We start from the raw sequence: 144,179 nt of genomic DNA on the forward strand, positions 1-144,179 counted from the left end.
CAATTAGATAAAGTAGAAACTGGACCTTGAGAGGGCTCTCTTAGCAAAACCCGCCCAGGTAAAGCCTCTTTATCCAATAACAGGGAATTCAGCCCATTCTTAAAACTTGTGGGTCTCCCGAGTAAAGATTCAAAGGATAAAGAACTGCAATTTGTGGCTATTTTTAGCCAGCAATTACAGACAGAATCTAGGCAGGCACGAAAAAGAGGAAGACAACTTTTAAAGTCTAGATGAGAGCGCCAAGCATGAATCACAGTGCACAAGTTCTGCTCCTCCAGGCAAGGATGTGTCCTCCGAATGAGTCCCTGCCCTTTCCTGGCCTCTATTACCTCATCTTTAAAAAGGACTAACCAGCTCCTCAGGTCCTTTTCTGTTCTATTATTGAAAGTCACCACTCACTTGAGAGAAGGGGATTTTAATGGCATATGCTGAAAAGAGGAGTCTTCCAATACCAGGTAACAATTACCAGGCGTGGTTGGGTGCCAGGCACAGTGCGAGATGTTCTGTGTACGTATTCGCTGCCTCAGAACAACGCTTCAAGAAAAGTAGTTTCATCTCTATTTAAGATCAAGAAGGGGATACAGGATTTAGATGCGTCCTTTTGGCAGGGCTGGGTGATAGAGAGAGCGCCTGGATAAAAAAAGACGGTGGAATGCAACCCAGGACTGAGGGGGCGGAGCTTGATCCTGGGGGCGGGGCCGGGGGTGGGCCCGGGCCGCGGGGCGGGGCGGACTTGCCTTGAAGTAGGCGAACTGCAGAAACTTGTACGGCTCGCGGCGCTGGAAGTCAGCCAGCACCTCGCGGCTGGGCTGCGACTGGCGGAAGGCTGGCAGGCCCTGCTTGCAGCGCTTGAGGCAGTGCGCTCGGCGCAGCAGGCCTCCGAAGAGGCGCAGCTCCGGGTAGCGGGCGAGGTCGGCCGAGGAATCGGGCTGGGGCGCCGTGCTGCAGTTGCGGTGGCAGAAGGCCTCGCTGTCGCGCAGCAGGCGGTGCAGCCGCAGGCTGATCTCCAAGTAGCCCACGCTCTCTGCCCAGTGCTCGCCGCTGTATTGGTCCAGCGCGTGCCGGTAGGCCGACTCGAGTGGCATCAGCTCGTCCCGGGGGAAGCTACGGAAGCTGTAGCGCTCGTACTGGGCGCGCCCGGAGCGCAGCGCACAGCCGGCGCACAGCAGCACCAGCAGAGCTGCGGCCGCCCCGCGCCGCGGTTCCATCGCGCCCGGCGGAAGGGACCCAGCGAAAAGGAAAAGAAGGAGGAGAACGGCGCAACGCGGCAGGCGGAATGCCTGGGAGGCGGGGACGCCCGCCTCTGGCCCGCCCCGTCTGCCTGTCCCTCCCCGCCCCGCTGGGGGGTCCGGGCACAGCTGCTGGCGTGGGGAGTATGCCCTGGGAGGGCGCGCTATCCTCTGGTTCCTGCACTGTCTAACCCTTGTTGGGTGCTCCACTGTTCACTGGTTTGGGGACGGCAGTCTGCCCTAATGGATCATAGATTAGCGCCACTTAAACTTTATAATCACTTAGAGGACTTGTAAAAACTCAGATTTCTGGGCCGTACTACCAGAGTTTCTGATTCAGCGAGTCGGTTGGGGTCTGAGGGTTTGCATTTCTAACCAGCACCCTGGTGAGGCTGATGCTTCGGTTCCAAGGCCGACACTTTGATAGCTCTGCTGACCACCTTACCTTTCAGTGAGAGAGAAAGATAAATAAAATTAATAAGGATGTCAATGACATCTCGTAAACAATTTAGCTAGCCAAGTTGAAGATGAAGAACCTTAAACAGTTCTGCGATTCCACTTTTCAATATATACTCCAGAAACGTGTATGTGTGCATCAAAAGATATGGATGGAATGTTAAAAGCAGCACTTAAACTCTGTAAACATTTTGTTTGAAAATAAACAGAAAAGTTGCAAGGATACTACATGGAACTCCTATATACCTTCTCATCAAAATCCACAAATTGCTATTGTTATGCCATATGTCCTTTCTTTCTTTATCTACTTTATTTTTCTGAACGGTTTGACAGTAGGATTCATACTTCAGGCCCACTTCCCCCTTCATCTTTCAGTATGTATGCCCTAAGAATGAAACTACAGACAGTGATCAAATTCAACACTGACAGAAGACTTTAATCTACATTTCCTATTCCAGTTTTGTCAACTGTACCAATATGTCTTTTATAGCACTTTTTCCCTGGACAGGATGTAGTCCAGCATCTAGTTGTCACCTCTATTTAGTGTCTCCTAATCTGAACCTTTTCAGCTTTTCCTGTTATGCTATTGATTTTTTTTTTTTTTTTTTTAAGATTTTATTGGGGAAGGGGAACAGGACTTTATTGGGGAACAGTGTGTACTTCCAGGACTTTTTTCCAAGTCAAGTTGTTGTCCTTTCAATCTTAGTTGTGGAGGGTGCCATTCAGCTTCAAGTTGTTTTCCTTTCAGTCTTAATTGTGGAGGGCGCAGCTCAGCTCCAGGTCCAGTTGCTGTTGCTAGTTGCAGGGGGCACAGCCCACCATCCCTTGCGGGAGTCGAAACCGGCAACCTTGTGGTTGAGAGCCCACACTCCAACCAACTGAGCCATCTGGGAGCTCAGCAGCAGCTCAGCTCAAGGTGCCGTGTTCAATCTTAGTTGCGGGGGGTGCTGCCCACCATCCCTTGAGGGACTCAAGGAATTGAACTGGCAACCTTGTGGTTGAGAGCCCACTGGCCCATGTGGGAATCGAATCGGCAGTCTTCGAAGTTAGGGGCATGGAGCTCTAACCGCCTGAGCCACCGGGCCGGCCCCATCTCTTAGTATTTTTTGAAGAATACAGGTTAAAACAACACTGAGATACCACTGCACACCTATCAGAATGGCCAATGTCCAAAACACTGACAATACCAAACGCTGGCAAGACTGTGCAGCAGCAGGAACTCCCATTCATTGCTAGTGGGAATGCAAAATAATACAAAACACTTTGGAAGACAGTTTGGCAATTTCTTACCAAACTAAACATACCTTTACTACACAATCCAGCAATCACACTTTTTGGTATTTACTGAAATGAGTTGAAAACTTATGTCCACACAAAAACCTGCACACAAATGCTTATAGCAGTTTTATTCGTGATTGCCAAAATTTGGAAGCAACCAAGATGTCCTTCAGTAGGTGAATGGATATATTAACTGGTACATCCAGACAATGGAATATTATTCAGTGCTAAAAATATGTGAACTAATCGAGCCATGAAAAGACATGGAAGCTCCTTAAGTGCATATTACTAAGTGAGAGAAGCCAATCTGAAAAGGCTACATACGATATGATTCCAATTATATAACATTCTGGACAAGGCTAAACCATGAAGATAGTAAAATGTCCAGAGGTTGCCAGGTGTTGGGGGACAGAGGGATGAGAACAAACAGCCCAGAGGATATTTAGGGCAGTGAAACAATTCTGTATGATATTATAATGGTGGATAAATGTCATACATTTTTCAAAACATACAGAATGTACATCACCAAGAGGGAACACTAATGTAAACTATGGGCTTTGGCTGATTATGATGTGTCAGTGTAGGTTCACCAGGTGTAACAAATGTACCTCTCTGGTGTGGGATTCTCACAGTGGGGGAGGCTGTGCATCTATCGTGGCAGGGCCATATGGGAAATCTCTATGCCTTCTGCTCAATTTTGCTGCAAATCTAAAACTGCTCTTTAAAATATTCTATTTTTTAAAAAGAATACAGATCGTTATTTTATAAAAGTTCCCTCATTTGGGGTTTCTCTGATGTTTTCTAGTGATTAGATTCAGATTAAGCTCTTATGGCTAGAATACCACAGAAGCAATAGTACATCCCTCTCTGGTGTCACATGGGAGGAGCACGATGTCTGCCCCTTATCACTGATGTTAATTTTGATTATTTTGTTAAGCTCTTGCCCATTTTCTCCACTTCCTTTTTTTTCTTTCGTAATTAGTAAATGTCTTTGGAGTACAGTAGTACTGTTCTTAATCGCTGAAAGCAGAAATAAGACTTTTTTTTTAAGTCGAGAGGATGTGCACATAGAAGAATATTTTACAGTGAGAGGAAATGAAAGAATTACAGCTATACATAACACAGTTCGGTCTTTTTAAAAAATGGAGAATGATTCCATTTGGTTAAAGTTTTAAAATGTAATAAGTACAGAAAATATTATTTAAGAATGCAAATAACATAATCTTACCACATACAAGCACACAGGGTTAAACTGTAATAAAAAAGCAATCATACACAAAAATCAGATGGTGATTGCCTGTAAGGTGGAAGGAAGGGCATGGAATTAGGAGAGGGTCACGTAGGGCTAAGAGGATGCGAGTGAGTATGAGGACATTCGCTGCATCATTTCTATGCCATACATATATTTTTAAGATATTATTTTACAGTTACTTTTTATTTTTAAACAATTTTTAGAAAAGAATTGCAGTAGTGATATAAAAAAAATAAAACAAGTTATTCGGATGGAGTAGAGGAAGATTGCATGAAGAGGTGATATTTGAACAGAAACCTGAATGGGGGACAGGAGCCTGTGGAAAGAGCTGAGTTGGGAGGAGTGTTTACCTGGTTCTCTAGAGCCTCCTACCTAGAGAATCTGTGACCATCTTGCTTGGGGCCTGATATCCTGAATGTGTGGAGAACATGAAAAAGGCCAACATCCCCCAATTCAAAAACACACACACAAAGGGAAAGTGTCCAATAAACAGGAAAAAGTTCAATCCCACTAGCAATAAATACAATTTAGAAGCATCTCACACAATGTCTCAATTGTACAAGATGCTACTTCCTCTTGTACTTGCTTTGCCAGCTCCTGCCAAAAGGCCTTTGCACAGGGCTGTTAGTTTAGATTCCATTTCAGATGTCACTTCCTCAGAGATACTTTCCTTTCCTTGCTGTACTCCCTAACTAGATCAAATCAGAATCTCACAGAACTTGTGGTGATTATTTTAGGTAAAATGTATCAAAGTGTATACTTTAAATATGCGCAGTTTATTGTATGTCAATTATACCTCAATAAAACTGTTTTTTTAAAAAGAGACACAGTAGTTTTAAAAAAAAATACCTCACAGCCCCATGTACCTCTCATATGTAGCATGCATCATAGTTGCAAATATATGTTTATTTTTGTGATTATTTGCTTGACATCTCTTTCCCTGTAAGACTGCTTCACAAACTAGGGAGGGACCATGTCTGTTTTACCTACCACTGTATTCCTAGCACATCATAGAGTGCTTGGCACATAGTAGGTGCTCAGTAAATACTTGTAGAATGAATGATACATCTGTCAGACTGTCTCTCTTATCTCCACCAAGCTATTTCTCTCAAATATATCATTCACAAGCTTATTAATCAATCCCCTTCTGTGTGCGAGGCATTATTCTTAGTCCAGTGTGGTTACAAGCATAAATGAGTAAGTGAAGGAGCATAAACTTAGAAAGGGAGATAAAACAACTATTTAAATAACTCACAATTTGTTAACCATCTTCCGGAATACCAAGACAAAGTGGAAAGCCACATGAAGACACAGAGAATTGTTGCCTTTCTACAAAACAACAACAACAACAACTCATCTAAGATAGAATGAACTGAAAATGTGGAGGTGGTTGATTACAAGAATGCTTCAAATTCCTCCCCTGTGCATATTCATGCCCCTTTGCAATGTGACTTTGCAATTTCTTCATTGAGAGATGGAGTTAGTTTCTTCTCCCTTTGGATTTAGGTTTGGCTATGTGATTTGCTTTGGCCAATGAGACAGTAGCAAATGTTCCACTTTGCACTGGGCCGTGCTCTCTCTTGTGGCACTTGGAACCCTCTCTTCATGTGACTAGGTCTAGGCTAGCTTGCTGGCGGATGAGAGACTTGTGACCCAGTTATCTCTCCAGCACTCCTGCCACATGCCAAATGTATGAGTGAGGCCATCCTAGACCATCCAGCACCAGGAAATCCACCAAGTATCTGCAGATACATGGGGAGTCCAGTAGAGCCAAAACCAGAAGAACCTGCAGAGTCATGAACTAAATAAATGATTGTTGTTGACCTCTAAGTTTTGGGGTGGTTTGCTATACAACATTAGCTAATAGAAACATTGTCCAAAAGTTCAAGAAGGATACCCTATTTGTTTCTTCTCAACTGGCTCCTTCTCTTGTCTTTGAAGTCAGTTTGTATCAACCTAGTGAGGCAAATGGGGACAGATGGTCATATGTGAACTGTGGCCTCTGTTGAAATGGCATCTGTCCCTGGTTGGTCACCACTGAGGAGTCATATCTCATTACCTTGACCAAACCCCTCCAGGCCCATCAACTCTATGCCACTTCAGGCCTCTCTGCTTTGACAGTGAGGTTGGGGAAAGCTCTGGGCGCTGCTTGGATCCTAGGCAACCCCCACATATCACAAGTCAATGCACCAGCCCCACAGAAAATGGCTATAGGGGAGGAGACATGAAAGGTTCAAAGAGACTAGAGAAGGCCACTGTGGTTAGAGCATAAAGAGTCGGGGAGAAGCGAGCATGGGACAGCAAAGGTTAAGGGTAATTGCCTTGATGAGCAAGGCTGTGGGTGGGCAGGTGGAGGTACAGGCAGCAGTGGCCTTCCATTATAATTCAACACACTTTGTAAAAGGAAGTGAAGTAAGACAATGTCTAGTATGGCTGACTCCTGCTTATAGGACTGTTCAGCCTCATCAGAGCTGTGTCTGAGTGTGTTCCTCACGAAAGGACCCTGTGTTTTCCAGGTGATTTTAATGACAAATTCTCTTTCATAAAATGAACTTATTCCTTCTTTCAATACACTATTCAGCATCTACCCTATACCAGGTCTTATCCTTAGCCCTGGAATGCAAAGATGGATCAGCTATACACCCATGACTGCAAGGAACTTCCAGTTGAGCAGAAGAAATAAATCATCTTTTTTTTTTTTTCATTTGTTACATAAACCTATAGTGAACTATTGTGTGCCAGGCACTGTATTAGAGAAACGGTGTCAACTCAGAGTCTGGAGAAGACAGATAAGTAAACCAATTACCCTACCATTAGAGCTGGAACAGAGAGGTGAATGGAGTACTGTGTGGGCCCCAAAAAAGGCTGGGTAACTGAGGTCTTAGTCCATTCATGGTGCTATAACCAAAATACCATAGACTATGTGGCTTATAACACAGAAATGTATTTCTCACAGTTCTGGAGCCCATGAAGTCCAAGCTCAAGGTACCGACAGATTTGGTGTCTGATGCGGGCCAGCTTTTTGCTGCGTCCTTACCTGGTGGAAGCGGCAAGGAAGTTCTCTAATCCTATTCATGCCCTGGGGCCCTGTCTTCCTCAGCTAATCACCCAAAAGACCCAAAAGACCCACCTCCACATACCATCCCACTAGAGATTAGGTTCTTTTTTTTTTTTTTTTTTTTAAAGATTTTATTGGGGAAGGGGAACAGGACTTTATTGGGGAACAGTGTGTACTTCCAGACATTATTTCCAAGTCAAGTTGTTGTCCTTTCAATCTTAGTTGTGGAGGGTGCAGCTCAGCTCCAGGTCCAGTTGCCATTTCTAGTTGCAGGGGGCACAGCCCACCATCCCTTGCGGGAGTTGAACTGGCAACCTTGTGGTTGAGAATCCACGCTCCAACCAACAACTGAGACATCCGGGAGCTCAGCGGCAGCTCAGCTCAAGGTGCCATGTTCAATCTTAGTTGAAGGGGCCAGAGCCCACCATCCTTTGCGGGACTCAAGGAATTGAACTGGCAACCTTGTGGTTGAGAGCCCATTGGCCCATGTGGGAATCGGACCGGCAGCCTTCGGAATTAGGAGCATGGAGCTCTAACTGCCTGAGCCACTGGGCCGGCCCAGAGAGTAGGTTTTAACATGAATTTGGGAGACACACATTCAGCCTACAGCAGTAATCTAGTCTGAGGGTGAGTCTGGGAAGGTTTCTCACAAGAGGCCATGCTTGAACTTCTTTAAAGGGTCTGAAAAGATGAAATAGAAGTTGGCTGGATGCAAAACAGAAAAGAAAAGATTTCTGGCAAAGGGGGTGACAAGTGCCAAAGCTCAATTGTGGAAGAAGATGACGGGGCTGCAGGCCAAAAAGCAGCGCAGGAGACCCTCCCCCCCCCCCCCCAAAGTGATCCTCATAAGAAAGATGACCTAAGTTAAAGCACAGAACATAAAAAGCCATAATACAGAGAAAGATAAATGTCATAAGTTAGATGTTTCCTTCAGATAGTACCATCAGTGATTATTTCACTAAGAGGCAGTAAATCTGGGGTTGGAATTGGGGATGAGTTATGGCCTCTGATCCTAAAAAGCAAAATCTAAGAGGGCGTTCCCAAAACCCAAGGTTGGAGAAAGTTCAAGAAATGCGTACAGGAAACGGTAGGCTGCAGGGCAATTTCATCATGTTGAATAAGTAATTGTTTCATCCTGGGCTCCCAAGAAAACAGAGTCTGAGGCAAGAGTTAAATGCTGGTACTTTATCTGGGAGGTACAATCCCTGGCAGAGAGAGTAAGAGGAGAGGGAAAATAAGGCAGGGAAGGATGCGAAGAGCACAAAGTAACGTGTTACTCTGCCTGCTACTGCTTCATAACCGCCTTCAAGACATAAAGCCAGTTTCTTGGCAGATGTGCCCACTAGACCATGTGGAATGTCTCCGGACAGGCTATGCAGGGAAACCATACCTTGAAATAGCCCATCTAAAGGAGGAGGGGAGAGAACATTTATTTACTGGCTCTTTCCCTCCTCTGGTCTCCCACTATACTACATTTCTCTCCCGGAAGTGAATTTGCCTGTCCTGGTTTGTACCACCTAGCCTCTCAGCTGCCACTTTAGAAATATGGTGCTTTATTCCAGAGAGTCCAGAAGTGTCTGGAGGAGCCAGAGACTCCAGATGGTTGATTTGGGGTAGCAGATGTGCTGCAGGGCCGCTGAGGTGGAGCAGGCAGCCTATGGTTTGGGAGACAGATGACTAGTGAATCGGAGGTGTCACGTAGGTGTGTCTGATACAGCAATCGTAGAGGCATGATCAAATTAGCACTGAGACTCTCTGACCCAGAAGTTGCAAACTTAAATCTCTCATGGTACCTGCAAGTCATGTCGAAAAGTGACATGGACCAGATGGAGATTCTTGCTGACTAGAGGGACCTGCCCTGCCTAAAAAATGGCTCAACACATTATCTCCAGCCTATTGTTACCTCATGGGACCATGGGCCTGGTGTGGGCCTATGATCTTTGATCTTTGAAAAGAAACTGGAAACCCAGATGATGTTAATTCCCCTGATTAAATGTTGACTACTCTAGTAATTATATAAAATTTAAGACCCTGATGGCCCAACGTGGTGACTGTCAAAACAAATAGCTCTTCTGGCTGTATCTAGATGAAACCTTCAATTGAGCTAGAAAACTCCTGCGATCTCTGAGAGCCACGACCTGCAAATAGGGCTATGAAGGCAGAGACGGTGTGCTGAACCTACAGGCCCAGGCGAAAAAGAAACATGTCATGCAGGGACTCTAGTCCTGCTCCCCACACTAGAACACAGGACATGGTGAGGCCAAAAAGGAACACCAACAGAGCCGTAGATAGGGGAGTCATACCACTATAGTCTCACTGGCAGCTGGGTTGGAAACACAGGAAGCAGGAACCACATGATCCGCAATCCGCTGTCTGCTTCTCTGCCAACCAACCAACCCCTTGCTAACTGCAATCCGCACTTGCTAGCTTAGCCTTATATTAGTGGCCAATGGCTCACTGGTAACAGCTGATGGCCACCCAGCCACAGCGGATGGCCATCTGATTACAGCTGATGGCCATCTAATAACCAAGCCAGCACCTTTCCAAGTGAGACAAAGAGTCTACAAACTGCTCTCTTGGACCCTGTCCCCACAAAACAACAGACCTCGATCAAACATAGAGGAGGGAAAAAATAACCCTGCAAAGATAGGGCTGAGAGACCGTGAAGAAGCAGATGCTCTTGACAGATATAGTAAGACGATAGAATGAAAATAGGAGAGAAGAGTGTTTAAAACAAAGTCCTAATTTTTTTTTCCTAAAGCAGAGGAGTTTTATATTTTAGATATCTCAAAAACATATGCATGTTTTTAGAAACTAAAAGCGAGTTGGAAAATATGGGGACAAGGGCATCTTAACACTCGTGATTGTCACATGCATGCTGTTCCTGATAGCTGCTAACTTTTATTGGAGCTGTGGGACACTGTTTCCCCATTATTTCACAATTTTATCTTTTTATTCTTTTACAACAATACCCATCAGGTGGTTGTACAACTTAACCCCAGGTCACAGGTCTCAGGATTTTCTGTGTCAGAAAACTTAAAGACATGTGAGAAAGATAAAGAATTGCTGTGCAGCAGAAGTGTCCACATCCATAGGCTGGAAACTTTAATTTTTAGATTTTAAATAATTTTTTGATATAAGAATTCCTGTATGCCCTTTACCTAATTCATCAATTGGTAACATTTTGCCTTATTTGTTCCAACATTTGCTCTCTTATTATATACATGTAATATATCGTATATTTTGTATAATATATAATTGTATATAAACATATACATATTATTGTTACCATTTGACAGTAAGTTGAAGACCTTATGCTCCTTTACCCCTCAATATTTCAGAATGTATGTCCTAAGAACACAGCTACAGTATCATTATCAAAACTAGGAAATTTAATATCAATACACTATTATTTTCTAATCCATAGTCTATGGTCAACTTTTGTTAATTGTCTTATAATATCATTTGTAGTTATTATTTTTTTCCTAGTCCAAGATCCGGTCAAGCATCACAATGAGTAGTCATGTCTTTTCAGTGGAGGCGTTGCTTTTATTTTGCCTCTAACATATGTCATTTAATACTCCTAAAATCTATTCCAAATTACAATTACTCTAATGAAAATTTTAATATTAGAAAGGTAAAGTTAGCTAAATTTTTACACTGAAATATAGTTCAGAACTGACACTGGGACTTGAAATTTGCTGAATAAGAAAACTTTGTTAGTTAGGACCATAAGGGAAAATTAATTGATCAAAGCAGTGGAGATTGATTCTTAACTTGTGTGCAAAGCTCTGTTAAGACAGAAAAACTAAGTTTTCATCTGTGTTGTTGGCCACACACCTCTCTCCCCTTCATTGTTCTTGTGCTACTGATGAGGCTTCTATGCTTCTCAAATGACCTTTAGTGAAGGGTCAGTTTTGTTTCTGTGGTTATCAGTGCTCTTTCCCATCTATTAAGGACTGATCCTGGTGTAAAAATGTGATAAAAATTAAATTACTAGAAAAAAAGAAGTAAAAATGGACATACAAAATTCACATCCATCTTTCCATGATTAGATTCAACAGAAAAACTTTCTCAAATTGCTACAAGTTTCTAAATACCTGCCTCGAATGGCTGTGCTTATCTCATGCCTCTGGTCCTTGGGCCACACTTTCGAGTAGCACTGGTCTATATTAGAGCGTGTGCCATATTTAGTTGTATATGTGAACATCTGTCTCACTAGAGATGAGTCTCTAGAGGGCAGGGCGACAGCCTTCTCATGGTTACTTCATATCCTCCACAATCTGGAGCAGGCGGTTTTACATGACAGCCCACTACATATGCACACATGGGCAGGAACTAAAAAATAGAGTATGGATAGAAAGAAGCCTAGCCTTGTAAAAATAATTCAGGCTCAAAAGTCAGGCAATGTGACTTTAGAGAGTCCATCAGGTCATTTAACTCTACTGAGCCTCAGTTTTCCCATCTGTGAAATGTGAATAATAACAGGCCATTGGAGCCTGAGGCAGGTAGTAAAGCATTATTTTTACTATTTTACTATTTACTAAGGCTATTATTATTGCTAGTTCAACTACCATACCAAGGGAAGTACATAAAATCTCAGAAACTGGATGAAACTCAGGAACATAACACTGAACAATAAAAACCAAATAACAACAGAATACTTAGTATGATTCCATTAAATGAAGTTTCAGAAAGTGGCAAAACTAACCAATTTATTATTTGAGGACACATACCTTTGCGGTAATTACAGAAAGAAAAGTAAGGAAATGACAATGACAAAGTACAGCATTGTGATTAGCTTTCAGAAGGGAAGGGAATATAGTCAGGAAAGGATCCCCAAGAAGCTGTAGGTCTTGGTGATAATCTGTGTATTATTGTATGTTTGTTTTGTCATTATTATTCTCCAGACATACATTGTATATACTCTTGGTACATGATATATTTCATAATAAATTGTTTACAATCCCTAAAAAAAAAAATCTCAGAAACAAACTATAACCTATAGTCTCTGGGCAAGCTTTTACTGTAAAGGGTCAAATAGATAAAATTTTAGGTTTTGTCTCCGTTTCAACTACTCAGCTCTGCCACTGTAGTGTGAAAGCAACCACATGCAATGTGTAGAGAACTGGGAGTGGCTGTGTCCTAATACAGCTTTATTTATGGATACTGACATTTCAATATTGTTTTCAAATGTCACAAAATATTATTCTTTTGCATTTTTCAACCATTTAAAAAGGTAAAAAAAAATGATCCTTAACTGGCAAGCCATACAAAAACAGGCAGCAGGCCAGATTTGGGTCACTGGCTTTAATTTATTTAGCACACCTCTGTGCTAAACACTTTCTGCCTCAATTCAGTTACAAATGCCTACTGCGTGTTATCACCTTGGGTCATCAGGCTGGGAAAAAAAGAGGGAAACGTTGAATCTGCCATTTGCTAAATTTTTTTTTTTAATTTATCTTTATTTTGCAATAATGCAAACTTAGAAAAAAGTTGAAAAAACAGTGCAAAGAATATCTTGATTAATTCCCCAAATGTCAATATTTTCCTACATTTGCTTTACGGTTCTGCGTGTGTATACACACATTTTTTCTGAACAGTTTGAGAGTCAGTTGCAAAGATGATGCCTTTCTTTGTCCCTAAAAACAAAGACATTCTCTTATATAACCACAGTGCAATGATCAAAATTAATAAATTAATACAAAACTATTATTTAATCGTTAGGTCTGTGCTCTTATCAAAATCAGGAAATTAATCTATAGGCCTAATTCTGATTTAATCAACTGTCCCACTAACATCCTGCATGTGCCAAATGTCTTATAGTTATCACCTCTGGCAATTCCCCGAACTATCCAATGAGTTTGAGATTATTATCCCGATTTTACCAACGAAGGAATTAAGGTTCAGAGAGTTTATGTAACTTGCCCACAGTCACACAGTTATTAAGTGGCAGAGCTGGAATTCCAACTCAAGGGTACCTGCCTCCAAAACCCTTGCATTAGTACTAGATTAGGATTGAAGAGTTGGGAAAGGATTTCACAGTACACGGAGAAGGAATCTGTATTCCAGGCAAGCAAAGAACCTGAGAAAGGAAAGCCAGTAACTATTTATCAGACTCTCAAAGAAATGTCCAATGGGAAAGGAGAACAAAAATGAGCAAATGTAAATTATAGCTATTTTGTTACACAATGGATGCTTTTTGGGGGAAAACACAGCTAAGACTATTTTTTAACTTTTTAGAAGTTAAAAAATAACTTTTTAACTTATTTTAAAAACAGATACAGAAAGTGTTTTTTAACTTTTACTTGTGACCACACAGCTGGTCAGGCAGTCTCTAGCTACTCCCTCTGCAATGGTTCACTGCGCTTTTGTTACTCTCTGGATTATCTTGATTTGTGGGTAATTTTTGATTTTTCTGGAGCTCATTGTCTTTTTAATCCTGTTACAGATCCCATATTTAAAATCTTTCCAAATCAATTATATTTTGCAGCTTTTCTTTAATTCCCTAAAAGCCATAGCTTCTACATACTCTTACCAGAAGTTGAACCAATACAGGTAGAGAAAAAAAACAAAAACAAAAAAACTCCCTTAACAATGTTTTTAACTAATGGTATTTTTTTTTAAAGCTTACCAATCAAAGTTTTCTTGAAGGTTATATTTTTCAAAGTCACAAAATGATTCTTCTTGTTGTCTCTCATAGAACAGATTATCATGGAATAAAGAGTGGTCCCTAGCTTCTATTTTTTCCAAATAAGTAGAACATGTTCTTGGGATTATACTATTAAATGTTAATTTTCTTTAAAAGGAAGAAGAAAGATTTCTGTCTGCCAAAGTTATACGTTAGGACTCAGGTTGCGGTAGAAAACAAAAGTACTAGTTTTAACGTTAGGATGACTCAGGTTGTGTTCCTTTAGGTTTGAAGTGGGCTTTCCCACCCTTCTTTGCAGCACTGTTTTGAACACAGAGACTTGATTGGTTGGATTGTTTTGTACTGAGGATCCTGAAAAAAAAAAAGTCTTGGCAAGAAGTGTATTTTGTGGTATGTCAACTCATGTAATCAACAAAGCTGGAAAAAATTAAAAGTTATTTCCCTAAAAGCTCTTCCCTCTGAAACTGAATTTCCGTTAAAGCTGAGGCTTGCACAGTGACAAAAAGGAGGGATTTTCAGGTAGTGCTGGAAACCAGCCAGGAAAAGATTTTTTACTTCAGACTCAGAGCTTTGGTAATCAGTGACCCTAGATCAGCTAACTCACTTCGGAGAGCCTTTGTTTTCCCAAATGTAAAAAGAGATAATACTGGACTGCAACAATGGACTGCATATACAATAGTGGTCTCATTTATAATGGAGCTGAAAAATTCCTATTGCCTAGTGACGTCATAGCCATTGTAATGTAGCACAACACATTACTCACATTTGTGGTGATGCTGGTGTCAATATATCTACTGTCAGTCATACAGACATGTAACACACAATTATGTACAGTACATAATACTTGATAACAATAAATGACAATTTACTAGTTTGTGTATTTTCTATATTATACTTTTTATTGGTATTTTATTTTATTATTTATTTTAAAAAACTTTTTTTTAATTTAAGTGTGTTTTTCCAAGACCCATCAGCTCCAAGTCAAGTAGTTGTCCCAAACTAGTTGTGGAGGGCGCAGCCCACAGTGGCCCATGCGGGGATCAAACCAGCAACCACGCCGCCAAGAGCACTGTGCTCTAACCAACTGAGCCAACTGGCCACCCCTTATAGGTATTTTAGTGTGTGGTCTTTCTACTTATTAAAAAAAAGTTTGCTGTAAAACAGTATGCCCTGTTACACCAGCAGCCGTCTGTCTCATACATCTCTTGTTTACTTCCTCTCTTGATCACACCATTTTCTCTTGTGCGTGATTTATTCTCCTGCTTTGTACAATAATATGTTATACAGGTTTCCAGCCTAGGACCATCAGTCTGTACCATACAGCCTAGGTGTGTAGTAAGCTGTGCCACCTAGGTGTGTGTAAGAGCACTCTGTGATGTTCGCACAATGACGAAATCACCTGATGTTGCATTTCTAAGACTATCTCTTTAAGGGGAGCATGACTATTTCACCCTGATTTGACAGATCTGCCTACATCAGCATCGCCAGGATGTGGAGAGGTTCAAGTGCAAAATCGAAAGGTGGTTGCTCTTATCTCTCAAAATCCGACAATGAAATAAAAACCCTGCAGACCCTGGTGCCTTGAGGGTTGGCATTCGAAAAGATTTTACCACAGCTGAACCCTACCTCTAAATGTATCAGTAACTTAGAACAGTTCTCAAACTTGAGCATGCAGGGGAATAACCTGGAGGGTTTGTAACAGTGCAGATTTCTGGACCCCAGCCCTAGAGTTTCTGATTGAGAGTTCCTGGGGTGGGGCGCTGTAATTTGCATTTCTAACAATTTCCAGGTATACGCTTGGTCCAGGGACCACACTTTGCAGACGCCCGGTTTAGAGTTTTCCGGAGAGCGCTGCATGCGGGACTACGATTCTGTCTCGCCCACTTAGGTTTATCTGGTGTCAACTCCCTCCTCTGTCCTCTGAAACAGCCAGGGAGCAAGAAGACCCTTGTTAAAGTCCAGCCCCGGGTGCGTTATCAAGCTGCTGACAGCCGGGCCGCCTGATTGCCTTTCGAAAGGATCAGGCTGAGGCCGACAGGGGCCAGATAACACTACCCCGGAGTCACGCGGCCGCGGGTGGTCCCCAGGCTCGTCCTGCCCTCTTCTCTGCCACCGGCTCTGCTGTCACGGGGCGGGGCACGGGGCGGAGCAGGCCACGGGGCAGCCGGCAGGACCGGCTAGGGGCGGTGCCAGGCCTCGGGTCCTCAGTCAAGTGACGCCGAGCGGCTGGCCCGGGCGCCGACTGCGGAGTCGCCCGAAAGGCTGGAGGATGGACATGCTGGGGATTGCTCGCTTTCTCTCCCTGATGCTGGCGTCGCTGCTGCTGGACAGTGCGCGCGGCTTGCATGTGAGTCCACAGGACCCCTGCGCGGGGATGCACTGATAGGGGACATGCTGGCGGAGGACGGGCTGGGGCTGCGGCCAACCGTCGTCCTGCAGGAGGACGCTGGGCCTGGGAGCCGCGGGTGCACCCCGGCAGGCAGACAGCCTGCGGAGCGCAGGCAGTGGACTGGCCCTCCCGTCGGGGGCGGGCCGGGCGGGGCGCGCGTCCTTCCCGGTGGCCCTGTCGCTTGTGTGTTCCGTTCCGGCCGCGGGTTTCGCGGACCCACTTCCCCTTGGGTGCAACGAGTGGGTGAGATGAGGTGCGCCCGAACGCTCCAGCTCTGCAATTTTCCGGGAGGGGGATTCCAAGTAGCGCGTGTTATTAGAGGAAGCCTTGGGCTTTGGTTTGGGGCGCCCTCCCTTGCCCAGTTTCTGCTCTGCGAAGCGCTCCGGAAGGAGAAATAAATGGGGTCAGAGGAGGCCCCCGCAGTGGGAACACTGGATTAATTTCCTTCGAGGTGTTCTCTCTTCAAACATTTTTGTGCCCTTCTCGCCACCCCCCACCCTCTGCTTTTTTGGCTTGGATTTTCTTAACCTTCAGGGTTTAGCGATCCAAGCTGAAGGTCGACGAGAGGCGGGCTGCAGGTGGCCGCCAGCGTTGCTGGAGGGAGGTCTGGCTGGGCGTGTAGGTGAGGGATGGGGGCGTGCACGGTCAGCGAACCCATTTTGGTTCCTCCAGAGTTTCGGTGGGCTGAGCCTGGGGTACGTTTTAAGTAGAAGATGGTGAAATTTGGACCAGTTGACTTGTAAATTGCTCCTTTCCATCAAAGGCTTTGAATAACTTGCCTAAGAGCAAAGCCATCCAGTTATCTAAAACCTAGGGTGAAAATCTTGTTTGTAAAACAGCTGCTGAATATGTTTTAATTTTGGATTCCTCTTGGGAAAAGGTCACCTCAAATTATTTGCTAATCCCTGTCTGCCCAGTCTGTGGTCCCTGTGTCCCAATTTTTTTTATTTTTTATTTTTTTTGGTCTAGCAGGGAGGCCTGAAGGAGACCCTGGGGTGAGAGCTAGCCAGTTGTGAGAACCACTGGCCATGGTGGAATTGGGGAAATACCGTGTTTCCCTGAAAATAAGACCGGGTCTTGTATTAATTTGTGCTCCAAGAGACTCATTAGGGCTTATGTTCAGGGGATGTCATCCTGAAAAATCATGCTAGGACTTATTTTCTGGTTAGGTCTTATTTTTGGGGAAATACAATAGTTCCAGGGAACAGCAACAGAGAAAAATGGGTAGGCGTGGGGTGGGGTGGGGAGCTTAATCAATATTTAGGAGAGTTGGGGGAGGGGAAAGATGGATTTATGGAGGAGGATCTGGTGGACCAGGCAGCCCCTTGAGTAATGGTTGTACAGCATCATGTGTGTGTGTGTGTGTGGGGGGGGTGACCTATGACTTCCGTGCCCAAGACCCACACAGGGAAGCTGGCTTCACCCCAGCAATTCTTACGTATCTAGGTGTCCCTCCTGGGCCTAGAACTGAAGAAAGATACCAGCAAACGAGCTTTCCGTGATTTCCTTGTTTATATTTATTTGGAACAGAGGTTCTCAAACTTTAACTGTGCTAGAAATTAAAACAAAATTTAAGAATATTTATTAATTTATTTAAGAAATAATAAATCTATTACATGTGAGGAAACGTATGTTTCTTTGAACAATAACAGTATTTCTCCCCAAATTTTAGGGCGACTGGTGTCTTGGATTCAAGGCAGGTTGGGCAGATGTAAGTGGCCTTCAGGTTTTGAATGGGGACAAGAAAGCTCTGCTATCCAACAAAGCTGACTCCGGTTCCTGGTTGCAGGCGGAGCTGACCTGGAACCCTCTCCTTGGCCACTGTCCTTTCTAAGGAACTCACCTTCCAGAGCCCACCTGCACAGAACTGACAGGGGACCTTCTTAGGAGCAGAGAAAATGGTGATCTTCAGGCAGCTACCCCTGGGTGTGAAGGCCGCCCTGGCCGCTGGCACTGTCTTCGTGTCCATGATTATCTCCCGCTCCTATCTGGCGGAGAACCTTGAGCTCAGGGCCTGGCGTTGGCTATTCCGCCTGCAGCTCGCCCTGTTTGCCAATTCACTCATGCTTATTGGCTCCCTCTACATCTGGCGTAGTGCGGTCAGCAACCTTAGCCATTCCCCAGCTGCAGAGTCGGCCTGCTTTCAGCTCTGGAAGATGGCTGTTGTGACATTTCTGGCACTGGCCCATTCCAGTTTCTTCACCATGCTCTTTTTAGTGGCCGAGGAGCCCTATCTCTTTTCCTTGGCTGCCTACTCCTGCCTTGGGGCATACATCATCATGGTCTTCTTCCTCTGTACCCTCAGTGGCATGGAGCAGGCCTACCAGTTCTTGGCCTGGCGCAGTGGTAGGGTCGTGGGCAGCCTCGACAAGACAAGGAAGCTGACACTCAGGCCGGCCCTGGCAGTGGTGGTGACCGCTGTGCTCAGCATAGTTGGGCTTCTGAATGCTGCCCAGCCCCCCGCCGTGAAAACCGTGGAGGTCCCCATCCGTCAGCTGCCCCCATCTATGGACCACCTCAAGATTGTACTCCTCTCAGATATTCACTTGGGCCCCACCGTGGGCAGGACCAAGATGGAGATGTTTGTGAGAATGGTGAACACGCTGCAACCGGATGTTACCGTGATCGTGGGTGACCTCTGTGATTCAGAAGCCTCGATCCTCCGGACGGCGGTCGCTCCTTTGGGCCAGCTTCATTCACGCCTCGGCACCTACTTTGTCACGGGGAATCACGAATACTACACGTCAGATGTCAGCAACTGGTTTGCGCTGCTGGAATCCTTGAATGTCAGGCCGCTGCACAATGAGAATGTGAAGATTTCTGCCACACGGGCCCAACGTGATGGTGGTGGTAAGGATGACGACTGGATCTGCTTGGCTGGCGTGGATGACATTGAAGCAGACCTCCTGCACTACTCTGGCCATGGCATGGATCTCGCGAAGGCCCTGGGGGGCTGCAGCCCAGACCACGCCACCATCTTGCTAGCGCACCAGCCCCTGGCTGCCAAGAGAGCCCTTCAGGCTCGGCCAGATATTAACCTGATCCTTTCTGGGCACACGCATGCTGGGCAAATCTTCCCCTTGAATGTGGCGGCCTATCTCCTGAACCCTTTCTTTGCTGGTCTCTACCAGGTGGCCCAGACCACGTTTGTATATGTCAGCCCAGGCACGGCCTACTATGGGATACCCATGAGATTGGGGAGCAGGGCGGAGATTACAGAGCTCATCCTGCAGCGGGCACCCTGAACCTGGCCTGCCCTCTACGCTCTCACCGCCCTTGCCTTTCATTCTCCAGCACTCGTCAGAGCGGGTTGTCTGCTTTACTCCCTCCGGCCTTTCCTGCCCAGCCCTGCCAACACACCCTTGTCACAAGCTGGGCTTGAACAGTGATTTGTGGTGGGACTGCCTGGCACGTTCAGGCAGGTTAACTCTGTAGAGGGCCAGTTTGTGAGGCCACTAAAGTCACACGCGTAAGAACAGGCATCTGTTTTTCAGATGACGTGGAGTAAGCCGTCTTCCTCTGCAGAGCTCCCAGGAATAAATCGAAATATGGGGTTACTTGAAAGGGATACCCCTAGAAAGCAGAGGAGGGAAGGAACTTGAGTGTTGTTAGACTGTCTTTAGGACATAGGCACTTTCCAGAGCTTTCTGGGGAAGGGGCATGTTGCTAGCTAATCTAGGAGAGCAGCCGAGAAGGACGTCCCTCTGGCTGCTAGAGAAGAATGTTTTCTTTCCCCCCTTGGTTCTGTCACAGTCACCTTGATTGAGGGCATCAGCAAAACCCACTGGAATTCAGGGCTCATCCTGTTCCAGACCTTGAGTGATGCTATTTAAGCTGGGCCTCTGGGATTGAGGGGTGGGCTGAACAGAAACGTGAGCACTGTGGTCGGTGATGGTCAGCGTACTGCTGCATCTGAGGGTCTTCGCCTCCCTTGTCTCCTTTTATACAGCACTTGGGTGTGTTAATTAGCAACTTTTCCCTACTTAGAGATGAGGAAACTGAGGCAAAGAGCGGTCGGTAGGGCATTGGCAACATGACAAGGTATGTAGGAGATTCCGGGCTAGAAGCCACGTCTTCTGCCTCCGAATGAAAGTGTTCTTTGTACTGTCCAGTGGTTAAGTAGCTGTATCTGTTACAGGCCAGTAGAGGATTCAAACAGTTAACAGTGTAAAGAGAACTTCATCGGCGCATGGTCTTTCAAAGTGGTTTGTTTGAGGCTGATTTCAATTCACGCATAAGCACATGGGCCAGGGCCTGGAAGGGAGTTGGCTAGTGTCAGGGTAGGATGTCTGTTACATTGGGAGGAAGAATCAGGAAGTTGGGGTGCCCCACCCCAGGTTTGGGTCTGATGTTTTTCTGAGAAACAGGTTCACTCTCTTCCAGTGGGGAAGTTGCATGGAGAGTGGCAGGGCTTTGTGCTCTGGCAGGGCCTGGAGGCCTTCCCTGCCGCAGGGCCCTGGCTGTGGAATGCTGGGATTGTCCTTCCTACTGGATGGCTTCCTACCCCCTGGCCTAACCTCATCAGAGCTAGCCTAGGGCTCTGGCCGCAGAATCATAGGGCAATCTCTGCTGACCAGTGGACACAGAAAAACAAGCAGACGTTACCCCTGTAAGGTTATCACTGTGTCTGGAATGACCCCACCTCTGTTGGCCCTGCCCTTGTGTCACATGTAAGAGACCCTACCCTGGGTGGCAATAGCGTATTCCTGTTAGGGAAAGCCTCACTGAGAAGCCTGAGGACCCAGGCGCAGCATTGACCTTTCTGTGATTGAGCGTCTTTCTCTGACAGGGAACACAGACACCCCTATGACTGGAGAGGTTCTCACTGTTGCTCACTGGTCAGGCAGGGTTGGGCAAATGGCTTGACCTCACTGAGCCTCAATTCCCTCACCCTACGATGAGAATAATAATTCTATCTATCTCTAGATTGTTTCATGGGTAAGGTACTGAGACATGGCACACGAGTTGACACAGGAAGCACTCAATGGTGTTCCATCTGTAAACACCACTCTGGGGCATGCTAAGGAACTATGTCGGGCACAGGTGCCCCAGGAATTTATGGAGCAGCCATCCTGGGGAATGTGAGTGGGTAGCATTCCACCTGCTGCTGGGCCCAGTGATTTGTGAAGGCAGCGACTACTGGGGGTTTGCTTTCCTCTGCCTCTGTTAATGTCAGCTCGAGCGTGCTCTGCCTGGCCAGAGGGAGTTTCTTCATTTTCCTCTGTCCCTCTGGTGGATAATGGAATCTTGGGGGGTCCTAAAGACCACCCTTCTTGTTTCTGGGCAACCAAGGTATTGACAGCAGACCTTCCAGTCAACTTTACACTTGTGTCTTTGGGTCGAGATTTCAAGTGGTTTCCTTATTTTTTCCCCCTTCGTATTGAATCAATCTTACAGCCAAGGATAAGTTTGGAGAAAAACTTATTCAGATCCCAGGAAGGGACACTGGAGACCCTTTCTTTTAACACAGTTTGCAGAGGGTGGGATTTTAGGAGAGGAAGGTGCTTGCTCAGGACAGTGGTCCAGCTCCCAGGTCCCCTGACGCGCTTCCCCATGGCATCTCTCCAAGCTCACACTCCTGGCCTCAGGAAGCTTGCTCTTCCAAACCCTCTTGCTTTCGTGTGACCCGACCCCATTTTTTGGATCAGTGTTATTGCCTTTTCAGTTCTCTTTTGCTTGGATTTCACCAGACTCCAGTAGTTGGTGCCATCTGTCTTCCACCCTTCAGTGCAGCTGCTAGTGTTTGACTCATTGGCCACACCAGTTACTTCACTCTTTTCTTGATTTGGGGTCTTTCTCCTCAGTGCTCTGAGATTGATGAAATTAGCTTTCATCAGTCCTATTTTTTTTAAACTTGGATCTTTGTCTCTTTTCTTTCTCTTGGGTGCCATCATTTTTCAGTCTTGTGTACCCTTCGTCCTTGTACTGAAGTCCTTGCGTGACTGACTTCTTTCTATTAGATATAAAACGGGTCCATCTTATGTGTTCAGGGAATGGTCAGCAACACCTTCTCGTACTTGGCTTGCCTTTCACAATGTGCTGAAAGTTTTGAGAACAGGAATTTTTCCATTACTGTCCAGGTATGGCCCTGGTGGGCCCCTCATCACTGCACCCTTTGCACCTCTGTTCTCTGTTCTTCACCCATTTACCTTCTTTCTTTGCTTCAGGCTGGAGGAGGTGGTGAGAAACATTTACTTGAAGCTTGAAAGTTGTTTCAATTTGATTTTAGTTTCTTTTTTAAAAAAAATCTGTTAAATGCAAGTTACAATGAAACGTAATGCTTTTCAAAATTAGCAATAGCATGTGTAGTATGATACAATTGTTATAAAATCTCAGTAAATTAATCCTGTTGCCATCTATTCTAAACATCCATCCATCTTCCCCCCTTATTTTGTTTGTTTTAAACTTTTTGTTGTGAAAATTTAAAAATATTCACAAGGTAGAAGGAACAATGTATTGAATCCCCATGTACTCACCACCCAGCTTAAACAATTGTGACTATTCTGCTGTTTTTTTCTCATCTATCCCTGCCCCACTCTTTTTTCTTTTTTGGTCTTTTCATAAAGGTAAATCTTAGAAAATATAATTTCACCAAAAAACACTTCAATGTGAATTTGTTGTTATATTCAGTGAAATTAACAGTAATTCTTTAATCTCATCTAATACTTAATTAGGAGATTTGGGACTGGAACTCAGGTCTTCTACCTCTCAATAAAAATGTCTTTTCCATTGTCTGAGGGTTCAGTAGCTGTATCTGTTACAGGTGAGTAACAGGATTCAAATACAGTTAACTGTCTAAAGAGTTAATGTTGAGTTTTTCCTAATTATCTCAATTGTCTTTTTTTTTTTTTTTTACTGTGGTTGAAAAAACAACATAAAATTTATTATCTTAATGATTTTTAAGTGTGCAGTTTAGTGGCATTAAGTATATCCACACTGTTGTGAAACGGATATCCAGAGCTTATCTTGAAAATCTGAAACTCTGTACCCACTAAACAATAACTCCTTTTTCCCCTACCTCAGCCCCTTGTAACTACCATTTACTTTGCTTTTGTTTCTATGAATTTGACTACTATGGGTACCTCATATAAGTGGAATCATATATTATTTGTTGTTTTTGTGATGGCTTATTTCACTTAGCATAAATGTATTCTGTTGTAGCATGTGATAAGACTTCTTTTTTAAACCTGAATAATATTTCATTGTATGTACATGTCATATTTTCTTTATCCATTCATCCATCAGTGGGCATTTGGGTTACTTCTACCTTTTTTTTTTTGTCTATTGTGAATAATGCTGCTATGAACATGGGAGTGCAAATATCTCTTCAAGACCCCGTTTTCTATTCTTTTAGATACATACCCAGAAGTGAGATTGCTGAATTACATCGTAGTTCTGTTTTTCATTTTTTGAGGAGCCTCCATACTGTTTTCCAGAGCAATTGCACCATTTTATAATCCCACCAACACTGCACAAGAATTCCAATTTCTCTCCATTCTCACCAGAACTTATCAGTTGTTTTTTATTAGTGATAACTTAGTGTGGTTTTGGTTTGCGTTTCTGTGATGATTAGTGATGTTGAACATCTTTTCATATGCTTGTTGGTCATTTGTATATCATCTTTGGAGAAATGTCTGTTTAAGTCTTTGCCCATTTTTAAATCATGTTATTTGATTTTTTGTTGTTGTAGGAGTTTTATCTACTGAATATTAACCTCTTATCAGATATGTGATTTGCAAATATTCCCATTCCATAAATTGACTTTTCACTCTATTGATTGTGTCCCTTGATGGGCACAAGTTTTGAAGGATGTTCCAGTTGTCTACTTTTGCCTTTATTGTCAGTGCTTTTGGTTTCCTATCCAAGAAATCATTTCCAAGTTCAATATCATGAAGATTTCCTCTTATGTTTTCTTCTAAGAATTTTATAGTTTTGGGTCTTATGTATAGGTCTTTGATCCACTTTGAGTTAATTTTTTTATATGATGTAATGTAAGGATCCAACTTTATTCTTCCACATGTGGATGTGTTTTAATGTGTTGTTGAATTTAGTTTGCTGGTGTTTTGTTGAGGATATTTTGCGTCAGTATTCATCAATTGGTCTGCACTTTTGTTGTTATGTCTTATCTGGCTTTGGTGTATTCAAGAGACAATGGAAACTTCTTTCACCTCATTTCTGCATCCTGAAGGAATTTTTATGCACTCAGAAATATAATCCTGCCATTAGCCCTGAAAATGGTGATTTTTAATTTCATCGTGTCTTCTCATCATCAAATGTGTAGTTACTCTGAATAAGTCTATGGCAAAAGCAAGACAGATGCTAAATTCTTCTTTATTCATCAAATTTCACAATAATGAGATGCTGCCCCAACAATATCCAAGGATGACCAATAAGCTTTTCTTTGGGATGGGAGGGAGTATTATGAATTTGGCTATATTTATATATCTGATGTTTTTCAGTCAGTTGAAGTGGTAAATCTTTTGGTACTTAAAACACCCCATCTTTGCCAGTTGGAGCCCTTTCAAATCGGCTCTTATGTCATTTTGTTGTGACCCTAATAGTTTTTGATAGTTTCAGGTTAGTTTTGTACACATTCTGTTCCAGACTTAGATTAAGTCTTTTCTTGAAGGAGCCATGCTCTTTTTAGTGGAAACGTAATTTAAGTGTTAGAGGAGCTAATTGCTACTGGCCAGTGTCAATTCTAAGCTGTTTCAGTGGATATTGCTGCAAAATAAATGTTTTTTTTGAAACAGAAAAAAATCTTAAGTTTATAGTAGTATTTCCAATTCAAGTAGAAGATTACAGGCTTTTTAAAAAATAAACTTTATTTTTTAGAGCAGTTTTATGTTCACAGCAAAATTCAGTGGAAGGTACAGAGGTTTCCCATGTATCCCTGATTACAGGATTTTTACTTAACTTCCTTTTTGTTTCACTTTTACACTGAAATTTTTGGTTCCTAACAACCCAATGTAATCACTTATTTTTTCTATCCTACTACATATATTATGGATTCAAAATGATAGTAATAAAATATTGGTAAGATGAAATCTGCTGGATGCATGTTTGTTTGTTTTACCTGAATAGAGTTTAAGATGTATTTTTATCCTTGGGCTAAATACTATTTCAGATGCATTGGAAGTGATTCTTTCCTGTGTGAGAAGTTAGGTATGTTTTTAACTTTTAAGAATTATTTTATAGTTTTAAAATTTATTTAAAAAGAAAAGCTATGCACTTCACCTTTTCTCTGAGATGAAGGGGCAAAAGTAAACCTATAAATGTCTGAGTCCTGGAGGATTGAGAACTGGTGCCAAACTGGGCTCATTTCTCCTCCATTCTGCCATTTTCCCTCCTCTTCCATTGTAATTTACATTCTTTATTCATAGATTTTTAATGCTTTTTTGCCACTGAAATAATCTAAATAATTTTTAAAATGTTATATTGGACAGTATTAGATCCCTGATGTGTATTTGGTCCGAGGGTATTTTGTTTTATACTGGTGTTTTGTTTTTTCTCCAGTAATATATGCATTATGTACATGGAGGCCTTAGGAAGATGTGGACTTGGCCTTGCTGGGAACTGATTTTATTTTATATGTTTTCTGTGTCCTCATGTGTTGTAAATACTGATGCTACCACACCCCTGCAAGTGTGAAATAAAACTGTGGCTCTTCAGCATTCTGTCCCAGTGCCAATTAATTTAGAAAGGGTGGAATTTGCACACAGGGCAATTTTTGCATTGTTTACATTTTGGAGGAGTCAACTCCGAAGGCAGCCTTTCCTCTTCCCTTCTCCCCATATTTCTTGATCGCCTTCTGTCAGTGGTGCCACAACTCAGAGATACGAAAGAAGCTGGCTCCTTTAGGCTGGATCCTCTCATAACCTTAAATGTTAGGAGGGGTCATTTTGGAGCTGTGAAGTGCATTTGTCCTGTTAACCTAGGCCATGACAGTCACCAATTAGAAGCTCTCCTAGGTGATGCTGCTTCTGTGGCTGTCCATGTTGATCCCCTCTGGGCTGCTTTTGGAAGCTCAGTTTCAGAAACTTGTCACTGCTCCCCAGGTCCAAATAACATGGTGTCATTTATATATCAGACCAGCAGGACCGGTCACCCCAATAAATGTAATAAAAATAAATAAATAAATAAATGTTTATAATAGTGTGTGTGTGTGTGTATACACACACATATTTAAAAGAATGTCCTGATGGTCAGGGTCTCTCATGGGAGAGAGCAGGGCAGTTAGGCAGGGCCCTGGGGCAAGAGAGAGAATGTGTACTGCTGTCCTGCCCGCTTAGAAACAGCTTTTGATCCTTCTTGTTAATAGTTTTGAAAAGATTAGAACTTAGCCAAAACCAGAGGCCAACGGTTGTGTTGACCCATTCTAGTAATAAGCCCCTACTCACGTGGCAGCTGCTACTGAGGTTACTACCAGTTTAAAAAAGTAGGCGGCCACCATCATCCACCCCTATCTGTCTGTTTTTCACTGGCGCTCACAAGTCATTTCAATGGGGGTGTCCTGTGAGTCTCTGTGGAGCGGCACTGATATCTGCAATTTCAGGAGGAATTGTGGTCTTGCTTCAGATTTATCTTGGCTGGAGGTGGGGACTGAGCAGTTCCAGGACTTCCCACTTGGCCCTTCCCTCCATAGTGGCTCCTATGCACTGTGAGGGTTCTGCGGGTTGTTAGGTAAAACTCCCAATTTGCACTCAGGACCACTGAAATAACCACATGGTGGGTCCTCTGACTTGTTGGACCCACTGTGAGAAGGACTTGGGCCATGGCTCCGTTTTTCTCCTGGCTTCCTAAAGAGCGACAAGGGGGAGTGATAGGTACCCTGGTATTAGTATCAGCTCAAACTGTTTCTAGCAATCCTCAGAAGATCTGGGGGCACCAGTTTCCTTAGGACACAGGTAACCTAAGTCCCACTGGGGAAGGATTAGGAGTATGTTTATTGTGTGTACAGTACTTGGGGTGGCATCACGGGGCCCTCCCTCAAGGGGATCCATCCAACCTCTTCAATCAGTTGACTGTTAGAGAACTGCCTCTAACAGAGCTGGGAACTGGAAGAAGGAATCAGTTTCCCATTGCAGTGGCTGACATCAGCCTTTGGCTCATGAGCTCTTCATTTGTTTTTTCCTGGGCAACACTCGCTGGTTGCCCAACCATCTCACCCTCTAGGAATGTACAGTTAATGAGCCATTGCCTCAGGTCACTACTGGTCACTTGCCGCCTCATAACATACCCTGGTTGCCACTTGGGCCTTGCTGGTCATTGTGGTCGTTATACCCACCTGCTCCTGATGGTTAAGTGGTCCCTCTCTGGTGATGCCGGAATCTCCTCCCCGATGACACTAAGGAGCCCAGGGCCACAGCAGCATTGTCTGCCATCCTTTGCCTACAGACGACAGCCCTCACTGGACTTCTCAGAGATGCCAGGGCCCTTCCCCAACTAGTACATTCCTCGCTGAAGGGAGTATCCTGGGAAATATAATCAGATGGTGGGTTGTCCAGTCGCCATTTTTACATTCCCACCTGTGTGAGCCATCTCACACCTTGCTCAGGATGCCAACTGAATCCTGGCATATCCAATATTTCCTGTGGGCCTGCGTCATGTCCAGGTTCCAGGGAGCCATCCCAATAGCACAGGGACTGGATAAAGGTGCCTTTACCAAGATGCTAACTCACAAGTCCCGGGAGAGTGCACCATGCAATAAACTTCCTTCTATCCAGCTTTATATTCTGTCCCCTCAAGATGCACTGCCAGTGTTCTCCCACTATTGAGTCCTGAGCCTTACGTTTCTGGCAAGAGATGTATGTCTCTAAGCATTGCCATGGAAGCCTCTGGCCTTCACAAAATGCTTTGAGTGGATGGCTTACATGAGTCTGTCAAACAGTCTCTTTCTTCAAAGCTTCCAAATCTGTTAACAAAAGCCAACCAATCTCACAGTCCTTAACAATTACCAGTAACCCTCCCCGCCCACACACACACCCCATTCCAAGGGTAGAGCTAATACAGATGCCAACTCCTCCCCTTCTGCTTATTCCTCCTCCCAGGCCAGCACAGGTGAGGGCCTTAGTATTTGTACTGCATACCATGGGGTGTCACCACCCACTTAGCGCTACACTAGCTGCAAGGTTCTTATGATTGTTTGACAAATGAGAAATCCAGGTGCAGACTCATCCTGAGTAGGCCAATCCTGATACCAATTGTCCTCATCTGGGTTCGTCTGGAATTAAAACAGGAAACAAGGGCTCAAGTGCAGGTGGTCTGAGTGCAGAACCACTCAGAAACGAGGGATAGGTGGAAAGACGCAAAAGCCTATATAAGAACGTGTATTGTGGCTCTGCTCTGGGTAACAGCGCCACGATTCGGCCAACATCTCCTGAAACATACACAAAATGTCTCCAGAATTGTCTCCCTGATAGAGGAGAATGTAGTTAACGTCGTCCCCTTCCCCCCTTCCCACCACACACACACACACACACACACAGGAGCATGGACTCCCCAGTACTCCTGGGCTCCTGGGAGAGCAGGGGCCCATAACTTTGGTGCAGGAAGGCATAAAGACTTGAGCTGTGAGTTTGAGTTGAGAAACTGCACGGAATATCCTGAGCTCATGCAAGACTGACCATAAGAGCTGCAGCTAACATCGGTATGTTTTTAAAACACTTCTTTGCTTTCTCTTTTAACTCTGTATGTATCAGAGATCTTTCCACAATGGCAAGAGTAGAGTACTTCATTACTCTCAGGAGCTACAAAATATTTTATCATATATGTGTAGGTACATCCATGCATCCATGCATCTATAGAAACCATAATTTACTCATCAGTCCACTTTTTTGTCTTAACATGTTACTAGGAAAAACTTTCAGACATACAGAGAGTTGAAAGAATTGTATACTCACCATCCAGAGATGGTTTCTACCATTAACATATCAATCCATCCCTCCATCTATGTGTGAATCCATCTTATTTTGTGGTCGCATTGCAAAGTAAGTTGCAGCCATCAGTGCATTTCCCCCCAAATACTTCAGAATGTATGTCATTAACTAGAGATCAATATCTATTTATAGCTTTTTCCGTTAAAGGTAAACTTACATACAATGAAATACACAAATCTTAAGTGTACCATTTGATAACTTTTGACAAATGCATATGCCTGTATAATCCAAAGCCTTTATCCGTTACCCCAGAAAATGCGGTCATGTTCCTTCAAGCAAAGCTGCCCCCACTCTCCTAGAGGCAACAACTATTATGATTTCTTCCCCACCATAGAATAGATTTACCTGCTTTAGAACCTCATATAAATGGATTCATACAGCCTGACCCTGTTTTATGTAAGGCTTTTCTCACTCAGGATAGTATTTTTGAGATTTAGCCATGTTATTGCAAGTGTCAGTATTCTTTTGTATTGCTGAGCAGGATTCCATCATATAAATGTACCACACTTTATTTAATCATTCTCCTGTTGGTACACATTTGGCTGTTTCCAATTTTGGACTATTATGAATAAAGCTGTGATGAACATTTTATGCCTTTTCATGAACACATGTTTTGGTTTCTCTCATAACCAAGAAAAAGCCTTTATTTTAAAGGGCAATTTGGTTTGCACAGTGTTTCAGTAAAAAAGAAAAAAGTACATTTATAAGTACATCCATGGAAAAAATTCTGTGCAAAGGATAAATGCATGTTTAAAAAACTTATTATGGGAAATTTCAAAAATGCGGAGAGAAAGAGAGTACCCATGTATTCATTACGCAGCTTCAACAATGGTTGATTTTGCTCTGCGTTCCCTCTACTTTTCTTACTTGCTCTTTTTCTTTTTTGGTCTATAGTAATCTCAGATGTAGTAACCACCCCCAAAATATTTCTGTATACATCTCTAACTGATGAGACACATTTTTTTCGTTCTTTTATATAATCACCATGCTATTGTTATACCCAATAGAATTAACAGTAATTCTTTTAATTATATCTAATGCCCAATCTGAGTTCAGGTTTTTTCTATCTCGACATTGTTTTGTTTACAGTTTGTTAGAATCAGGATCCAAACCAGTAGGTTGTTATGCCTTTTAAGCGCTCTTTCATTTTCTAACAATAGTCTTTATTTTCTTTTGTTTGATTTTATTTTAATACCATCAATGTGTTAGAGCATCTCTGTCCTGGGACGTTCAGAATGTCCCACGTTTTGGATTTGACTTACTGCTTCCTGTGGGTGATATCATTAGAATCAGATTCCATAATGAGGGCTGCTTCCAGGTGGAGCTCTGCACTTCCTGTGAAGAGACAGAATGTCTGCTTGTTCCATTTTTACGAGGTTGACATTGAGCAGAGGGATCACATAGAATCTGCCTGATCCCTTCTATATAAAATGTCCATCAACCTTGCCGATGATGGTTTTAACATCCACTGATGATTATATCTTTAATCCATTGCTTCACCAAGTGTTGGAAAAGGGTGTTTTTCAGATTCTGTTACTCCACCTGCATTTATTAGGTGGAATCCTGTGAAGAATTTTCCATTGTCAACTTTTTGGTTACCCTGAAGTACAGTTTTTATGTGACAAGGAAGTAAACTGCTTGTTTCTTTCCCTTTATTTATCATTTTTCAGCGTAATAAGTTGGTACGCTAGCAAAAGGTGACCAGTGATTTTTTTCCCCTGTGTCTCATTATGAACTCATAGGTGTTAATATCCATGTAGCTTTTTTTTTCTCCAGTTGATATATCTCGCTCTCTTTTTAAAAAGGATGCTCAAAATTTTCTACGTGGGGCCAGCGGAACCTCTACAGGTTAGCCCCTGTGTCCTACAGCTAAACAACCCTGTGGTCCTGTGGGCTCTACCTCTACTGCCCACCTCCCTGTCCATGTCTCTGCTTCCTTTTTTGCCCCTTCAGGAAAAGGCCAAAGTCCAAAATACTTAAAAACACATGTTTGATTCTATCATTCTTCTGTTTAAGTTGCTCTCCACAGCTCTTGGCATAAAGCCGAGGCCACTGACCATGGACTTCAGGGCTCATTCAGTCTGGCCCCTGTCCGTCTCTGTTTCAGCAGCCGTCATGCTTTATCTGTATAGAGGCCTGTGGCTCCCTCCCTGTGGCCTGTCCTCTCCCCACCACTTCTCACACACACAGTTTCCTCGGCCTATGTCACCTCTCCCCTTGGCTAACTCTTCCTCCTCCTAGCGCTTCATTTAGGCCAACAGTTCTCAACCCTGATGCACATTACAACACCTGGGAGGTTTGGAGAAATACCAGTGCCTGGGCTCCGCCCAAGATCAATTAAAATCTGGATGTCTGGAGGGTGAGGTCTGACTTTGCTATTTTTAAAAGCTTGTGCAGGTGATTCTGACGTGCGGCCAAGGTTGAGAACTACAGTTTGGGGTGTTCCTTCCTCTGGGAAATTTGCCCTCGCCCCACACTCTGCCATGCCTGGGTTACATGTCATTTATTACTGCTATAGCATTCTGCCCTAGTCTTTTCTCATCCCCGGCTTTACTGAGATATAATTGATGGATAACATCATGTAAGTTTAAGGTGCACAACGTGATGGTCATATCTTTATCATCTAGGCCTCACTCTGTTACCTCTTGGGTTTCTTCCATGTTAGATGAAAGCTTCATGCAGGCTGTGGCCACATCGGTGTGGCCTGTGCTTACTCAGCACTTAGAGGTGCTTGGTAATATTTGTAAATGGATGGTAGGGAGATGTTCGGGCTGGATTTTGAGGTTGTTTGAATGCAGAGCTGGTGCTCTGCTGTGTGGGATGCAGGCCAGACTCCATCATCTGCCAACATCATTTCTCGCGAACCTCCTCTCTGCCTCCTCCGAACCCCTCCCCCTGGACAAGTGGATTTTAAACAGTCCTTGCCTTTATACTTGTGCAAAGACCATCCCTAACTCATGGGGCACCTTTGGACTCACAGAACTTGTGGGAAACCCTTATTTGACACTTCGTCATATACATGCTGGGAAAATATTTTCAAAATTGGGGCACCTGGTATAAAAATATTTTTGTGTGTTTTTAATTTTATTGGGGAATATTGGGGGACAGTGTGTTTCTCCAGGGCCCATTAGTTCCAAGTAGTTGGCTCTCAATCTAGTTGTGGAGAGCATAGCTCAGCTCCAAGTCCAGTCGCTGTTTTCAATCTTTAGTTGCAGGGGGCGCTGCCCACCATCCCATGGGGGAATTGAACTGGCACCCTGTTGTTAACAGCTCTTACTCTAACCCACTGAGCCATCCAGCCGCCCTAAAAATAGGTTTTGTAACTTGTTAGTTTCTTTAGGAGTATCTTGCCTTTGAATGGAAATTAAAGTTCTGTTTACTGGAAGAATAAATTGATATTAAAATGACACTCTTGCCTTTTTATGATTATTTATTTTGGGGTAGCTTTATTGAGGTATAATTCACATACAGTAAAGCTTTCCATTTGCTGCGAAACAATCTACTTGGAGTGTTTTGACTTTTAGTTACAGTCCTTTGATGTCCTGGTTGGACTTCAGGCCGTGTGTGATCTAGGACACATGCTTTCACAGTTGCTTTCAGATATGGCTTCAAGGACACCCCCTCCCTACCCTCCACCCCCCCCCAAAAAAAAAAAAGCTCTCACCGACTGTGATGCTGTTGTGAAAAAAAAGTTTTTTAAAAAAGTTCAATTGTGACCTTTGAAAGCCTGAAGATATACAAGGAATCTTACCAACAATGAAATGGTTCCTTGTAGCCCTAGTAGTCCTGTTGGCAGGGGTGGCCTGTTGCTGCCTTTGTCCATCCACCAGAGGGCAGTGTTTCCCTCTGCCTAACAGTTGGTCTCCCCCTGGAGGCCTTTCCTTTCAAATCCTAGCATTTTAGCTCCTGAAGCAATGTTTCTTGAAATTTGATTTGACTGCTAGAAATACATCTTACATTGCAACTCCGTAGAGACATACATACAAATGCAGTTCTGTATATGTATACATTACAGGAGTTTCATAAAACAATAACTTGTCTTTACTATGTGCAATGCACTCTGATATTTTCTATCTTCTTTCATTAACAAAAGGTGCCCATCATCACCCAAATTGAGTTCATGACTCACAAATTGGGTTGCAGCCCACAATTTGAAACATATTGCCTTAGAGTTCATTTAGTCTCACATCCTGCATATTTATGGATAAAGAGATGCAGTAGAGAGGGACTTTGCCAGATCACTGTGGAATTTAGAGCAACACCTAGGACGAGGCTTCAGGGCCTTGGACTTCTAATCTGTTGTTTTCAACCCACTGACATTACTGCAGAGGCACATCCAGCAAGTTACAGCCACAGGGAGGAAGGGAAGGAGGGAGGGAAAAAGGAAGGGTGTGTGTGTTGTATTCCCAGCACACTGGGCTTTGCTATACCGACAGAAGAGTCACCTCCAGCAGGGTTTTCTATTTGGGAATATAAGTTCTACATCTCAGCCACTGACTGTTAATCAGTGCTGGCCTCTGGAAGGTAAGTCTATGGAATCCTGCACGTGGGTCTCCTTGATGATGTCTGTTACCTGAGTGCATACAGCGAAAGTGGCTTAGCAGTGGTTTGTTCTATAGCCCTAACTCCATCAGCACATTTCACAAATTAAATAGGGATTCACTTGCCACTGTCAAAATGTCTACTTCCGAAATGTGGAAGGTGGAAGTTCTCATGTGCTCTCATCCTTGCTCTGTAGAATGCCTCCCAGAGGACATTCGAGATTGACTACAAACACAACCGCTTCCTTAAGGATGGCCGGCCATTCCGCTACATCTCAGGCAGCATTCACTACTTCCGTGTACCCCGCTTCTACTGGAAGGACCGGCTACTGAAGATGAAGATGGCCGGCCTCAACGCCATCCAGATGTAAGTAGGTGGGCACTTGGCTCTCACCTCAGCCTAGACACCCACACCTGGAGAGAGGGTTCAGTTGTGTTTCTCAGTGCACCTATTTCATTGCTCAAAATGGGACATAGCGTTGTCTGGCTTTCTTGGAGGGGTTTGTCATGAGCTCCACTGGCCCTTCTTCAGATAATGAATCACTTCTCCCAATCTTGAAGTTTGTCACCAGAAATCGTAAAATGAGTATCAGATTAAAAAGCAAAGGGAAGTAACAATGATTGAACACTTACCAGGCAGGGCACTTTACATGAATGATTCCATTTTTTCAAGATATTACTAAAACTTGCCCAAGCACATATTTTTGGCCAGAGGGCAAGCTAGGATTTGAAGATAAGGGTACCTGCAGGCAGTCAAAACTTCTCTCAGCTCTTAGAGGAATATGCTTTTTTGGATAGATTTCTGAAACCCAGTCTGTCTTCGTGGTTCTGCTGGGGTTATTCTGTCGCCTGTGGTTATAGAATTACCCCTATAGTTATCTCTCCTCATCTCTTCTCTTTTGCTGTTGCAAGGTGACTAATTGGGGGAGAATTGGGGTGGCTGGCCACTCTGCTTTTTGCGCTGATGATGTGAATTGCTACTAACTTGGCAAAGATAAAGGGTGAGAAAACCCAGAGGCATATTCCTGGGACAGATAGTTAGGGAGAACCCGCACTTGTAATTCTGGTCCTAAGGCCATGGGGACCTGTCTGTAGTTTCAACCCTACATTCTAGGGGACCAAGACTACCTGTTCCAGGGAACCCTGAAACCATGAGGTTAGGGAAAAAGGACACGAGCCAGGGATTGTCAGAGAGACCTTTGTGATGGCAGTGGGTGCTTCACACCTAAATTTATATTCCGTGCTGTAGGCAGCCTGGGGTGTTGGTTGGACCTTTTGTCATTTTACTTTCTGCGTGTTGTCTTCTAACAAAGTCTCCTATCAGGAGGACCCAGGGGTTGAAGGTTGTTTTCCATTTTTATTAAAAAGTACTTTTCCAAAAATCAAGGCAGTCATGCATGCACTGCGTAATGACATTTCGATCAACAACAGACAGCATGTATGATGGTGGTCCCCTAAGATTATAATGGAACTGTGAAATTTCTATCGCCTAGTGACATCATAGCCGTCATCATGTCATAGCGCATGACATGACTCATGTGTTTGGGGTGATCTGGTGTAACCAGACCTACTGCGCTGCTAGTCATATAGAAATGTAGCACCTACTGTTATGTATAGTACACAATGCTTGATAATGACAATATGTTACCGGTTAACGTTTTACTATACTGTACTTTTATTTGTTATTTTAGAGTGTACTCTTTCTACTAATTATGAAAAGAAAAAGTATGCCATGTTACCCCGACAGTAGCCTCATACATCTCCTGTTTACCAAGTCTCTTAATCACATCATTTTCTCTCGTGCTTGATTTAATCACCTGTTTTCTACAGTAACGTGCTGTACAGGCTGGTAGCCTAGGAGCAATAGGCTGGCTGTACCCTCTAGCCCAGGTGTGTAGTAAAGTAGACCATCTAGGTTTGTGTAAGTGCACTCTGTGATGTTCGCACAGTGAGGAAACTGCTTAACAATGCATTTCTCAGAACATATCCCTGTGGTTTAGTGGTGTGCGCGTATGGCTGTATACCTCTTATTACTTTAGCACGGATATTTTCATTCTTCCTGAGCCTTATGTGGACATCTATAATTTTTACATAGTATTAATTCATGTTCATGTAATTCTGTATCTTTTTTGAAGTCAGGCACTAAATAGGAATGGGCATTCTTTGTGAGTCATAAACTTAAGCGTGTCCCCCTCCAGTTTGGTTCTTTTGGGTAGCTGCTGTGAAAATTCAAAACAAGGCCTCTTTCCCATAAGGCTGCCTAAGGGAGAGACCTGTGTGTCCTGCGGGTTTATAGTTCTGCTGACAGTTCAGAAATTCATGTAGAACATCTGGATGTTTGAGCTATTTCCAGGAAGGGGCTGTGTGTGTCTTGGCAGATACGTGCCCTGGAACTTTCACGAGCCCCAGCCAGGACAGTACCAGTTTTCTGAGGACCATGATGTGGAGCATTTTATTCAGCTAGCACATGAGCTGAGCTTGCTGGTTATCCTGAGGCCTGGACCCTACATCTGTGCGGAGTGGGAGATGGTGAGTGTGGCTAGACTTGGCTCTGCCTGCCTGCTGTGCGCGACGGGTGGACAGGCAGGCAGGGATCTGGGGGAAAGTGACTGAAAGCCATTTAAGGAAGTCTCTGATTCCAGAGAACACGGAGCCTGTGCTTGTAGCCAGCACAGGTATCTTTTCCCTTCGGAGTTTTCTAGGCAGAGGTAAAGGTCAGAGGTAAGGGCCGTCCTCTTGGTGTCACTCACGTAACTCATTTTCCTTGTCTGTGAAAAGCAGTTAGTGGTGTGGGCTCTGTCTACCTCCTGGGGTAACTGTGAAATTAAGTGTAACAATCTACATAAAAGGCTTTGGTTCTTAAACCATTGCATTCATACAGAATGACCTTATTTTTAATATGTTACCATTTCTAATTTCCCTGAAAGTTTCCAAATCAGAAATCCCAACTCAAACACTCCTTCTCCGTGAAGCTTTTCTTCCCTCACTGCTAATAGTAAGTTCTTTCTTCCCTGAGTGCCTTTCATGAAATGGGCCTTATAATGGCTTCCTTTTTTTTTTCTTTTCTTTTTTTCCCTACCCTAGGGAGGATTACCTGCTTGGCTATTACAGAATGAAAGTATTGTTCTCCGTTCTTCTGACCCAGGTAAGTTGTTACAGATGTCGTGAGAGAATTTATGAAAGCATAGACAATTTATGTCAAAAGGGTCAGGTGTTCTGAAGATTGGGGCACTTCTGTGCAAACACTTCTGGAAGTTTAGTGACAATCTGAGTTAGTCATCGTCCATTGCAGAACACCAGACATTGAATGTGTAGGAAGTTAGGCTTTCTTGAACCACTTGACCAGATCTTGTTGGTAAACTGGTAACTCTTTGAATTGGCATTGGTCCTGGTTTGTGGTTGACCAGCTGACTTTAATGCTTTCTCCTCCTATATATCTTATTTGATAACATCTTGCTAATTAAAATGGAAGATATAGTTTCTGGAATGGGTTGCTCAGTGGCTCCACTGCCTTCTCTTCCTTGATCTATTTTCACAGAGTGAAATGTAAATGGTAAGCTTTTTCTTGTCTTTTTAAACTACTGGAAATTATTTTAGCTGTAAACCATGATTGGTCAGAAAGTGTCATTGAACTGCATTTCTATATTCCGAAGACGTCCATTTCTTTTGGTGAGGGCGGTGATTAAGATGGTCCTAAGGGCAGCTACCATTGATTAAGTTTCCTATGTAGAAGGCTAGTTTGTTATGCTCTGTATGCATTTCCTTCTTGGTGTATTACCTCATATTTTACACTCTTAGTATATTATTAGTATTTCCACATTTAATCTGCACAGCAGCTTTATAAAGCATATGCTTTATTATCCCCATTCAAGAATGTAAATATATTATTTATTAGAACTTCATTTTAAAAAGATAAAAACCCTACTGTGAAAAGAGGAGGACACACCCACCATTCAGTCACTTTTCTTCATTCAACAAACAGTGTCCTAGTGGCAGGGACAGATGCCAGGCATACTGGTCTTTATCCACTGCAAGCTCAGCTGAGGAGACAACTCCTTGCAAGACAACTTTTATCCGACTTTTAGTGCATGGAGCTACCCCATTTCCGAAGATAATTGTCGAATCCAGTATTTTCCATTTGCGCTGCCAGCGCCAGGGTAATAAGGCTGTGTTGTGTCTGTTGGGACTAAGAGGTGTGTGATGGTGTTAAACCTGTCTTGTTTTCTAGGTTACCTTGCAGTTGTGGACAAGTGGTTGGGAGTCATTCTGCCCAAGATGAAACCTCTCCTCTATCAGAATGGAGGGCCAATTATAACAGTGCAGGTAACCATGGAAATGAGCATGGGCAGATGGGGGGGAGGCTTCCGTCCATCCACATTATATGTAGGAGTGATGCAGACTTGAGCTTCATAAGTCTGCTTCTCAAAGAGGCAATGCCACAGGTGGTGCTCTTACTTTAATTGCTTTTTGAGGAAGTATTACCATTTTGAGGAAGTATTACCATTACAAATTCCATTCAATTAATCCAACCGCTGTCTTTTTTTAATGAATTTCAAAGAGGTTAAGTGACTTGGCCAAGGTCACCCAGCCAACAGATGGCAGAGTCAGGATTATCACCTTAGGTCTGCTAATCCTATAGTCCCTTGTCCCATGTGCCGTTTGGGAGGCAAGGATGCAGCATGGACTAAACTCCTTTGGTGTCTGCCCTGCTTAGGTTATCAGTTCACATTGGTATAGGAAGAGGATGTGGTGAATTGGGGCCATTATGTTCTCCCTTCTGCTTCCTGCTCCCACTCTCCATGGTTTGTTTTTGTTTTTTCTTTTTTTTGTTTTTTTTGTTGTTTGTTTTTTTTTGCTTTGCAAAGACTGGCTTATTGTGTGGAGAGTATATCATATGGCAAGTATTTTCCATGGGAAAAATCAGGACACTTGACCTGCAATGAGTTTTGATGTTTGTAAAATTACTTAGGTAAAACATAAAATGTTTGTTGGTCATTTACCAAGGATGCTCTTGTTGAAAACAAGGAAGTTGTATAAAACTAGCTGTATCCTGGAATAGCAAGTGAGTGCAGTGTGGCATGCCCTGGGGGAGCGTGGGCCAGATTTCCTTCTTATGAACAGTACTACGGACAGTTTGTAGGGATAGTCGTTGTGGCGAGGGAGTGTGGCCATTCCCTTGCTCTTCACTTATAGACCAAAGAAGGCGATGAGAGGGCTGAGCTGGCCAGGTGTCCACTCTGATACTGTATGGTGACCAGAGGCCAGCTTGCTGCTCCCAGAGGGATGGATAAGTAGCATTCAATGTCTCTCCATCCATCTTGAGTCTGTACTGGCTAAGCCTTTAGGAGCCCATTTTCCTGTAGGAAGATGTCAAGCCTGAAACTTGGGTGTCTTTGTACAGCTGGGTCTTCTTCCTTTCTCTTGATATCAGGTTTACTTTAGTTTCCGTTGTTTTAGGGAAAGTCTCTGCTTCTCCCTAAATCACTTTCAACTTCTCACAACTTTCCTGTACCTGAAATGCCACAGAAAACATAACCAAATATGAGCTCTGCAAAGGACAGCAAAGTTGACTGTCCTGGGTGCGTTTCTTCTCGTGTCTCTCCCTGGCAACGTCAGACGACTTTAGTGGACTGTGAACCCTGCCCGGAGACTTGCTTCCTCCTCTCCCCCTCACATCTCCACTTGCTTGAATCTCACCGAATCCTTTTTGCCCTTTCATTACTGAATAAACAAGTACATAAGTGTTGGTACAGAAAAATATAAGATAGCAGAAGAACCACAATTATCACTTAAACATCCGGAACCAGGAGCAAAACTCTTTACATTTTGGGGAGATTTCCTTACATTTTTTTCAATGCCTTTAACAATTTTCTATTTACCATCAATTTATACTGTGTGGGTAGTTTTCTATCTGACTTTTTTTTTTACTTTGTTCTTATGTCATAAGCATTTTTTTATATCATTAAAAATTATTTGTACATCAAATTCATGGTTGCTCTCTTGTCATTTGAAGTGCAATTCCATAGGTTCCCCTGTATCCAAAGCCTTTTCAGTTGACTTAATTGGCGTCCACTTGACTCTCAGAACCCTCAGTGCCTCCATTAGTGAAGCATTTGTGACAGTTTATCTACTTTCATCCCTGCCCAGGTGTACCTCTAGTCTCTTCTGCTCCCCAAACCTCTACCTGGCAGCCATAAGGTCATATCCCACAGGTGTAACCATCACATGCCTACCAAGTGGTTCTGGGATTGAATAGCGGCTGCTGGGTTAGATAAGAAAGAAGCTGGCATTGGTAGACAGTGTTTTGTGCTCATATGTGGAAGTTTCTATAAAAGCTGAGTTTTATGTCTGTCTTAATTCAGGCCAAAGGACATAATGATAGCTTATTCAGTTCATGATATTGGAGCTTTCTCTGGGTGCCTGGAGCATTTGAAGAGGCCACAGAGGAGCTATGTCTGTAGGCAGGGCAAAAACCATTCACATCAGAAGACTCAAATCCTTGCCCGAGAGCGGTATTGTCTTACAGCTGCAGGACGCCCAGCCTGGACCTTTATTCATCCTTATGATTCAACCATATATGCAAATATTCTCTTCTGAAGGCATTAGCTAAACGAGTGCCATCTTAGCTTGTTTGCATATGTGGATGTTTATCTCAGTTTGTACCAAGACCACACCTAAAATAAGGAAAGCCACAGACACCTATTAATAATATTGAAGGTGAAAATAATTAGGAGTGGGGACCTTCTACCCACAATTTTGCACACCTAACCCATGGGCTATTGGTAATAGCTCTGTTTATACCTGTTGTAGAACATCAATAACTTTAAAAGTCTGCAGTGCTTTGTTGCTTCACTAAGGAGCTTACAGGTCGAGATAGTTAGTAACTCTAGAAAAAGGATCTGCAGATTATGGCCCATGAGTCAACTGGCCTGATGCCTGTTTTATAAATAAACGTCCATTGGCACTTAGCCACGCCCATTCATCTGTGTGTTTTCTATGGCTGCTATTGCACTACAATGGCAGAGCTGAGTAATAGAGCAGACATAGGGACAAAAAAGCCTAAACTATTTACTCTCTGGCCCTTTACTGAAAAAATGTGCTGACCTCTGCTCTAGAAGCATCAGTGTTCCTCTGAATCTCACCATGAGTTTTTCTCTGAGTCTTTCAAGCCCTTTTTTTGTGTTTGTGTATTTCTCCTCTCCCATCCTCAGCCTACAGACATCTCTTTTTTGTTTTTTCTCTAGTTAGCAATAATATAGAACTAGAGTATACTCCTAGTTGCTAGCTTTTTGAGCACTGACTAGGTGCCAGGTATTGTGCAAAGTCTATTCATGTATTGACTCAGTTAATCCTCGTAACAGACCAGTGACACAGGTACCTTCACCTCTTACAGATGAAACGTTTTAAAGGTGGAGTCTCATGGATAAAAAGTGGCAGAGCTGAGGTTTGCACGTGCGCAATTGGGCCTCTGACACCTGTGCCCATGGCCGTAGCTCGTAGCTGCCTTGCAAATGTTGAGCTTTTCTCTCTCTCTCTAAAAACCCAGATTATGTGTATGCACTTATTACAAGCCTGTTTATTTCAAGGTACATGATACAGTGATGGTAATGGTAAGTCAGTCTTGAAAAAAATAAGTGAAGAGAAACAAGGTTGGGGCATGGGGGTGGGCAGGAAAGAACTCGAGGCTCAAAGATTCTGGGCTGACTTAGTTGCTAGAGCTGACCCTTAAATTTAGCTCTGAACTTCTTGACAGTCAAATGATGAAGGATGATGCAGCCATTTATGTGATTTTAATTAAAATGAGGGGTAAAGTACCTGGTTAGTATTTGTAAGCTTTTCTTAGCATTTATCTCAATTATTTCCAAAGGGACTTCTGTGGGACTAATTAATGTATCAGGATTAGTCACCCAAGGGGAGTTTTTTATTGTGTGTGTGTGTGTAGCAAACACCTCCTTTTTCAGGATGGCTGTACTGGGCATGCTCACCAATAAAGCCTTAGTACTGGGTATGCTCACCTCAGTCTGTTTTGCTTCATGAACCCATAACCTAAACGTATTGTCAGAGGGGTCCCTTCTGAGAAAACAGGTGTAAAATTGTGAACTATCTCACACACACACACACACACACACACACACACACACACACACAAAAGCATTATGATGAGAACACCCACATAACCACCATCCAAGATGGGAATTAGCATATGGCTGGAACCCTAGAAGCTTCCCAGATCTCTTTCTTGATTACACCCCACTTCTTCCCAGTGTCCTGAGTTTCATGGCATCAGTTTCTTGCTTTTCTTTATAATTTCACCACCTATGTGTGTATCTAGACTTTATAGTTTGTTTTTGCCTGTTGTGAATTTTCTATGCAGGGAATTGTACTGTCTGCAGTTTTTAGTGTCATGCTTCTTTCACTCAGCATTATACCTGTAAGATTCTTTGATGTGTTGGGTGGAGCTGAAGGTCTTTCATATTATTGCTTTAGAGCAAATGTTTCTCAACCTTTTTTTCGTTGTTGCCCCCTAAACAGCCTTTTTAGACATTTTTTTCTAATGGCCCCCCCATGAAATTTTAATACCTGAGATGTGCCATATAACTGTATATATAAAAAGAATAAGATTTTTTTAATCTATAAGAATCAATTTCCATCTCCTTGGGGATGCTATCCACCACACTGAGAATGCATCCTTCAGAGCAGGGTTTCCCACCCTCAGCACTATTGCCATTTTGCACCTGATAATTCTTTGCAATGGAGGCTGACAGTGTAGGCTGTTGAGCACCATCCATTGGCCTCTACCCACTAGAAGCTAGTAGTACACTCCTTCTTCAGTTGTGACAACCAAAATATCTCCAGACATTGCCGAAGGTCCCGTGGGGGAGCAAAATAACCCCTAATTGAAAACCACTAATGCTATTATTGATCGCAAACTGAGCATTGGTTATTGAATACAAAACAGGAAATAGTCTGAATGTTTGACAGTGGGATGTCAAGTCAATGATGAGGCATCCATGTCCAGTAATTGCCCTCATTACTGCCCTGGACATTTTGCATAACATCTTAAGAGGGGAAAGTAATATTATAAGTGGTGTATACAGTATGATATCAGTTTTGAGAACAGAAAATAATTTCTGTATATTATTTGTATATATTTTGAGTGTGTGTGTGTGTGTGTGTGTGTGTGTGTAAATCTGGAAGACTGTGCCAAATGCTTACAGGGTTATCTCTGGGTAATGGAATTAACAGATATTTTTTTCCACTTTCTTTCCATTTTTCTTCATTTTCTAATACATTACCACGGGAAGGTATTATTTATGTAATGTTTAAAGTATCTGTTATACAGGGGTGCCCAAAAAATGTATACACATGACTTGTATTCATCTTTTGTTATCAGTATATATTGAGTATTATAATTTTGATACAGTTTTTTTCCCTTCTTAAAACATGTATACATGTTTGGGGCACCCTCTGTATGTTATAATGGAGACTATCACTATAATCTAAAAACTAGCATGGTAATTTTTGTTTTCTTTTTCTTATTTCTCAGTTATTATGGTGAGTTGCTTTTGGGAAAATGAGTTTTGAGGGCTGATGTTGGTGATATTTGTGGCAATCATTAAGGTTTGTCATATCAATACATATACTCAGGTATTTTCCCCAAACAAAAACTTGCATCAGAATGACTACATTGGGATCTCCTGATTTTTTTCACCCTCTTCTTTTTTAATTTGCAGCTTGAAAATGAATATGGCAGCTACTTCACCTGTGATTATGACTATCTGCGTTTCCTGCAGAAGCGCTTCCGCTACCACCTGGGTAATGACGTGATTCTCTTCACCACCGATGGGGCACAGCATAAGATGCTGCAGTGTGGGACACTGCAGGGGCTCTATGCCACAGTGGACTTTGGACCAGGTTGGTGTTTGTAGTAACAGAAAATCCAGCGAAGGCCATGCAGGCTTGGGATTTTCACTCGGTCAATTGCTCTGTTCATTTGCAGTTGTTTTTTTACGTGGCGTGGGCAGGTTGAATGAGATGCCTCACATTTTCCTTTATCAAGTAACAGGTAAAATAGAATAATGAATAAAGTCCCCCTCTGTTTCAGAGATTATTTTATTTCAGCTGATTGAGCCTCTAGAACAAGAGCTCTATTTTCATGACTGGTGTAGCTAGCTTGGACCCTGAATTACTGTTCTTTTAGGGGCTAGTGGGCTCAGGAGCTGTTCCAGCTGTGAGAAGCTCTACCCTGAGACAGTTGCCTTTCAGACTCTGTCTGGGACGCGCTGCTCTTCAATGCTCTCCCTGTCCCCCCAATCATGGCTAGATGCTCGGGGCTGGATCATGGCCATAGTGAACTCTGCGGTCAGCTGGGTTGTGATAGCCTGTCAGTCCAGGAGTGCAGGAACTTACCTTACACTTCCATTATCTTTCCGTACAACTCATAACACTATGGGCCGGAGGTGGTTTTGGTAGATGCTGTCGTCTTCCCTGACTCGTCAGTGCTGTATGAGTTACAGAGGTTCTACAAATGAAAGTTCTGGGTGGGCGGGCAGTGTGGCTAGGTTGCTTCTGACTATGATAAACTTCTGGCTATAATTAAGAGAGTCTTCATTAGGGTGAGAGCAGCTTTCATAAAGGACATGACAGTGAAATGCAATGTGCAATCCTGAAAAGGATCCTGGACTGGACTTTTTTTTCTTCTCTTTATGTTTTGCTATAAAGAACATTATTGGGACAATTGAAATCTTTGAATGTAGTCTGTAGATTACATTAGATATTGTATCCATGTTAATTTCCTGTTTTGTTTATATATATATGTATATATATATGTGTATGTGTATATATATATATATATAATTGTACTGTGTTTATTTACAAAATGCCCTTGCTCTTAGGAAAAACACGCTGAACTATTTAGAGGTAAAAGGCCATCACACCTGCAACTTATTCTGAAATGACTCAAAAAAATATGTATATTTATCTATAGGAAGAGAAACTGATAACGTACATATGGTAAAATGTTAACAACTGGGGAATCTGGGTGAAGGGAATATGAGTTTTTTGTGCTATTCTCATAACTTTTCTATAAGTTTGAAATTATTTCAAAATAAAAAGTTATTATACCCAACCCGCCATAAAAGACCAGCTGTTTATAAAGACCCCGAGGAGTAAGACTCCGTGCACACTGCACATCCAACACTTGCGCTCCCCAGAGAAGGATGTACAGGAGACTGAAGTTGCATTTTGAAAGAGATTCTTCTACATTACCAAAAAGGAAAAGAACAGGCTTTAAGTCAATCGAGTGTTTCTAGACACATGGTACGTTGCTCAGAATATTTGGTGATGAAATAACTCATTTACGAAGAGTTACACAGGAAGTGGCATGCTGGCTTCCTCCTGCTTTAGCACACTTCCCATCACAGTGATGAAAAGCACAGTATTTTTCTGCAGGGAGGAACAAATGGAAGATTCTTACAAGTTTGTTGTAAGCATTATGTGTATGTGGGGTGACAGCACAATTGCTTTGCTGTGGGTTGAAGGACAGACCAATGCAAGGTCAATGTACCTGGAGCAGATGGGCCTGTGGCAACATCAATCATTTGTGTGAGAGAGGGACATTGGCTGGGGGTCAGATCATAGGAGAAGGCTCATGAGAAGAGTAACTAAAGATGTGAATGCCACCTAATGCTTAATTGTGAGAAATTTACAGCCGTAAGGTAAATGAGATTACATTCTTTCTTGATCAGCAGATTCTCTCCTGAAAGCTGGCCTTACAGAGAAGCCAAGGCCTAGCGGGAGCAAGGGGTAATCTGGAGGTCATGGCTAGTGTCATTTCCCCTCCGGGGTATCTGCTGTGGCAACTGATCATGAAGTTTGGGGCCAGGATGTCCTCTGCTCTGGTTGGGGAGACAGTGTTTATGTTTACTCTTTCACTGATGTAAGGCAGCTTTGACCTCTTTGTGAAAAAACTCTTCCTGTTTTTTTTGTTTTTTTTTAATTTAAGTTTATTGGGGTGACAATTGTTAGTAAAGTTACATAGATTTCAGGTGTCCAATTCTGTATTACACAGATTTCAGGTGTACAATTCTGTTTTACTGTTCCTCTTTTTAGAGGAAGAAGGGAGAAGAGACGACATGGGAAGACAAGATACAGGCATCCTAATGGGATATGTCAAAAGGAAAAATGGAGAGCAAGTGGTCTGGAATGGCTGATGATGTACAAATTAAAATTCAGAGGATACTCCATTATTCAGGGACAAACACCATTAGACCACATTCATCCCTTTGACTGGTTAATTAATTGGCACATATTTGTGGCACTATTATTGTGTGTGACACTGTGGAGGCAAAGAAGTATCTGCAGGCCTGCTGGTTTCCTCCTGCTTTAGCACACTTCCCATCACAGTGATGAAAAGCACAGTATTTTTCTGTAGGGAGCAACAAATGGAAGATTCTTACAAGTTTGTTGTAAGCATCATGAGTATGTGGGGTGACAGCACATTGCTATTGCGGTGGGTTGAAGGACAGACCAATGCAAGGTCAGTGTACCTGGGGCAGATGGGCCTGTGTGCAGGCCTGTCTTGTGCGGCGCGTCTGGGTCAACCAGACGTCCGTGTGAAGAGAGCCGAGCACAAGATGCATCTGGGCGATGAGGAAACCCAGATGAAGAATACAAGCCCGTGAAGTGAACTCCCAAGGCAATGCCATCAGGAAAGGCCACGGGGACCTCTACAGAGAGGAAGCAACATTTTATGGTCCCCACACATCTATTAAATGGATGGTCTGAGTCCAGCCTAAAGCTAGCTTGGAGGTGTTCTAGGCCCACGGGAGCCTGGGGACGGGCCGGGGCCTCAGGCTCAAGTCCTACAAAGGGCTCTTTTTACTGAACTTCTTGTCTTTTCCAGAACTGACCTTTCTTCTCCCTCTTGTTATTTTCAGGTGCCAACATCACAAATGCTTTCCTAATCCAGAGGAAGTATGAACCCAAAGGACCCTTGGTAAGAACTGGGAGTGAGTTATGGAGAGACTGCTTGTACCAACTTCACAGTTGTCGGGAGAGAGAGTTTGCATGCTGTAGAAGGGTAGGAGGAAAGCCTTGGTTTTTCTGGCTCTGGGCTCAGCAGCTGATGGGATTGTAGGGACATCACCCTGTGGACACATGAATGACCAACAGCAATGCTCCTATTTGAAACTGAGGCCCTGCACTGGAGTGCAACAGAATGGGGACTAATGCGAATTTCCTGCCGGGCCCCAGGCTCTGTGCTCTTGCATACTTCATCTCATTTGGTCCTCATGACAACTCTCATGAGTAGTAGTATTGTCTCCATTTTCAGTGAGGCTCAGAGAACATGTCACTCGCCCAGGGTTGTACAGCTGGAGAGTAGCAAGGCCAGGATCTGAGTCACATCTGTGTTTCTTGAGAACTCTTTGTGACAGAGCATCTCCATCTTTAATGTGCTTATGAATCACGTAGGAATCTTGTTAAAATGCAAACGTTTTAAAGTTAAATTTACTTGGGGTGACGTTGGTTAATAAAATTATTAAAATGCAAATTTTGATCTTCTGGGGTGGGGCCTGAGATTCTGCCTTTCTGACAGGCAACCAGGTAACCTTGGGATGTGGGTTTGCTGAGTACACTTTGAGTTGGAGGGCTCTGCGGCATGCTGCATAGGCAGCTAGGATGAGGGCGAGCTGGTGGTAAGGTCCAGGCAGGTGTATATAACTCATCCACCCACCACTCTGTTCTTCTCTTCCCTGCTCCACACTCGTTGTTGTTGTAACTTGGCCCAGTTTAAGGGGTTATGTCTTGTGCCTTCTCTGCAGCAAGTCAGGCTGTCCCACCTATGTACATACCTTTGTACAAAACAGGCTTTTCTGAATGTGGTCTCTGCTTTAGTGAACTGTGCAGAACCCACATTCACAGACTTCGGGTGGAGCTGTTTCCTGAGATGAGATGGCCACAGAACATGTCCAGATTTCTTTTTCCTTCTCTAGACGAAGGGCTTGGCATGTAACGCCCAAGAAAAACATGAAGTGCTTGGGGCCTGCTTTGCAGAATATTTGGACAAGTTTAACTCACTTTAAGTGAGCCTGAGATCTGAAAATCTGGATTCGCCTCAAGGGTCAGTTGGAGCTGATTATATTATAACAGTATTTTGCCACCCGACTCTTTTGCCCAACAAACTTTCCTACCATCTAGAAACTGGATATTGATTAACAAAATTTTGGTGCACGTACAACTATTCGGGAATACCCGTATTGTCGGTGCCTGAGAACCGAGTTTGGGCAATGCTGTTATTGGAAGTCCTCATTGGTCCCCCAGCTCTGGGTTAAGCAGCGCATGTCAACTCCCTTTTCTACCTGTCCCTCAGTGGAGACCTAGGGCAATAGCTACAGGGAAGCCCCAGCATTTGATGGTCACAACTTTATTCTAAGCTCCACATCCCTTTCTCTTTTTAGGTCAATTCTGAATTCTATACTGGCTGGTTAGACCATTGGGGCCAACCTCACTCGACAGTCACGATTGAAGCGGTAGTGTCCTCTCTCCATGATATTCTTGCCCGTGGGGCGAATGTGAACTTGTGAGTCTTAATTTCTGGAGGGGAGGGCACCCTGCACAGCTGGGGGCTCACAGTGATGTATCATCTGTTCTCCTGTTTCCTTGTAGGTACATGTTTATAGGTGGAACCAATTTTGCCTATTGGAATGGTAAGAGCAATTTAATATCTGTTTGTAGATGCTCATACTAGAAGGTTTCCTGTGCTTAATTTTGGTGGGTGTACCTACAGACAATTTATATTTTCTCATTTTGTTTGCCTTCTCCTAAATTTTCTAATATGTAAGAATTGCCTATATAATTTAAATCATTTTTCTTTTTGAAAAAATTTAAGGGACATAAATTGTGCACTTAGAAACCTTCTTGTTTTAAACCAGGCTGGCTGGACAGGCCTCAGTCACAGTGTCTGGTGATGATGGCTCACTTCTGCATACGTTCTGCTCTGGGGTTGTTGGTTTTTTGTTTTAAACATTTTGCTTTGTTGAAAGATAACTCACATATCATAAAATTCATGATTTTAAAGTGTACCATTCAGTGGTATTTAGTTATACAACCATCTAATTTCAGAATACTTGTGTCACTTCAAAAAGAAACTACCCAAGAAACTACCCACTCTCCCTCCTCCCAGCCCTGGGCAACCATTAGTTTACTCTCTCTCTTTATGGATTTGCCTAGTCAAGACATTTCATATAACTAGAACCATGCAATATGCGGTCTTTTGTGTTTGACTTCTTTCATTTAGCATAATCTTTTCAAACTTCAACCAGTGCTTATATCAGTACTTCATTCCTTTTTATTGCTGAAATAATATTTCATTGTATGAATGTAGAACATGTTGTTTACCTACTCATCAGCTGACGGAAATTTGTGTTGTTTCCACTTTTTGGCTATTCTGAATAATGAATTGACATTGATGTATAAGTATTTGTTTGAATCCCTTTCAATTCTTTTGGGTGTATACCTAGGAGTGGAATTGCTGGATCACATTGTAACTCTACGTTGAGAGTTTGAGGAACTGCCATAGTATTTTCCAAAGCAGCTGCATGATTTTACATTTTTATGTGTTTTGTGTGTTTTTTTATGGGAAAAATTATGACAAAATTCTCTTCATAGCCATTGATTTTTACAAATACAAATCATGCAATATTGGCCTTTCTCTAAGCCTCATTCCCCACCTCTCTTCACCTCTGTATTTTTCTCTCTGAATCATTGAAGATGTCCTACTGTAAGTTTTGGAGGCTTAGCTTGTGCCTAAATCTCCTAGGATCTATAATTGGATACTATCTGTGCATAAAGAAGTTTCTCTTTTGAACTGCTGTCTTTTGTGTAGGGTGGGGTGGGCTAAGAGAATGCTTTGCTTACACATATTATTCTTTTTCGTTTTTGTGTTTTTTTTAAGATTTTATTGGGGAAGGGGAACAGGACTTTATTGGGGAACAGTGTGTACTTCCAGGACTCTTTTCCGAGTCAAGTTGTTGTCCTTTCAATCTTAGTTGTGGAGGGTGCTGTTCAGCTTCAAGTTGTCCTTTCAGTCTTAGTTGTGGAGGGCGCAGCTCAGTTCCAGGTCCGGTTGCCATTGCTAGTTACAGGGGGCACAGCCTACCAGCCCTTGTGGGACTCGAGGAATTGAACTGGCAACCTTGTGGTTGAGAACCCGCGCGCTCCAACCAATTGAGCCATCTGGGAGCTCAGCGGCAGCTCAGCTCAAGGTGCCGTGTTCAATCTTAGTTGCAGGGGACGCTGCCCACCATCCCTTGCGGGACTCGAAGAATTGAACTGGCAACCTTGTGGTTGAGAGCCCACTGGCCCATGTGGGAATCGAACCGGCGGCCTTTGGAGTTAGGAGCATGGAGCTCTAACCGCCTGAGCCACCAGTCCGGCCCACACATATTATTAATGTTATTACAATTATTAGAGCCAAGAAATGGAGATATTGCAAAACTCAAATGTCTGTGCTTAAAAGGTACTAATGTGCAAGGTTGGTAACTGAAGTTTTAGATCATCATCTCTGTGTGTCTGTCTTCTTGATAGAAACAGTTAAGACTTTGGGATGCCTTTTTTCATTCAGTAGCTAGGAATTCCAGTCATCCAATGCAGGAATGAAGACCGATAATTTTGGAGCTTTGCTATTCATGACATAATTTTTAAATATCTTACTGTCCTACTTAAAACAATACAGTCTTCTTTCTAAAAATTTAGACAATATAAAAGCTACCACTGAGAAAATAGAAGTTGTCTTTAATCCTCTCCCTGGCTCCTGACCCTGCCATAATTAATAAAAGCCTCTTTTCCCCCTCTGTATTCCCATTTAGTCCTCATCTGGGTTACGATTATCCACCCACTTTACAGATAAGAAAAGCAGGATACAAAACAAGTCCACATGTTTCCCATCCAGCTGGCAAGAGGTGGAGCCTGGATTCAAACTCAAGTCTTGGAAAGCAGGTCACTGCCCTTTGGATAATCCCTTGCAGCTGGAAGCCCCTGCGCCAGCCCCCTAATCAGCATTTCTTATAAATGCCAGGCCTCTCTGACTTGTCCTGTGGCCTGGTCTCTTTTGGGAAGTGAGCGAGGGCCAGTCTGTGCTTCTTAGAAGCTGTTCTTCAAACCAGCTTCCCAGGGCAGAGCTGTGAGAGAAAAACATGAGCTCATTGCTCATCCTACCCAAAGTGGGTGCACATGCTTGTTGCAAGTACGTGTACTGCACCATGCCTGTGTGTGTCCCCATCTGTGTGGGCGCCCCCTACGGGCACCAGGCTGTCCTGCACTTCTCACACAACGTGGAGAGCTGAGGAGTGGTCTTACTGTTTCTTTGCCTTTTTACCTCACACTCACTGACATGGCGAGAGCAGGCTTGAGGGAGCAGTGGACACAACAGTGGTCTGAAAATATCCAGAGAAGGATTCTGCTGATGGAACTAGAACAAAGACTTAGTTTGCCAGTCCATCCTTTAACCCACGGGCCAGCTTTCCAGTCTGGGTTCCCTTGGCCTATAAAGTTTGCTTCCGAAAGATATTCAGTTCACCTTGGCAACCACTTATAGAGCTCCTCTTCGGTCCTGGCTCGGGCAGGGGCAGGGACGCAGGAGGCATCACACCCGTCAATAAGCCCACACCTTGGGCGGCCCGGTGGCTCAGGCGGTTAGAGCTCCATGCTCCTAACTCCAAAGGCTGCCGGTTCGATTCCCACATGGGCCAGTGGGCTCTCAACCACAAGGTTGCCAGTTCAAGTCCTCGAGTCCCGCAAGAGATGGTGGGCTGTGCCCCCTGCAACTAGCAACGGCAACTGGACCTGGAGCTGAGCTGCGCCCTCCACAACTAAGACTGAAAGCACAACAACTTGAAGCTGAACGGCACCCTCCACAACTAAGATTGAAAGGACAACAACTTGACTTGGAAAAAACTCTTGGAAGTACACACTGTTCCCCAATAAAGTCCTGTACCCCTTCCCCAATTAAAAAAAAACACATCACTTGTATTAAAATAAATAAATAAATAAGGCCACACCTACTTTTAAGGGGCACACAGCCTAGTAAAGAGCGAAAGATATAAGTTACTAACACGGAGCAGCACACTCACTACCACTTTAGAACTAGAGAAGGGATCACAAAGAAGAAGGTGAGCTCCTTGCAAAAAAGGATGTGGTTTTCTTTCTTTCGATTTTTTTTTTAATCTCACAGCAAAGGATGTGTGTTTTATCATATGTATCCCCAGAGGTGGGCAGACCTGTTGGTAGGCAGCTGTCTCTGGTTAATAAGAAGGGGGAGGGGGAGAGTAATAGAACTGGATGAATTCCATTGGTTAAGTGGTTTAGGTGTTTCAAAACGTAGATTCTGTGCAGAGAACTAATGAAAAAGAGTCTTTACGGGGATGATCTGATACTTGGCTCATCTGTTGACTTCACCACCAGCAGGCTCATCCAAGGTGGCCCCATCATTTGTGAGCTGTGGAACCGTGCAAAGGAATTTGTTACTAAATCATAGGTGAACACTCAGGTTTTGTGCCTCATTTACTTAAAAACTAGGTTGGAGATAAGATTATCCTAAAATCACTTTATTCTCACACACTTGCATTGCAAAATGTTCTCTGGAGTAGAAGAGAAAGGGGTGGCACAGAGCCTTGCTGGTCCACAGAGAGCAGCATCACTGTCACCTGGGAGCCTGTTAGAAATGCAGTCTCAGGTTAGAAACCCCAGACCTGCTGAATCAGAATCTCAGACAGGGTTTAGGAATGTGTTTGAACAAGCCCTCCATGTAACTGTCGTGCATGAGTCCATTTTCTAAGTACTAGCATAGGACTACTGCCCAATATTGCACACAATCTCTTACCTGTGAATATCATCTGTTTCAAGGCTGAGGGCCTCCGTTCTAGGCTCTGCCCCTTGGGCAATAATTGTAAGACCATTTGCTTTTCTAACCTTTTCGTATAGACAGTATTAGCATTATTTATTGGTCTCCGTTGCATGTCCATTCCCTGGGAAACAGACTCTGAGATCACCCAGCAGGAAGGTTAATGGGTTGTGCTCTCAGGAGCACACAAATACCTAGAAGAGAGTGTGGGAAGCAGGAGTGAGCAGAGGGAGACGCTAAACGGTGATGCAGTTTCAAAAGTGTCTCAGCTGATTCTAGAGGAGCTCTGGAGCTGGGATGGCCCTTTGAAGCAAGGGGACTGGGTTTTTATATCCCCACATTGGTCAGTTGTTGGCTGTGGGCTATCCTGAGAGGGTTGTAACCACGGTCAAGGCAGCAGAGGCCAATGACCAGAGAGGGATACATCTGAGAGCCATTAACAGCCAACACTCCTGGCAGCGAGGGGAACTAATGAGTGCTTTGGTACTGATGGGATGCGAGAGCACAGCCCAGCACCCCCTACAGTCAATGCAGACATTACAAAGGCCTGAAGGTTACATCTGAATCTCTCTGCGTTAATGTGAGTGTGCGGTCATCTCCCACTTGGTTTGGTCTGATTACCCTTAGTCATTTTCTGCTGGTCCGTGGCCCAGTCACCTGTGCGTTCACCACTTTTCTCGGCCACAGGGTTCGAGGTCATGAAAAAGTTCACAGCTTGACTGTCCGAGATATGATTCATGCCATAAGTCCTGCCATGACTGGTTGTGAGACGTTGAGCAGGTTTTGTGGGGAGGTTCAGATTCCCTGCTGATTTAGTGGCAGTGATATCTGCTGCTGTCACAGCTGTGAGCTTCCACTGAGTGGATGGCGAAAGTGCTCTCTAGACTCAAAGATGCTTGGCGAGGGCCTCCTGTAGGAAGAAACTCATTTCTCTCAACCTTGCATCCTGAGTCACTTAACCATTGGTTCAAATGTGTCCTTTATTTTCTCCCTCCACAATGCTGAGCCCATGAATCCCAAAGAACTTGTCCCAGGTGAGGGCCTGCGGTAGTAACCAGTGGCACGTTTGTGTCTTCCAGGGGCCAACATGCCCTACCAAGCACAGCCCACCAGTTATGACTATGATGCCCCCCTGAGCGAGGCAGGGGACCTCACCCAGAAGTATTTTGCTGTGCGAGACGTTATTCAGAAGGTGAGTGCTTTGTATGCGCTGCGGTGGGCTGGTCTTAGAGCCTGCCTTGGGCTCCCTGTGCTCTGTAGACTTCCTAAAAGGACAGATGAAGGGAAGCATCAGATAGACTTGGCCTTGACTCGTGGTCCCCACCTGATTAAGACTGAGCCTGTGAACAAGTTAGTCCAATAGTCTCTTCATTGGTAAAACTCGACAGACAGCATCTGGTTGTGTCGTAAGAATTAAAAAGAACCTACGTTAAGGTATCCAGTGTAGTCCTGCCACACGTTGTCCAATTAGTGGTAGCCGTTCCTATTGTTTGTACTAAAGGTAAGAAAATGTGAGTCCACATAAACAGCTGTGCAGGAGAGAAAATCTGTGAACACTGGAAGCATGGTGCAAATGTGAGCTGTCAGCAATGCTTCAGTTTTCTATTTGGGGCAGTGTTTGCTGTTTCCTTCTGTCCTACCACCTGAACTGCTTAGTCCTGCTAACGGTGTGACCTTTTGAGGCATCTAAAGCACCCAGGTGGGGTTTCCTGTCTCTCCTGTGGGTTTAAAAAAGAAAAAGAACCCACAGTTTTTCTGCTCAGTCACCTGAGTTTTGAAGTTAAAAAACAAAGGTTTCTGCCTGTAAATGGTATGAACTTTTTTGGTTTGTTTTAAATATACTATAGTCTCAATATAAGCCTAAGTGTTAAAACCTACATTAGGAAATATGTTAAACACACTGAAAAACATAATCTATACTTATCTAAGAATTTGTCTAGTCATCCAAATTTTCAAATGTAAGGTTAAATGTTGCTCATGTTGTTTTTTTATTATGGATTTAATCACTGCAGATTTTGTAGTGACGACGCCCAAGACTCGTATGTCTTGTCTCTTCTCTGATGCAAAGCTCTCTGTTCCTATCTTTATTATTTCCTTCCTCTATTTGAAGCTTGTCTTTTTAATCCAGCCTTTTTTTCTTTTCTAATATAAATATTCAAGGTTATACACTTCCTTCAAGTACTGCTATAACTCCGTCTCATAAATTTTGATATGTAATATATTATAGTTTGCTTCTAAATATGCCTGTTTTGATTTCTCTTTGACCCTACAAATGTTCAGAAGTAAGGCTTTCAATTATTAAACATATTGTTGATTTCTAAGATATTTGCATTCTGATTAGCGAATGTAGGCTGTACGATGCCAATCCCTTGAAATTCTTTGAAACAAATCTTAGAACCTGATATTTACCAATGTGAACGAACGAATAATACTCCATGTGTTCTTGGAAAGATTATAGGTTTTATAATTGTTGGATATCATCTATATACATGTTCATTAGATTAAGTTTGTTAATGGTGCTATTGATATCTTTGCTATCCGTTCTAATTTTTTGTTAGTTTATCCATCATTTATTTAGAGAGCTGTATTTATGTATTTTTCCTTGTCACTTTTTGAGGCCATATTATGAGGTATGCAAATTGAGAATTAAATCATTTAGTATCCTTATGTGTTAATACTCTAGCTCTAATAATGCCTTTTACCTTAAAATCATTTTTGTCTTTTACTAATATAGTTTATCTGCAGTCCTTTGGTTAATATTTACCTGGTATATCTTTCAAATTGCTTTACTATCAACTTTTTTACATCTGTTTGTTTGTTGTTGTTTTTTTATGTATCTCTTATAACAGGATTTAGCTGGATTTTTAAAAAATCTAGCTTGACTATTTTTGTCTTTTAACTGGTACATTTTTTCATTCTCATTCATTATAATTCTGGGTACACATCACTTAATTTCAACCATCTTATTTTATAATAATCTGTCCATCTTTTCTGTTCTGTCCTCCTTTATTACTTTCTTTTGAATTGTTTGAGTTATTTTTTTCCTTATTTCACTTGCCCCACCCCAGTTTGGAAATTATTCACTATATTTTTATTACTTTAGTGGTCATCTATTAAAGTGTAAAATGCATATCCCCAAAAATTACAACTCATAAATGTAGAGCTCAGTGAATTAATACAAAGTGAACATACCCCTGTAACCAACACACGGCACCCCAGAAGCCCCTCATGCTCCTTTCTAGTTTCGCTTCCCATCCCCTGAGTTAACCACTATCCCAACTCTGTCACCATAGGTTAGTTCTACTTTATAAAAATGGGTTCATACAGTATGGACTCCTTTATGTCCAGTTCTCAAAAAACTTTAACATTCAGCTGTAACTTATGAGAATTTAAAAGTAATCAGTAATCTATACTTCTTCCATATAGCCAGAGCTTTATCTCACGTTAATTCCAGTTACATCCCTATAAATCTATAAAGCATTATTATAATAATTTCAGACATTTTTTGACTTTACCCACACTGTTCATTTATTCACAAATAATTCCATAAATATTTAGCAAGTTCCCTATGTGCCAGGTGACGTTTTAGCTGCTTGGTGTATATAGGCCTCCTTGAGAAAGTGAAGCTGGAACAAAGATTTTAAGGTGGTGAGAGAGCCACGTGGGATATCCAGGTCCAGAGCAGTCCATGAAGAATGCAGCCAGTGAAAGGGTGGGAAAGTGCATGGCATTTTTAAGGACTGCCAAGGAGACTGATGCGCCTGGAGCCCATTTAGTGAAGGGGAAAATAGTCGGAGATGACGTCCCAGACATAATGGGGAACTGACCCCATATGGCCTTATAGGCAGGCCTTTGTAAGACTTAAGCTTTTATTCTGAATGAAATAGGAATCCATTGTAGAGTTGAGCAGAGCAGTGAAAGGATGACTCAGGCTGCTATGTTGAGACTAGATTCTGGGATGCAGGGCAAGGGTAGAAAAGGAAAACCAATGAGAAGGCTTTTGCAGCCATTTAGGTGAGAGGGGATTGTGGCTTGTGAAGGTAGTGGGAACTGGTTGTAATCAGACTATCTTACGACAGTGGAACTGATAGACATTTCTGAGGTGGAGTGTGAAAGAAAGAGTAAAGTTAAGATACACCGGAGCATCTTGACGGATGGAGTTGCCATTGTGGAGGGGGCAGGGAGGTCAGGAATTCAGTTTTGGATGTGCTGAGTTTGACTTGTCCAGTATGCATCCTAGTAGAGATGTAGAGTAGACAGATGTATGAATATAAAGTTTGAGACAAAAGTCTAGTATCTTTGCCCTAGTACCACACTTCCTTTATTCTTTACTCCATCTTGCACCTTTCCATCTGAGATCACTTTCCTTCTGCCTGAAGGAAATTCTCTGTTCTTTAGAATTTCATTGAGTGAGTCAACTATCTTAATTCTTGTTTGTCTGAAAATGTCTTTTCTTACCCTCATTTTTAAAATGTACTTTTTCTAGATTGACAGTTATTTTCCCTCAGCATACTTACTTGTGGTTTCTATTGTTGCTGTTGAGAAGTCAGATAATTCTCACTCTGTCACTTCTTTGAAGGCAGTCTGTCTTTCCTCTTCGGCTGCTTCTAACATTTTCTGTTTATATTTGATGATCTGTAGTTTCTTTGCGATAAATCTAAGTGCAAATTTCTTTTTATTTATGCCTCTTGGTTATTTTTGGAACGTCTTAAAATTTGTGGTTTGGTATCTTTTTTACTAGTCCTGAAAAGTTTAAGCCATTCTCTCTTCAATTATTTACGTTTTACCCTATTCTCTCTCTTTTTTTTTTTTTTTTCTGGAATTCCAATTACATGTTAGTTAGACCTTCTGATGTCCTTCTCTCTTAACCTCTTTTTCTCTGTGTGTGTCATTCTGAATTATCTTCAGATATACTGGTCTTCAATTCTGTTTTTTCTTTGGCGTCTATAAATTCTGAGGTTAAACCTCTCCATTGAATTATTAAATTATATTTTTCATTCTAGAAGTTCACATTCGCACGTCTAAAGCTACTTGGTCATATTTAAAGTCTCTTGTTCTCTCCTTATATGTATGCTCTTTTCTTTTCTTTAAACACAGTAAAGATGCTTCTATTATATATCTGTATTTCTTACTCCAGCACCTAAAGACTTTGTGTGATTCCGCTCCCTGTGGTTTCTCTGAGCTCTTGCTCACAATGCCTTGTTTCTTTGTGTGTGTTGTGAGTTTTGACTGTGAGCTTAATTCTTAGGGATTCTTTGAGGTTTTGGCAGAAAGGTGGGTTCTTCCAGAGAGAATTAACATTTGTTTCTGAAATATACCAGGACCACTACAACTTAAATCCATAGATTGGGGGCGTTTTTTTGTACTACAAAGTAGTGTGAATTCTGGTTGCAAATATCTGTGAGGGCTAGTTGTGGATATGAATTTTCAAAGGAGATTTTTTTTCTTCCCTATTTATTGCTGCGTAAAAAATTACCTGCAAACCTAGTCGCTTAAAACAACAAATGTTCGTCATCTCACACAATTTCTGAGGGTAAAGAATCAAAGGTTGGCTTAGCTGGATCTTCTAGTTCATGCACTCACTCTCCTGAGGTTGCAGTCAAGCTGTTGGCCAAGCAGCAGACTCTGAAGACTTGTTTGGGGCTGAAGGATCCATTTCTAACAACACTCACATGGCTGCTGGCAGGTTGCTTCAGTTACTTGATATGTGGGACTCTCTGTAAAGCTGCACACAACATGGCTTCCCCTCTAGTCAATGATGAGGGGAAGGAGAGCGAGAGAGAGAGAGAGAGAGAAAGAAAGAGAGAGAAACTCCAAGAAGGCGATTTCTTTATTACATAAACTTAGAAATGATATCCCATGACTTTTACTATATTCTTTTCACTAAAGCAAGCCCAGACCATACTCAGGGGGAATTAAGTTCCATTTATTGAGGGAACGATATCAGAGAAATTGTGAACATATCGTTAAAACCACCACATTCCCCTACATTCAGGGCCAGATTTGTGACAAGTCATGTTCATTGGAACCACATAGGCTTTGGTTAGGCTGCTAACCAAATAAATAGGTAGGTTCATTTATTTCCTTTTTGGTTTTTGATTTTTAGAGATTGCTTTTTTTAAATTTAATTTTATTTAATTACATAAAACTTACAAAGTAATTTTAGATGTTTCCTCTATGGCTATTTAGATTTCCAAGAGAAATGTCTCCAGGCTCCTGCCTGTAAGGAGTAAGGGGCTAGCCGCCAGCTCTGGGCCCTGGTGCAGGGTTGAAGGTGGCGGTAGTGGTACTTACTATTTACTATGTACATGATCACATCCCCCTTTTTTAATATGGTAACTTGTCCTCAACTGTACAGGTTAACTTTGAACCCAAAGACTCTGCTTTCCCTGTCCACAGAATAAATCTCTAGTCTTTTGCCCAGGTGGGAGAAAGCATTGCGTAGAGCAGTGTTTCTCAAACACCAGAGCGTCCCAATCACTTAGGAACTTGACGGAAATGCAACTTTTGCTGAATCAGAAACTCTGTGGGTAGGGCCAGCAACCTAGGATTTTACAGTATACCAGGAAATTCTGATGTGCCCTAGAGGCCCTAGAGTTGGAGAGAACCCTTGGCTTGGAGTGGGGGAAGAAACCTGAGGATCAAACTGCTTTACACATAGCTTTCACCCAATCCTCCTTACTTTAGCACCTGTACCTCCCAGTTTCAGAAGTATCTGGAGCTGCCAATTTTGAGCCTTTTGGTATGTCTGCCGTCAAATTGAATTGGTTCTTTGTTTTCTCCCATTCCGGGTTAGGATTTGGCTTCCTTACTACTGATTTGTGTTTTCTACTTTCCAAAATCTTGTTGCTGTTGTCTCCTCTGCTGTTCTTCAGATCTGTGTGTAAATGTCGTAAACAAAAATCTGTTTGCTGCTTGGCCAGCAGCTTGACTGCAACCTCGGGAGAGTTCATGAACTAGAACATCCAGCTAAGCCACCCCTAGACTCTTTACCCCCGGAAACTGAGTGAGATAATAAACATTTGTTATTTCAATCTACTAAGTTTATGGGTATTTTATTGGTGTTTGGGAAAGACTGAAATTAGATGTGTATGTTTAGTGTGCCATCTCAACCTAGATGATCTCATTCTCTTTAATGGCTACTTGCTATTATACTATTTAGATTTATTGCCATTTACTTAATCAGTTTCTGATTGATGGGCATTTAGATTATTTTCAACTTTTAAATGATATCGCATATACCAGTTCAAGGAAACTACAGGAAATATTCTTGAAATGGAATTGATGAGTCAAGGTTATTTGACTCAACATTTTGATAGCTATTACCTAATAGCCCTTAAACATAATTGTGTCAGTTGAGTCTTATTTCCCCACACTTTTACCAATACTATGAATTATCAGACTTTTTACCTTGACATTTGATATGTAAAAAGGATAGTTTTAAAAGAAAACACTGCATTTCTCTAGTGATGAGTACTAGAGTTGTACATCCTTCCATATACAAATCGTCCGTTTATGTTTCTTTTTCTATGAAATACTCAGGTTTTTTTCAGAGGTTCTTCTCTTGGGCTATTTGGCTTTCTTATAATCTGACAATTCTATAATTGTGGCATTTTTTTCACAGCTTAGAGGGGTTTTTATTGGTTTTTGGGGGGTTTTTTTTGCCTGTAAAAAAAAAAATCTTGAATTTTCATGTAGTCAAATGTATTACTTCTCTCCGTTATAACTGCTTCCCCCATTCTAGTAGTATAAATAAATTCTCTTGGAGTGCTTAAAATTTTTGATTCCATAGTTTACATTAAAATGTTGATGTACATGGAATTTTTGTGGTTGTTAGGAGTGAGGTAGGAATTTCATTTTATTCATCTCTTAAATGTCTGGACAGTTATCCCAGCACCTTTCACTGACTTATCCATTACTTTGCCACTGATTTGATCAGCCCATTTTATTTTATTATTAGTTTCAAGTGTACGAAACAACATAATAATTAGATATTTATACCCCTCACAAAGTGATAACCCCACCAAGTCTACTACCCATCTGACATCGTACACAGCTATTACAATAGCACTGACTATATTCCTTATGCTGTACTTTACATCCTGTGACTATATATATATATATATATATATATATATATATACACTTTACATCCTGTGACTGTGTGTGTGTGTGTGTGTGTGTGTGTGTGTGTGTAGCAGTAGTGTTGCTGGCAGGGTTAATTTTAGAATAGTTTTCATTCTGAAATAATGAGCTGTTTTATGTCTTATATAGAAAAAAATCCAAATCAGATTTTAAAACAAATATTCACACATGCTTTTTTTGCATAAAACATTACCTTATAATTTGGCCTCATCATAACCTCATGTTCTTATTTTCTTACATTTTTAGCTAATTCTTTCCACCCCCATCCCTCACCCTGCAACCCTTCACACTTTTCTTGACCTTCTCTGGCTCTTATGATTAATGGCTGTTAGAGTCTTTCCACCGTCACCCTCCATTCTTCTCTATTCTGCTGTTCAAGGCTCCTGCTCTACAAATCACCTGGCCCAGACCATTCTGACCATCACACTCCAGAACTGGAAGCAGGCAGAACTGTAGATGTGAGTGTGGGCTGGCTGGAACAGGGATTTGTGTTTCCAGTCTCAGTTGGACCTTTAACTATCTCCAGTTCTCTTTTTGCACCTGGATCTCTTCTCACTGTCTAGCGTAAACCAGCACCACTATACTTTCTCCTCAATGTATGGTGACGTTATCTCCTACTTCACCAAGAATATTAATGCTACTGAATATGCTATATTAAGAAGCTTGAAGAAAGCAATATAGTCAGATATGCATTTCAGAAAGGGTATTGTGTGAAGCAACAAAAATGAATGTGTATTTAAATTAGTAAAAATAAATCATTACATATTACAAAAATTTTAAAGATTAAAATAATCACAAACACCCAAAACTTAAAAACATATTTTGGGTTTACTAATTGTTTGAAATACCTCTGCCATCCTTCTTTCCTTACATTCTTTTGGCTGCATGCTGTTTTATTGTCTCTTCAGATAACAATGTTTATATGTTTTTCTCCAGAGAGAATGGAAATCTTTGTCTTTAGTGTGGCTGATTGAAATGTGTTTTTTAGTATTAACAGTTTAGAAAAACAGAAAGCTTACATTTTGTTACTGATAATATTATATAAATATTTAGGATTGTTATAAAAATTGGGGAAATCTCTCTCAAGTTCTTTCATATATAAGCTGTAATATTTGAAAGAAATTTCCACAGACAGGTTCTGGCTTTTTCTTATATTTCAAACCTGGTTTCCCCTCCACAACCCACATGTTTCTGGGACTGGGTGACTAAGGGCATGATCGTACTGTAAGTGTGTCAGCATATTGAGCATTAGGAATAATCTATTAGCAATAAGATACTACTCGTGGAAGTGACACTGAACCATGTAAATATATTCTACACCCAAATTAAATAAGTCCCACCTCAGCTCTTCTTTGGTTGAATCCCAAAGATGCCTGTAGCCACTCTAAAACCTCCTGGCATTAAGAGGAGGTGTGATACAGGGAAGCTGGTGCAGAAACTGACAAGGGTCTTAGCCTGTTATAGTTAAATTACATTAGTTTTGCAAATTTTACAAAAACCTATAACCATGTAAACACACTGCTAGGACCCTGCCTTGGGGCATTTCTGGATGCAGAAGATGAGTTAGGAGGCTGCTGCAGTCACTTAGAAATGAGGTGATGGCATGGGCAACAGGGAGTGGAGAGGAAGCAATAGATTTGAAAACATCTAGGGGGTAAAATTGGTAGAATTTGGCAATTGAGTGAGTCAAAATATGAGGAAGAATGAGGAGTCATTGATTTGTCCAGGTTACAGCCTTGGTTGGATAACTGGATTGGTATTGGGGTCAGCAACTCAGATAGAGGATTGCAGAGAAAGCAGAGGCTGGGATGGGGAGGGGGAAGCAAATTCAGTTCTGGGCTTATTCAGCTCAGGGTGCCTCTGGGGACATCCAGGTGGAGGTGTCTATCCAGCAGGCACGTCACTTAAGAATGAGAAGGTCCGGGAAGAAGTCATTAGGACAGGCACAGATTCTGGGGTTCTGAGTGGCAGTAGAGGCTGAAGTCTAGGGGAGGTTGAGAGTGCACATGGAGAGCTGAGTGAAGGGTAGTGGGCCAAGCAAAAGGCAGACCTGGGGATCCCAAGCGTTTAACTGGTGGGCACAGTAAGATGAACCCATGAAAGAGACAGAGTCTGTAGAAATGAATGGAATTCAGTAGCTTTTGCTAGAATGTAACTTAGCATGTGGTCGCCTTTCCCCCCTTCTCTTGATGTTTGGATAAGAGAAATAAACTACTTTAAACGGCGGCTCTTTCTTTTGAGACTTTGTAGATGTTCAGTTAGCTGGTGTGTTAAATGGTATTCAAAATATTTGCTTGCATTGAGGGGGGGAAATGGAATCATAAGTACCCCTTATGATATAGCTCTTCCTGCCTCTTTCCTTCACCAAAGACTTAAAAAGTGGAATGAGTCTCTTCTTTAATCCATTTCAAGAGTTAGTTGGGTGGTGATGGACAATATCTTTCGCTGACATAGATTCCCAGGGGTGATCATTTCCCAGCAGGCTGCACAAGCCTGTGCTCAGTGGGGAAGGCTCCAGGCGGCCCTTTGCATATGACTCTTCAAGGTATGACAAAACTCATGACATTTGCATTTTCTAAGGTATTCTCTTTGGTGTGGGTATAACTCAACCAGACATGGTTAACACTTTGACCTCGAGGATGAACCATAGACTGTAGGGCAACGCCCTTCCTCTACCCTACCAATTCCTGAGAGGGGCAATGTGAGTTTATTTTTGTATGCTTTTACATGAATTTAAGACCCACTTTCTAAGAGTTTTGTTCCAGTTCTTCTTAGGGATTCCATCAAAGATAAGAGTCCAACTGGCTTTTTAGAAATTAATCAAGAAATTAATCAAGTTATAGCTGAGGACCTTGATCATTGGAGTAGATTTTGGGATTCCCTGAGGTGGTTATTGGAGCTGGGTGGGGCACTAGGGAAGAAAGCCACAGTGATTTTTAGTACTTCGAAAGTGAACTTTGAAACTTGACTCAGGACCAGTTTACAGTGGCTGATTGTTCTTCTTGGTTTGTAGCTGGAATGACGTTAACTCAGTGGGTAGACACAGGCTGTCTCTTGCAATCCATGGTGCTGGTGGAAACACAGTGTTTTATGTCTGACAATTAAGGATAACAGAATGAATATTACTTAACGAATGTCAGTCTTTTAAAGCACCATCTGCGCTCTTGTGGCACTAGTCTTTTTATTTCCTACAGACTTGGCTTTTCTATTCTCCTTTCCAGAGTGATTTCTCTAAAATGCTGATCTGGTCAGGATGACTTCCATGACTTGGCTCCTCTATTTTCCTCAAGCCTCATCTTTTAATTCTGCCCTTCTTGTATGTGACTCTCTGGCCTTCAAATGAAGGGACATCAAATTCAGTAAATGGGTCAGTGCTATTTATACCTCTTGGCCTCTACACATGCTATTCCCTTTGCTTTTATCCATCTGGAAAATAAGGAAACACCTCAGTTACCTACTTTGGGGAGTCATCTTTGATCCGTCTCTCTGCAGAGTTAGTCACACTTTGCTTTCTGCCATCGCCTTATACTGTGGAAATCTTGAGTACACTACTGCGTATAATGAGTTGATTAACGTGTTTACACATATTTCTCACTCTCTGGACTAGGAGCTGTTTATATCCCCAGTACCAAGCATAGGACCTGACACAAAGTACTTTCTTTATACGACTTTGTTAGATGAGTGAATGAAAACATTAGAGGTCTTGGGGAAAGAAAAGTTGATTACTATTGAATCTATTGGATTCCACTGGGAAAAGAGCATGTTTTTATATTGCATTTCTCTAGTTAAATAAGTAAGATAAGAAGTAATATTTATGATTAGCCTGAAAACCATAATTAAAGCACAAATTATTATGGAAAATAAAGGTTCAGAAGTACAGTGTTTTGGTATATTCATCTATTTCTTTTCTAAAACATTAATTAGTCAGATAGAAGATTAGGATTTTGCTTTTAAAATTTATGTGGAACCACAAAAGAACCCGAATAGCCAGCCACAGCAATCTTGAGAAAGAAGAACAAAATTGGAGGTGTCACACTACCTAATATCAAACTACACTATAAGGCTATAGTAATGAAAACAGCATGGCACTGACATAAAAAAGACGTGTAGATCAATGGAACAGGATAGAAAGCCCAGAAATAAACACATGCCTATATGGTCATTTAATCTATGACAAAGGAGACAAGAATATACAGTGGAATAAAGATGACAGTCTATTCAATAAATGGTGTTGCGAAAACTGGATAGATAATGCAAAAAATGAAACTGGGCCACCTACTTACACCATATACAAGAATAAACTCAAAATGGATTAAAGACTTAAATGTAAGTCCTGAAACCATAAAACTCTAAGAAGAAAACAGGCAGTCAAGTCTCTGACATTGCTCTTAGTGATTTTTTTTTCTGCTGTATCTCCTTGGGCAAGGGAAACAAAAGAAAAAATAAATAAATGGGACTACATGAAGCTAACAAGTTTTCTCACAGCAAAGGAAACCATCAACAAAACGAAAAGACAGCGTACTGAATGAGAGAAGATATTCACCAATGATATATCTGATAAGGGGTTAATTTCCAAAATTTATAAAGAGCTCATGTAACTCAACACCAAAAAACAAACAATCCAATTTAAAAATGGGCAGATGACCTGAATAAACATTTCTCCAAAGAGGACATCCATGTGGCCAATAGACATATGAAAAGATGCTCAATGTCATAATCATCAGAGAAATGCAAATTAAAACCACACCTGTCAGGATGGCTGTCATCAATAAATCAACAAACCACAAGTGCTGGTGAAGATGGGGGAACCCTTGTACACTGTTGGTGGGATTGCAAATCAGTGCAGCCATTATGGAAAACAGTATGGAGGTTCCTCAAAAAACTGAAAATAGAACTAGCTTATGACTCAGCAATTCCACTTCAGGATTTTTATCTGAAGAAATCCAAAACACTAATTCAAAAAAATATATGAACCCCTATGTTCATTGCAGCATTATTTATAATAGCCAACATATGCAAGTAACCCAAGTGTCCACCAAAAGATGATTGGATGAAGAAAATGTGGTATATGTATACAATAGAATATTACTCGGCCATAAAAAAGAATGAAATCTTACCATTTGCAACAACATGGATGAACCTAGAGGGTATTATGCTAAGTAAAATAATCAGACTGAGAAAGACAATTCCATATGATCTCACTTATATGTGGAATCTAAAGAATGAAATAAATGAACAAACAAGACAGAAATACACTCATAGATATGGGGAACAAACTGCTGGTTGCCAGAGGGGAGAGGTTTTGGACCTGGGTAAAAAAGCTGAAGGTATTAAGAAATATAAATTGATAGTTAAAAAATAGTGACAGGAATATAAGGTACAAAATTGAGAATATAGTAAATAATGTTACAACAACTATATGTAGTGCCAGGTGGGTACTAGGCTAATCAGGAGATTGCTGCATAAATTATATAAATGTCTAACCACTATGCTGTATATCCAAAAGTAATATAAAATAATATTGAATGTCAACTGTAACTGAAAAAAATAATAAATAAGAAGATTAGGATTTTGCTATATGATAATGAAAAATCACTAAGAGTATTAAAAAGAAAAGAGAGAAGACTGTGGCAAATGGGATAGACAGATGGAGACTCAATATTGATATTATAATGAGCTGATTAAAAAATCAAGATCCAAATAGATAATTGGGTGAAAGACATAACTATATACATTTGGTGAAACCTTTGGTATACACTATATTAAGAATCCTATAAAATGTTCCTATCATTTGACCTAGTAACCCCTCACTTGGGGCTTTATTAAAAAAAATTTACACAAGGCTAATGCTGTAGGCATGAAGTTATTCACTGCAACATTATTTATAATATCAAAAATTGGAAATAATTCACCTAACATTAGAAGAATGGTTATATAAATCTGTCATGTCAGTTTGAATATAATATGCAATAAATAAAGTTATTGTCACTATTTGGTCATGCCAAAAGTGCTTTTGATAAGTGGCAATAGCTAATTACACAATTATCTCTTATCTTTGTTATATGTGTGTATAAGGGGAGGAGCTAGGAGGAAAACTGGACGAGAGAAGGTTTCGTGGGGTTTTTGTTTTTGGATTTATGTTTTGGAATTCATGGAAGACACCTTCTATTCTATTATTGCTATAACAATAAAGGAAGTAAGAGGAAGCAGTAGGAACAACAGTAGACTTAGAGTCAAAATCCCAGCTCCTGCCCTTGCCTTCTTTATAATCTTGAGCAAGTTCCTCAGTCTCATCTCTAAAAAGGAAACATAACTATGAGGACCTTTGTGAGTAGTAAGTGAGATGACAAACCTGGCACATAAGTGTTCCATCAAAGTTAGCTAAACGTAGGTTGAATAAAACTGTCTGTGCAATGACTTCCTTCCAATGTGGTAGAAAAGATTGCGGTCCTAGTTACAATGGAATCCACTTTCACCTTAGGAATTAGATATGATGTGGTCACTGCTGTGTACGGATAAATAGGGGTCCTCAAACAACAAATCATACTGCTTTCAGGTCCCCTCTGTGGATTTGTGTTTTCTGCTTTTATTGGCCAGACTGTGGTGTGCAAGAGGAAGGGGAGGGCCAACTGCCAAAGGAGAAGAAATGTGGTCTAGACTTCAGGGAAAGCTGGAAAGAGAGATCTTAACATCTTGCTGTGAGATCAACAGTAACTCTTTGGCCTCACATTCATTTTAATATAAATCTTGAAGGTCATTTTAATATGATCTTTTAAAAATTTCACAGAAATACAGAATACTAGAAGTACAAAGGACTTTCAGATAAACGTGGTTGACTAACCACATGTTTATCTCTTTTCCCTTTCAAAATGTTACTAAAAAATTAAAAGGAATATTTCTTTTTAATGAAGCCAACAAGACAGGAGCTGTCCATGCATGAGAGATTTCAAAATATCTCTGGGAAACAAAAATAAATGGAGGAATGCTGACTGAAGAAGCAGGATGGGGAAATCTAGGTCCCCAGTGAGTGTGGAAGGGATTGTAGGAACAGGGAATGGATTGGCCTTAAAGAACCCTAGAGAACTAAGGTCCTGGAAATGCAGGTGTGACAAAGTATAGAATGAAATGGAGCTGAAAATGGGAAGGCTAATTAAACTCTATATATTTCCTGTTAGGTCCTCCACCTCATTTTCAAATAGACTAGCCATCAGGGAAGTATCTTTCTACCAGTCAAAAAGTCAGAATTATTTTTTCTTAAAAAAAAAAAGTACTCTACCCTAGAGTAAAGACCCCACATATTATGACTGACTCCCTGCCAAAGCACCCTAAAACAAAGCTCCCATTGAACAAGACTTGCTCCTGTACACAGAGCAGGAATAGCACAGAATGGATGATTATGCAAAATTCTGGTGCATTCATTTGCATCACCATTAAATATGAATGGACAACCAAGGATGGCCAGACAATTGAGGACATCCATAAAACCTGCAATGGGAAGAGAAAGACCAAAATGAAATAAATAGTAAAATAACCCTATAGGCAACAGAGCATTCAGGAAACAAGAGAGAGCTTAAGTAAAACAAAGCAAACCCTCTCAAATTAATATTCTTTAGAGAGATTTGGAAGGTAGTGCATCCATAAAATAAGAATGGGATACTTTGAAAAAGGAGCCATTAGAGAACAAGAAAGAGTTATTGGAAATTAAAAATAATCTCCTAGAAATGAGAACCAGAAAACAGAGATGAAAGAGAAAAGATGAGAGAGATATAGAGGGAAAATCCAGGATGGCTAACTTATAAGAAAAAAAATGGAGAAAAAGAAAATATCAAAGAAACAATACAGAATTTTTTTCAAAACAGAAAAGAATATTTGAGTTGCCCAGTATAATGAATATATATATATATATATATATATATATATATATATATATATATATATATATGGCCAAACACACCTTTGGAAAAATTTAAAACAGAGAGAATAAAGCACTTATAAGCTTCTAGAGAGAAAAAGCCAGTTACCTTTAAAAGAACAAGAAAGAGTATGGTGCCAACCACACTGGATGATGAAGGACACAGAATAGTGCCTTTGGAATTTGGAGGAAAGATGACTTTCAACATAGAATTCTATACCCATCTAAATTATCAACAAACTATGACATTTTCAGACATTCAAAGATTCAGGAAATTTGCCTTCCACATACCAGTTCTTAGGAAGTTTCTTGAGACGCTCCAGTGAAATAATGTAATCGTGAGATTTTAGAAACAGGAGCTAAAAGCCAAGACAGTAATGAAGAGAAACCCCAGAATATCAAGCCTAGTGGCAGATCAATCCCTTGGAGCAAGAAGGCTGAGGGTTCCAGTAGGGAGCTTTCTAGGGGAGAAAAGGAGTGTTTGGAGAAAATTGAGACCACCTTTGGAAATTTGGAACAACCTGAAGAGGTGTTAACCTAAAGGCAGACAGGAAAAAAAGGCAATTGGAAACCTCAGGGGAGGAAAACAGAACACAAAAACTAAGTAAGACAGAACATGTCATCATAGTATACACCACTTAGCTGTGCAGAGAACAATATTTATAAAATTCAAACAATGTGAGCACTATTGATTGATTTTTAATTTGGAGTCAATATACATAGAGTCAAGATGAAGGGAAGACTTATGACTACAGGACAGACTGTTTTAACCTTTGCAGTGTAAAAGTTTAGCTAATGGTTTGGAGGTAGGAGTAGGGAGGAAAGCTCAGGGAAGGATGCAAACAGACTTATCTCTAAAAAGTGTGGACACAAAGGATAATCTTAATTGATGGAACTAAGAAATAAACTACAAAGCTAACCAGTAGAGAAACTGAAAATGGTGATATAACCACATTGGCAAGAAAGGAGCTATGTGGAATAGTGCAACTGAGCTAAATTCTCATGTAGTGAAGAAATCAGAGGTGGCCGGTTAGCTCAGCTTGTTAGAGCGCGGTGCTCTTAACAACAAGGTTGCCGGTTCTATCCCCACATGGGCCACTGTGAGCTGTGCCCTCCACAACTAGATTGAAACAACTACTTGACTTGGAGCTGATGGGCCCCGGAAAAACACACTTAAAATAAATTAAAAAGTTAAAAAAAAAAAAAGGCCACTGGGAAGAAATCAATGATAATGTTTTAAATGGATCAAACAAGAAATAGCAGATAAGTATATTATTTACAGACCACAGGAAAAAAAAAAGGTACAATTAAATGATTTTAAAATGGTTTCCTCTGAAGAATAAAACTAAGAAAACAGTGAGTCAGGAGACTATTGCTTTTCATACTACAGTCTTTTATTATATCTTCTTTTTTTTTTCATTAACTTTAAAAAGGCAAACAAAAAAAAAAAAGAAAAGAACAGATATGTAAGGGTTCTGAGAGATTATAATACAATCTACTTGGAAATACCAGATGGACACAGATATTTCTAAGACCTGGGACTTACCACCTGTATCTTCCGGTATTGATTGTGTGTGTGTGTGTATGTGTACATATTTAGTAAGGTTTTATTTTTAAACATTTAATTAAAAATAATTTCAACTTACAGAAAACTGTCAAGAATAAAAATTATGCAAAGAACACTTGTATGTTCTTTACCCAGATTCACCCATGTCAACATTTCATTCTGTTTAGCGTCGTCATTTACCTCCCTGACCCCCTCTTGTATTTTCTAAACCATCGGAGGGTTGCATACTTCATAACCCTTTTCCTTCAGTGTGTATTTCATAAGGATAGGTAGGAATATGCTCTTAGATAACCATGACAAATTTAACATTGATACAAAACTTTAATCTACCAGTAAGATTTAATCTACAAATAATATTTTTTCTCACTATAGGCTACCTCCCTTCAGATTCTGTTTTGCCATGTACCTTTGTCCTTTTCTTCCCTCGTTCCAGTCTTCTGCTATCACCCTCATTCTCTCTACTTGTTTTGCTCTCTGTTTTGAAGTCTGTGTTCCGTAATTATTTGAATGATTCCTGGAGCTTAAAATACAGGCATACACAGACACACACTTAGAAGTAAAACTTTACTTCTAGAGGAAGTCTTTTGTTCCTTTGCTTTTCCAAAAATTACTGGCACCGTTGTTTCAGTCTTTGACCCTCCTTTTGAAAAACACATTGTATAGCTATTTTTCTGAGGGTTTAACCACTTTTTTTCCCCTGTCTTTTTTCTCTTTGGCTTATAGTTTCAAAAAGTACCAGAAGGTCCAATCCCTCCATCCACACCAAAGTTTGCATATGGAAAAGTTGCTCTGAAAAAGGTAAGAAACAAAAATAACAGAAACGTTGAGAGTGAGGAAGTGAAATTTAGCTGTTGTGAGTGAAAGTGTTATGCTGGGGAATTGGTTCGTTCTTTTTCTCTGTATTTGTTTTCTGTGAGACTGAAGGGGTAGATGATGTTTCTGGGAAAACAGGGACATGGGAGGTGAGAGGATGTGTATGCATGTTGACAGGATGAACAAGTAGGGCATGAGCAGGAGTAGGGACGTATTTTAGATCATTCAGATCATTTTGGTTCAATTACCAGTTGTCCAAAGCAATCCCAGGAGGCTTGGTGGGAATAACGTGCCATCTTGTTGTTATGGCTGGTGAGGTTCTTTTTTTATAATTCACCTCTTTTAAAGGGGTTCTCAAAAACCACAAGCATTTTGTTAGGGCTTTGCCCTAAATTACACACTCCCATCTCCAAATCATGTCCTAACTTTTGTGATCTGTGGTTCATATGGTAACTGGGACATCAGGAGGGAAAGCTAGACATTAATCATAAATAGGAGTTGAGGACATTTTATTCTAGGAAAAGAGAGAAAGAAGAGAGATTTCATTTAATAATAGTCAGAAGTGACGTAAGCCAAAGTCAATTTGTTTTGACCATCTGTGTCTTCAGGTTTTCCCCTCTTATAATCCCTAACTCCTACATGTGTTAACTCACAAGAAAAAAAACAAAAAACATGAACAGTTACATATTTCTTAAGAATCTTGACATTCTAAAATAGCATCATAAGTTTTTATCTTTAAGCAAAATCCCAAACATGATTGTATGGGGTTTTTTTCCATTCATAAAGCCCTTTGATATTATGGTTGGGTGAGCACTTGTAACATTTTCCACCTAGTGTCAGACATGCGTGTTACATTCTGCAAAGAATGTGGCTGGTCTCTGCCTGATAAGCATCTTTCTTTAGATTAATCAAACTTTAATCGCACTTGTAAAGGGAGCACCTTCAACTTGTTCACTGCTATTGCTACCTGAGGAAAAGCCGGTTTGTTAGTTTTAGAGCTGAGAAATTTATTTTTATACTACAGGAAGTAACTACAAATGTTTAATACAACAGCATTGCTAAGACAAGCGTAGCTTAGTGGCAGAAGCATTCTGTTTACCGTAGAGAATTGTGTGAGCAGAAATGGCTTTTCATTAACTAAATATGTTCAATTTAAGAGAACAAGTTGGCATATAACTGAATTAAATTTATGTAGAACAGAGTTATGTAGGATAAAACCTTTTATTGTGAGTTGAATTGCTTTAGTGCGCGAGTGGAAAAACATCCATGTGAATGGCTGAATTGATAGAATCGTACTGAAGATTTTTCTTGCTCGATGTTGCACATCAGCAAGGTAACAACCATGGAAAGTGTTTATAAAATTCCTAACCAGTATCATGTCATGGCAAGTCCTGGGTATGGAGTCATACCTGACTACAAATCCTGGCTCTGCCATTGCTTGAGTGAGCTTCTCTGAACCCCCATTTTCTCATCCCTAACCAGGGTGGTTGTGAGGATTCAATGAGGTGTGCGTGTGAAGTGCTGTCTCTCCTGGAGTTTGGTCGGTCCCCAGTGTTGGGTGGCTGTTATCATTGTTATTTTACGAGCAAGCAACCTGGGTTGCCAGAATACACAACCGTTTGGGTTGAAGATAGTATTTGTTGAGTAGCTACTATGTGCTGGGCACTGGGGATGAGCACAGTACAGACCTGCCCTTAGGGAGCTGACAGTCTGGCAAGGACAGTGAAGGGAAAAGAACTGGGAAATGATACAGGCATGGGAGGTGTGCTGCAGACAAGTTCAGAGGAGGGCACATCAGTTACTTCACTCAGAGGTGCTAGGGAAGGCTTTACACAGGAGGTAGCGTCTGAGCCTTGGTTTTCATTTCTTTTAAGGGCCTTTTATATACAGGAGGTTGTATTTGCGAACAGGTACATTTTAAACTCTTTTTAAGATTACCATCCATTATTTTTCATCAAGAGTTAGGGAATAGGTAGAGATGATTGAAGGTGACTGGAGAGCAGTGTTGAGTTGAATTTGAACCATTTACATTTATTTGGGGGTTTGGTCAAATCCACTAATGTCTTTAATAATTTGCAAATGACATTCTCCTCAACTCTGATGGCCAGGGAAGGCCGACAGTGAGTGAATGCTGCTTTGTTTCATTTCAGTTAAAGACTGTGGAGGAATCTCTGAACATTCTGTGTCCCACTGGACCTATAAAAAGCCTTTATCCCTTGACATTTATCCAGGTGAAACAGGTAGGCTTTCAAAGGTAATGCTTCACCTTTTTCTACTTGCAAAAATGTGCTTTCTGCCCTGCCTTGCAGTGCCTGTTTTGAGCAAAGGTCCTAAACGGTAAGCAGCTAAATCAGACCCCAAGCGAACTAACTGTGGATTTCCAGACTCTCTTTAGCTGCAAGTACTGTACATTTAGGTTGATCTTTTATTTTTCTCCCACTTCTTATTCTTACTCAAATAGGTAGTAAGTAGCTCAATCTGCTTCAGGGTAATTCTGCGCAAGCTATAAATTGAATGCATTTCTGATCTAATTAATCTGTATTAGTAGGTACCTGTGGAAAACCACTATTTTAATACTCAAAAGAGACAATTTACTTATTTGTCCTTAGTTAGCTCAAAGGTATAGAGACTGTGTTCTTAATAGATCAAGTTCTTAGAGATCCTTTTTCCTGATTTTGAAGAGAACATAGAGTACATCGTGTGTGTGTGTGTGTGTGTGTGTGTGTGTGTGTGTGTGTGTGTGTGATCTCCAGGCACTGCCCCATCTTTTTTAAGAGCTTTTCCAACTTTTTATTTTGGAGAATTTCAAATCTATAAAAGTTGCAAGAATAGCACAACAAACACCTGTATAGCTTCCACCTAGATTCACCAAGTGTTAACAGGTTGCTTCACTTGCTTTATCTTTCTATGTATATATGTAGTCACCTGCTGGTTTTTATTTTTTTGTTTTGTTTTGTTTTAACCATTTGAGTTAGTTGTCAACATTATAACACTTCGCCCCCAGATACTACAACATATATCTTTGAAAAAGAAGGACATTTTCCTACATGACCACAATATAACGATCACACTTAAGAAATTTAACACTGATGCAATCCAATTATCTAACAAACATTCTGTAGTCAAGTATCCCTGGTCATTTCAATAATGTGCTTTATAGCTTCTCTCTTTTTTCAATCCAGTATCCAATCCATGATCACTCATTACATTCAGTTATATTGTCTCTCTCGTCTTTTTTCATCTGAATCTATTCCTGAGTCTGTTTTTCTCACTCTCATGACCTGGGACATTTCTTAAGAATTCAGGCCAGTTGTTTTATGGACCACCCCTCACTGATTAGATTCAGTAAAACATTTTTGGCATAAACACGACAAAGGTGATGTGTCCTTCTTGGGGCATCATATCAGGATATCCATGAGGTCAGTTTGTCCCTTTGTTGCCATGTTAAGTTTGATCAGTCAGTTAGCATTTCAGCCCCATGTTTTGAAATGGAAAGTTATCTGGGTCCTCCTTTCTGACTTTCTGTAGAGATTGCCTTCTGGAAGGTGTCTGAAAAATAAGGTGATATAATAATAACATATCTTAGTTTAGTGTATTTTGCCTCCAGTTACTATTTTTACATTTGTAAAATTTTACAAGTTTTATGAGAACATTTTACAAGTTATTTTTACACTTGTAAAATTTTACAAGAATGTTTGTTACAACAACTCTGGTTTGTGATAAGCAAAATGAATAGTTAGGTTCCCCCACCCTCTATTTTTTCCTTAACATTGGGTAGCGTTCGTTCTCTCATTCTAGCACACACTGGCTGTACGTCCATGTCTTCCTCTGTAAAATAGAACCTGCCTTCTCCACCTTGCACGGCCATTGAGCACATCAGACAAGACGAGGACACTAGAGCAGCTGGAACCTGGGAAGTAAATTCCAGGTTAATGTACAGACACTGGCAGTCATTTTTCTTTCTCAGACCCCTTCTGCTTTCTGGTCTTTGGCCAAGGCAGTGCTCTTGGCTTGGGTGGGGCTCCCTGGGCCCTGGCTGTTTTGGGTCTGGGGAAGCCCGTGAAATGTTTGTTTTCAGTGAAACCCATGAAGAGCACAAGTGCAGGGCGTGGGGTGCAGCCCTGGTACCTCTGCAGCTGGCCCCGTCCGCCCCACCTTTGTAGGGCCCACCAGAGCTTCCGCTCCCCTTCAGGAAGCCCTTCGCAAAGGTTTCCTCAGCCTCTCTGAGTTAGGACTTACCACGTTAGTTACTTTCAAATGAGAAAGATGCAGATTTGGGGGTCTGCTAAAGAGGCATCCTGTGCTTTTGGGTGGTGGCACCAGTGGCATTTCTTGAGTTCAGCCCTTTTCTACAACACAGGAACGCAGGTTAACGTTTTTTTTCCAGCACCTCCACGTCACCTTTTCACTTACCTGAAGTGCACTTCCTTGCTTTCCAAGAACTGTAATGCGTAGATGTGAGGACCTTGTTCTCTGTCCCATGAGGGATTTCGACTTGGATTCTCTTCTCCGACTCAGGATTTGGCCCAGCTCACCCCATGAGTGTCCCCAGCAGGGAAGTCTGCGGCTGCTGCTGAGGCTGAAGGTTTGGGGCCATCCTCTCAGACCAGGGATACCAGCATCTAAACGTTTTCTGCCTTAGCAGCAGGTTCCACCCCCATCTCTCACTATCTTTGTTTCCCCCACTCTCCCACTTTAAACAGTTTCTGATTGACTCTTGTTTTGTATGTTAGAGCAGATTTAGCCCAAGAACCTGGACAAAGTTTTACTGAACATTCTTGGCTTTATTGTTATTTCTGTGTGTGTGTGTGTGTGTGTGTGTGTGTGTGTGTGTGTGAGTGTGTGTGTTTTGTTTTCTTTGTTTGTTTGTTTGATTGGTTGGTTGGTTGGTTTGGTGCAGCTTGGTTTTCTTTGAGGTCACATAAGTAACATTTTGATACATGTGATAGGATCCCCCTTAGTGATTCCAGGGAAATCACTAAGGGAACTGATTCCAGTTCCCTTCTTTCAGATTGCACTTTTCGTGGAGGCTGGGGAAGCATTTCATTCCTTATGTTTTAGAATCATCACTTTCACACAGATCAGGGGTGACCAAGTGCTCTTAAAAGGAACAGCAAATGTGATGATTTTTTTTCTTGCATCCTTTCTAACCAGTATTTTGGGTTTGTGCTGTACCGAACAACACTTCCTCAAGACTGCAGCAACCCAACCCCCCTGTCTTCACCCCTCAGTGGAGTCCACGACCGGGCCTATGTCTCTGTGGATGGGGTAAGAATTGTCTCGGCCCTAACAGGGGGACATGTGGTCTGCACTGGGTAACATGGCACCAAGGACTTTGCCCACCTTTTCAACCTCAGCTCCGTCTCGCCTCTTGACGTCCCTTAGCTCTGCCCCTCACTTGCTGACATGGCTTCCCCCATGCTCCATCTGCCCTCACCCATCTTAACCTGGAGGGCTGGACTCAAGGCCCCACCTTCTCAGAAACTGTCCTGGTCTCCCCAGTCCAAGGCCATCCTCTCTGACTGACCACAACATGTCACCCATGTCTTCTTTGCCTCTGGAGGGCAGGGTCCATTTTGTATATGCCCGAGTCATGATTCATTTAACTTGGTGCCTTCATCCTGCGTGAGAAATTATGTTCTGAAGGATTGTTTATGACAATTATAGCTAAAATGCACAAAGAACTTTGTTAAAGATACATGTGAGGATTTCCATTCCTCTCACCGAAACATTCATGTGAAAGAACACATGAAGAGATTTTTCCTAACCAAAAAAACGTAAAATTAAACTATTTCCATTCTATTATCATCAGTGGCTTTACTTCAGTGGGAGCAAGTTTCCAAGGTCTTATGTGTATACTGATGGCGATTGTTTCTTGAATTCCAACTTTGGAGTTGTGTTAGTGAATTAATTTTTTTTAAAAACCCATCTTTTAGAAACTTCGGACTATGTTGCTGCTAAAATACCTGCTGTTTTCCCTCTTTCTATTATATAATTTTCGTGGTTAATGCATCATATCAGGTATTTTGAGGTGAGAATACTCCACCTAACTCTTGATTTTTATCTCATTTATCTGATTTTGTTTCATCTTGCCATGTTGTTTAGGAGCTATATTTTTTTTGTTTTATGACTGCCTTTTTGTGCTGTGAGAACACAAAGAGTTTCCTGTAATAGGAATCCTTCACTAGAGTAGTCTGCCTCCATTCCCTTTCTATTAAAAATAGATATGAAGCAAAACATTCCAGAGTAGAGGAAAAGTCTAGACTTTTCCTTGCTCAGAACTGTGTCTGGCGACTTTCCTGTTTGGAAAGCAGTGATTGGCAGAACTTGGCCACCTGGCCAGTGACTTGGACTAAGGGGCCATCAAAGCATTTCCTCCCCATTCTGGTAACACTTCACGGTGGCAAAATAAATACTGAATTAACTGAGTGAACTGCCTCTCTGCTGATCTACTCACCTGAGTTAATTCTCATTTGGCGTTGAACCCACAGGTCCCCCAGGGAATTCTTGACCGAAGCAGTGTAATCACTCTGAACATAACAGGGAAAGCGGGAGCCACTCTGGACCTTCTGGTAGAGAACATGGGGCGCGTGAACTATGGTGATTATATCAATGATTATAAGGTAGGACCAGCCTTACTAATAGGAGTAAGGTTCAAAGGGTGGCGGGGCTGTGCCTAAACTATCCAAGAAAGTTTTTCTAAATCTATTTAAAAACTCTCATGTATACGTTCTTTCCCTCCAGCTCTGTCCACATAGAAGCAATTCTTCAAAGCACACATACTTTGTTAAATTTGATGAGAGAACCTACCCTGATTTGTTTTGCAAACTAGAAGTTGAGTTATTTTGAAGACCTGTTTTCCTCAGCAGGTGACGAGAAAGTTGAGCTTTGCGGACAGTACCCTTCCCTTGTGTTTGAATTCAGTCATCCTAGAGAAGGAAACAGAAGGAGGAAACTATTTCACTGTGCTTTTCCTCTGCTTATAAAACCTACTGAACTCTCGAAAGGCACTCCTTTGCCAATAAAGCCAGCTTAGCATTTGGTCGGCTCTGTTTTCTGTACCAAGCCTCGGTGCACTGCCTCTCACCTCTGTTGGTTACTCTGTGCCCAGGTATCTTATCCAAATATGTTTTTCTCCCACATGTTTTTAGAGCATTACTCAACAAACATTTGCTAAGATCATACTCTGTGCGAGGTGCTCTGTGAGGTGTTTCGGGGGTTACAAAGATGTTGAGATAGCTCCATGGGTAGCTCATCATCTGCTAGAGAAGAGAAAGCTTGCACTGAGGGAATTATGGCACCAGCCAGTCGGACAGAACAGGTGTCTGTGGCTATTTCCTGACCCTCTTGGTGGCAGCTCAGAGGCTGTTCTGAATAATGTGGTGAAATCTCATGCCATCCCACTCCATCCTGCCTGGAACGTGAATCATCCCCTCTTTATCCAACGTATCCACACCGTATCCACTACTGCCTGTCAATCACTTAGTAGTCGTCTCAGTTATCAGATCCACTGTCGCAGTATTGCCGTAGTTGTGTTCAAGTAACCCTCATTTTACTTAATAATGGCCCCAAGCATAAAAGTATTGTTGCTGGCAATTCAGATATGCCAAAGAGAAGCCATAAAGTGCTTCCTTTAAGTGAAAAGTATGTACACATAGGGAAAAACAGAGTATATATAGGATTTGGTACTATCTGTGATGTGAGGCATCCACTGGGGGTCTTGGAACATACGCCCCGTGGATAAGGGGAGACTACTGCATCAAAGTATTCTCACTTACGTTATCTAACTTAGTCCTTACAACAGGTGAGTGTACTCAGATGTGATCATTCCTGTGAGCGATGCTGAGGAGCTCAAGGTCAAGATTCGCTCTGGGATATATGTCAGGGCCAGAGTCTGCCCCCTCCTTCCATCTACAATGGGCTGAATATTCCTTGCATTCCTTAGGTTCCATCTTTTCTTCCATTCTAGCGATGGCTCTGAACCAAACACTAAAAACTGGGAATTTGGGGTCAAAAGCTCTAGTGGCTCAACCTCCTTTCAGGAGAGGCAGGAACTTTTGTGGGGACCTCCTGGCCTCCAAAGGAAAGAGAGAGGGGTGGTTTGGGAACTGTACCTCTCCCCAAGGAAAAATGATTTCTCCTCAAGCCAGATCTGTGTGACTTTGATATACAACACAGTTTGAGTTTTGTTTACTGTTGGTGTTTCATATCCCAGTTTGTTTTTCCCAGGAATTCAGAGCTGGAACGCAGAGACACTTAAGCCCTTTACTTCCCACCCCAGCTCATTGCCCTGTTTCTCCTTTGCAGGGTCTGATTTCTAACCTGACCCTCAACTCCAGTGTCCTGACGGACTGGATGATCTTCCCGCTGGACACTGAGAACGCAGTGCGCCACCTGGGGGGCTGGCATGGCAATAACAGCAGGTGCCATGGTAAAGCCTGTGCCTACGGCTCATCTAACTACACACTCCCAGCCTTTTATGTGGGGAACTTCTCCATTCCCAGTGAGATCCCAGACTTGCCACAGGACACCTTTATCACGTTTCCTGGATGGACCAAGGTACGCATGTTCATGGAAAATGTTTGAATTCAAGCCTCAAATATCTGTTTTTCAGTGTCTGAGAATGAATCAAAAGAGCTGCTAATGAAATGCTGTGTGGCAGTTTGGGGAGTGGAGGGTTTTCTGTGTTAGTTTACCCATTTCTCAGGAGTGGGACTGTGGCAGATCTTCAGGGATTCAATGGCCAGCTTGGAGGTGGCACCATCTGCCCCATTTTCATTGACTGACAACTTCCTTTAATGAATGACAGTTTTTCCTCTTCCTCTATGAAAAATCATAGCCCATTTTGATACTGATTATAAGGGGCATTCCTTTCTATCCTGAAGAAAGTCTGGTCCAGGCAAAGGGGCAAATCCCAAGGAGAGCCTGTTTTTCTTTCATCCATGCCTAACTTCATACTCCCATGACACCCCACCTTCATGCAGCCCGTGTGCCTTTGGGACATCCACCTTTGTCTACATGACCCTTAATTCTTTCTTAGCCATTTTACTGGCCTGGTCACTCCCCTTTATTCTTTGAAGACGTTAGCCTGTCTTCCTTCACTGTCATTTTCTATATCAAGTTCTATTTTCGTCCTTGAAGACCATATGATCATTCAGTTATTCAGTCAACAAAATGTTTTCAGTGGCTACTATAGTCCCAAACTTTGTGCCAGACACTAAAGATATAATAATGAATAAAACCAGATGTGCCTTCATGGAACTTACAGCCAAGTTGAGGAGAAAAACCAAATTAGGTAATTACCAAAATTAAGTGATGAAACTACAGCTGCAATAGATGCTAAGAAAAAATATTGGGAGTCAATAATAATTGGGGCATTTGACCTTGTCAGGGAGGTCAGGAAAGCTTCCCCTGAGGAAGTGATATTTGAGAGATAAGAATTAACATGGCAAAAAAGGGAGAGGAACATGTTCTAGGCAGAAGAGATACCATGTGCCAAGGCTATGTGATTAGAGGGGGAAATGGCGAGTGTGAGGAACTGATAAAGGACCCAAATGTATGAGACACAGAGAAAAGGGCATGTGGTTCAGAGAAGAGGCTAGAAAGGGGATAGAGAGCAGATTGGAATAGGCCAATTAAATCACATTAGTTTTGTCTTTATGTTGAGAGCCTCTGAAGCTGGAGAGTGACATGACAGGATTGTGATGTGACAAGCCTCTCTGATCCCAGGCTGCAGAATGGGTTGGGTGAGGGTATGTGTGAATTCAGGGGAAACTATCTAGGAAGCTGGAATATCGTCTCCTTGAGAGACTGGGATGGTGGTAGCCAAAATGGAGATGACATCAACTATTTGAGAGATATTTGAAGTTAAATCAATAAGATGTAATGATGGATTGGATATGGGGCTTTCAAGAGAAGGACGTATCCCAGATGACTCAGGTTCCAGACTTCAGCTGGACAGATGGTACCACTTACTGAAAGAAGAAATTTCAGAAGAAGATTTGGGCTGGGAGAGCAAGATCATGAGTGTAGATTTTGACAAACTGAGTTTGAGAAGTCTTTGAGAATAGCTCTGAGAAGATACTGGAGGAGGGCTGTTAGTTCTATGGGTAGGAAATTCAAAGGAGCGACCTGGGCTGGAAATATACAGATAAAATCATTTGTGTATGGATGGTCATTGAAGATATGGGACGGATGAAGTCCTCTAAAAAGAGAGGATGCAGAAGGCTAATCTTTGAGAGACACAAACATGACAGAGAGTGAGGAGGGGAGACCAAAGAAGTAGGAGGAAAGCCAGCACTTATGCCGCCAAGAGGACAATTGAAATGAAGACAGAAGCATTTCTACTCGATTTAGCAGCAAGGAGGTCACCGGCACCCTCAATAATTGTTATGCTAGTGCAGTGAAGCATTTGCAAGGCAGATGGAGGAGTGTAGGGTAAGGAAATGAACACATGAACATAAATATGGATACTTGAATATAAGCATTCTTTTTCAAAAGTTTGACTCTAAAAAAGAAGAGGAAAAGGTATGTTAATAGCTAGAAGAGCAGAGGGCAAAAGATGCACATGGAGTGTGTTTAATAAATGCTTTTTAATATTTTTTGCTTTTTAAATGTTTATGGAAATACAGTTTCATTATCATTCTGTTTGAATATTTTCTAATTTCACAGGGAGGTCTCTTCTTTGACCCATACATTATTTAGAAATGTGTTGTTTAATTTTCTTATATTTGTGGGGTTTTTTAGCATATCTTATTTTTATTGATTTCTAATTTAATTCCTCTATAAAAGTTCTACAAGAAGGAGAAAAATATTTATGACCTTGGGTTAGGCAAAGACTTCTTAGATTTGACACCTAAAGCATGATTGTTAAAGGAAAAATTTAATAATTTAGACTTCATTAGAATTAAAAATGTTTTATCTTCAAAAGAAATCATTAAGAAAATGAAAATCCAAGCCACAAACTGGGAGAAAATATTTTCAAATCATATATCTAACAAAGGACTTGTATCTAGAATATGTAAAGAATATATAAAGAACTCAATAATAGGAAGACAAACAACCCAGTCAAAACATGAGCAAAGGACTTGAATAGACATTTCACCAGCGAAAATATACAAATGGCTGATAAGTACAGGAAAAGATGCTTAACAGGCAACATCATCAATCATTATGGAAGAGCAAATCAAAACTACAATGAAATACTACTTCACACCCACTAGAATGGCTATAATAATAAAAGATGGACAATAACAAATGTTGGCAAGGATGTGGAGAAACAGGAACCATCCTACATTCTTTGTGGGAATGTAAAATGATACAAACACTTTGGAACACAGTTTAAAACTTTCTTCAAGTTTTAAACATAGAATTACCATTGGATTTAGCAATATTACTCCTAGGTATATACTCAAGAAAAATGAAAACATGTCCACCCAAAGACTTATATGTGAATATTCATAGCAGCATCATTCATAATAATCCAAAACTGGAAATAATTCTAATGTCCATCAACATATGAATGGATAAATAAAATGTGGTATATCCATACAGTGGAATAGCATTCCATAATAAAAAGGAACAGACTACTGATACATGCTACACCATGGATAAATCTGAAAAACATTATTATGCTAAGTAAAAGAAGCCAGACATGAAAGACCACATATTGTATGATTTCATTTATAAGAAATATACATAAAAAGCAAATCTATAGACAAAAAGGAGATTAATGGTTGCTAGGGCTGATGGTATAAATGAAGAGTGACTGCAAATGGGTATGGGGTTTCTTTTGGGGGAGATAGAAATGTCCCAGAATTAAATTGTGGCAGTGGTTCTACAAGCTTCTTAAATTAATGAGACTTGTTTTATGACCTAGCATATGGTATATCTTGGTGAGCATATACCTCTGGAATTTTAAGCTCTAATATCCTCTCTCTGGCCATGTTTCTATTCCCCCAAATTTTCATGCCTCCCAAGCCTGCTGTTGGATCTTACTGATGACCTGAAACTCTCTACCATTAAGGCCGCAGTTCCTCCCTGTCCAGCCCAGACACCACCACTATCCTCTTTTGTTTTTTTTTTAAATTCTTGATTTGTTTTCTCTTCCTCTTTTTTTTTTAAAAATTTTATTGGGGAATATTATTGGGGAAGAGTGTGTTTCTCCAGGGCCCATCGGCTCCAAGTCATTGTCCTTCAATCTAGTTGTGGAGGGCACAACACAGTTCCAAGACCAGTCGCCATTTTCAATCTTTAGTTGCAGGGGGCACAGCCCACCATCCCATGCGGGAATTGAACCAGCAGCCTTGTGGTTAAGAGCTCGTGCTCTAACCAACTGAGCGATCCGGCCACCCCATCACTATCCTTTTTTAAGAGCCATCAATTCACTGGCCCCCTTACCCTTCTACTCTGTCTACTTATTCATCCTCCATCTTTAGTCCATCTACCATTGGCCTTTGCTGATTCACCAGTAATTGGGCACTGCTCTGGTACCTTTCCAGCCCATTCATCAGAGCCACAACCCCCTCCCTGTCTCCAGCCTCTGGAGGCCCCTAACTTGCCCAGCAGTGCGTGGTTTGTCTCTCCCCGCTTCCCCAGATGGCCTCTCTAACCTCCAGCACTCTCCTTAAGCCACCTTACTCTTCCTCCCACCTCCTGCTGAGGACTCACCCTCCTTGACCGCTATCAGGTGTAACTCCTTTGTTCCCTCGGTTTCCTGTCAGACTTATCTCTCTGCCTCCACCCTTACTTCCTGCCCAGGGGCCTCTAGGAGGAAGTGTAAGCTCTGAATCCCCTCCCCACCTTCTTCCTCCAGCCCAAGATCCTGTTCTCATACTTTCTCCTCCGGCATGTGTCAGCCTTTTGTCTTCTTTGCCAAGTCCTGGGTTGCAGTAAAGAAGTAATATCTAGGGTCTCTAGGACCTAAAAAAAGCCCTCCCTGGATGTTCCCACTTTAGCTACCAGGTTTGATCTTGTTCCCTTGCTCCCTCTTTTTCTCCCCTCCTTTCTTTTCCCCTTTTCCCTCTGGGTGTTCTGCTGTGTCACATATGTCCTTTGTTCATGCTTTTTCATTCCCTCACTCTGCCCACCTAGCCATCACGTATTCATCTGTCAAGACTGGTATTAACTTCTCTATGAAACCTTCCCAGACCCTTAGTCCAGGGAAGGACTGGCACCGTTCTCCTTTCAGCCCCTCTGTGCCCACATGGACTCAGCACCATGGTACTTTATCACACTTAGATTGGCACCTAGTTTCATCCACTGGGTCATAAAGTTCATGAGGGGCATTTTACAAATGTGCCCAGCTTATTCACCATCCTGCCCTCCTCCTGGGCCTGGGTGCTCTCGTTTGCTTTCAGGGTGTACAGATACCTGTGTGACTGAGCCTCTGAGAAGAAATGGGAAAAGTGTAGGCCCTCAGGCAGTCTTGCTAGTGATGAGGGGCTTTGCTGGGTGCTGTGGATACAGTGCCAAGGCAGCTGAGACGATTCAAACAAATCATTGCTCACTCAGTGTTGTCAGCTTCGTGCCTTAGGAGAAAGAACTTTCTGGAGATGCAAAGCAGAAAGAGAACATATCTGTTACAGGAATTATGAGAAGGACTGAGTAGCTTAGATAGAGATTGAAACAGACCCAAAGGATGGAAGGTTCTTCATCAGAATCAGAGGGAATTTTGTCAGGGAAGGAATTTCGTGTGGGAGAATAGTAGAAGCAAAGTGCAGAAATAGGAAAGCATGGGTGGGACGTTTTGGAAGTTAGAGGGGGTTCACCTTGGCCAGGTCATAAATGTGTCACACCCAAGAGTTACAGACCTAGATGTCCTGCTCAACACTTGAAAGACACTATCTCCATAATCATTAAGAGTGGCAAATGTGGTAGGATGTTGTATCATTTTCTTTAGTTTGCAGATGAGCAGATAGAGGCTCAGAGAGCTAAGGATCTAGTATGAGGTACAGAAGCAGGTGATGGAACAGTTCCCTGAGCACCAAGTCTATGTGACTTGACGTCTCACGTGAAAAGGCAGGCAGCATTGTAAAGGCCTCAAAGGCCCCTGAGGAGCTCGTGCTAATTAATCTAGGCAGGGGCTCTTGACTTATGCTATCAGTCTGATAAATGTTCTGCGCCTTCATTCTTGAAAAGGACATACACACACAATATGTGTGAATGCGTCAGAGGGTTCAGAACCCCAAACGTCCACCTAATCCATATGTCCACTCAAAAACTAGTACACAAATGTTCACAGCAGCATTATCCAAAATTGCCAAAAGGTGGAAAAATCCAAATGTCCACCAACTGGTAACCGAATAGACAAAATGTGGTATATCCTTATGATGGAATGAATATCTTTCGGCAAAGAAAGTAAATGAAATACTAACGCATGTTGCAACATGGATGAACCTTGAAAATACATTAAATGAAAGAAGCCAGTCACAAACCATATATATGGCATGATTCCATTTACACGAAATGTCCAGAATCAGCAAATCTAGACACAGGAAGATGAATGATTGCCGAGAGCAGGGAAAGGGGAATGTTGGGTGGAGGGCAGGGCATAGGGAATAATTGCTAAAGGATGCAGGGTTTCTTTCTGGAATGATGAAAATATTGTGGTGTCAGTTGCATGGCTCTGTAGTATACAAAAGCCTCTAAATTGGGTGGCCGGTTCGCTCAGTTGGTTAGAGTGTGGTGCTAATAACACCAAGGTTGCCAGTTCAATCTCCATATGGGCCACTGTGAGCTGCGCCCTCCTTAAAATAAATAAATAAATTAATTAATAATAATAATAATAATAATACCCACTAAATTATACCCTTTAAATGAGTGAATTATATCCGAACACACACACAAACACAGGCCCATCCACAGGATTTGTGGACCTGGGTTACGTAGGTCTGAAAATGAGAGGACTACCTACATCAAACATAAAACAGAACATCTGTGTTTCCTGTTGTTTTCTGCTGAGCAGTGGCCCCTTGTTGCTGAGGACTAACCCTTCCCCGCTCCTGAGGTTGTGAATGAGCAGAACACACGGAACAGAGAGATCCCACTCCCAACAGTTCTGACTTTTGGAAGAATGAGCCCTTTGGAAGATGTGGGGGTGGGGAGAGGGTGGATGAAGGACCATTTCTAAGACTCTGCCTCTGGGCACATTAACCCTCCCCGGGCATCGCCGCCCTGCCAATGTTCCTGTCCCCAGTCTCTTGGCTTATGCTATTCACTTGCTGTAAAGAAACTACCTTGATTTCCTGACTAAAGTCACTGGTAAGAGTGATTCATGAGATAAAAAAATCACTTTTGATTACTTCGGCTTTGCTTGCGTCGAATGTGGCTTTTCTGGTTAAATGCTTGAATGTCAACTGGGATTCCAGTGGGAAGAAGTCAAGTGTGTTTTGCTGTGTCCGAGAGACACAGGCCAGCTGTGTCTGCACAGAAGTTTTATCTGACCACAAACTCTCTAAGATAGGCAGTGCTTTGTGTCATAAGTACCATACCTAAAATGCCCTGTTCTGCCAATGCAGTGACATTTGTGTGGTTTATCTCTCCTTCAGGTGGATGTGGATGAGTCTCATATTAATATCCTCTGTAGGTTTGGGTGTATAACAGAGCATGGTAGTGAGAGGGGTAAGATAATGTCCCACTTTTCCTCAACCAGAATTATGCTTCAAAGAGCTAAGAATCAAAATAGAATACTGATTAAAATCAGTTATAGTTTTTAAAGGCAAACATTACCTCTTTCAAGATGTAAAAATATCACAAAATAAGAATTTATAACAAAGGGCTGACAAAAAAATCCCTTTTGTCACCAGTCTCATCCTCAGGCCAGGTGATTAGAGGGTTGGAACTTTCGGTTCCATCCCCCAACCTCTGGGGTGGGGGGGTGGGAAGGCTTGAGGTGGAGCTCCAGAAAAAACTAGAACAAGGACATTTGGAGAGCATCTGGGTTGGTGCACACCTCCAGGTGCTGGGAGGTGCACCTAGAAAGGGCTGGAAGCTCTGCATCCCACCCCCATACTTTGCCCTGTGCATCTCTACCGTTTGGCTGTTCCTGAGTTGTATCCTTTATAATAAACCCATAAATGCAAGTAAAATGTTTTCCTGAGCTCTGTGAGCCATTCTAGCAAGTTATTGAACCTAAGGAGGGGGTCTTAGGAACCCCCAATTTATAGCTTGTTGTTCAGAAGCACAGGTGTCTTGAGAACTGTGACCAGTGTCTGAATCGGGACAGCCTTGTGGGACTGAGCCCTTTAACCTGTGGGATCTGACACCAGCTCTAGGTAGATGATGTCAGAATTGAGTTGTTGGACACCCAGATGGTGTCCAAAGAATTGGAGGACTGATCGGTATCAAATAAAATATCCCAGAAAGAGTGAGGAGCGAGTGGTAGAAAATGCATTGGAAAGGTGGTTTTGTGGCCTCATGTGTGAAGGAATCTGGACATTACCTTGAGAACTTTGTAGAACTAGGGCAGGTATTAAGCATCAAAATGATATGAATGAATGTGGCAACAGTGTGTAAAATGTACCAGAGGGGAAGTACTTGATGACTGGCTGTTGAGCATGTAAACGTGAGAGATAAGGGCACTGCTTGTAGGGAAACATAATAATAAAACGGCATTTTCAGAAAATCATGATAATTAGGAAGAATATAAATGTGACAATGTGATATAAAGTAAGGTGTAGGGGTAAAGATGTTGGATCTTATATGGCATATTAGCTATCGATTGCTGTGTAACATTTCACCCTAAAATTCTGTGGGTTGAAACAGTAATAAACATATATTATCCTCACAGTTTCTGTGTGTCAGGAATTTTAGATTGGTCTGGCTGGGAGGTTCTGGATCAGGGTCTCTCATGTGCTTATAGTCAAGCTGTCAGCCATGGCTGCACCATCTGAAGGCTTAGCAGGGGCTGGACCATCCACTTCGAGGTAGCGCACTTATATAGCTGGCAATTTGGTGCTGGCTGTTGGCAGGAGGCCTTAGTTCTTCCCCACACAGGCTGCTTGAGTGTCCTCATGACATGGTGACTGGCTTTCCCCAGAGTGAGCGATCCAGGAAAGAAAGCCAGGCAGAAACCATCCATTTTTATAATCAAGGCTTGGAAATCACATAACATCATTTTTGTCATATTCTGTTGGTTAAAAGAGAGCCATTAATTCTGGTTCTTGTTGTGGGGATGGAAATTAGGTTCTGCCTTTTGAAGGGAGAAGTGTCAGAGAATTTCTGGACTATTTTAACACCAACGCCTACAGAGCCGTCAAGGGTTGATGCGTCTAGGAAGAGATGACCAATAAGTGACACCTGAAGGATGAGACTGACTGAGTCATCCATGTGAAGAGCCAGAGGAAGAATATTCCAGAACTAGGGAACAGTGAGTGCAAAGGCCAAAGCAAGAAAGATCCCATGAGCAAGGGAGAGAGTGTGGGAGATGAGGAGCTAGAGGTGGAGCAGGTGTGGGAATAAAGAATTTGGCTTCTCTTTGCTCCTGTGGAGGGTGTTAAACAGATAGTGAAAGAACTGATTTACATTCAGAAGATCTCTTCTCAGTGGGGGGTGGATTACAGCGAGGTGAGGCTGGAAGCAGGGGTTCCTGATGGGACCCTATTATAGTAATCCTGTAAGAAATTGTGATCTATGTAACTTTGCTAACAATTGTCACCCCAGTAAACTTTAATTAAAAAAAAAAAAGAAAGAAATTGTGGACTTGGGTGCCGGTAGATTGAAAGGATGGACCTGTATACAAAAGAAGAGGCAAGATTTGCTGAAGGATTATGAGTGGTGGTGGAGAGAAAGAGTCAAGGAAGACTCCAGAGCTTGGGGCCAAGCAGTGGAGGGATGGAGCTGTCAGCTTCTGAGGTGGGGAAGACTGGAGGCGAGCAGGCAGGGATCAGAAGCTCTGTTTTGGGCATGTTCAGTCTCAAGTACTTACTAATTCTTCAAGAGGAGCTATCTATTCTTGCCCATCAATCAAAGAGGTGGCCATAAAATCTGGAAACATAACAAGCAATAAATAAATAAATAAATAAATAAATAAATAAATAAATAAATCTGCATTCAATACAATGACATAATGTCATCTACGTTTCCAGATCTTATGGCCTGGCAGTCTTTTTAAGTCTGTACAAATTGGGAAGTAGATGACAGTGTAACTTAAAGGTATGTATTCAGTGCTTGTTATGGGAATGCAGAGGTAAAGTACCTGTCCCAGGTTTGGATCTGTTAGAAAAAGGCCCCAACTGGTAGAACTAACTCCAGAATGGAGGACGATGGGTAGGAATTACTCTTCTGCTCCCACACTCCTCTGAAGCTGGTTCCTGCCAAGGCCACCAGTGCCTAGATGGTGGTATGTTCACTAGACATTTCTCAGGTCTTACTTGACCTCTTGTCAAGTAACATCTGATATGGGTAACGATTTCCTCCCTAGAAACTCTTCCTCTAACTTCTGTGACCAAACTTCTCCCGGTTTTTCTTCCCCTTCTTTGTTCCTTCTCAGGCTTCTCTTTCAGTTTCTAGGTTTCAGACCTCAGGGCTTGATTCTGAGCCCCCTTCTTACACTTTCAGGGGCTGTCATCTTCCAGATGTGTCGGTAACACCCAACTCAGTATTATTGAGGGCCCAGAGCACCACATCCAACCACCAGGGGAGGCCTGCCATTGGGGGTCTTATAGACACCTCCAACCTGATAGGTATAAAACAGAACTGCTCCTCCTCATCACCCTGAAACCTGCTTTTCTGCTGGAGAAGTGGTTCAGGAGAAGGATGAAGCTGGGACTTCAGTGTAGCAGTGGGGATGGAGGGAGGGTCCAGCTGAGGGCAATAATAGCTACAGCCACACCACTGAGCGCTTACTGCATGCCAGCGACTGTGCTGAGTGCTCACGTGTGTCATCTCACGTAGTCATTGACAACAACCCTGAGAGAGGCACAAATACAACTGAGGTAGCCCTGACCGGATTTGGTGACTGATTAGTGAAAGCGGAACTAACTAGTAGAGGATGACTCTACTATTGTTAAAATGGGTTTATGAATATCATTTACTTTACTGAAAAGCCACATGCTAATGCTCCTTGATGTGAATCAGTTAGCTTTTGCTGCATAACAAACCATCCAAAACTTAGTGATTTATAACAACAACCATTAATTCAGCTCATCGTTTCGAGTATTGGCAGAATGAGTGATTCTTCTGCTGATCTCACTGGGTATGCCAGTCAGTGAGGAGTCTCTGCTCCTCGGTGATAGCTGGCTGTCTGCTGAGGCAACAGGGTCATCCACCAAGCTAGCCCAGGCTTGTTCTCGTGGCACTGGCAAGGTTCAAAAAGAGAACGTAAATGTTTGAGGCTTCTTAAGACCCAAGTCAGAATTCACATGTCACTTCTTCCATATTCTTTGGCCAACATAAATCATTAGACCATCCCTATCTAAGGGATGGAGAAACAGATTCTGCCTCTTGATGGGGGTTTGGGGTGGCTGCAAAGAATTGTGGCCATTTTTGCCATCTGCCATACAGGCCTCAGCACCATTTGACCCTTCTTTCATTCTGAATTTGATATGTTTTTTAAACTTTTTTGGCCTGATTTACAGTTATTCTTACCCCCTATAAAATCTACTATTCCCATCTAATTTGTTTTTCTTGTCATAAATCCTATGAACTTGGAAACTAGATAATCAAATTTCTTTCTACGAATATGTATTAATTTAGTAACAAAACTTGTGAAAATTGTGTGTAAACAGGAGTAGATAGGCTCTGAGTGAAGGAGGGTTTCCTACAATTTTTAGTGGATGGACTACATACCAAATGTTATATCGCTGCCTGGAGGTAATTTTCACTCACTAGTTCTTAGCTTTGTTCCAGATATGTGAGGCATGATGACTGTTGTTAGATGAGGTATTCCGTAAAAAGGGTCAAGCAATGATGGAACTTTTGGGAGCTGAAAAGGAAATGAATTTATATTTGGAGTTTGATAGTGGAGGAAGTGATTCATCTTTTATGCTAATATTTCAGGTTTTCATGACTTCAATTCTATTTGCATTTGTCCTAAAATCCAGAGAAACCATAAAATTTAAAAATGTTTTCATACTCTTAGATCAAGGAGGAAGCAAAGGAGTGTGATTTGCATCAGCTGTAGACCCCCTTGGGTCTGAAGGAAGGGGAGAATTCATTTTCTCCTGTGTATTGCAGTGAAATGTATTAACATCTTATCTAAGCAAGCCCCTCACTATTTTACCTTTTGGGGAAAAAAGTATCTTTTTCTATTCTTTCTCCCAAGTTAGCATTACAAATATTCATGAATTGTGTGTGATGAGGAAAAGACTTTTGTCTTTTCAATTTCAAGTTCTCCAAGTGTCTAAATGTCTTTCAGATTATGACAAAAATCAGCATTTAACCCAAGTTTGTTGTTTTTGAAGGAACTCTCAGCCAAACTTGAAAATTTTTAAACTATGATTTAAAACAGTATTGGAAATTTTGCTTTAAATTGTTATGAGAGGATTGTATTTATCTAAAGAATTTAAAACAAACAGACACACATCTGTCTGATTAAAGAAGTTGGTCAGGCATTTCTAGAACGTAACATTTATACTATTATCATCATGTTAATAATGGCAAAGAATGGGGAGTCTGTCAGGGGTCAAGCTATGGTCAGAGGAAGCCAGACTTTGTCATGGAACTTTTTAAGCTGGGACAGCCCCGGGAAGTCCCAAAAGCCATTGGTGCTCACTCTACAAATACTTGGCCCAGTGGGGCTCACTGTAGTAAGAGTATGTCTCCTTTTAGATCACATTTACCGGCATGTGTATGCTCCCCTTTCACCAATAATTTCAGCATAACTTTTTTTTTTTTAAAAGATTTTATTGGGGAAGGAGAACAGGACTTTATTGGGGAACAGTGTGTACTTCCAGGACTTTTTTCCAAGTCAAGTTGTTGTCCTTTCAATCTTAGTTGTGGAGGGTGCCATTCAGCTTCAAGTTGTTGTCCTTTCAGTCTTAGTTGTGGAGGGCGCAGCTCAGCTCCAGGTCCAGTTGCCGTTGCTAGTTGCAGGGGGCACAGCCCACCATCCCTTGCAGAAGTTGAACCGGCAACGTTGTGGTTGACAGGACACATTCCAACCAACTGAGCCATCTGGGAGCTCAGCGGCAGCTCAGCTCAAGGTGCCGTGTTCAATCTTAGTTGCAGGGGGTGCTTCCCACCATCCCTTGCGGGAGTCGGGGAATTGAACTGGCAACCTTGTGGTTGAGAGCCCAATGGCCCATGTGGGAATCGAACCGGCAGCCTTCAGAGTTAGGAACATGGATCTCTAACCGCCTGAGCCACCGGGCCGGCCCCTCAACATAACTTTTTAAAGAGAAACAAAAATCAGTGTATATATTTTTTTAATAGAATTTTTTAAAGTTCAACTCTTTTTAAGTGATTTTTTCCCCCAGAATTTTACTAAATCATGTTTTAAAACAATCACAGAGCTATTCAAGGAAGAGTGCAAATACTTCATTTTTTCCCCCAGTAAATAGTGTTCTCTAAAACTCTTATTAAGCAGAGGAATATGAAGTATTCTTTCAATAGGGCTTCATTTCACCTCGTCAGTGAATCTTTTCTCAGGCAGAATTATCAACCAGTGTTATCTGATGAGTGCCGCTCGGTATATATACAGACTATCACTCTGCTAAGTGCTGAGACTCCTGCCTTGAATAAGATGGACAAAGCCTTTCCCTTCATAGAGCCGATGCTGGAAGTAGCTGCTAAACCAGTAATCAAACAAATGGTACGAAGAGCGAACGATGACAGTAACTAGAAGGAAAAGAAGAGATTAAAGGGGTGATGAGTGACTTGGAAGGGAAGGCCCAGTAGTAAGGAGGGTGACTGTGAGTCTTCTCTCTGGGGAGGTGATGATGGAGTGGCGACCTGAGTGACCAGAAGGCTTTCCATCTGGGGAAACAGTCCTGAGGGATACTTAATGCACCGTGAGAAAGCCTGGTGTCTTAAAGTAATGGGGGGAAAGTCCAGTGAGGAGTTGAATGAGCAAGAGGCAGCGTGGCAGGGACAGGGTGGAGAGGAAGAAGGCGTGGGTCTGTGGGCCATGCTGCGGAGGTTAGAAGCAGGAGCGCATGCAAATCATATGATTTTCATTTGGCTGCTGTGTGGAGCCTGGGGTTCTGGAGTTGACAGAGGAAGCTGGGAGACTTATGAGGAGGCTGCAGCCGTCTAAGACAGCATTGCTCTAGAAAACTGGCTGTGAGGGTGTGAGAAGTGGCGAGACTGTGACCTGATCATGACCTTGCAGGCCTTTCACCATACCTCAGCCATGCTGTGCGGTAGGGGAACCGCTAGCCACATGTGGCTATTTACATTTACATTTAAATTAATGAAAGGGGACAGTTGGATTCCTCATTCGCCCTAGCCACATTTCAAGTGCTCATTATCAAGTGCACAGAGCTATTCTGTTGGACAGCACAGAACATTCCATCACTGTAGAAAGTTCTGTTGAACAGCAGTGCCTCCAATCTATATGTCTATGACCTGTTCTTTCCACATTCTTCATTCCTCTCCCTTGGAAGGGCAACCAAACCACCATAAACTTCATTTAATTCCTCTCTGTTAAGAGCTGAGAGTGGAGGGACATTTTGTTCTGAAGAAGTTCATAGCTTTGGAGAAATAGCCGAGGCCAGAGAAGATGTAACCGTGGGTTTGAGGAAAGTTAGAAGGAAGGTGCAAAGCGTAATGCCTACATATTGGAGAGTCATGAGGGTGAGTCAGGAGGTAGAGTTCATATGGCAGCTGACGGCTCAAAATGGGCGACAGGTGATAATTTGGGGGACAAAGGAATAACTGGAACAGATTGTGCAGTGTCCAGAATTCGGAAGTGATTAGGTGAAAAATAATATCAACTTTGATTAGCAACTAGGACTGAGAGTTTGGGGTTATGTCTATCAGTCACAGTGCAGTCTGGGAAATGGGGCTGCTAGGAGTATTCACTAGTAGGAATTAGAACTCACACAGGTGTGGGAGGAGCTGGGAAAGCGGAAGTTGGAAGCTGGGTCAGAGAAACATGGGCAGAAGCGCTAAGCAACCCTCCTGCACTGGTCAAGCCATCACCTCAGGGGAATCTCAGGAGCAAGTCCAGCCACCCAACCAGGATTTTGGGGAGCACACAGGGAGGTCTTGGGATTGTTGATCAACTGGGCAGAATCCAGGAAAACGAGCTGGACATGGAGCAGAGGAGACCCAGGATGCACTGAACCCACAGGCGCCCCCGTCCTAGCCACAGTGACTCCAAGAGCAGTGGTGGCTGCTTCCCATCCAGTTTCCCAATCTCAAGAAGGTCCTCCTTTGGCCAACTGACCCAGAACCCTCTGGGGGAGGGGATGTAGGGAAGCAGTTGCCAGCTTTCCGGGGGGACATGCCCGATGCAGCACAGGGATACTTCTGAAGTGGAGTTTTAGGTGTGAGAAGGAATCAAACCTCCACGTTGTTCACCTCACTGTTTGGTCAAGGGTTGGCTTGGCCTTTGTCGGGAACACAGTGTGGAGCCTGTGTCACCCAGGCCGTCCCTCGTGTGCTGCTCACAGAGCCCTCCTTCTCACTAATCTACCTTTGAACCCCCCTCTTCCCTTGACCGCAAAAGTGAAGTGCTGCTGCTGTTCGTTAATACTGTGAAAACAAGGCACCGACAGATTTTAAACTGATAAAAATAAAATTAAAAAAACCAACGGGTAAAGCTATTGTTGTATATGCCTTTTAGGATGGATCAAGATAGCTTATCCCAGGGTAAAAACAAGAGTAACATACTTCTGAGTACTGTGAAACTGTCACTCATTTTCTAAATGACTTACTCCAACAGACAGGTGGTTTTGAATCACTGGCCTCTTTTTGGGGGCACGTGAAAGCTCAGAGCTTTTCATCTGAGCAGTGTGAGGAGTGCTACTCTCCCTGAGCGTCCCCTCTGCCTGGCATTGTGCTGAGTACTGCGTCCTCCTGCCCTCACTGTCCCCTGTTCCCGGGATGAGTTCGGACCTGCCCAAGGTTAGACACAGTAAGTGGTGGGACTAAGATTTTTAACTCAGCGAGGAAATTCTTAGGGAGTTGAAATAAAAGGGACACCTGGAGGCTGAGAAGTACCCCAAGGTGAGCACCTAAGTAGCTCTAAGGTGAGTGACTGCAGCCGTGCTAGGGATCAGGGCTCAGCAGGTGCCAGCCATGGCTGGGCCTCCTCCAGGGTGCCCTCCCCCACAGTGCTCCTCGACTTACAATGGGGTTATGCCCCAATAAACCTGTCATCAGTTGAAAATATCGTTAAGTCAAAGGTGCATTTAATACACCTAATCTACTGAACAGCACAGCTTAGCCTAGCCTACCTTAAACATGCTCAGAACGCTTACGTTAGCCTACAGTTAGGCTAAATCATCTAACACAAAGCCTATTTTATAATAAAGTGTTGACTATCCCATGTCATTTATTATACGTATCACCTTTGCACTATTCATAAAGCCAAAATATCCTAAGTTGAACCATAGTAAATTGAGGATGGTCTGTGTCCGGGCCACTGTGGGTAGCAGTTACTTTTACTTCTTCCTCCCTTCCTTCTCCCTTTATCCCTGGCTTTCTCCCTCTCCCACATATTCTTCCCCTCTCTTCCTTTCTCTCTCATGTGTGTGATCGCCCCTCCTCGGCTCTGTTTCTCTCTACCCTCTGAGCAAATCCTAGCACATGCAGACAGGCTGTGCAGACACACCCAAACATGGTCCCTGTTCTTTAGGAGGCTCTCCACCACTCTCAGCTTTGTAGCGGAAGCAGCTTCCGCTATTCACAGAAACTGTCTTTGCACCTGGTAAGCTCACCTCTGCCCCTCAAAGCAAGCATGTTACCCTGACTCTGATGCTAGTGTGAAAAACCATTAAAACATACCAATAATATAGACACTCAACTGGGAGGACCCGTGTCCCTCCCTCCACCAACCCCCACATCCTTCTTGAGGGGTTGTTTGGTGATGGCTCCTGGGACCTGTGTGTTCTCAGGCTGCAGGCCCTGTGCTCACCTTACGCATGAAGACAGCATGGTCAAGACCCACCTCTAGGCGGGGAGAGCAAAGAAGGACAGTTCACTTCCTTGAGGTGGCGCTTGGCAATTCTCTGTGTACAGAAGAGTCAGGGAGCAGCTGGTATGTGGCGATAGGCAGTCCTCCAGGACCCAGGACGAAATCCAGAAACTTGGTGTAACTATCACAGTGTCGTCCAGTACTGACATGTGTGGCTGGGAAGCCAGTCGCAAACATGTGTTTTCCTGAAGCAGGAGTGGGTATCTGGGGACACTTCTTGTGAGTTCTCCCACCCAGCCTCTGCCCGACTTGGCCCGTCATCTCAGCAGAAGCTGGAACCCAGACTGGCCTGGGCCTGGTTCTCAGGCCTTGACTGTGGCGGGAGAGCCCCTTTATCGGGGCGTTTTCCTGCCCCCGCCACTGCTGGCTGGCCCACGTGTATCAGGGCTCTCCTATTCCTCAGGATTAGTGCAGTTGGGGTTGATGGTTTCTCTTTTTGTCTCTCTCTCTCTCTCAAGGGTCAGGTGTGGATTAATGGCTTTAACCTTGGTCGCTATTGGCCAGCACGGGGCCCCCAGATGACGTTATTTGTGCCACAGCATATCCTGGTGACATCGGCCCCAAACACCATCATAGCGCTGGAACTGGAACGTGCACCCTGCAGTGACGATTACCCGAAACTGTGCACTGTGGAGTTCGTGGACAAGCCGGTTATCAGTGCAGCTGTGACCTACAGTCATCCCCTTCAAGACGTGTATAATCAACACTCAGGACTGGACTATGTATGACAACTAAAGCCTTTGACCCTTTGGAGTTCTAGCCTTTCACATACCTCACATACCCTCTGGCAGCAGCACCGTTCACTGGAGCGCTCGGTTAGAAAATAGATTTCGCTTGTGTATTTTCACCTGAGGTTTCCCTGCAGCCTTGCGATGCCTGAGCCAAGCCAAGGGCCGCCGTGGCTGTGTGACGAGGGCGGTAGCAGAGGAGGGCACAGGTGTCCCTGAAGAGTTGGAACAGAGGCTTTCGAGGTGTCTCTAATTTTTATTTTGGAAAAATCATGTTGTCTTTTTGTTAAATAAAATTTGCACTTATGATATTACTGTTTTTAATGTTAAGTGGGTATTAAATTAGAGGTTCTGATTTAAATCATAACTAGACTTGAGTGGGCTGAATAAGCCACTTCACTAACTTGAGGTTTCCAAGGCATGGAAAATCGTCTTGGTTTGATCTAGTGGACTGCTCATTTTCTTCTGATTCTTATTTGAAGTGTGATCCCCTTTTGTGTGCTTAGTCGTAACAGCTGCACCTATCCACACTCTCAGCACAGGCCTGCACACGTGTCAGTAGACACACATACACGAGTGCGTGTGCTATGTACATACTCGGATAGGCAAGGGCATGGTGTTGCATAATACACAAGTTCTGAGCATATTATGTATTCATTCACTCGTCCCTCACAAGAACTCTGAGGAACGTATTGTTATCTCCCCCCAAATTTACCAGGCCACACCACTGTAAGTGGTAGACACAGGGTTTGAACCCAGGTCGTCTGGCTCTGGTATCCAGGCACACACTGCATACATAATATATCAATCTATGCTTATGTTTTTATAAGAAAGGATTGGAACAACATAAACAAAAATGTTAATATGATCAGATCTGGGTGGTGTTTGAGAGATTGCTCAGTTTTTTCTTTTTATGCTTACCTGTGTTTTAAATCCTTTACAGAGAAACTGTAAATTTTTTAAGGGAGGGAGAAAGGAAAGATTTTTTTGATGCTAATCTATAACGTTTTTTTATGACAGTGTATTTTCCCCCATCTCATAGACATCAATAATGAGGATCTGGAAGTCAACAGAGAGTTTTGAAACTGGTTGAGCCAGCTGTGGGCGTTGAGACAAACTGAGGCTAGAACTTTCTGTAGGACCGTTTTCCACTGCATCTGTTTCTCGATGTTCTGCATCATGTGATGTTTGGGCCTCCCACAGGGTGAAGTAAATGCTACATGGACCCATGGCCTCATTTCATTACTTTTCCTTTCACAGCTAAGTTACCAAAAATTTATAAAGTGAGGCTCAAGAGTTGTGCCCAGTGATAAGCTTTGGAAAGAAATGGGAGATGATTTTAAAGCATTGTGTACGTAGGTAAACTGCACCTCCTCTGTCTCAGAGGCCAGCACAAAGTCCCCAGTAGCCTCTGGCAGTAGAGCGGGATCACCCTGTCGGAGTGTGCACTTCCCTTCCATTCTCTCATCCAGTCTTTGGAACCACACTCTAAGGGAGGCAGCACTAAGCCTACTGCACAGGTGACAACATTTAAAGCTTCAGCAAAATGTGGAGTTGGATTCCAGTCTGTCTCCATCCGAAGTCAGAGTGTTTGTCTTGTCAGTGTGAGGCAAAGTTTTGGGATTCTCCCCTTTCTACAGCACCAGGACTTCCCTTGTCCAGGATGTCATGTTCTGGAAAACAGGCTCTTAATAGATAAATAGAACCATCCTGGACTCTACTTCCAACCCGTCCAACTATCTGTACTACCTCTGAAGGCACACATGTACCTTCTACAATGGTGTAGAATAGTAGATCTTGGAAGAGAACCATAGTTTAAGTCATCCTTGTAACGAACATCGTGGCCTTTTCCGTTGTACTGTTGGTTATATGTGTCCCAGATTTATGTGACCTGCACAACATCTTGTTTTAAAACAGCTTTATTAAAGTGCAATTTACATACCATAAAATTCACCCATAATAAGGTATAGTTGGATGAGTTTTACTAAATTGATAGAGTGGTGCAGATACAATCCAGTTTAGGAACAATTCTTTCACCCCAGAAAGTTCTCTTAGGTAGGATGTCTTCATTCCCATCCCCATACCAGGCAACAACTAATCTGTTTTCTGTCTCTATAGTTTTGCCTTTTATAGGAATTTCCTGTAAATGGCATCACAACAGGTAGTCTTCTCCGTCTGACTTCTTTCACTTTGCATAACATTGTTTGGGGATCATCCATGTTGTAGCACATTCTGGAATGTGCTTCCTTTCATTGTTGAGGAGCATCCAATGTGCAAACATACCTCATGTTGTCTATCCGTTTGTGAGTGGGTGAGCATTTGACGTGTTTCCGGTTTGGACCTGTTATGAGTAATACTGATCTGAACGTCCCGTCCAATTCTTTGTGTGGTCATGGTTCCAATGCTTTGGGGTAGATACTGCGGAGTGCAATTGTTTATCCATATGGTAAATATATGTTTAGCTTTTCAAGAAACTGCTGAACAATTTCATAACATCTTTTTTGAGGCTAGCAAGGAATGAAGTAGTGACAGAGTGGCACTCAGCAGAGCCCTGTCCATTCCCAGAACTAGCATCCCTTCTTCTTTCTGTCTTCTCTATTTTCCCGGCTCTGCCTCAAGCTGTTCATTGTCTCTTCATGTTTTATTTTTTTTATTTATTTTTTTTTATTTGGTCTCTGTTAGTCTGTCAGACTTTATTTCTCAGCAAATCCAGTTTATTCAGAATGAAATTGTTTACCACTAATCTGAGTTTGGGTTTTTTTTTTGTTTCCCCAATAAGCAATGTGTCTTCTGTCAGATGACAGAAATAGGAAATGATCTTTTGTGATCTTTGTTTCTTGCCTTATGAGAGAAACAAAGTCATTTTCTGAAATCGCTGTTTTAGTCAGTGTGAGGGATTCTGTCTGGGCTATGGTAGAATAGACAGGTAGTGGGGACCAATAGCTCGTGGGCTGTGAGGAAAAGTCTGGCCAATGTCCAGACAATTGGAGTGAGGTGGTTCTGGGGTAGCCCCGCCTCTGCTCTTGGTCTGACTGAGCATCACTTTCTGGGTTGTCCCTCGCCTTCCAGCCTCCTGGCCCTGAAGCCTGGGCACCCAGCAGCTGTCTAGTTGTCTATAAATGCCCAGTGAAGATTCTGAGCTGATAACCCACTAGACAGTTGCTCGACTTGCTCCCCCAGGGGATTTCCTGGTGTGAGGAAGACTCCCCCAAGCTTCAGTCCTCTGAACTCCCAACCCAGCAGCAGCATCGTCTCCCTGGGTGAAACAGGACAGACTCGAGGACAGAAGCAGGTTCATGTTCCTGCTCCATCACTTAACATCAGTGTGCTCTCAAGCAGGTGGTTCACTTACAAGCCTCAATTTCCTTATATCCTAAGTATGGTTTCCACCTCATGGGATTGTAAAATCAAATGTAGTAATCATCAAAGCACCTCACACGGCCCTTGCCATGTAGTAGGTGCTGACTGAGTGCTAATTTGATTCTTTCCCATCACATTCCTCATAGAAGCGGGTGAGGGACAAAGGGAAAAGAAATGCCACCCAGGACACACCATTCTTTCCCTGTAATCCTTTGTGTTTAGTTCAACAACTTGGTTCTTCTCCTGACCAGCCACTGTGATTGGCTGGAGGATACAAAGGTGAAGGACACAGTACACTATAAAACATGGACGCAGACCAGAAGATGGAGGAGGTGGTTCCACAGAAAGAGGGAAGGTGCCTCATCCATCAAGCCCTCTGGCATTAATCTGGCATTGCTGAGGGGACAGCCTGAGCCTGCACGAAAGACTAAAGATGGAATTTGGACTTCAGAGACCTCAGTGTGGCTTCCTCAGGGCTCCACTTCCTTCAAGCCTCTATTTACTTGTTCTCAAAACTTAAGCAACTTTCCAGTGCCAACAGACTGAATTTCTAGCCCAAAGGGCATTTCTCATCATTGTTTTGCTTGTTGTCTGTTGCTGCATATCCAATCACATCAACAAGCTTTCATAAGTGACATAAAGCAACTATTGTGTGGTGTACATGATTCTATAGATCGGGAATTGGGACAGGCAAGTACAGGATGGCTTGTCTTTGTTCCTTGATATCTGGGCCTCTTATGGGTATTGGAGTCGTCTGGAGATTCCCTCACTTGCATGTGTGGCATTTGGGCTGGGCTGACGTGAAGTCTGAGCTCAGCTGGGACTGTCAACCAAAACATCTCCATGTGGCCTTTTCCTGTGACAGTGAATAATAATAATAATAATAATAATAATAATAATAATGATAAATAACATTAGTAAAATACTCTGAATGTTTCATTTCGCATTACAGTATCTCACTGAGTCTTAGTAAGAACCTTTGGAAGGAATAGGGCAAGTTATATGCAGCCCAATTTGCAGTTTAGGAAAATTAAGAGGTAGGAAGGATTGTGACTGACCCAAAACTGGAGGGAGTGGGGTGTGAAACTGAGACTCTTGCCTCCAAACCCCACCCTCTTTTCCCATAGGCAGGTTGCCTTGATTGATTGGGCTACAAGGGAAAAGTTTTGTATTTGATTTGAGAAAATTCAAAACACAGAAGAACGATATTTCAGCAATACTGCCTGGCTTGCTTCTTTGACACTCAGCAAATTCCCCAGCAACTTAGCTGTAAAATTCTGTGAGCAATGGGTTTCTCTGAAAGAAGTAAGCAGAGTGATGCTACTTGGAATTACAGATGAGAAGTCAAATGGTGACTTTTGATTTTTCCCCAGAAAGAGCTCTTCCCTGAGGAGGCTGAGAGTGAACAGAGAAGCACTGCAGACTGACATTAGCTCGAGCCCTTGGGATGACAAGAACCTCACAATTTTTCTTGTGGGGGACTAGGCTCATCTGTGCACTCTCTGCCATGCTCATTAGACACCAACACGCATGTACATGAAACAAATAGGGTAAAGTAATTATGGACCAAAGAGTTCATTTGTCATGGATCACATGACCCTGAACCATTCCCAGATCCCCCCATGAGTCTTTCATGGTATTGTTTTAAATTTGCGATTGCCTAGAACCTAAATGCCAAATCTTTCCACTAGACAGGAGTTTTGAAGTATAAGTTCTCTCTTAATATTGTTGATCGGTTCTTGGAAGCTAAATGCCATATAACAAAACCAATTTTAACATAGGCTAATTGATATAAACGAGAGTTAAGCTTCCTATGGCATCTCATCAACATTACAATGAAATGATGTTGAACAACATGACATTATTCGCGACCTGTACTAAATATCTACAAGAAAGAAGAGCTAGATGGGGAGAGGACTAGTTCTGTCTATCTTTCTATTAAAAGATTGTGATAAGAGGCAGGTATTGGAATACATCCTCTGGGTCCTGTCCTGAAGTCATTGCAAATTCATGTTGGTCTCATTACAAACTCTCAAGAAACCAACCTTTTTAAAGATGGAATTCTGATTGTTCAGGAGAACAGAAGTGGAAGCTAGGAAGAAAGGTGATAAAGATAATTATTTGATTTCTTTCCCTCTCTGAACACCAGAATTTTTCCTCTTACTAACTAGGGAGGAGTCACCCATCTTAGGTATTCAAATAGAACCATGCTTTTGAGAGTAATTAACTCCTCACTCTGGTATAAAATTTCAGTGCCTCTGTTACCTATACACAGTAACACATGTAGGATGCAAAAGCCATACAGCACGAGTGAACCAAACTTTCAGCCCCTTCTCACTGAGCAGGTCCCTTCAACATCCTTTTGGTCTCAACTACTCCTCTTTCTCTTGGTAACAAAATTCTGGGGCCACTTTCTGACCCCATGTTTTTATACACTGGAATTTCCCCTTCTTTATTTCAGATACCCTATAATTTCAGTCCTTGGTCTTTGAACCTGAAAAGTATCCAAGATCCATTTTTTTTTCAATTGGGGAATATTGGGGAACAATGTGTTTTTCAGGGCCCATGAGCTCCAAATCATTGTCCCTCAATCTAGTTATGGAGGGCGCAGCTCAGCTCCAGGTCCAGTTGCCGTTGCTAGTTGCAGGGGGCACAGCCCACCATCCCTTGCGGGACTCGAGAAATTGAACTGGCAACCTTGTGATTGAGAGCCCACTGGCCCATGTGGGAATCGAACCGGCAGCCTTCGGAGTTAGGAGCACGGAGCTCTAACCGCCTGAGCCACCAGGCCGGCCCACACACATTGACTCTTGAAGCTTGGAAGTCATTAACTCTTATCACCTGGAAGTGATATCAAAAACAAACAAAACAAAACAAAAAAAAAACACCAAACTTTAATTTAAAAGCATCATTAGGGAATAGTCACCACAAAAATTATGAAATTACTATTCATCAAGAAGGTATATTATTCTAAACATTTGTGCATAAAATAAAATATATAAAGAAAGATATGACTGAACTACAGGGAGAAATTAACAATCTTCTATCATAGAGAATTGAAAAACTGATAGGATAGTAAGAAAGAGAAATAATAAATCACTGAGAGACATTTTTGCATTTGATGATCCAAAGTAAACTGACAGTGAAATTAAAAACTATTTTGGATGGGCTCATGAGGCAAGGTGCACAGAAGTCAATGCCTAGAGAATCCCAATTCTCTCATAAGACTGGGAAGTCTAATAGGTGACTGGCCCATGTTAAACTGGGTGGTTACAATTCTCAGGGTAGAAGTGAAATAAATAGAAACCACCCTCCATTCTCTGAATTGCCAGGAGATATAGGGACAATTTCCTTGATGATGAGCAAGGCAGGAATAACTGACAACCTATCCCTGATAGGTTGTGAGCACAGGTCAGGGATTTGTGATTTAAATTTGCATCACTGAGATAGCCCAATAAACTTCAGGCAATGAATTAAAGTGTTATACAGAACTAATAATGTCCTTTTATGTCTGATAGAAGCAAATTCAAAATCATCTTTGGAATAAGGGTACCTTCATCCTACATCCTGGGAAATCCCCCCAAATAATTTTCAAGGTCAAAGAGCAGTCATATTCAAATACATAAGAAAACAAAGCAATATAAACAAGAACCAGCAGTAAAATACCCACATAATCTTCAGATATTGAAATTATGAGACATACTTTAAAATAAGCATTCTACAATATTTAAAGAGAAATAAACAACCTTGAAAATATTTGCAGAGGATAGGAAACTCTATGATGAAACATCACAGATTTGTAAAAGAACTAAACAGAACTTTTGGAGCTGCAAAATAAAATAACCAAAATTTAAAACTCAATGTGTAGGTTTGGGAGCTGGTTAGATACAGTAGAAAAGAAAATTAGAGGGTTGGAATACAGATCAGAAGAAAAATACAGTATGTAGCAAACAAACAAAAAGAAAAACATGGGGGGAGGTGGTGAGAGACATGGGGGAATACAGTGAGATGATCCAACATATGTTTAATCTGAATTCCAGAAGAAGATAGAGAGAATACGGCAAAGGAGTATTTGGAGAAATAATAGGTCAGAATTTTTTAGAATCAAGGTAATGTGTCAGTCCATAGATTACAGAGATACAACATATCCCAAATACTTAAATTAAACAAAATTTCAGATCTAGACATATCATAGTAAAACTGTAGAACACCAGCAACAAATAGAAGCATCTTAAAAGTTGTCAGAGAATAAAGATTACCTTTCAGGAGTAGCAATAGACTGAAAGAGGATTTCTCAAAAGCAAAAATAAACGACCAAAGATAACAGAATGATATCTTCAATGTACTGAAAGAAAATAACTGCCAACCTAGAATTCTGTACCCAAGAAAGTTATCACTCAAAAATGTTGGCAAAATTAAGACATTTTTTGAGAAGCATGAACAGAAACTCTCACTGAAAGATATACTAAAGCATGTACCTCAGGAAAAGTCTGAAAGTGACTCTAAAAGGAGAATCTACGATTTAAAAAAGCAAAGAGCAAAACAAAATGGTAAATATGTTCATAAATGTAAAGAAATATTAAATTCATGATACAATCATGATAATGGCTAGTGGACCTCACATTATTGAATTACAATACACAAAAACAAGAACTATAAGATAGGAGCGATATAAAAAAAGTCTTCTACTTTGTTTTGTTGTGGTGGTTGTTTGTTTTGGAGGGTTTTTCGGGTAGTATCTAAATAAGGGCAAAAGTAAGTGAGTTCTTTTAAACTTTGAAATTTTAAATATACTCTCCAAAAAAAAAGGGAAGAAGTGAGAGAAAAAGAAACTTATAATAGGTAGCATAATTAGAATTCATTAACTAAGATTTATACACAATTATATCAGTAATCACATTAATATAAATGGACTAAATATAACAATTAAAAGACCAAGATTGGCAAAATAGATCTTTTATAACCTAACTATATTGTGTCTGCAAGAAAGCAAATTGAAAACAGAATACCAGAGGTTGAAACTTAAAGGATGGAAAATGCAAATCAAAAAACAAACAAACAAACTGGTATAGGTCTTAGGATCAGAGAAAATATATTTTAAGATAAAAAGAGACACAGAGGTCTCTTCATAATGGTAATTTTTAATTCACCAGAAAGATGTAAATATGTCATATTTGCATATACTTAATAACATGGTCTCAAAACATGAAGGAAAACTGTACAGAATTACAAGACATAGTAAATCCAAAATCATAATGGAAAATTTTAATGAACTTTTCTTAAGATTTAATTAAAGAGGAAATAAAATATTAGAATGTTTGATTCACATGATTAAACATCTTATCCTAATAAATAGATATAAAACAATCCACGCCCAAAGTGAAATGTGTATTCTTAATTAGCAAACATAGAACATTACAAAAATTGGCATACACTGGAGTCACAAAGCAAGTCTTAATAAATTTCACAGGTCTGAAACAGACAGAACACACACCCTGAACTCAATACAACTAAGCTGAAAATCAATAACCAAAAATTAACCAGAATGTTCCCATATATTTGGAACTAAGACATGCATTTCTAAATTACTGATGTTTTGATAGTAAGGATTTTAGAATATAGTTCGAACTGAGCAAGAATAAAAGCATTACATATCAAAACTTGTGAGATACAGCAAAAGCTATATTCTGAGGAAAAGTTACAGCCTGAAAATGTGTTTATTAGAGAAGAAGAAAGTCTGAAACCTAATGAGCAAAGCATCTTCAAGGAGTAAGAAAACTAGCAAAATAAACCTGAAGAATGTAGAAGGAAGAAATATATGTAAAAGCAGAAATAAAATAGAAAATGCATATTTGATAAAGAGCATCAAACAAGTCAACCGTTGTTTATTTTCAGGCTAACAAATTAAAGTCAGGACATAAAAAGTACCTCCTTACAAAGTACCTTTTAAGTGTTTTAGCCCTAAAAACTAAAGAAAATCTCCCATCATCAGCAAAGTCTGAATCTGCCCATGAGACAAGGCACATTGCCTTTACTGATTCTCAGAAGGGAAAAGCTATAAGGGAACTTAATTTTCCAATCTGTGTCACGAATGCAGAGAACTTCAAGTACAGAGAGGAGAAACTTAGACTCCAAGTCACACAGCCAGTCAGCTGCACAAAAAACAAACAAAAAACCCAGGACTCAGGCCTTCCCTTCCCATTCCTTCCCTTCCCTTTCGTTCCCTTCTCTTCTCTTCCCTTGACTTCCCTTCTCCTCCCTCTCATGACGATTTCAGATTCATCAGATAGAGAGTTACTTCAGAAGACCAAGCAAGGCCTCCATTGGGCAGAACTGTCTCTTCCTGCTGAGTTTTCCCAAAGAGTATTTTGCCTTGGGTCTGTTTATCCATTCAAAGAAAGGAAAGAAAGAAGCTTGGACTTTTTACAGGACTATTTCAAAAGTCTTATTGTTTTAGAGTCCCACGAACATCACTGTTGCAGGAGTCTGCAATACAAGAGGTTATTTCCGTCCTCAACTCTTAAAAGTTAGAAAAAAATATTTTGATTGTTATTATTATGGAAAATGATGGCGGGAGAATTGTTCTTTTCAACTCCTACTTAAAGAAAACATGTCTGTAAAGCCCCTCCATCTTCCTGTTAAATGTGCTACGAATTTCATAATCAGTGTCTTTGGGACAAATGCCCCTCTCCGAAAAAGAGCCTGTTGTTTTTCATACTAACTGTGGACATTAAGGCAGTTATCTCACCCAAAGATTTTAACAATGGGTTATTTCCTGTTTTTGTGATACTTGTTCTTAATATTTTACGTTTACTCTCCCATTAGCTTCACTGAAGCATTGTAACATGGTGGTCATGGAGCTTCTGCAGTGCAGTCCTGTGTTCACAGAGCAATAGTTAATTATAATAACAATAATCAAAAAAGAGAAACATTTTTTTCATTAAGCAAAGGACACATAAATAAATAGCCAGCGCACTGTGTCAGAAATTCAGACTTGTGGATTAGGACCATATTGGTTAAACATTCTGTGAGCCTTGATGGCAGAAGAAGAAATGGATAGGACAGAGAGTAAGTTCTCCCATTTCCTCATAGAGCTCTGACATCCTGGTGTTTATTAGTACAGGGGCTGTTAATTTTTTCTCAGGTTACATCCTTCTCAATGGCACTTAGCTCATAATATTGTAGTTATTTGTTTACCACTGACCAAGAGAGCCTTCATGACAAGTCCCATATGATTTTCAATCTTGTTTCCTTGGTACCCAGTACAGCACATCTAGCCCATAGTAGGTCTGCAATCAATGCTTCTTCGATTAAAAAATGCTTCCGTTATGATATTCACAGATTGAGAGTGGGTCTACGTGTTTCCCACAGTCTTTAGGCATGTCTAACACAGATGTCAGTCAAGGTGTTCTTCTCTTTAAAAATATAGATAAAATGTATCTTTAAGACCTTCCCGAGATTTCTGTGAACCCCCAGGGGGCTCACTTTCTCACAGTTTCCTCTGGCTAGACATTCTGCCTCTGCTTCCACTGAACTAGTTCAGTTCACGAATGATTTCACCATCCCACACATTCTTTTGCAGTATCTTGACTCAAATGTGGAACTGAGTCCCTTGAGTTTCACAAGAACCTCACCCACATTGGGTCTTTTTTATCTTTAGAACTTTACAGAAGTTTTGAAGAGATTGGGGGAGAGGGGCAGTTTGCATTGCAACAGCATAAGCTCAATAGGATTCCAATTTTTACAAGACCTACGATCATCCATATTGCTTGGCCATCCTTTTGTCTTCGCTTCTCTCCTCTTGTTTGTCCACTCCCACCTCTGAATTTCTACTAACTTTTAAATTAAATATGTCCCATCTGTATTCCTGAAATGACACAGGCTCGCCTTTCTCCTCCAGGTCCAACTTCTTAGGAAGGAGCCTTGAGAGGCATGAGGCTTCCATGGCCTAACAGAAAGGGAGAGAGGATCCAGAAGGAAAGCAAAAAATTAGGTGCTAGTCAGCATCCCTGAAGCAAGTCCTGAAATTGCTACCTCCATGGCCTAGCCCTTGGGGTTGGGAAGCACCATAGAATCCCCACTAAGGTGTTAAAATTTAAGCAAATAGGGCTTTTGAGCCACCATTCCCAAGGTCAAGCTTGGGAGGAAGCAAGATCCCTGAGTTTCTCATCAGGGTGCAGGCAACACGGCATCAGTGTTTGAATGTTGGCCAAAGGTTCCCATGAGCCAGAGATGGAGTGGAGGGCAGTAGGATGGTCTCCCATACCAGCTGGAACAGCATGAAATAGCAAAGGCTCTAGACAGCCCCCTAAGCCTTCTGAGACCACAGAGTAGAGCAAGAGATAATGGAGGGTGTCCTGTGTCCTGAGAGGAGTGCCGAAGGATCTGAAGTAGCCTTGTAGAAGTCCTGTATGTGAGAGTGGACCAACTCAGCAAGTCACATCATGGATTGATGCTTGAGGCCAGACAAGATGAGGAGCATGTTGGCAGACGCTGACATCAATGGATGACAAAGACTAGAGCCCCTCTCCCCAAATTGTAACCCTGAATGTTACTGAGGGAAGAGGGCGTGGGTGAAACCCTGACTTTACTGAGATTAAATTCCTGCTTTCTGGGAGAACTAGAGCTTCAAAATAGAAATTAAGATCAATTCGAGAAGGATGTTTATTGTTGACACCCATGTGTATTACTCCTACCCTTGGATAGAATCCACCCTTCCTGGTTTCAGTAAGTGTTTTAGAATTTTTTGTTCTTTGTTAGTGGGTTTCATTAGTTCCTCAAAACAGATCAGAATATTTATTTTAAAGTGTTTTCCACACTATTATATTGACTTCATTTCAAGTGAGCTCTTGCTTTGATTGTTGATCTTGTTCATTATTTTAGAGTTATGGTTCTTCTTTGGATGATGGAATTTTGGTTTGCATGCTCATTTTGAATGGCTTTCTGTTAGTTTATAAAGATTCTCTCTCTCTCTCTCTCTCTCTCTCTCTCATCTTTCATCCCTATATAGGAATTTTGAGATTGCCTCTACGTATATTTTCTTCTAAGTGCTTTACGATTTTAGCTTACATTTAGTTCTGTGATCTACTTTAATTTTTTGTGTTGGAATGAGACAGTGGTCCAAATCCCTTGTTTTGCATGTGGATATCCAGTTGTTCCAACATCAGTTGTTGAAAAGATCATTCCTTCCCCCACTGAATTATCTTAGTACTCTTGTCAAAAATCTATTGGCTATAAACATGAAGGTTTATTTCTGGACTCTCAATTCTATTCCTTTGATCTATATGTGTATGTTTATACCATACTACATTGTCTTGATTATAGTAGCTTTGTAGTAAATTTTGAAATTGGGAAGTATGATTCCTCCAACTTTGTTCTTCTCTTTCAAGATTGTTTTAGATCTTCTGCGTCCCTTTCATTACCATATAGAATCAGCTTGTCAATTTTTGCAAAAAAAAATTAAAATTAAAATTAAAAGCCCACTGGGTTTGTGACAGGGATTTTATTGAATCTAAGGATAAATATAGAGAGTATTGCCATCTTTAAAATATCTTTAAATTATCAGATCTCCCAATCAATGAATACAGAATGTCTTTCCATTTATTTAGATCTCTTTTAGTTTACTTCCATGATGTTTTCTAGCTTTCAGTGTACAGGTCTTGCATTTCTTTTGTTAAATTTATTCCTAAGTATTTTATTTTTTGATGTTATTATAAATGGAACTGTTTTCTTAATTTCATGTTTGGATTATCCATTGCTATAGTAGAGACAAGTCATTGATTTTTGTATATTGATCTCGGATCTTGCAATCTGAACTCATTTATTAGCTCTAATAATTTTTTATGGATTCTTTAGAATTTTCTACATAAAAGACCATGTTGGTGGCAAATAGACATAGCTTTATTTCTTCTTTTCCAATCTGAATGCATTTTTTTTCTTCCCTTTTGTTTTCCTGACAAGACCCTCTAGTACAATATGAATAGAAGTGGCAAGAGCAGATGGCCTTGTCTTGTTCCTGATCTCAAGGGGAAAGCATTTAATCTTTCACTATTAAGTATGATGTGATGAACATTCTTGAACAAGTCTTTTTATGGACTGAGGTCTTCATTTCTTTTGTGTAAACACCTAGGTGTAGAATTCCTGAATCACAGAATAGGTACGCGCATATGTTTTACTATACAAAGAATTGTCAACCTGTTTTCCACTGCGGCTTTTGTACTCTACCATCTTTTAAATTTCTCTTGTTATGTTATCTATCATCTCAGTGAGTCTTGGAAAACAGCAAGATCCCTAAACTGAACTTCTTGCCACACCTTAATTGAAACGCTTCCTAGTGGTAGACTCGGCAAATCTGTGACCCTCAAGAAGTTTTCATGGGACGATTCTTTTATTTACAAATTAAATCCATTCCCTCCTACACTCACTCTTTGTCCACTGCACAAATCCTCCCATATTCCTCCTCAGTCATTCCCCCAATAAGAACCCAGCTAAACCCCCAAAATGTGCCACCTGAACCACTGTTCACTTTATTTATATGTGATGTTTTCATGGTGATGTCATTAAAATTAGGAGGAATCCTCCAACTGAGGCGACCATGGAGAGATGGTTCTACAGTCTCTTGATGCAGATCCTTTTCCTGCCCAACTGGACTCCAGTTATTGTTTTGGTTTATCTCGTGTGTGATCAATGGAATGCAAATATTCTGCAGGCTCCTACAGACTATCTTGTCCCCATCTCATACCGTATCTTGCTACCCATCTCCTGGACTGACGTCAGCATCTTCTTCAAAGCACCACAGATCTCTGTAGGCAGGTATCATATCAGGATGAATGATATACCTGCTGAACCCTGTGAACCTCACCTGCAAACCTTGCTTTTTTAACAATATCTCTTTGTGGTTCATTAGTCAGCTTCCCATAATCACAGAGGCCTCCCTCTTCTTTTTCCTAAAATGGTAATCTCTCTATTGTTTGGGCAGATTATGATAGTAATGTATGTTTGTTCAAAGAAATAAATAAGCCTAGAAATTACAAAGCATAATTCTTCCCTTTATAAAATGGCTCACATCAATAATATCTCAATAAAGCTGGGGGGGGGATTTTTTTTTTAATGGCTAGCAGTTTGGGTTTTGAATTTGAGGTTTATCCTTCCAGATTTTTTAAATGTACTTGGACATTTCTGCATGGTAATAGGTATATAGCTGGAAGTTATTCTTTTTAATAGTATTATATTCCATAGTATTAATAGACATTAATTAATTTTTATTATTAAATATTTCAAACATAGAGAAAAAAAGTACTGAGAATAATGTAATAAGCATCCATGTGCCACTTAGTTATTGAAGAAAAGTTCAATTGCATATAAATATTTTCCCCAGTTTGTCATTTGTCATTTTCCTTTTGGTGATGTGTTTGCCATGCCTATTTTTATATTCACAGAGTCTAACTTATTAATCTTTTCTTTTATGGCTTCTGAATTTTAAGAAAGTTTTCGTCATGCCAAAATTATGAAGAAATTCTCCCATGATTCTTATTAGAATGCTTATTGTTTTGATTTTTACATTTGAATATTTTATCTACTTGCAATGTAACTATGTATGGTGTCACATATAAATCAGCTTAATTAATTTTCATTTGGCCCATTTCTTTGTAATTCTTTGTATTCTTCCTTTGATTTAAGATGCCATCTTTAATATATGCTAAATTCCCATGTATATTTTAATTTAGTACTAGATTTCCCATTCTGTTCCACTCAACTTTCTGGTGCATTGCCATACTATTTTAATTAATTTATGATATACAGAGAGTGCCCAAAAAATGTATACACATTTTAAGAAAACAAAAACTCTATTAAAATTGTAATACTCGATATATACCAATAACAAAAGATGAGTATAAATCACGTTTGACTTCTGCAATTATAAAAGGTGCTCAAAGTGGTTACCATCAGCGTGTAGACACTTCTGATTACGGTGAACTACTGCTTGAGCAACATTAACCAAAGTGTCCACTTGTACACATTTTTTGGCACCCCTGGTATATATCTTCATTGCTTTTCTTTTTCAGAATGGACCTGGCAATTCTTTTCTTCTTCACTTTTACATGAACTTTTAAATCAGTATATGCAGTTTAAAAGAACCACTGATGTGTCTTGAAGAATAGCATTGAATTTAATAATTTAACGTAGGAAAAACTGATGTTTTTATAATGTTGAATCTTCAAGAACATCTAGGCTTTCTCATCTAGATTATTTTGGTGTCTAGCAATAGAAATTTAAAGTTATTTAAAAAATATTTTATATCTATTTCCTATATATTTCAGATATATATATATAATATATATAATGTATTTTAATTAAGATTTCTTCTGTTCACTTCCAAAATGTGGGTCTGTTTTTCATCATGTCTTCTGACTGATTGTTGTTTGTAAACATAAATGTAATTAAGTTGGATGTATTAATATTTCTCCTATTAACTTCCTTAATTGTCTTATTGTTTATAAAAGTTTTTAAGGTGATTCTCTTGAGTTTTCCAGTTATTTAATATTATCACTGCAACTAGAGATACCTTAGCTTTTTTTTCAATTTTTAAATAAATTTTATATTTCATAACAGTTTTAGATTTACTGAAAATTGCAAAGAAAGTACAGAGAGTTCCCATATACCCCATTGGCCCCTGTTATTAACATCTTACATTCATATGAAGCATTTGTTATACACTTAATGAACCAATATTGATATATTATTATTAACCAATGTCCATACTTCATTCAGATTTTCTTAGTCTTTAGCTAATGTTCTTTTTCTCTTCCAAAGAATTAATTACATTTAGTTTTCTTGTCTCTTTAGGTTCCTCGTGGCTGTAACAATTTCTCAAATTTCCTTATTTTTGATGATGTTCATAGTTTTAAGGTATACTGCTCAGGTATTTTGTAGAATGGCCCTCCATTCCAATTTTCATACCTCTAATTTATTCCTCTTATAGCATGGGACTAGTACATGCAGTGTGATGTTATGTGGAAATGGTGATAGGAGATATTCTTGTCTTCTTTCATTTTTTGCTGGAATGCCTCTAGGAGGCCCCATTAAGTGTTTTGAGCTGGCTAAAGAGATATTTGATCATGATAATGAAACATTATAATCTTATACTACATAGTATTCTTATCCTGAGTATAGCTAATATTATTTTTCTTAGTGTCTGTCTTTGAATTATTAAATATGCGTATGTTTGTGTGAGGAAGAGGTCAGTATCAGTAGTTTTCCAGGCTAGCTGTTTTCACAACCCAATGGCTCTCTCCTTTTCTACTGCCACAAAGACAGACTGCCTCCTGCAAATTTGAAATTCAGCAAATACCCCTCCTCTGCTTCTCTGACCCAAAGTGGGATCAGAAGGGCTTCTGACCCAAGGCCTGTTCATCTCTGCCCCTGCACCTCATGGTATACCCCACCCTTCAAGAAATGTATTTCTCTAGTGCTTTCTGAGGTCTGTCACTGCTGCACCCTCTCACCACCCTTCTCTTCATCCTTTCTCACACAGTTTTTGGCCTGATATCGCTGCTTTTAGTAGACCTTACATATATATTGAAGTCTGAAAAGTATATCTCTCTCCAAGTTTGATCAGAATGGAGTTTGTGGGTTTTCAAATTCATTCTTCTTGCTGATACTTTACAGTTTCCCAGAGAAGGTAAAATGCAGACGTCCAACAGCTGTGTTCATACCAAAAGTCTTAATGAAGTAATTTTTGACCCAAAGACCACCCACTGATTTCTGGAACTAGGAGGCAATTCAATTAATCTTTGAATTCTGTCACATAAAGTTTTATTAGAAACATAATGGGGATTTTGGAGAGAGGGACTGGTGAACTTTGCATAGTAAAACAGAAACTTGAATTGCCAGAGTAAAGAAATTGATTCAGAGATAAGTAAATTCATTCATTCTGTAAAAAAATAATTGAAGAACTGCTTTGTGCTCATCACAGGCATTTTGCTTGTCAGTTAGGTGGTGGTTATTGTTGGTAGAGTTAGTCTAATTCATGATTAGAATATTGTTTCCCCTGGATCTCAGTTTCTTTGGGGCAATAGAGCCAACCTTATCTACTTTAAGATGAGGCTGGAACGAGTTTCAATATATAAAAGTACTTGGTGATTTTCTGATTTTCTGAAAGGGGCATTTGGAGTCATTGTAAACTTTTAAGGAGTCAAGTATTGTGACCACAAAAATGGGTGGAGGTGTGTCTGGTTCATTTAAACCGAGGAAGCCACTGACTGGTACAAGACATAGGATGCCGGGTGGCTGTGGCACGGCCAAAGGTAGACATGGGCTATGACCATAACAGAAAGGGAATGGTGTAGGGAAATACCTCAGGGCTTAAAGCAGGCAAATTGTGGGAGCAAAGGTGAGGTTGACTAATGGAAGCATAAGAACCAAGAGTCAAATTGAGGCTAGTGGTCAGAGGGCAATGAATGAAGGACATCCCTGAGCAGAGATTATGCCTTCTCGTTTTCCCACACCTGAGGTCAATTTCCATTTATATTAGGTGCTCACTTGTCCCCTGTGTAAAAGTTCCACTTTAGATTAAGGTTCCTGGAAACAGACTCAGAGACTGGCATTCAGGAGATTTGACGGGGAGCCCTCTTGGGAGCAACACCTGTGACGACACCAAGGAAGCAGGACTAGGCAGTCAGACAAGTTGAACCTCAAGGTAGTTGCAACAGAGGCCTCAGCTAATCTTATAGGGAGCTCTGCTGTCAGAATGGCTCTTCAGAGTTGTCCCAAATTAAGAGAAGAAGGGGAATGTTTGTTCCCCGTCGTTATCTAGTCACTGGATGTGAGCTGTGCCCATGGAGGACAACCCCAAAAGGAGACTCGCTGAGAGCTATTAGCTATCAATGCTCCTGGTAGCTGTAGAGTGAGTGCTTCAGTCCTACACAAAAAATACATGGACAGCACACCACAGCGCCCACTAACGGTCTTCTGAAGCCTAACACAGGATGGCAGCTGACTCCGTAGCTCAAACCTGCAGCCTCTTAGGTCTATAATGTTTCTTTGGTCTCTCTCATCTCTGCCTGCTTTGCTCCCCTTCCCCACCCCCCACATATTCACCTTAACTACAAAAACCTACTCACTACCCTGAACACACAGCACCCTCTTAACTCCACCCTGCCTTTACATGGGCTAGTTCATCAGTCTAGAACGTCCTTCCGCCTTTCCATTCAACAAAATCATGCTCGCTTCACAAGGCTGACTTCAAAAGCTAATTGCATTATAAAAATTTGAAGTTGAATCCGTTTCTCCTTCCTCTAGGGTGCCAAAGCATGTCGTTTGTAACTCTGTTATGGTATCCGTCCTGCTTGTGCTCTAACTGATCTTGTGTTTGTGTTTTTCCTTTATCAGACTGTAAATCCAATGAGTAGAGAACTTTATCCTTTATCCTATTATTCTCCCCATAACCTCACATTCTGCTTGACACAAAATAGATAGTCAACCAATAGAAACTGAGTACATCAAGTGTTCCAAATTGTTATGAGAGTTTCTTAGGAAAAAGAAAAAAATCTCCCTAACATTCTGAAGACCCTTTGGCATCACCCTGTATTTTTCCTACTCATGGGAAGTAGACAGTCTTTATTTATTCAATATAATTTGAATGCCTACTATGGGACAGGTACGGATAGGGCTACTTCCTATTATTCTTTTTGTTGGTGGTAGTGACATTATTAAGGTAAAATTTCCATAATACAAAACTAACCATTTTTTTCCTGTTTTTTATCAATTTTATTGGGGAATATTGGGGAACAGTGTGTTTTTCCAGGGCCCATCAGCTCCAAGTCAAGTTGTTGTCTTTCAATCTAGTTATAGAGGGTGCAGCTCAGCTCCACGTCCAGTTGCCATGGGCATTGAACAAGTAACCTTGTTGTTAAGAGCACGTGCTCTAACCAACTGAGCCATCTGGCCGCCCAAAGCTAATCATTTTTAAATGTACAATTCTGTGGCATTGGTACATTCACGATGTTGTGTAGCCATCACCTCTATCTAGTTCCAAACCATTTACATCACCCCAAAAGCAAACCTATTTCTATTGTTCTTAAACAAATTACACCTAGTCTGTGTTCCCCAGAAGCTAGGCATGTTGCAACAAGAAAGGAATAGGTCTAATGTCTGAAAAATTTATACTTAAATGCACCTTTTTATAGAAATCATGCTAGTTTGCTTTTCAATGCTTCTGTTACTGAATGGGAAGGAATTTTCTTTTCAGTGTTCTAAGAGGATTGTGTTTGGGTATCACTAGAGGTTCTAAATTCCCATCTGAGGAAATAACTCCCCAGCTTTGGAACAAGGGAAGCCCTGAGTGACTCGAGGTGGTGGATGACCCCATCCCCAGGTGGAGGGCTGGAAGCTTTGCGGGCTGCACCTCACCCTTGCTTAGCATTGTGCGTGATGTGGAATGAAGGGACAGTAAAACCAAACCCCTTTGGCCAGTCTTTGTCTTTTTGAGTCCTGAGACAAAGACTGTCTGTCTCACTGTGATTAAATGAATAAAATTACAAATTCTTCCAAGAAAGGGGAGGCAGCCAGTGGCTGGGCTCATCCAAAACCACCCTTCATCTACGAGCTTGGAACATAGATGCTTTGCATTAATCATCTTATTTCTTTTTTTCAATCATTCTGAAATATATTCTGCTTTACAGATGAGAGGAAAGTGAGGTTAAGAGAAGAAAGCGACGTGCTCAGGCTCACAAGGGAATGCAGAGCTCGGATTTGGCAGACTCTAGCGTACCACGCAGAGGTTTTCTAAGGAAACTGCCTAGGAACCTGGCCCAACTCTCACTTCCTATCCACTCGACTCTCCTGGTACACTAGAACACCATGGCGACTCCATTCCCTACTCTAAGTAGAGACCTAAAGAGCAAACCCTCTGATTCCTCCCCTTGGGCTCATCCTTATGATCTCCATCATGAGATGCTGTGGTGAAGATGATTCAGCAAAGCACTGGGGACATCAACAGCTTGCTTTCCCATCTGCATCAGATCAGGAAACAAGGCTCTGCGGGACTATATACCAGTTTATTCTCTTTTTTTTTTCTATTAAGGCAACATCAACATACCCTTGTAAAATCACTTTCCTGGAAATAAATTGTCTGGAAGTGCATTCTTTATAAATGTAGAGCGTGCAATAATGTGTAAACTTACAGAAGCAGCTTAAATTGGTTAACTTAGTTAATGGTTTGCAAGATAGGTTTTTGTTTTCGGAGGGGATACAAGTATCCCTATATTACAAGTATGCCCAGACTTTGTTAAAGTCTTTACTTAATTGTGATTAATTAAGGCTGTGAGTAAGAACAGAGATTTCTTTAGTGATGTAAAATGATTAATTACATAGTTAAAATGACTTGTAAGAAATGACTGAACTTTTCAGTCATCCAAAAGTAAACCACCAGGGCTAGTTTTTAAAAGAGAGGATGACACTTTTCACAATTTCATAATTTTTTGACAGTTGTTTTCATGCCACGTCAGCAATAACTTTTAGTTGATTATTCCTGCCTCACTTGATGGCAGGCACTTCAAAAGATAAAGGAAGCATTGGCGTGCTTTAATAGTCCTCATTTTTAGTTTTGAAGGTATTGCTTGTAAATAAGTAAAAGACCACAAATAAATGTATCTGAAACTATGTATTGTTTTTACAATTTGAATAGTCATCTGTTATAATTAAAACAAAACATGTCCACAAGCATATAAAACTGTTAGAATTTCCACGAGTATGTTTGGATTTTTCAGTGTCTTGTATTTCATGTTTGAAACTCAGACCATGCTAATGGCTTCATATCCTTATACTTGGAATCAGCATAAAAAGTTGGGCTTCCATTAACAAATAATCCTATGCAATAAAAGAATCAAGATCTAAGTTCATTACTTCACTATTCGTTTCCACATACACCTGGCTTCACGGACTATTCCTGGCTTCAGACATATTATTAGAAAAAAACACTAAGACAGCATGTCAAAGTTTTCTATGTTGTCCCACAAAAGCTAGAAATTAATTAACGAGCCCATACTTCACAGCAGGAAGTAGCAATTTCCTCCACCCCTCAATTCACTCGGATTCCCTCAGGAGAGCTCCATCAGTTCATGTTAGAAGGGAATGGCTTGCCCCTTCAAATATTACATATCACCGCTTTGAAACGCTGCTCAGAATTCTCCTCAGGGTTCCGTATCCTGGCAGGCCAGCCTGGTGTGGGGAAGGACGCTGCAGTGGGGGGGTGGACACCGCCGCTGTGGGGGGGACTCGTGCCGCACTGAACTGGTATGTGGCAAGAGGAAAAGCTGACTTCAGGGTAAGAAGCCCCACTTTGTGCAGTGGATGTAAACGTTCCTGACACCTGCTCGGGGAACTCTTACTATAACACAACTTTACCTAAGCTCTTAATTTGGGAAATTTACTAACTCTGATTCTTGCATTTTTACAGAGCGTCATGGAGATCGTGATCCACTGTAGACTGCGTGTACGATGAGCTGGGGGTGTCGGGGGAGTAAATTTGGAGGAGCCTACAGTATTGGCAGAGCACAAAAGAGCCCCTGCAGGTTTTGAAGAGCTGTACGATGTACTTGCGAAACTTCTCCCCCAGGAAGAAGTAGATGACTGGATTAAGGCAGCAGTGAACGAAAGCCAGGGTCTCTGTGGCCTGAATGGCATAGTCCAGGTGTCTTTCAAAGGTGCAGTCCTGCAGGACCTCTAACTCGACCAGGGTCTCCAGGAAGAGCACTACGTTGTACGGCGTCCAGAACCCCAGGAAAAGCACCACCACGGCGAAGATCATCTTCATCGCCTTGTTCTTCTTCTCGTTCTTACAGTGCTGCAAGGTCCTGATGATCATGGAGTAGCAAAACAGCATGATCCCCAAGGGAATCACCAAGCCCAGGACGTTGATCTCCAGGGAGCTCAGGACCTTCCAGCTGGTGGAGTTGAACGAGTACTTGGTTTTGCAATAGGTACGGTTGCGCTCTGTATAACAAGTGCTGAATAAAAGGCCTGGCAGGGAGGCCAGGACAGCCACGGACCACGTGGCCAAGCTGGTGATGACCCCGTAAGTCACGGTCCTCGCTCGTAAGGAAAACACTGCGTGCACGATGGCCAGGTATCTATCGATGCTCATGAGCATGATGAAGAATATGCCACTGTAAAAGCCCACCAAGTATATCCAGGAAATAATCTTGCAGAGACCTAGTCCAAACACCCACTGGTCTGCAGCATAGTAGCCCCAGAAAGGGAGGGAGAGCACAAAGAGCAGGTCGGAGATGGCGAGGTTGAGCAGGTACACGTCAGTCATGGACCTGAGTCGCTTGTACTTGAAGAGGACCAGAACCACCACGGAATTGCCAAGCAGACCAAACAGAAAGACCAAGGAGTAGAGGGGGGGCAGGAAGAGCCCCCCAAATGCCTTGATGCCTTCTTTGGTGCAAGGGTTGGGGATGTTTTCATTGAAATAGTAATTGCTGTAGATGCTTTCATCCAGCGTGGTGTCTGCTATATCCGTGGGGTTCATTTTCAAACCTCCAGGCTCCTCAAGGCAGCTCTGGGGCCAACCAGAGAAACTAATGAAGGGAAGAGCAAACAAGATTTCTGTCAGGACAAAAACAAATCAAAGGAGTGCTGAATGCGGAGTACAACTGCTTACTATTTTGCCCCAGATCGTTCTACATCCTTCCCAACCTTCCCAAGTTAGAGGGTTCAATTCCTTGCAGGGCAGGGCAGCCAGATGCAATGATCCTGCCCTTTGGAGTCAGAGAGATTCCAAATTCCAGCTCTGCCACTCTTCTTATCCCTCCGCTGGCAGCTTCAGTCCTCTTATTTGTTAAAGTGGGGATAGTAAAACCGCCTTTTCAAGGAGATGTTTCTCAAGGATGTATTTCTAAAACATAGTGGGGGGTTACTGAAATCATTTGCAAGAATGACCCCACCAGTTGATATCCCCAACAGCACTGCACCGAGTGCCTTTCTGACATAAAAGCAAGGGGGAAAAAAAGATTTAAAAAAAATCTAGGGGCAGCTGGTTAGCTCAGTTGGTTAGCGTGCAATGCTTGTAACACCAGGGTTGCCAGTTCGATCCCCACATGAGCCAGTGTGAGCTGCGCCCTCCACAACTAGATTGAAACAACTACTTGACTTGGAGCTGACGGGTCCTGGAAAAACACACTAAAAAATAAATAAAAGTTTAAACTAATAATAATAATATGGCAAAGGGCCTTAATATGTAAAAAAAAAAAAAAAAATCTACACACGTTTCCCCTTCAGATTAACTCCAAAAATTCAATACTTGCTTAGGTAATCATTAAGCTAAAAGGAAACTCGGTTGGTCTTGCCTTTATATAAAAATTCTAATTTCTCCTGCATGCTTTGTACTTCATAGATTTCAAAGCACGTTCTCCAGGATTGCCATTTAATCCCACTCCCATGCTCCTGTCTCCACTACCGCCAACAAAAATCAGGTACTCTGAACTAAGCAAGAATACTGAGCCACGGTGTGGGTGACTCATGAAAGATCTAGAGAGGTTAAATGCCTCCTGAAGACCACACCGCTATGTACAGAACTTGCTCTTCAGGCCCCAGTCCCAGCGATATGCTGGTAAACCAGTTATGGGAGGTTGGGAGGGCCGGGAGGACTCTGATGTATGGTGTTGGCTGGTTTCCATGGTGTACATACTCCCACCATGACCAAGGTCAAGCTGCCAACTGCCTCATAAAACTGCTGACTATTTAACAATCAGCTGTTGAGAGTTGATGCAAATAGGCTCCAGCACACCACTGCCAAGTGCCATGTTCTCTCTAGGACATCCTCTTAGGTAGGAACATGCCTGCTCTTCCAGGCCTGGGTGGCTAGCCTCTCCTGGGCCAATCTGATGCTCATGTAGCAAATCTGTTTCAAGGTCCTTAGGAAGGTTGCAGTTCTCAGCTGGGTAAATTGAGGGACATTTTTGGTCTTTTCATCAAAACCACATATGAAAATCAATCCTATGCACTGAATCCTATCAGAGTGGGTATTATTAGCATGACAGATGTAGAAAAGTTACATCAGAACCAAAAATAAAATCTCTACCTCTCCAACCACCACTTCCTATCTAAATTGGCACAAGGTTAAAACTTTAACTTAAAGTTACATACATGCGTACAACCACTCTCATTTCCTATCTCAATTGGCAGATAAAGAGGGTAAAACCTTAAAGTTACACACATGCTCACATGTGAATCACAGCAATTCAGGGATAAGTGCCTTCTCACCAAGGCCGCCTCCTCTTTCTTTCTTCTTAATGGTGCTATGAGATTCCTTTTAAGACCCTTTTCACATTGTTCAGTAATTCACATCTACCCACTTCCTCCCACCCTCACCAGTATACATCCAAACACCTAAACTATGCGTTTCTCAAGAGACAGATGTTGATTTACTCCTGTAAACTGACGCTGAAAACCTGGCGCATTTCAGAGTCTCCCAAAAAATGTGTTAAATGAATAGCAATTCTAGTTAAATGAGTAACAATTCTAGTCTTTCTGCACCATTTTGCCAGGGAGAATTAAAGAAATAGAAGAGGCTGAGGAGTTAGGAAATTATCAGAGAACACAGCTGGTAAAACAAAAGTAAACACAGCTGGTAAAACTTTCGCATTATTCTGTAGTCCTTGTTTGTGTGGTATTTCTTTGCCTCGGAATCTTAATAGAAACAAGAAGCAGAAAAGTTTATATGTTTAATGAAAACTGTCTGTGGACTTAGGCCCGACCTGTGCAGGGAGAGAGTCCCGCATCAATGAATGCCCATCAGATGAGGGTTCAGAGGCGGTGAGTACAGGTAGATAGATCATGTGTGACCTCCAAGATAGGAGCCAAATGTGACTACTCCAGTGACCGTGATGCCTGAGTGTTGGGACTGGGTGAGTGGCTAGCCAGCCTTCAGTGCTTCCAAAGTCCACACACCTGTGGAAATCCGCGCATGGTCTGAAGCCCGGGAATGACCCCATCCCCACTTACCTTGCTTTTCTGAAAGTGGCTCTGAGGAAGGTCTGTGAAGTAGTGCCAGCCTTGTTCAAGAAGCAGCAGTAAGAAAGACAGGTGCCTTTGAAGGGCATGTGGCTTCCTGTGAGCACCAACTCTTTATCTCTCACGCGCTACACGGAGTACTAAGTTCATATGTTTTTTTTTTTTTTGATAAAAGAAACAAAATGACTCTTAGGGACTCTTAGTCACTCATTTCCCAAAACTGAAAGCTTAGGAAGGTTTGTTCTCTGCTAGATTCAGGAAGAAAATGAAGTGAATTTTTAAAAAGAGAAACTTTAAAAAAATTATTTATTTGTTGGATTTTTAACTTTAAAACTTTCCTTTTAGCTGGCTGTATGAAGTAGAAACAATCTTTAGATGCTGGAAGAGGGGGCTGTTCGTGATTTCCCCATCATGAATGTGCAGTGGCAAGCAGTCAAGATGTGTGGTGTTCTCTAGACAAGCGGGAAGTCAGAGTGCAAGGCCAGACCTACTCAAGAAAAAGGATATTCAGGAGTAGAGAACATTTTAGTCAAATGTGTGTGTCTTGGGAACGACTTGGAAGGCTTTAACTCAACCACATTCAATAACTGACAAATCCTCAATCTTGTATAAACATACATGTCAATATAGCTTCAAGCCCCTTTTGCAAAAGAAAGACCCTTCCCCCAAGTCCCTTCTACTTAGAAATTGTGGTGCTTCCACTGACAATGATCTTAGCTGAGTCCCTTGGGGTTTGCTTAGCAGTTATAGCCATCAGTCCTAAGTCTTTTGTATATCATATCCTCAGCTACTGCCAGCTTCCAAATGCTTTCCCTCTCCATGTCCAGAGTTGCTTAGTTCTGTGGTTCAGCTTGAAAAAGCCACACATGTCATTTTTCTTGAGGAAGTTGCATGAATAGAAACTAAAAAATTGAACTAGAGCAGTGTTTATCAAACCTTTTTTATTATGACCCCTCCTAAGGTGCCTTTTCAGATTTTTTTCCTAATCACCTCCCATTGAACTTGTAATATCACAGATAAACTGTATATCTATTTATGTAGTGTATCTATATCTATGCTTTAAACATAAAAAGAGTAAGATATTTTTCACCTCAGAAACAAATTTTTGTTCCTTATCACCTCTATTAAGAATACATGAAAGTCTGGTCAAGATGGCAGAGTAGTGGAATAGCCAAAGCAATCCTAAGAAAAAAGAACAAAGCTGGAGGTACCACACTCCCTGACATCAATTTATACTACAACGTGACAATAATCAAAACAGCATTGTATTGGCAGAAAAACAGATGCATAGACCAATGGAATAGAACTGAGAAGCCAGAAATAAACCCACATATATGTGGGCAGATAATTTTTGACAAAGGAGCCAAAACCATACAATGAAGAAAAGAAAGCCTCTTCAATAAACAGTGCTGGGAAAATTAGAAAGCCACGTGCAAAAGAATGAAACAAGGGATGGCCAGATGGCTCAGTTGGTTAGAGCTCGAGCTCTTAACAGGGTTGCCGGTTCAATGCCCACATGGGCCAGTGAGCTGCACCCTCCACAACTAGATTGAAGACAACGAGCCGCCACTGAGCTTCCAGAGAGGTGACCAGATGGCTCAGTTGGTTAGAGCAAGAGCTCTTAACAGCAAGGTTGCTGGTTCAATCCCTGCATGGGATGGTGGGCTGTGCCCCCTGCAATCAAGATTGAGAATGGCGACTAGAGTTGGAGCTGAGCTGCGCCCTCCACAACTAGATTGAAGGACAACAACTTGACTTGGAGTTGATGGTTCCTGGAAAAACACACTGCTACCCAATAAAAAAATTAAAAAAAAAAAAAGGAATGAAACAACTGCTATTTGTCACCATATACTAAAATTAACTCAAAATGGATGAAAGACCTAAATATAAAACCTGAAACAATAAATTACATAGAATAAAACATAGGTATTAAACTTATGGACCTTAGGTTCAGAGAAGATTTTACGAATTTGATCTTAAAGGCAAGAGAAGTAAAAGCAAAAATAAATGAATGGGACTGTACCAAACTAAAAAGCTTCTGCACAGCAAATAAAAACCATCAACAAATCAAAGCGGCAACTAACTGAATGAGAGAAGATAATTGCAAATAACACCTCAGATAAGGGGCTAATATCCAAAATATATAAAGAACTCATAGAACTTGCCAACAAAAAACAAACAATACGATTTAAAAAATTGGGCAGAGAACCTGAACAGACACTTCTCCTAAGAAGACAGACAAATGGCCAAAGATATGTGAAAACAAAGCTCAACTTCACTAGCTATTAGGGAAATGCAAATCAAAACCACAATTAGATACCACCTCACACCTGTTAGAATGACTATTATCAACAAGACAAATAATAAAAACTGTTGGAGAGGCTGTGGAAAAAAAGGAACCGTCATACACTGCTGGTGGGAATGTAAATTGATACAGCCACTATGGAAAACAGCATAAAGATTCCTCAAAAAATTAAGAATAGAATTACCATATAACCAAGCAATTCCTCTTCTGTATCTACCCAAAAAAAATCTGAAAACACTTATCCATAAAGATACTTGTGTCTTTATGTATCCCTATGTACATTGTAGCATTGTTAATGGTGGCCAAGACATGGAAACAACATATAATTAGAAACAATAAATGATTGGATAAAGAAGATGTGGTACATATATACAATGGAATATTACTCAGCCATAAGAAAAGAGGAAATACTGCCATTTGCAACAACATGGATGGATCTTGGGATTATCATGCTAAGAGAAATAAGTTAGACAGAAAAAGTCGAGAACCATATGACTTCACTCATATGTGGGATATAAAACTGAAAGCAACAAATGAACAAGACAAACAAACAAACAAACAAAAACTCATAGACACAGACGACAGTTTAGTGGTTATCAAAGGGTAAGTAGAAGAGGATAAAGAAGATCAAATATATGGTGATGGAAGGAGAACTGACTCTGAGTGGTTAACACACAATGTGATATGTAGATGACGTATTATAGAATTGCACACTTGAAACCTACATAATTTTATTAACCAATGTCACACCAATAAATTTAATAAAAATTTAAAATTTAAATTAAATTTAAAAAGATGGCACAGTAGGTAAATGCTGTGCTCACTTCCTCTCACGACCATATCAAAATTACAATTAAACTACAGAATAACCATAATTGAGAATTGCCTGACGTCTAGTTGAACAGAAGTCCTATAACTAAGGATCCAGAAGAAGATACATTGAGACTGGTAGGAGGGGTGAAGACGCAAAACGGGGTGGTCCCCACACCATGTGGAGGTTAAAAATTGGGAGGAATATCTCACTGAACAGGATGCCCTGAGGAGTGAAGGTTCCCAGCCCTACACCAGGCTACAAGCCCAGGGTTCCAGTGCTGGGAAGTGAAGTCTCCACAACTTCCGGTTGTGAAAACCAGTGGAGATTGTGGCTGAGTGAGATGGAGGGTTGCTGGAGTCCCAGGTGTTCCTCTTAAAGGGTTCACGCACAGAGTTACACACTGATGGACTCACTCTCTCTGATCTTCAGTGCTGGGGCAGCAGCTCAAAAGACACCAGGGACATAAGGGGAAGAACTGAACTGTCTGCCTTCAGGGCAAGGGCTGGAGGCATAGCTTCCTCCCAAACAGAAGTGCTAGCAGAAGGCATTGTTCCTTTGTTGAGCTCTCCCCCACCCAGTGTGCAGACACATGCTTGTGCCATATCTGAATCTCCGTCAACCTGGCTAATACCTTTAGTTTCACCCTAGTGATTCCCTTAGACTGCAATTCACCCAACTCATGGGCTCACCCAAGCTACTTCCAGTGGCTTCTCAAAAATAAAAAAGCCTGTCTTGGCTCATGCTGCAGACTTTCCTGAAATCTCTCAAAAGTTCACAAACCACAAACAAGCAGCATCTGGCCTCAGTGTGCCCTGTACCTCTTGCTAAGCAGCCCCAAGCCTGGCACTAGTGACAGCTGACCCTGGTTCACAGCTAAGCCTCTCCCAGGCACCTCCAAGCCCAGCACAAATGGCAACCATCTGCTGGAAAAGGCACAGGCAGCAGCTGACCTGGGCCTGCAACAGAGCCCCACCCAAGAGGTCCCAAAACTAACACACTCAGTGACCAGCTTCAGGCCACATCAGAGTACCACACAACCACCTCCACAAAAGACACACCCAAATTGCAGACTGGGCAGGCACAGAGCCCTGCTAAAGTGGATCCTGCTCTGTAGGGTCAGCCCCTCCACAACTGCTCCGCTACTGTGGTCACAGCCTATACTCACAACCAATCAGCCCTCAGGGTCTTTCCCTCCCAATAATGTACAAACAGCAACCAGGGCTCAACTACAACAAGAGGACACACACAACGTGCACAAGGGACACATCTGGAGCACCTGGCTCAGGTGACCAAAGAGACTGCACACTGGGTCCCACAGGACACCTACTATATAAGTCCACTCTACTAAGACCGGGAGACACAGCAGCTTTACGTAATACATAGAAACAAACAAAGGGAGACAGCCAAAATGGGGAGATAAAGAAACACGTTCCAAATGAAAGAACAGAACAATTTTCCAGAAAAAGAACTAAACAAAATGGAGACAAGCACTCTACCGGCTGCAGAGTTCAAAACACCTGTTATAAGGATGCTCAATGATCTCAGTGAGAATTTCAAAGAAGAGATAGGAAACATACAAATGGAGATAGAAAACATAATAAAGAACCAGTCAGAAATAAAGACTACAATAACTGAGGCAGCAGAATACACCCAATCAGAACAGCAAAAAGAAAGAAAAAAAAATCCAAAAGAATGAGGATAGTTTAAGGGGCCTTTGGGACAATATCAAGCATACCAGCATTCACATCATAGGGATACCAGAAGGAGAAGAGAGAGAGTAAGGAATTGAAAACATATTTAAAGAAATAATGACGGAAAATTTCCCTAACCTGGTGAAGGAAATCAACATGAAAGTCCAAGAAGCACAGAGTCTCAAACAAGATGAACCCAAAGAGGCTCACACCAAGACATCATAATTAAAATACCAAAACTTAAAGACAAAGAATCTTAAAAACAGCAAGAGAAAAGCTGTTAGTTACCTACAAGGGAGCTGTCATAAGACTGTCAGCTGATTTTTCAACAGACACTTAGCAGGCCAGAAGTGATTGGCAGGAAATATTCAAAGTGATGAAAAGCAAGGACTTACAACCGAGATTACTCTGTCCAGCAAAGCTATCATTTAGAAACAAAGGACAGAGAAAGAGCTTCCCAGACAAGAAAAAGCTAAAGGCGTTCATACCAAACCAGTATTATAAGAAATGTTAAAGGGATATATTTAAACAGAAGAATAAAAGATAAAAAATAAGATTAATAAACTGGCAATAACTACATATCTATCAACAATTACTTCAAATGTAAATGGATTAAATGCTCCAATCAAAAGACATAGGATGGCTGACGGATAAGAAAACAAAACCCTTACAGATGCTGCCTACAAGAGACTCACTTCAGATCTAAAGACACACAGACTATATAAATAAGGGGACAGGAAAATGATATTTCATGAAAATGGACATGAAAACTAAAAAGCTATGGCAGCAATACCTATCCCAGAAAAAATAGACTTTACAACAAAGGTTATCACAAGAGACAAAGAAGGACCCAGTAATCTCACTTCTAGGTATTTATCTGAAGAAACCCAATACACTACTTCAAAGGGACATGTGCATCCATATGTTCACTGCAGCATTATTTACAATAGCTAAGATATGAAGGCAACCTGGGTGTCCATCAAAGGATGACTAGATAAAGAAGAGGCGGTACATATATACAATGAAATATTACCCAGCCATAAAAAAAAAATAATTGGCCAGCCCAGTGGCTCAGGCAGTTGGAGCTCTGTGCTCCTAACTCCAAAGGCTGCCGGTTCAATTCCCACATGGGCCAGTGGGCTCTCAACCACAAGGTTGCCAGTTCAACTCCTTGAGTGGGATGGTGGGCTCTGCCCCCTGCAACTAAGATTGAACACGGCATCTTGAGCTGAGCTGCCACTGAGCTCACGGATGGCTCAGTTGGCTGGAGCACAGGCTCTCAACCACAAGGTTGCCAGGTCGATTCCTCGAGTCCTGCAAGGGATGGTGGGCTGCGCCCACTACAACAAGCAACAGCAACCAGACCTGGAGTTGAGCTGCACCCTCCACAACCAAGATTGAAAGGACAACAACTTGACTTGAAAAAAAATCCTGGAAGTACACACTGTTCCCCAATAAAGTCCTGTTCCACTTTCCCAATAAAATCTTTAAAAAAAAAAAATTGAAATCTTGCCATCTTTAACAACATGGATGGGCCTAGAGAGTAGAGCTGAGTGGAATAAGTCAGACAGAGAAAGACAAATGCCATGTGATTTCACTTACATGTAGAATCTAAAGAACAAAATAAATGAACAAACTCACTCAAATATACAGAGAACATTTTGATGGCTGCCAAATGAGACAGAGTTGAGAAAATGTGTGAAAAGGGGAAGGGATTAAGAAGTACAAATTGGTTGTTACAAAGTAGTCATGGGGATGTAGGGTATAGCATAAGGAATATAGTCAATAGTATTGTAATAACTATGCATGGTGTCAGATGGGTACTAGATTTATCAGGGTAATCACTTCGTAAGTTATATAAATGTCTAATCACAATATTGCACACCTGAATCTAATATAGCATTACATATCACTGTAATTGAAAAATAAAAAATTATTTAAAAAGAAAGGAATGCATGAGTTAGAGTAGTGATTCTCAACTGGATTCTTCAACCTCCAACGAACACACAGCAATATCTGGAAGCATCTTCATTTGGAATGGGGGAGGGGCCACTGGCTTCTAACGGGAAGAAGCCACCAATGCTGCTAAAATTCTACAATGCACAGGAGATCCCTCCACAATAGAGTTGTCCATCCTGGAACGTCAGTAGTGCTGAGGCCGAGAAACCCTGAGCTAGAGCGTTGTTCCTCAGAGTGTGACCTATGAAACCAGATTCATAGATATCATGCAAGCAAAAAAATAGGGGCAGCCGGATGGCTCAGTTGGTTAGAGCCCGAGCTCTTAACAAGGTTGCCGGCTCAACTCCCACAGGGGATGGTGGGCTGCTCCTCCAAAAAACTAGATTGTAAACAGCGACTGGACTTGGAGCTGAGCTGCACCCTCTGCAACTAAGATTGAAGGACAACAACTTGACTTGAAGCTCATGGGTCCTGGGAAAAACACGCTGTTCCCATTCCCCAATAAAATGTTAAAAAAAGAAAAGAAAAAAAATAGAGGTACGTGGTCAAATAAGTGGGCAATGGTGGCCTTCGGTTCAGGTTGAACAGTTACTTACTTTAATGCTTCTTACAGGGTTTTCAATGCTAATATCTCTGGAAGGCAGGCCAAGAATGAAAATGTCCCACATGTAGTTAGCCAATGAATCTATGCCCAATATGCAGAATAATTTATAAAATTAACATATTTTTAGACTTGTGGAGCCTAAAGAAGATTCTAGCATGAAATTATAGCCCTTGAGGGACAAGCTAGAGAGCTGAGGGTTACCATGGAAAGGTATGAAATCACATGGCATGGGAAGGCCCTGGCCACACCCATCGGAGCAGATTCCCTGTCTCCATGGACCGTGGCCTGAGGGGAGAAGTATTAGGTCTAGAATATACGATATCTTGAGGTCCAAATGGCAATCCGTGATTGTTGGTCAGTGTGGGTCTGGAGATGGTACTTTGAAAGCCGGTTAGTGCTCCCTTGACTGGATCTGGCCACGTGATGGGCACTGCGGTTCATGAATGGGGGAAAGCATGGGCTCCAGTGTCACATTTGTTGAGAATACTTGCTTTGAGGTCGGCTCAGTCTGGGTTCGGATCTCAGTGCCACCACTTACTAGCTACATGAACTCCATCTTCTTACCTGTAAAAGGGGTGATAACGCATGACGCCTGTGGGAAGATGAATGAGCTAATGTTTGGAAAGCATTTAGCATAGTACCTGGTACAGGTAGGTTCTCCACAATGACACTAGCAGTGAGAATTCATAGGATAAATAAAATGCATAGGAGTAGCGTCCTCTCTTGAAATAGCTGAGCCTGGCACGTTGCCCTTAGCCATAAGTAGGAATCCAGGAAATGTGTGGATTTAGACTCGGTTGGCAACATTCGACCTCTGAGTCTGTGTTCAGGTTAAAAGCAGGTTTCAGGTTTGCAAAGTAATAACGTTGCTGTCCTGGAGAATCACTAAATAGGTTTTCCATCCAGTAAGGGTTTCAGAATTAAACAATACTTCCACCCCCCACACCCCCCAAAAGGATCAAATTTTAGTAATTCCTATTTCATAGATGGGGAAAATAGAACCCAGGGAGGGAGGGAGTGTGCTCAAGGCAACACAGCCAGAGACAGTCAGGGTTCACACTTATACTCCTGACATTTTCATGGGCACCGTCTTCTGTTGAGCTGAGTTTCTGAAACCTGACTAACGAGGCACAAGCCAACCAAAAAGTACCCAGGGCAAACCCTCCCCCAAACCAAGGTGGTACACCACACAGCACAGGCATCCAAGAAGGAAAACAGCAACATGAGACTACAGCGACCCCTGGTGTACCAAGCCTTATTTCAACCCCCAAAACACCAGGCCACAGGTACCAAACCAACCCACAAGGACGAGCATATCTGACACTGGAAACCATAGACTCCCAAAGACTTCAAGAGGTGCTCAGGGACTCAGCTGTAGAGTAGTGGCAATAGGGCATCAAAGATTTGGTGTCACACCTGTGACTTACAGTTTAAAGTGAGAGAAGGCTGCCAGGCAAGCTCACACAGGGGTTGTACTCAGGGACAGGGTAGCACCTGGGTAACAGCAAGCTGGTGCTGTAGGGAACAGCCTATGTATGGCAAGCAGGACAGTGTTTCTGTTTTCATGGGTTCTTTGTTGATGGGTTAACTTGAATAGTTTTGTGAGCTAGTGGCAGAGGGACTGTCTCTAGTTGTACCAACTTGGCACCAAGGTGATCAGGGCTGGAGCAGCATGGCCCCAGAAAATGAGAACCTGTTAAGAGAAGTGATTGGGACATGGATCTAGCTGCTCAAAAAGAGGAACTGACCAACTTCTAGCCAGGGCTTCAAAACCTCATCAGGACAGCATTTAAACTATATTACAGGGGAGGTCTAAATAAAGAGATCGCATTTTGGCAGGGAAATAGAAGATTGCAAACAATTAAAATACAAATTGATTTTTCAAAAGATAACTAAAAATCCCTGCATTTTTATAAATTAGAAAACATATGTCAAAGAAAATATCATAATGGAAAATAGAAAACATTTATAACTGAATGATAATAAAATATCACTCATCCAAAATTGTGCTGGGCAGCTGAAGTGATCTTGATAGGATCATTTAGAACTGAAATGTTTATGCCAGAAGAGAAGAAAGGCTAAAAATTAATGAGAACTGTTCAACTAGAAAAAGAAGCAGTAGAAAAAAAGAGTAGTAGAATAAACTCAAAAAGAGTATAAAGAAAAAATAAATATAAGAGCAGAAATTAGTTAAACAGCAACTGAAAGTAAAATAGACCCATTAAAGTATTTGAAAACACTAACAAAATAAATAAACCTCTAGGAAAATAGGTAAAGAAAACATAATCTTGGGAATGTAAAAGGAGACATAAATATAGACCAGAGGTTTAAAAGATACTAAGAAATAACAGTCATGATTTTTATCACAATGAATTTGAAAATGTAGATAAAATGGATAAATTCCTAGAAAATATATCTTACCAAAATTGGCTCAAAAATAAATATAAAACCTGACTTATAATCTTTTAAAAATTGAATCATCAGTTTAAATGTTTTGTACAAAAACAAAGTAAAAACAAACAAACAAACAAATAACACTCAGGGCAGATGGCTTTACAGGCAAATTCTACCAAACGTTCAAGGTACATATAATCCTAATCTCATGCATCTTTTTTTACCCTGAATTACAACAAATACAAAAAAACAGAATACTCCTGAACTCACTTTAAGAAGTTAACATAACCGTTATAACAACCAGAGAGAATGAAAAAATAAAATTAGTCAGTTTCATCAATGAATATATTGATGCAAATATCCTACATAAAATATTAACAAACAATACATAATGGCCAAGTTACTTCATTTCAGATATGCACAGTTGGTTTACTATTAGAGAATCTATTAATGCAAATCATAACATTAATAGAATAAAAGAGAAAAGCCGTCTGACACAGAAAGAGCATTGTATAAGAAAAACAATGTTCAGAGATGCAACCTACAGCATAGAGAATATAGTCAATAATATTGTAATAGCTACTAATATGTATGGTGCCAGATGGTTACTAAACTTATAATGGTGATTGTTTCCTAAGGTATAGAAATGTCTAATCACTATGTTGTACATCTGAAACAAATATAATATTGTATGTCAACTATAATTAAAAATAAATAAATAAATAAAACAATGTTTATGAGTTGGGAAAAAAAAGAAACCTTTGTAGGGTATCATATGGCACATGTCTTATTAGGGAGACCACTTCATGGATGGTGTAGATACTTGACCACTGCACTGTAAACCTGAAGCTGAAGCTGAATAATACTGTATGTCAACTATAATTAATATATATATAGTCACACAATATGGAGCATAACATAGTGAATAGAGTTAACGGAATTGTAATAGATATATATAATGTCAGAGGGGCAATAGATTGGGGGAGGGGTGTTATCACTTTGTGAGGGGTGAAATGTCTAACTAATGCATTGTTTTGTACACCTGAAACTAAAAAATAAAAAAAAAAATTAAAAAAACCCTCCACTTAGGACAGTAGAACATGAAGGAACTTCTTTAAATTGATAAAGGTATCTACAAAGAAAATCTCCAATAAACATACTATTTAATTGTACATAACAAAATTCATTCCTTTAAAAATCAGGACCATGACTAGAACACCCACCAGTGCCAGTTCTATGAGAGCTGATAGAAAAGACAAGAATTAAAAATAAAAGATATAATGAATTCAGCAAAGTTGCAGGATATAAAATCAATACACAAAAATCAGTTGCATTTTTATACACCAACAGTGAAACAACCTGAAAATGAAATTAAGAAAATAATTCAATTTACAATAGCATCAAAAAGAATAAAATCGTAGGAATAAACTTAATCAAGGAGGCAAAAGACTTGTACACTGAAAACTGCAAATGTTATTTAAAAAAATTAAAGAAGACACAATAAATGAAAAGACATCCCAGGTTCATAGATCAGAAGACTTAATATTGTTAAGACGTCAATATTACCCAAATGACCTACAAATTTAATGCTATCCCTGCATTAATCCCCAAAAGTGATTTGTTTTCGCAGAAATAGAAAAATCCATCCTAAATTCACGTGGACTCTCAAGGAGTCCTGAATACCAAATAATCTTGAAAAAGATCAAGTTAAAGGTCTCATACTTCCTGATTTTAAAAGTTATTACAAAGCTGCTGTAACCAAATCAGTGTGTTACTGGCATAAAAGACACACATATAGACCAATGGAATAGAATAGACAGCCCAGAAATGAACCCTCACATATGTGGTCAAATTATTTTCAGAAAGGGTGTCTAGACAATTCAATAGGGAAAGGACAGTCTTTTCAACAAAAGATGCTGGGAAAACTGGATAGCCACATGCAAAAGAATAAAGTTGGACTTTTAGCTTACACCATATACAAAAATTAACTCAAAATAGATTAAAGACCTAAATTTAAGAACTAAAACTATAAAAATCTTACAAGAAAACATAGTGCAAAGTCTTCATGACAATGGATTTGGCAGTGATTTTTTTAAATATGATACCCAAAGCATAGGCAACAAAAATAAATATAGATTAATTGGAGTACACCCAAATTTGAGAGTTCTGTGCATCGAAGGACACACTTAACAGAGTGCAAAGGCAATCTACAGAATCGGAGAAAATGTCTGCAAATCATCTGATAAGAGGTTAATATCTAAAATATATAAAGAACTCCTATAAATAAACAACAAAAAAACAACCTGATTGATACAATTGGTATTGGTGGTATTGGTGCAGGGATAGAAAACTAGACACAGAATAAAGTATCCAAAAGTGAACTTCAGTGATTATTCCAGAGACAGACTGAATCGTTTTATAAAATCCCCAAATATCCTACTCCACAGACTGAAGCCCCCGGTGTGAAATCAGCATCCACCCGCCACACACAAATACACAGGAACCTAACATAAAGATATAAAGGAGGAGCGTTGTCCCCTTCACACCCCCAAATACCAAGATGTTCCATCACCCAATGTCACAATTCTCCAGAGTATATTCTCTGCACCACGCCCACTCCCATCCCCCCAACACACATACAGACCACCAAATTCTGTCTTTGGAATAACCAATGAAATTCCCTCTCTCTACCTTTAAGTCAACCCTGGCTGAGGTTCTTCCTCCCTTTTTAATTCAATGTTCTATCCCTTCCATGTTAAACACAGTTGGAGACACAAAATAAACACAGAGAAGAGATTCAAGATGGCGGAGTAAACACTGTGCTTGCCTCATTCTGTGAGCCATCAAAACTACAACTAAATTATAGAACAATCAACCTAGAGAACCATCTGAAGTCCAGTTGAACAGAAGTTTTATAGCTAAGGATATAAAGAAGCCACATCAAGACTGGTAGGAGGGGCCAAGACACAAAATGCACTCATCCCACACCCATGTGTGGAGATTGAAAACCGGAAGAGATATCTCAGCCACACAGGTTCCCCATGAAGGAGTGAAGGACCCCAGCCCCCCACACAAGGCTCCCCAGTCTGGAGTACTGGTGCCAGAAAGTGGAGCCCCCACAACTTCTGGCTATGAAAAACAGTGAGGATTCTGTCTGGGTGGGGCAGACGGCCATGGGAAACCCAGACAAATGGCCGGCGCAGGCACTCACCTTGGGCTCCAGCGGAGGAACGGTGACTCTAAGGGCATCGGAGACATACAGGGAGACTGAGTTGCATAACTTCGGGGTAAGAACTGAAGGGACAGCCCCCATTTTCCCTGTGTAGGGCCTTTCTCCCATGCAGCCGGCAGACGGGCACCATCTTTCCTGTGTTGGGCCCGCCCCCACAGGCTAAATGTGAATCTGATTGGCTGGTGAGCTCCATTGCTCCATTCTGCTGATTCACTGAGATGCTGCCTCACCTAAATTGCTTAGTGCTGGAGGCTTTATCAGGTGCTGAACCATATGGGAGCCCGCAGGTAGCAGCAGGCCTTGGAGTGTTCTGGCTTTTTGCAGAGCTACCCCAGACCTGGTACTGGTGGCAGTCGTCCTGGGTTCACAGCGTGGCCTCTCTCACATGCTTCCAGGTACAGCATAGGCAGCGACCAACCGTGGATCTCTTTGTAGCTCCTACCAGGTACTCCTTGGCCAGTCACAGGCAGTGACTGACCTGAGCCTGCACCAGAGCCCCTCCCAACAGGCCCCAGAACGAATATACTTGGAGGTTAGCTTCAGGCCACAGCAGAGCACCACGTAATGAGCTCCACAAGCAACATACACAAAGGCCGGTCTCAGCAGGCACCAGAGCCCACTGGGGTGAATCCCGCTCTGTGAGGTAACCTCCCCACACAGCAGCCCATAAACTGTGGACATGGCCAAACCCCACAGCCAGTCAGCCTGAGTGTCAATACCACCCACTGATATGCCAACAGCAATCAAAGCTCAACTATAGCAGAAGAGCACACACAACCCAAACAAGGGACACTCCTGGAGCGCCTGGCTCAGGTGACCAGGGAGACTATGCCACTGGGACACCTACTACATAAGGCCACCCGGCAATACTGGGAGACAGAGTGGCCCTACATAATACACAGAAACAAACTAGAGAGGCAGCCAAAATGAGGAAACAAATATGTCCCAAATGAAAGAACAGGAGAAAACTCCAGAAAAAGAACTAAACAAAATGGAGGCTAGCAAACTACCAGATACAGAGTTCAAAACATGGGTTAATGATGTTCAAGGAACCTAGTGAGAACTTCAACAAAGAGACAGTAAACATAAAAAAGGACATAGAAACCATAAAAAAGAACCAGTCAGAAGCGAAGAATACAATAATAGAAATGACAAATGCACTAGAAGGAATCACCAGCAGACTAGATGAAGCAGAGGATCAAATCAGTATTTGGAAGACATGCGTAGCAGAAAACACACAATCGGAACAGCAAAAAAAGAAAAAAGAATTAAAAAAAAATGAGGACAGTTTAAGAGACCTCTAGGACAACATCAAGCATAACAACATTAACATCATAGGGGTAGCAGAAGGAGAGAGAGAAAGCAAGGGATTGAGAATCTATTTGAAGAAATAATTACTGAAAATGTTCCTAACCTGGTGAAGGAAATAGACGTACAAACCCAGGAAGTGCAGAGTCCCAAAAAAAGATGAACCCAAACAGGTCCATACCAGCACACATCATAAATGAAATGCCAAAGCTTAAAGATAAAGAGAGGATCTTAAGAACAGTAAGAGAAAAGCAGTTAGTTACCTACAAAGGAGCTCCCGTAAGACTATCGGCTGATTTCTCAACAAAAACTTGGCAGGCTAGAGGGGACTGGCACAAAATATTCAAAGTGATGAAAAACCAGGACCTACAACCAAGAGTACTCTACACAGTGAGGCTATCATTTAAAAATCAAAGGACAGATAAACAGCTTCCCAGACAAAAAAAAGCTAAAAGAGTTAGTTCATCACCACCACACCAGTATTATAAGAAATGTTAAAGGGACTTCTTTAAAATGGAAAAAAAAAGCAAAAATATGAATAATAAAACAACAATAACTACATATCTATGAACAATTGCTTTCAATGTAAGTAAGTGGATTAAATGCTCCAATCAAAGCCATAGGGTGGCTGAATGTATAAGAAAACAAAATCCTTAACATATGCTGCCTACAAGAGACTCACTTCAGATTGAAAGACACACACAGACTGAGAGTAAAGGGATGGGAAAAAGAAATTTCATGAAAATGGAAATAAATAAAGCTGTGGCAGCAATACTTATACCAGACAAAATAGACTTTAAAACAGGCTATAAGAAGAGACAAAGAAGGACCCAGTAATTCCACTTCCTGGTATTTATCCAATGAAACCCCAAACGCTACTTTGAGAGGACATGTGCATCCGTATGTTCACTGCAGCATTGTTTACAGTGGCCAAGATGTGGAGGCAGCCTGGGTGTCTGTCAATGGAAGAATGGATAGAGGAGGTGGTACATATATAGAATGGAATATTGCTCAGCCAGGGAAGGGAATGGGTTCTTGCCATCTGTGGTGGCATGGGTGGACCTGGAGGGTGTTGTGCTGAGTGGAGTACGTCAGACAGTGAAAGACAGGTGCAATGTGATTTCACTTAGATGTGGAATCTAAAGAACAAAATAAACAGACAGAACAGAAACAGACTCATAGATACAGAGAACATTTTGATGGTTGCCAGATGGGAGGGGGGTTGGGTAGTAGGTGACAAAAGGGAAGGGATTAAGAAGCACAAATTCGTTGTTACAAAGTAGTCATGGGGATGCAGGGTATAGCATAAGGATTACAGTCAATAATAGTGTAATAATTACGTATGGTGTCAGATGCGTGCTAGATGTATCAGGGTGATAAGTGGGAGGGGGTTGGGGGACAGGACGAAAAAGGTGAAGAGATTAAGAAGTACAAATTGGTAGTCACAAAATAGTCATGGGGGTGTAAAGTAAGCATAGGGAATATAGTCAATAATATGGTAATAACTATGTATAGTGCCAGGTGGGTACTAGACTCGTCAGGGGGATCACTTCTTAAAGGACATAAATGTCTAACCACTATACTGTACTCGTGAAATTAACATAAAATAATGTTGAATGTCAATAGTAACTGAAAAATTTAAAAAGGAAGAGAAAGGTGAAGGGCAATAAGAGGTGCAAATTTCCAGGTATAAAATAAATGAGTCATGGGGATGTAACATACAGCATAAGGAATATAGTCCATAATATTGTGATAGTGTGGTACAGTATCAGAAGGTTGCTGGACTTATCATGGTGATCCCTTCTTTAGGGATATAAATGTTGAATAACTATTGTGTACCCCTGAAATTAATATACTAATGTAATATTGTATGCTAACTATATTTTTAATAAAAATCTTAATATACATATATATGTATATATGCAGGTTGGTATATTTTAACAGCATACACAACTTTAATATGCCATTTTATATATGAGGGGGACAGTAAGTGAAAGAGTAACACAGAGAAATAGTTCCCATAGCCTTCGAGATGGTGATAAGACAAATACCACAAGGAAGAAAGTTGGGGGAAAAGTCTTATTCCTGCAGCTCTGAGGACCTGGGAAAGCAGGAGGTGTCTGTGGAGATTGGAAAACAGACTGCTGGGATGCACCATGCTTGGTGGCTGCCATCTTTTTTTGGTCTAGAGTAAAAAGAGGAGAAAAAATGTCAGAAAAGGAAGGAGCCATGATGAGCCAAAAAGTGGGGCCCTACACTGGATAATCCAGAGTTTGCAATGATTAAAATGAGACAGTTCAGAAGCAGTGGGAGAAACCCTGGGCCATATACTCCCTTCTCAGTGTTCCCAGATATCAAACCCTGTCTCTCCCCTCTCCGCCAGCCTCCTCCAGCCCAACCATTTCCCTGACACTCCCACATCAACACTTAGTCACAGAATCTGCTTAAATATCAGCACCACAGAGCTAAGGGTAGAGACGTGATAAGCCCCCCTGAGTGCCAGATGCCAGTGTGGAGAGGGAGCTGAAATGTGAACGGCTGAACATTGCCACCGTGGTTTTCTCATGCCATGACTTTGGGAACATTCCAAGATAAGCGATGCCTAATGTGAAATTAAATTTGCTTGAATCACAAAACCTTTTTCATGCAATGTTAATGGTCCTGAATAAATGGCAGTTTAATTAAAACAAATGACTTTTTTTCTCTGAAAATATTTACAACTTTATATATATAATATCACCAAACGATAGCAAGAACACCTTATCAAACAAGTGTTTGTGTGTGCACGTATATATACCTGTATATGCACATACTTTGGAATGCAAAAATTATTTATGTGAGCAATATTTATGCCTGCACGATAAGCTGATGTAATAAGTTCATGTATGAAAATGTACCCATATAATAAGATGCCCAATCCCAAAACTAGTCCTCATCCCCACCGGTTTAGGATCTGGGTTCATTGTCTTTTATGAGGCACGCACACGTTGTTAATTCCAAAATATGTTTCTTTGAGTCTCTTGGCTTACTAAAAGGGAAAACTAAGGAGAGATGTTATTAGTTACTCAATGCTGGTAAAGGACCCCTCTTGCATGTAATTGAGAAGTGGGATCAATTTGGTCAAGGTTCAGTCTAGCTGAATCATGAAAATTTAGAAAATGCGAAATTGTCCACATTTCATTACACAATATCAAAATACCACTGTATTATTAATAGTTTTCTGTTGCTGCTGTAACAAATTATCACAAACTGTTTTAAACAACATGAATTTATTATCTTACAATTTCTGGCAGTCAGAAGTCAGAAATCATTTTCACTGGGTGTTAGCAGGGCTGGTTCCTTCTAGAGGTCCCAGGGAAGAATCTGTTTCCTTGCTTTTTCCAGTTTCTAGAGATGACCTGCATTGCTGGCTCATGGCTTCTTCCTCTATCTCCAAAGCCAGCAATGTAGTATCTTCTCTCCTCTTTAATCCTTTTATAATGACCCTTGTGGTTACTTGAGCCCACCCAGAGAATCCAGGATAATCTCCCTATTTCAAATCAAATGTGCAAAATTCCTTTTGAGTGGAAGGTAACAACATTCATCGGTTCTGGGGGTTCTGAGGAATAGAACGTAAACATATTTAGGGGCCATTATTCTATCATATCACATTCAGTAATATCACCACTGATATCATCAGAAAACTCTAAAAATTGAGAAGCTATCATATTCATAATAGCGGGTACAAGTTTTCCAAGATTATAGTTTGCACTTGAAAGCTCAAATTTTATCATTGGCAACGAACACTGTCAGTTGTTTTACTTGAAATGACAGGCTCACTTCATTTTCAATGAAATGTCTATAAAACACCTGTTAGAATAATCAAATTCTAAGTCATTCTTTCAAGTGAAATGGAATTCCATGTGAATTTAAGGGTAGAAATGACAAAATTCATTTTTCCTGCTTCATCAAAGACAAGCTCAAGTAAAATTGGCACTCAGAGTGTAGGACAGTGAAGAATCTGTCTTTAGTACAGTTTTGTGGTACTGCCTCGATTTGTCCAAAGGTCCCAGTGGTTTTATGCACCATTGCTTTGGTTCCATCAGTGCAAATTTCAACAGAATGGAAGAGATAAGGTTATAGTATTATTATAAATGTAGTTTTGATATCATAGATCCTCTGGAAAGGGTCGCCGGGGACCTACCTACTCTCTCTCACCTCGGGGATCCAAGGACCACATTTTGAAAATTGTTGTTTGCAGGAAATGAAATCTGCCAGCAGATGGCAGCAGGTATAGCAGCATTTTCCAATTTACATGGGCCATGATTTAGGAAATAGAGATATTTCATGATAAATTTAAAATTTTGCCTTTAAAGCTCAAAGGTAACATTTCTTTTTAGAAAACATTTTAAAATATACAATAGAATTCTATGAAACAAGTGCTATTTAAGCTCACAATTCAAACAGTTATACAAGAACTTTTTCTTGAGCAACCATCATATTTTTGTAGGCAGGAGTGCTCTGAGCCTACTTCTCACTTTGTCACAGAATATTAAGAACAGTAAAAAGCCTTGATAATATGGTAATTCTGTCATTTTATTAAACCAAGCAAAATTTAAATGTTATGCCAACTGGAATTACTATAAAATTGAAGAGTTTATGTAAAGAATCATGTCTACAGTTTAATAAAGCTCACTTTTTTTCTTTTAAAGGTTAAAAGTCAGTCTTTCTTTTCCTATTTTTTTCTTAAAATTTTTATTTTATTTTATTAAATCTATCAGAGCACGGAGGAAGAGTTCAACAAAGGAAATTCATATCCACTGGACCTCAGTATCTGTGTATTGTCCTAAGACTTCTCAGTTAATGTTTTTGTTTTTTTTCTATTTCACAGAGAAAGTGTTTTTAATTTTATTTATAAAAGATCAAGGTTTCATGATGAATATCATGAATGATTCTGGAAGGTATGAGATACAACGATGAAGCAAAATATTAGTAAACATGTATTTCTAAACTAAAACTAACCAAATAAATTGTGTAATTTGGAAGGTAAGTAAATATGAGGTAGGATTAAAATGGTGTCAATAATAAAATGTGAAACAAACAGAAGAATGATCAGAACTAAAGTGTTCCACATCCAAATCTTATATTAAGACTTTATTAGTTAACGTTGCAGTTAAAATTTTAAGGGAAAGATCTAAAAGGATAGAATATAATTTTTTAAATAGAAAAAAATCACATAAAGAGTAAAAGTGTTTCAATTCAAAAGTAGTTATTACTACCTAATAGATTGAATAGTCTATTTTATATCTTTTCTCTCACACATTAGAATTTAAATTCCATGAGTGCAAGGATTTTTGTTTGTTTGTTAGCTACTACATCTCAATGTCACACACAGGAAATACTCAGTATCAGTTGCTGAATATCTTACACGAATTACTTACATGAAATAACAAAGATACTTAAGACTTCTATGTGAGCAAAAGGTATAAAAATTACAGTTCACTAAATAGAAAACATAATCAGTAATAAATGATAATGAAATAATGCTCAATCTTCCTAGTAACCAAAAAAATAGCAAAAATTAACCAGATACCATTTTACTCCATCTTATTCACAAATATGTTGAGAGGTAATAAAAAAAAATCACACTGATGCTATGTATCAAAAGTCATGAAATCATCTGGTAATCCCACATTTAGTTTTGTTTTTCCTAAAAAAAACCCACAAAAAAACTGGTTAATTTATGTGTAATACTGAAAGAATGATAACAAATGCAATTCCACAATATGGGAACAGCTAAGCAAACTGAAATATTATATGAACCATTTATATAGGCATGGATATTGTTTATGAATACTATGTAGTGATAAATGAAAACGGTTACATATCAAATGTAACAAAGCATGACATAATTCTATGATCACAACAGTGTCAATTAAGTTAAAGCAGCTGTTGGAACATTATGTAGCCTCAGAAAAGTTCTGTTTTGGAATATAAATTGGAACAATCTTTTAGCAGGACAATTTGACAGTCTATGTTCCAAATTTAAACTATTCATATCCTTTGACCAAGAGATTCCTTCCTAGGAATTTAAGCTATGATCTATTCTCCCATGTGAAAAATTTATCCAATGATGCAACAAGACTTCCTGAATATCTTCTACATACTGGATAATGGGGATTTCAAGATGAAGTGTCCATGTTTCAGGGCCCCAGCTCACAGTGCAGTGAAGGAGACAAAAATGTAACAGAATGAGAAGATCATTGTAACAGAATGTAAAATAAGATTTAAACAGAATTACATTTGAATAGAATTATATAGTAAAATAGATTTTATAAAGCGTAATATTGAATAAGTGAGACTTGAGCACAATTCTGTAACAGAACAGAAATCACACCTGGCTCTGGCTTATAGGAATGAAGAAAGGCTTCTGAGAATAGTTGACAGTTGCCAAGCATATTTGGCAAATGAAGAGGGCATGGGGTGAGGACTGGTTAATAAGGCAAAGGGAACAGTGGGGTCGGAGGCAAAGAATGGAGAAAGGGCAGGCAACCTGTTTGCAGATGGTCACGTGCAGTGTAGTATAGTAGTTCGGGGTTGGTTACTAATGCTCATTGAAATCAGACATAGGTTGAAGCCATCATTGGCATTGGCATTCTTTGAAATAAGAAAAACCATAATCTTGAGGCTGGCCCGGTGGCTCAGGTGGTTGGAGCTCCGTGCTCCTAACTCCGAAGGCTGCCGGTTCGATTCCCACATAGGCCAGTGGGCTCTCAACCACAAGGTTGCCAGTTCGACTCCTCGAGTCCCGCAAGGGATGGTGGGCTGTGCCCCCTGCAATTAGCAACTGCAACTGGACCTGGAGCTGAGCTGCGCCCTCCACAACTAAGACTGAAAGGACAACAACTTGAAGCTGAACGGCAGCCTCCACAACTAAGATTGAAAGGACAACAACTTGACTTGGAAAAAAGTTCTGGAAGTACACACTGTTCCCCAATAAAGTCCTGTTCCCCATCCCCAATAAAATCTATAAAAATATAAAAAAAGAAAAACCATAATCTCATCAATCCTCTTCTTTCAAACTGAACGTTAGCTCTCCCTGGGAGCGCAGTGATACAGATGTGTCCGTCTGAGGCTTCACCTAGTAGGCAGCCCATAGGGATACACCCTGAGGTAGTCAACTTCCCCTGTTTGTTTTGAGCTGCTGATGGTTGTCTTCTGACCCGAAGGCCAGTCTTCCTTTTCCTTCATGCACACCAGGGCTCCCTCAGCCCATGTGCGGCACCTTCTTTGGATTTAACCCTGATACTTCTGTCCAAGAGCAATTCCAATCACCTCCTCCCAGAGATGAATGGATGATTATAAATATCTTAGTCCTCTCGGGCGCCACCCTTTGACACCAGAAGAGACCCGGACCCGTCCAGCCACATCCCCACCCAGCCTGTCCCCATGTTACAGTTAGAGACTCACTCACTGCCCAGGGTAGTGGGCCAGGGGGGGATTTCTATCCCCTGCAACAGGTACTTTTCTGGGTGAAGCTCAGTCACTCCACAACCTACCACCCTCCCCCAGGATA

General features: G+C 41.4%; 4 protein-coding genes and 1 long non-coding RNA gene across 6 annotated transcripts in view; 2 read left to right on the plus strand and 3 right to left on the minus strand.

Annotated features, from left to right (window-relative positions):
* The window catches only part of CRTAP (cartilage associated protein), a 20,049-nt gene extending 18,767 nt beyond the window's left edge, over positions 1–1,282 (minus strand). The window contains exon 1 of the mRNA XM_019727727.2: positions 738–1,282. Coding sequence (XP_019583286.2) covers positions 738–1,208 — 471 coding nt within the window. The 5' untranslated portion in view covers positions 1,209–1,282. The remainder of the gene's footprint in view (positions 1–737) is intronic.
* A 14,680-nt stretch (positions 1,283–15,962) lies between these two features.
* Positions 15,963–97,249, plus strand: GLB1 (galactosidase beta 1). Of its 2 annotated transcripts, none has more exons than XM_019727728.2 (16): positions 15,963–16,272; positions 33,991–34,160; positions 36,172–36,322; positions 36,878–36,938; positions 38,022–38,116; positions 43,528–43,708; positions 46,732–46,790; positions 48,253–48,374; positions 48,461–48,501; positions 53,774–53,886; positions 71,042–71,116; positions 73,282–73,371; positions 76,286–76,399; positions 77,623–77,754; positions 79,439–79,690; positions 96,671–97,249. In XM_019727728.2, the coding sequence occupies exons 1-16, from the start codon at positions 16,195–16,197 to the stop codon at positions 96,938–96,940; spliced, it is 2,004 nt and encodes a 667-aa protein (XP_019583287.2). In that variant the 5' UTR covers positions 15,963–16,194; the 3' UTR covers positions 96,941–97,249. The 2 variants fall into 2 exon arrangements, with proteins under 2 accessions (XP_019583287.2, XP_019583288.2); XM_019727729.2 differs by lacking the exon at positions 15,963–16,272 and adding an exon at positions 16,433–16,567.
* Positions 18,104–25,361, plus strand: TMPPE (transmembrane protein with metallophosphoesterase domain). The gene has a single exon (XM_074312711.1). It carries the CDS (start codon positions 18,213–18,215, stop codon positions 19,557–19,559), a length of 1,347 nt encoding a protein of 448 aa, XP_074168812.1. The 5' UTR covers positions 18,104–18,212; the 3' UTR covers positions 19,560–25,361.
* Positions 74,551–75,469, minus strand: LOC141567181 (uncharacterized). The gene is made up of 3 exons (XR_012489625.1): positions 75,371–75,469; positions 74,882–75,041; positions 74,551–74,680 (listed from the first exon to the last, which is right to left on the minus strand). It is a non-coding gene; the product is annotated as an uncharacterized LOC141567181 (long non-coding RNA).
* Positions 97,250–117,947: 20,698 nt separating the features above from the next.
* Positions 117,948–122,427, minus strand: CCR4 (C-C motif chemokine receptor 4). Its single transcript, XM_019727765.2, has 2 exons — positions 122,309–122,427; positions 117,948–119,883 (listed from the first exon to the last, which is right to left on the minus strand). Exons 1-2 carry the CDS (start codon positions 122,404–122,406, stop codon positions 118,752–118,754), a joined length of 1,230 nt encoding a protein of 409 aa, XP_019583324.1. The 5' UTR covers positions 122,407–122,427; the 3' UTR covers positions 117,948–118,751.
* Positions 122,428–144,179: the final 21,752 nt, after the last annotated feature.

The sequence above is a fragment of the Rhinolophus sinicus genome, linkage group LG10 (genome assembly GCF_036562045.2).
Source record: "Rhinolophus sinicus isolate RSC01 linkage group LG10, ASM3656204v1, whole genome shotgun sequence".
Lineage (NCBI taxonomy): Eukaryota > Metazoa > Chordata > Mammalia > Chiroptera > Rhinolophidae > Rhinolophus > Rhinolophus sinicus.

What these genes read in the sequence shown, in the direction of transcription:
- TMPPE (XM_074312711.1), top strand. Translation starts at nt 18,213, where the DNA reads ATGGTGATCTTCAGGCAGCTACCCCTGGGTGTGAAGGCCGCCCTGGCC.
- CCR4 (XM_019727765.2), bottom strand. Translation starts at nt 122,406, where the DNA reads ATGCCCTTCAAAGGCACCTGTCTTTCTTACTGCTGCTTCTTGAACAAG. An exon ending in GCCACTTTCAGAAAAGCAAG is followed by an intron (nt 119,884 to 122,308) that starts GTAAGTGGGGAT and finishes TCCCTTCATTAG; the next exon opens with TTTCTCTGGTTGGCCCCAGA.
- GLB1 (XM_019727728.2), top strand. Translation starts at nt 16,195, where the DNA reads ATGGACATGCTGGGGATTGCTCGCTTTCTCTCCCTGATGCTGGCGTCG. An exon ending in CATTTATCCAGGTGAAACAG is followed by an intron (nt 73,372 to 76,285) that starts GTAGGCTTTCAA and finishes CTTTCTAACCAG; the next exon opens with TATTTTGGGTTTGTGCTGTA. An exon ending in CCTATGTCTCTGTGGATGGG is followed by an intron (nt 76,400 to 77,622) that starts GTAAGAATTGTC and finishes TTGAACCCACAG; the next exon opens with GTCCCCCAGGGAATTCTTGA.